The sequence below is a fragment of the Ranitomeya imitator genome, chromosome 3 (genome assembly GCF_032444005.1).
Source record: "Ranitomeya imitator isolate aRanImi1 chromosome 3, aRanImi1.pri, whole genome shotgun sequence".
NCBI classification, from domain to species: Eukaryota; Metazoa; Chordata; class Amphibia; order Anura; family Dendrobatidae; genus Ranitomeya; species Ranitomeya imitator.
Window position 1 is genome coordinate 615,574,339 of NC_091284.1, and position 144,179 is coordinate 615,718,517.

General features: G+C 46.5%; 1 protein-coding gene across 1 annotated transcript; it reads right to left on the reverse strand.

Annotated features, from left to right (window-relative positions):
- Positions 1–545: 545 nt before the first annotated feature.
- Positions 546–84,564, reverse strand: BORA (BORA aurora kinase A activator). Its single transcript, XM_069758141.1, has 13 exons — positions 84,312–84,564; positions 83,166–83,352; positions 74,121–74,227; positions 55,432–55,477; positions 55,235–55,316; positions 38,120–38,185; positions 31,978–32,034; positions 24,046–24,275; positions 22,504–22,657; positions 20,829–21,394; positions 16,145–16,276; positions 3,599–3,758; positions 546–3,510 (listed from the first exon to the last, which is right to left on the reverse strand). Exons 2-13 carry the CDS (start codon positions 83,331–83,333, stop codon positions 3,458–3,460), a joined length of 1,821 nt encoding a protein of 606 aa, XP_069614242.1. The 5' UTR covers positions 83,334–83,352; positions 84,312–84,564; the 3' UTR covers positions 546–3,457.
- Positions 84,565–144,179: the final 59,615 nt, after the last annotated feature.

Below are 144,179 nucleotides of genomic sequence, written 5' to 3' on the forward strand. Positions count from 1 at the left end.
CCTGGCTCTCCCGTTACACAACACTCGACACAAGCTGTACATGTTCGTTGAAACCCCAATGACATAATATTAAATCACGTGAGACTTAAAGGGGGTTGTAGCTTCAAGTCCAGTGGCGGCGGCGGTTTCGGCGATAAAGGCGCCTAGTCTGTCGGACCCTGCAGCCAACCAGTGGCTATCTCACTCACGTCCTTTAGACAAAACGGATATTTGGAGGAAGTTAGAGAGCAGCAGCAACTCACTTCTTCTGGAAAAGCGTTTCGTCTGAAGGAAGCAAGAGTGAACCAGCCGCCGAGTGGTTGTAGGCCTCCTGGAAATGCACAAGTCGTAAATATAGACTTATTTTACATGGAGAAAAATGGTGATTGAGCAGGGGCTTGTCCAAGTAGTGGCAACACCTTTAAGCTGAAAATTAACAAAACTGCATGAAATTACAACTCTATCAGACAATCTCCATGAAGAAGAGGGAGAACCCTTTAAAAAAAAAACAAAATGTAAAAATATACATTTAGGAATAAAAAGCAGCAATAAAGGAAAGTAACCACTGACAATAAAAATAACATTTATTATTGATAACCAGACATGGTTTACAGTGATGCCTAAAACAATATGTACATAGTTAAGACAAAAACCCCACCCTTGAAGGAAGCAGCAAGATACATTTATACAATGATTTCTATAAAATTTCAGAACGTGTAAATTCATTTTCTGGGACATTAACTGGAAAAAAAAAGAAGATGAAAAACATAGAATGTTGAATAATACGTCACTGGTGAACCAAAAAGTACAAAACACCCCTAGAACAAGGGAATGGGTACGAGAATTTTCGTTGTCCCAGAAAACCACTTGCGTATAAAACAATCAATGATCACTGATCTCACATTGCACACAATAGTCCAGCAGCATTTACACCCACAATTTGACTTGTTTGGGCAGCAATACATAATGTATCAAGTATCTTTATTACCATGCAGATGTGTGTGAACCTCTGGCCGACCACGATATAGGAGGCTGTCGAGTTCAGGCCAGGAGACCCGGACAGTCCGCGCTCGGTCACAGTTCCACGCACATCTGAACGAGCCCTTAGTCTTAGATCTAGAATCAGGAACATTTCCAGCAGCCAGTAAGCACAGCATTACAATTTTTATAACATTTGTACAAAGTTGGTCAGAAGTGACGTCCCATTAGAAGTCCTGATATGGGATTAAAAACATTACACATTTTCCGTGTTCAGGACATGGTGGATTGAAAACGGGATCACCAGATGCCCAGTGAGTAGTGACTCCTCAGATGCTACACTTTACCTCCTTGGCATGGCACTAAAGAGTGAACCAAGACCAGACTTCAATATTGAAAGGGTTGCATGTTATTTTCCTAAATGGGTCAACTGACGCCAAAGTGCCAGCGATCTTCACAGCAGCCCCTCACACCCCAGCTTCCACTATTCCATAGTAGAATGCCAAGAACCGTTCTAATTCATCAGGTTTTATGGGGGTTTTCCCAATAATCGACTGAAATCAATACTGTGTGGTCACTGATGATCTGTTTAGTTTCCTGCAGTGCGATCAGTGGCCCCAGAGCGACGCCAACATGTGCAGCACCAGACCACCGAGATGATGTATGACCGGCCATTGGCACAAGAGAGCGCGTCAGAAAAGCAGAGCATCGCTGCTGCAGTGTCTGCGGACTGCACACGTGAGTGGAGGTCACTTATTACCATTACAATTCCTACTGGTTCCAGTGATGGTCTACAATGGACCAGTACATGAACTGGAAAATGTGCAAACTAGTGATCGCTGGTCAGTCTAGTACTACAGAGCAGCCCTATAAGGAAGACCATACTCTGTCCCAGCACCTATATGGATGTAGCCAACATATGCTGGAGAAACGCCTTCCTACGGCCAGTATCTTTTACAGCACATAGATCTGCAGTCAGCAGATTTCACAATACAATCTGCACACATTATTACATTGATCTTAGACCTGATGAAGCTGGTGTACTTCCATTCGGACATGGCCTTTCAATAGCTGTATAGTACATTTGCAAACTTTTCCTGGCTTCCATGTAAATGAGCGTTTTAGAAATGCAGCTCTAGCTTTCAGGATTATACGTGGATTTTTACAGTACAAGTCATTAGGTCGATGTAATGTATGCATGTAGTACGGTGAAATCCGGTGACAGATTCCCTTTAAAAGGAATAAGTCATTTATTCTTCATTAATCCGCCCTAATAATCTATGTAATGATGTGCGAGTGTATTAACGATACTTATTCATCACAGTCTTCCTTGATTTCCAGTGCCACTCTGGTCCTCTTTTGGCCCATAGAACCTGAAATCAGACCCTCCAGGTCACACAGGGGTTTGGGTGTGGACCGAAGTCGCCTTCTTAATCTATGTAGTCTTGTTTTGACACTCAGACTAACCTTGGGAAAGTGGTAAAACTGCACATAGTCATTGTGCGAGCCTGGAAAGCTGCAGAGCGGTCATGGTAAGCCGAGAAGGGAGTGATCGGTAAGTATGCCAATACACTTACACAACATTACATGGATCAGGAGGGATTGGGAAATGAACATTTGGATGAGACATCATTAAAATGGTTCGCTATGCATTACATTGTCACAGTGTTTCCATTTACGTTACAAGCAGTGGGCATTGAATCTAGACATGGCTCTCAGTATACACAGAAGCTGCACATCAGTTTTTAATAACAGGTAACAGTGTCAGCCTGATGGGTATTTCTAATGAACCACAAAGCTAAGTACATGCAATTATGGGCATGGTTTACAGGGGTACACATCAATCATTCTGAAATGTGCCGACTCAGCAATTCCTGCCCCTTGCCACCTACGAGGTGGCAGGAGAAAGTAGTGTCTAGCGGTGGTTAGATATAACTGTAAATGCTGGCACCAGGACAAGCCCACGTACAATACTGTAAACTAGCAGCTGGGGTGCACACAGGAACCCTTCAATGCAACATTAAAGTATAACTAACACTATAGCAATGTTTTTCTGCATGACAGAGGCTGTATAAAAAGGTGCTGATCGGTGGGGGGCAGGGTATTGAGACCCTCACAGATCAGTCTAAAGTCAACATCTCCTGCATGAGCAGCCTCATAAGTCTATGGGTCCACAGACAGCGGAGAGTGAATGTACCGACACAGTGACTATTGAGCCCATAGGCCGCTGCGTGTGTCACTCAAGGAGCTGTGGCCATCACAATGGTATTTGGTCTGATCGGTGAGGACTCAGCACCTGGACCCATCCATTAGCAGTGCCTGTCATATTAATATTTTCATATTGTGTCACCTAAACTTTAACCACATTAACCAATAAAAGCAGAAATAAAAGGAGGCATTGCTTTAATAAATAGGGCATTAAGTTAGTGGTTACACACCACCTCTTCACATTCAGGAGGTTAAATGGTCACAGAATCCGGAACATAAACCACTGGAATTGCTAATGTGATGGAGATTTCTCATCCATGGTCTGCTGTGGACTCTGGAGATGTACTAAGGACAAAGCAAGAAGAAACAACAATAATCAGTGGGATTGTACGTCTGCATCATGCCATGTCATGCTGTTGTAGCCTAGACATACCATTCCTATTTAACCTGTTATATTGCCGGTCACTGCTAAGCTTCCAAGTCCCAGAGTGAAGCGCAGGATGCGTTTTGTGAGTTTTATGAAAAGGACGCTCACGTTCTGGAGACTCTGGTTCTAGCAGCCTATGTCCTTTAACATCCAATGCCAAAAAGTCCTTTGAAGAAAAAAAAATAATATAATAAACATAAAGTTCCAGAACTTTAATCAAAGAGCATTATGCAGTATATAATGACTAGAGCTAGGTAGCAAAGAATCTCAATTTACACATCATGCCTGTGAATGACAGCTTGGAGAGAGAGATAAATCATTTTTCACTGTTCAGGAGGCTGACTTGCTAATCTCCTGCTAAGCAGCTCATTCACCAGTGGTTCTCAGCCTGGACGGTCGCATCTTGGCACAATCCAGGTTGAAAACTATTTATCCCCTAGACATGGATTAAGGCGTGGGACAGACAGGTGAGGGACATTGTTGCTTTTATATTTGTTTAATTACAGGAGATGAGGGCTTCGGTGGCATTAGGTGAATATAATTGTGTTTGTTATTTTACATAAAAATGGAAAAGTGTGTTTTGTTTTATTTCTAATAAAGGACTTTACACTTGCTGTATTTTTATTTACCATATAACTATAATCTATAAGACACCTCTCCATTACCAAAATGTGGGCTTGATGTCACCAGACAATACAAAGGTGACATCAACCCCACAAATATGAACCCCACTTGCCACCGCTACAGGGCAAGTGGGAAGAGCCTGGCCAAGTGCCATCTTAAAAAAAAAAAAAAAAAAAAAAAAAAAAAAAAAGCATGGGGGACCCCTCTATTCTTGATAACCAGCCTTGCTGAAGCAGACAGCTGAGGGTTGCAGAGCCCAGCTGTGGGTTTTGACTGGCTGGTTATTAAAAATACAGGGGAACCCACACTGGATTTTTAATTCATTGCGCAGGTGGCAAGTGAGGAATACTCCCATCAGCAGCCCCTGCTGTCTGTTATTAGCGGCAGCAGGTGTAGGCTGATGGGAGTAAATCCCATCAGCTGTTGCCTGCTGTCATTTTCACTTTAATATAACATCATTCTCCCTTGCTCACGCTGATCACTGGCAGATCAGGGGAAAATGATGAGAGCAGTCTTCAGCATCTGGGAACAGCGCTTACTGTACCGCGGCTTCTCAGGCACCAGGACGTGTCCCACAAATGACATCCCCCCCAGTGTGTCATCTGTGTGTGGGACGTTTCATGGCCCATGCTGCCGGTAAAAAAAAACGGACATGTCTAGATGTGGGACATGGTCTGTGTGAACACACAGACACGTGCACAGCAACGTAGATTTCAACGTGCCTACGTGTGCAAGAGTCTCCGGTACATGTGAAAACGGTCATCACTCGTACCAGAAACACGGACATGTGAAAAAGGCCTAAGAGTGATTGATACCCTTCAAAAGGGGGTGTCCTATCAATAATGGTTAAAAATGCTTGTACAAACAACTTTATAATTATAGCCTTAGTAGAAATCCTCTAAGTCTGAGAACCGAAGGATTCATAATTTTATAGTTTAATGCTCGTTGTCTAGATTAAATGACTGCTGCAGTGTAGCAGACATGGTCAAGCATACGCTATGCTTACAACCTCTTTTTAGTAGAGCTTGTAAACACTGATCTATTATGGCCGCATCACTGTAGCACATGTCCTTGTCAACTCTAGTGAACCAGTGATATAACCATGTTGCTGGTCTGAAGTGTAAGTCTTCAGCAGCAATCCATTCCTGGCAAATAGGAAGTTGGGTGGAAGGGGAGTGGTGTACTGTCAAAGAAAATTTTGTCTTTTCATAAACAAAACAAAAAGATTTGATGTGACTACCATCTGCCTTAAAAAAGCATCAAGTCTTCCAGATCTTCTGTGGCTGTAGGCTTGTGCACATCGGTTGTCTCTTCAGGTCATCACAGACAGACCTGATTGAATTCAGTGCTCTCTGGGGCCAGATCACCTTTGTTTTCTTGTTTACAGTGAAGATAGTTCTTAATGGTAATAGCTGTTTATTTATGGTTATGTTGAAGAATACATTTGGAGCCAGTCATACAAATCCTTGATGGTATTATGTGATTTAAGTATCTGCATGTATCTCTCAGCATTGAGGACACCAGTAACCAAATTTTCAAAAATATGTGCTGAAATACAGCCCTAAACAAGCAATGACCCTCCACCATGCTTCATTGTTACCTGTAGATACAGATTTTGGTTTCACTTTCCAGTCCTTTGGCAAACTGCCTTCTGTTACAGCCAAATATTTCACAAATTTGATTCAGTCTAGAGCACCTGCTGCCATTGTTCTGCACCTCAGTTCCTATATTTTCATAGTTTAGTTGCTTGGCCTTGTTTCTATGACAAAGATATGACGACTTGGCCTCAATTCTCCCATGACACCAATTCTAGACACTTTGTGAAGAATAGATGGGTGTTGCTCGGACTCCCCATTTGCTGTCAGTTCTAAGCTGATGGCAGTACTAAACATCTTCCAATTTTGAAAGAAAGCAAACATGATGTGTCATCTACAATGTCCTTGGCTGACCATTGTATCTACGGCGCTGTCCGTTTGTTGGTGCCCACAAAGCTGAGCTATACAGGTAGATACTTATCCATCATACAATACCATCAGGGAGGCATTTGATTGGCTCCAAATTTATTCAGCAGCAGAACAAAGAACCCAATCATACAATGTCATTAAGAACCATCTTTAGTGTGAAGAACAAGGAGTCCTAAGAGGGATGTTATGGTCCCCCACAGAGCCCCGATCTCAACATTGTCTGGATTACATGAAGACAGAAGGATTTGCAGAAGCCTATATCCGCAGAAGATCTGTGGTTGGTTCTCCAAGATGTTTGGAACAACCTCCCTGCCGAGTTCCTTCAAAAACAGTATTCAAGTATTTCTGGATGAATTGATGCTTTAAAATTGTTTTGAAGGCAAAGGTTGTTCACGCCAAATAGATTTCTCCTCTGTCCATCACTTTATTGTTATCAGTTAAAGGGAGGGTGCCGTGATTTTAGTTTTTGTATTAATAATTATTGATTATATAATCAATTATTTTTAATACAAAAGTAAATGTACTACTTTAATACTTTTTTATTTATTCATTTTTACTTTTGCCACTGGAGGCCGCCATTTTCATTAGTGTGGGTGTAAGTGTCTGGGCACGACACTTGCACACCTCACTTACGGCAGCCATGGGCATAGGAGCCAACAGTCGGGCTCCGACCGCTTCTCCTGCCTCTCAGCTGTGACTTGGGCACGCCCCCTGGGCTGCTACGTCACAGCTGTGAGAGGAGATCGCGGCCATTTTGTTTTTTTCCTCTGTCGATCATAGCAGGAGCTGCCAGGGAGAAGCTGCTGCTGGGAAGCGAGGTTCGGGGTGAGTATCTGCAGCCAGGAGCTGTGATTGCAGCCTGTACTTAGTATTACAGCACAGGCTGCAATCACTGCTCACTGCCGTTCAGAGCAGAGCAGGGAGATCGTCACACTGCTCTGCCCTGAACATGACTCAGCACTTCCTGGAAGAGGACTGAAGGTAAGTACAGGGTTTTTATTTTCTTATGCATCTACCACTGCCACCAGCCCCTATATGCCACTGCTACTAGCCCCTATATACCACTGCTACTAGCCCCTATATACCACTGCTACCAGCCCCTATATACCACTGCTACCTGTCCCTATATACCACTGTTACCTGCTCCTATATACCACTGCTACCTGCCCCTATATACCACTGCTACCTGCCCTTATATACCACTGCTACCAGCCCTTATATACCACTGCTACCTGCCCCTATATACCACTGCTACCTGCCCCTATATAGCACTGCTTCCAGCCCCTATATACCACTGCTACCTGCCCCTATATACCACTGCTACCAGCCCCTATATACCACTGCTACCTGCCCCTATATACCACTGCTACCTGCTCCTATATACCACTGCTACCTGCCCCTATATACCACTGCTACCTGCCCCTATATACCACTGCTACCTGCTCCTATATACCACTGCTACCAGCCCCTATATACCACCTACCACTGCTACCAGCCCCAATATACCACCTACCACTGCTACCTGCCTCTGTATACCACTGCTACCTGCCTCTGTATACCACCTACCACTGCTGCCTGCCTCTATATACCATCTACTACTGCTGCCTGCCTCTGTATACCACCGCTACCTGCCTCTGTATGCCACCTAACACTGCTGCCTGCCTCTATATACCATCTACCACTGCTGCCTGCCTCTGTATAGCACCGCTACCTGCCTCTGTATAGCACCGCTACTTGCCTCTGTATAGCACCGCCACCTGCCTCTGTATACCACCTACCACTGCTGCCTGCCTCTGTATAGCACCGCTACCTGCCTCTGTATAGCACCGCTACCTGCCTCTGTATAGCACCGCTACCTGCCTCTGTATAGCACCTACCACTGCTACCTGCCTCTGTATAGCACTGCTACCTGCCTCTGTATACCACCTACCACTGCTGCCTGCCTCTATATACCATCTACCACTGCTGCCTGCCTCTATATACCATCTACCACTGCTACCTCTGTCCTGTGTAGCTAATCTAGTCCTGTGTAGCTAATCCTGTCCTGTGTACAGTATCACACAAGATAGGATTAGATACACGGTGCAGCACAGTATCACACAGGACAGGATTAGATACACGGCTCAGCAGTCAGTATCTAATCCTCTCCTATGCACTCCTCTCCCCCCTGCGTGTCTTTCCCCATTGTGGATTATTATTTTTGTTGTGGGAGATGAGGGAGTCGAGGATTATGCGTTCGGTATGGTATAAAAAAGATTAATAAAGGACTTTATTCTGGCCGAGTCTTTATTTACAATACATGTGAGATCTATGTGGCGGCATTATGGGTGATCTATATGGCGGTATTATGTGAGAAGCATATGGTGGTATGTGAGAACACTGGCGGTATTATGTGTGATCTATATGGCGGTATTATGTGAGAACACTATGGCAGTATTATCTTCAGAAAGTGGACCCATTCTATAGTGGTTCTGGTTGAGCACCTGCACGCGGGTCTGGGGTAATAGAGGGGACAGCGTGACCTCCAGTAAGGTGCAGTCAGGGGAAGGCTGGTGAGGCAGCTGAAGAGAGGGGTCTCATTTTTATCGTTACTATATGGCTACATTTCCTTCCCAGCGTCACCCCGTACTTCGCCTGTCGCCTCGCTTTCACACATCGCCAGGACAGGATGGAGAAGACAGGATCTGAGGAGGGGAATGGGGTCTGCATGCAATGTCTGGATCAGAACAGGCCATCAATCCGCAGAAATGTTTCCTGGATTTCTGTGGAGCAGATGGTCCATCCATGTGTATAAAAGACAGCGCTCTATGTACAATCCCTGGCTGCTCCGCGCACCAAACAGGGGGCCCCTATAGACCAGCACACTGCTCTCCTGAAATACTCTGTGCTGCTGTCACCCTGCTCGCTCCACCACATATCTCCCAGAATCCTTGCTGCCTGCCATCCTCAGTGACTGTCTACTTGTCAGTATAAGGCTGCCTTCACACTATCAGTATTTGGTCAGTATTTTACCTCAGTATTTGTAAGCCAAAACCAGGAGTGGGTGATAAATACAGAAGTGGTGCATATGTTTCTATTATACTTTTCCTCTATTTGCCCCACTCCTGGTTTTGGCTTACAAATACTGAGGTAAAATACTGACCATACTCTGCAGTCACCAACAAAATGGCTGCTCACTGTGTTCCTGAATATCATCCTCTCTAATCCCTTAGCAAACACCCAGAAGGGGAGGAGAGGAGACATCACACACGTCAGCAGACTCCGCCCATAATTACTGCAGTGCAGTAATGTGAGCTAGTTATACACTAGGTTTTTCTGAAATTTCAGCAGCTGCTCCCCCTAGTGTTTAAAAGTGGAAATGCCAAAACTTTTCAAATTATTTTTCATATTTTACTAAATTATAAACAAATGATAATATTTTTTAAGAAAATGTAATCATTAATTCTTTACATTTTTACAATTTCTGAAAAACAAATTTTTTGATGGCACCTTCCCTTTAACAAAAACAGGATTTTTGGTTGCTTACCGTAAAATCTGTTTCTTGGAGCCTCCATTGGGGGACACAGGAACCATGGGTGTATGCTGCTGCCACTAGGAGGCTGACACTATGCAAATAAAAAAGTTAGCTCCTCCTCTGCAGTGTACACCCCACCGACTGGCATTATACTCTTCAGTTAGTGAGAAAGCAGTAGGAGATAATGAAACAAGGTTGAAAAACCATAAACACAAACTTGAGAACTGTAACGTGAGAACAGTCATAGAACAGATAACAGAAAACATTGGGAGGGAGCTGTGTCCCCCAATGGAGGCTTCAAGAAACAGATTTTACGGTACGCAACCAAAAATCCTGTTTTCTTTATCGCCTCTCATTGGGGGACACAGGAACCATGGGACGTCCCAAAGCAGTCCCAAGGGCGGGAAAAACAGACTTCCATCAGGTCAGAGGACTCACCACTGCCGCCTGCAGGATCCTTCTGCCTAGGCTGGCGTCCGCCGATGCATAGGTATGGACCTTGTAAAATTTGGCGAACGTGTGGATGGAAGACCAAGTTGCCGCTTTGCAAAGCTGTAGGGCGGAAGCCCTGTGGTGCACCGCCCAGGAGGCGCCGACTGCCCGGGTAGAGTGAGCCTTAATCCCAGGAGGGGGCACTCTGTTCTTGACCCGGTAAGCCTCCAAAATTGCCATTCTGATCCATCGAGCAATAGTCGCTTTAGAAGCCGGCTGGCCTCTGCGCGTGCCATCAGGAATGACGAAAAAGGAATCAGTCTTCCGGAAAGAGGACGTTCTGTCCAGATAAATCCTCACTGCCCTGACGAGGTCTAGCTTGTTCAACGATCGCTCCAGAGGATGAGTCGGAGCCGGACAAAAGGAAGGTAGAACGATGTCCTCGTTGAGGTGGAAGGTGGAAACCACCTTAGGAAGAAAAGAAGGTGGGGGTCGGAAGACCACCTTGTCCTGGTGAATGACCAAAAACGGAGGGCGGCAAGACAGTGCCGCCAGCTCGGAAACGCGGCGAATGGACGTGATGGCCACAAGAAAAGCCACCTTCCAAGATAAAACTGATAAACGAATCTCCCTAAGAGGTTCAAAGGGAGAAACCTTTAAAACGTCCAGTACCAGGTTTAGGTTCCATGCCTCCACAGGGGCCCTGTACGGCGGGACGGCATGGGCTACCCCCTGAAAGAAGGTCCTAACCTGTGGCCGAGAGGCCAAGGTCTTCTGAAAGAGGATGGAAAGCGCCGAGACCTGACCCTTCAGGGAACTAAGAGCCAGGCCCGAATCCAGCCCTGCCTGAAGGAAGGCCAAAAGAGAAGGCAGGGAAAAAACCATAGGCGGAACGCGGTTGGACTCGCACCAACGGAAGTAGGCCTTCCAGGTGCGGTAGTAGATCCTGGAAGAAGAAGGCTTCCGAGCCTGAATCATGGTGTGAATCACCCGGTCCGAAAGGCCGGACGCTCTTAGAACCGCGGTCTCAACAGCCACGCCGTTAAACTGAGCGACCGAGAATTCGGGTGGCAGATCGGACCCTGGGACAGCAGATCGGGCCTGTCTGGAAGGCGCCAGGGAGCGTCCGCGAGAAGGTTGACGAGCTCCGCGAACCAAGCTCTCCTGGGCCAATCCGGGACGATCAGAATGACCGGCACCCCTTCCGCTTTGATCTTCTTCAAAAGTTTGGGAAGTAATGGAAGGTGTGGGAACAGGTAGGGCAGCTCGAACTGTGACCAGGGAATGGCCAGAGCATCGACGCCCACTGCGAGAGGATCGCGGGACCTGGAGACGAACTGCGGAACCTTCCTGTTGATTCGAGACGCCGTGAGATCCACATCCGGAGTTCCCCATCGAAGACAAATCTGATGGAAGACCTCCGGATGCAAGGACCATTCCCCTGCCGCGAGACCCTCGCGGCTGAGGAAGTCTGCGGCCCAGTTTTCCACGCCGGGGATATGCACCGCGGATATCACCGGAACCGTTGCCTCTGCCCAAAGGAGGATCTTGGATACCTCGGCAAGGGCCAAGGAGCTCCGAGTCCCCCCCTGATGGTTGACATATGCCACAGCCGTGGCGTTGTCCGTCTGGACCCGGACTGGAAGGCCCCTGAGGATCCTTTCCCAATGGCGGAGGGACAGAAAGATGGCCCGAATTTCGAGGACGTTGATCGGCAGAGAAGACTCCTGCGGCGACCAACGGCCCTGAACCGTCAGGTGGCGAAAAACCGCACCCCAGCCGATCAGGCTGGCGTCCGTTGTCACCACCTGCCAGTGAACCGGAAGGAAGGACCTGCCCTGGGAGATGAGAGGTGACGTCAGCCACCAGTTGAGAGACCGCTTGACCCGAAAGGAGAGTCTGATCGGCCGATCCAGGGAGAAGACCGACCTGTCCCACTGAGACAGAATGGCTTGCTGAAGGGGGTCGAGAATGGAATTGTGCGAAGGGAATCGCTTCCAAGGTAGCTACCATCCTCCCCAGAACCTTCATGGCCGATCGGAGGGAGGGAGGCCGAGGACCCTGGAGCAAGCGTATGTCCCGACAAAGGGTGGATCTCTTGTCCTTGGGAAGGAAGACTCTGGACTGATGAGTGTCGAAAAGCATGCCCAGAAAGATGATGCGCTGAGAAGGAATAAGGCAGGACTTCTTCCGGTTGACCAGCCGCCCGAAACGGGATAACGTGTCGAGAACTATGGACAGGCTTTCGTGGGCCTGAGCAAAGGACGGAGCCTTGAGGAGGATGTCGTCGAGGTATGGAAACAGGACCAAGCCTCTGACTCTCAAGATGGCCATCAGTGCCGCCATGATTTTCGTGAACACCCTTGGCGCGGTTGCGAGGCCGAACGGCAGGGCGACGAACTGAAAATGATCTTGTTGCACTGCGAAGCGCAGGAAACGGTGATGTCCGGGAAATATCGGAACATGTAGGTAGGCGTCCTGGATATCTATAGAGCATAGAAATTCCTGAGCCTCCATGGAAGCAATTACTGAACGAAGGGATTCCATCCTGAAGTGTCTCAGGTGAACCCTCCTGTTCAGCAATTTGAGGTCCAGAATGGGACGAACCTTGCCGTCTTTTTTCGGTACCACAAAAAGGTTCGAGTAGAAGCCCGTGTACCGTTCCTTTTCTGGGACGGGAACGATTACCCCGGATTTGAGCAGAGAAGCGATGGCTGCGAAGAAGCCCGGAACCAGAGCGGGATCTTTTGGAGGACAGGATTGGAAGAAACGATCCCTGGGTCGGGAGGCGAACTCTATCTTGTATCCCGAGGATACAACTTCCCTGACCCATGCATCCTCCACTGCGGAAATCCAGACGTCCCTGAAACGGAGAAGACGGCCCCCCAACCTGGGAGTTGGGCTGGAGTCTTGCCAAGAGTCATGCGGAGGTGGATCTTCCAGTCCTGGGCCTGGACGATCTACCCTGGGAAAAGCGAGGACGCCAGGACGGAGTGGGCCTGAAGGACACCGCCTTCCTCTCTTGACGTGCCTGTGGCCTCTGTTGCTGCTGGGAAAAGGAGTTCGACACAGCGAAGCGACGAAAAGGCCGAAAAGAGCGAAACTGTCGTCTAGGAGGAGGGCGACGAGGTTTAGCCTGGGGGAGAAGAGAACTTGTACCCCCGGTGGCGTCCTTAATGATTTGGTCCAGCTGGGAACCAAAGAGACGAGAGCCCTGGAAGGGCAGACTAGTGAGGGACTTTTTGGAGGACAAGTCCGCCTGCCAGGCCTTGAGCCAAACGGTCCGGCGGATGGCAACGGCATTGCTGGAAGCCTGAGCTGCACAAGACGCGACATCCAGGGAGGCGGAAACCAGGTATTCACCAGCGTGGGAAATCTGGTTGGCAAGTTCCGCCAATTGCGCAGGAGGTGCCCCGTCAAGGATACCTCGCCGTAGATCCTTGGCCCATTTTGAGATGGATTTTGAAGCCCAGGTGGAAGCAAAGGCTGGGCATAGCGCTGCTGAAGCCGCTTCAAAGGCAGATTTCGCGAAGGATTCTATAACTGTCGTTAGAATCCTTCAGAGACGCTCCGCCGGACAGTGGAAGCACCGTGTTGGTGGACAGCCTGGAAACAGGGGGATCCACCGAGGGAGAGACCGTCCAATTGGCGGTAAGTTCTGGTGAAAACGGATATAACACCCCCAGGCGTTTTCCCCTCTGAAAACGTCTGGTTGGATTCTCTCTCTCTCTGGACAAGATTTCCTCGAATTCCGGATGAGGAGCGAAAAATTTAGAAGGTGGTTTGGCCCGTCTAAACGAAACCGCCTGATCTGCGAGTTCCGTAGAGGGATCCTTGATGCCACAGGTTTGGTTTATTGCCCCAATAAGGTTCTGGACTGTCTCACTCATGGTGGCGATTTGGTTAGGATCCAGCTCCGAAATATCCTCCGAGGGCGCATCAGATAATGCCTCGCCTGACTCCGGGGAGGAGGATCGGTGGGACACCAACCGCAGGGGAGGGCCGAGCGGCGAGATGGAGCGCGAAGAGGACTCAGACCGACGTTCCTGTCTGGACCTTTTGTGGCTTATCAAGGAGGGCTCGGGCGGCGGTTCCTGCGACCCGCTGGCCACTGCAGGGGTCTGCAGGGGTAACCGATCCAGCGCGGACACTAGGGTTTGAGATACCCGTGTTAATCGGCCACCGATTGTGACAGAGAGGCGGCCCAGCCTGGGATGGGGGGGATCACTCTCGGGCGGAACAGCCGGGGGATCCTGGGCGGTGGGAACAATTGGGTTGCTGCAGGACTGACACAGCGGGGAGGACTGACCTGAGGGAAGTTTGCTGTTACAGGACGAACATGCAAAGTACGTGACTAAGGCAGTAGATGAAGAAGAAGTAGGGGGGCGAGAGCGGCCCCCTTTAGAGGTAGACATTTTGAGGGACCCTGAAGATGCCAGTGGGTTAGGGGACAGTGGGCAGAGGGGGGTGTCAGTCTGCAGTGCAGCTACTCACGGACCCGGTCCTGGGAGATGTCCCACTTGTCGATGAAGTGCCCTGAGGAGCTGAATTCAGCGCAGATAGAGCTGCCCACAGAGGATGCGTACGAAGGTGCGGGTGCGCTTGCGAGGGCTGGTGCTGCTGCCGGTACAAAGCGGTGCTCACACCAGACGAGTGTCCCAGGAGGAAGGGGGCGGAGCCAGAGGCAGGGGCACCGGTAGGAAGGGCACAGTAAGTCGGGCGGGAAAAAGCCCGCCCGCAGAGCCGGAAGTGAGGGGCCCGAAAACCGGAAGTAGGCCCCGACAGAAGCCGGGGCCTAAATTAGGGGCCGGCGGCCGAGGAAAGGAGCCAAGGCGCCGGAATAGAGCGCCCTAAGAGACAGCTAGCGGCGCGGTCGCCCACCAGGCTGCGCCGCTGAGGGGCGCCCAGAGAAAGACCTCCTGCGGCGCCGGGCAGAGCGCCGCAGGGAGAAGCAGCGCGACAGCCTGCAGGGCTGCCGCGCTGTGGATGGTGCCCCATGAAGAGCCGCAGCACCGAGTGGTGCGCCGCTGGGGGGAACGTATGGCAGCCCAACGTGCAGGCATACAGAAGAACGGCGCAGCAGCCTGTAAGGGCCCAGCGCCGGAAAGAAGGCAGAGGGCCCCCGTATCTGAATTGGGGGAAGAGGTGCTGTGGGGGAAGAAAGCGCACCTATGAATGTCGCAGCGCGACAACAATCCCGGCCGCGTCACTGTATGGACGCATCATGGTGTTGACAGGTATGAAAGGAGGCTGGGAGCCCCTAACAAGACCCCCCCCCTATAAAAGATGTGGGATGGGACTGGGGAAAATACTCACCTAAAACATCCCACGCCGAAACTAACCTGACAGGAAGGGTATGAGACGTCCAGGGAGCTGATGGACGTCCTCGTCTCCGCAACCGACAGGCTCTGGTGGGCGAGTGGGTGGGGGACGGAGCCAGGACCGGACTTCTGAGCACGCTTGTGTGCTAGGATCTTGGTCCTGGAGAGGGATCTATGAGGATACGGGGTGGCAGTACACGCCGTACTCATAGTCCGCTTGTGGGACTACAGGTGTGACTGCTCACCCTGTATCCCTCCGGAAAAACCTGAAAAGAAACGACGCACATTGAGGTAGATAAGGGTCTAATGAAAGACCCGTGTCCACCTCCTACTGACACTAAGCTAAACTGAAGAGTATAATGCCAGTCGGTGGGGTGTACACTGCAGAGGAGGAGCTAACTTTTTTATTTGCATAGTGTCAGCCTCCTAGTGGCAGCAGCATACACCCATGGTTCCTGTGTCCCTCAATGAGAGGCGATAAAGAAATTCAAACTATTAATACTTCTATTTTTGCAAACGTTTTAGGTAGGAGAAAAATGCTGCAAAGTACTGTAGATTTCTTACTCCATTTACGTTCACTAGATCTGTGTAAAATGCTTGTTGTCAACAGTTCAGTTGTGGTCTGCAAGGATAGACTCAAAAGTCCTGCTGGTGCCCACCTAATGAATGCAATGACTTTAAATATTGACATGCCTACCTTTGTTTTCAGAAGCCGTGACCCATTCTGATTTTCATATACCTGTGTATCAATTTCTTTGTAGACTCCATCTGTGCTAATACCATCCATGATACTGGATCCACATGTCTGTGTTGTGTAACCACTGTCTACCTTTATGTTAACACATAAAAAGAGTAGTAAGAATACAGGTTAAAAATCAATATACATTGCTTCTCACAGTAAATCACAGATTTGCCTAACTACACGGTAGCATCTCACTACCGAGGATTCTCAGAGCGGATGATGAACTGGTTTCCTAGATCCTTGATGAAATGTATCTGGACTTCGCACCACTACTCATCTAATAACAACAGCAAAGAACAAGCAGCGGGTGTTATGGGAAACCGTCGGCATCCAAATAAGCACCCATCAATATCCATAGTCTAACCAAAACCTAAGACAAAATGAACATACCGTACTTCTTTACTTTCAGCAGAGTGTAAGTAAAAGCTAGTTAAGTATACTGTGGCATGTAAAAGTTTGGGCACCGCTGATCAAAATGACTTATTGTAAAACAGTTAAGCAAGTTGAAGATGAAACGATCTCTAAAAGGCCCAAAGTTAAAAATGACATTTCCTTTATATTTTAGCCCCCCACCCACCCAAAAAAAGGGTCTTTTACATTTTAAAAATTACAAAACGGAAAATGTTCTGATACAAAAGTTTGGGCACCTTGCATTAATACCAATTAGCAACCCCTTTTGAAATGATCACAGCTTGTACACGCCTTTTGTAGCCAGACAGTGTTTTAATTCTTGTTTGAGGGATTTTCATTCCTTCAGCCTTGGAAAATTCTTCCAGTTCTATGAGATTCCTGGGTCGTCTTATATGCACTGCTATTTTGAGGTTTAGCCACAGATTTTCAATCATGTTCAGCTCAGGGGACTGTGAGGGCCATTGCAAAACTTTCAGCTTGTGTCTTTTGAGGTAGTCCATTGTGAATTTGAACCAAAAAACCCAATCACAAATAATCCAGAATCTCAGAAAAGTATATAAACCAAAACAAAAAACAGAGATCCCTAAAAAATAACTTTTAATAGTATCATTAAAAAGACTATCCAAGATTTTATAAAACAGTATTAAATGTACCTAGTGGACCCTAGACCGAACTACAATGAGTCCTACCTGGCAGTGGAGGTTGGCACCCTACTTTTCTGCGGTTGGCGCCCCCACTCCTCGACGACTAGCCCTTTAAAGCCCTATTAAAGACCTATAATAAGGAAAAGGCTAAATAGACCTGTTATCAACACCTAGACTAGTACCCTGCCTGCCAGTGGAGGTTGGCACCCTAATTTACTGCGGTAGGCGCCCCCACTCAACGGCGGCTAGCCCTAGGGTCCCTAATAATCCCTAAAAATCGGGATAGACAAAGAGATATTGTCCCACAAACACCACCGATACCCGTAGAAAAAAAGAAGAGAGAAAAAAGCAGAGAAAATAATATAATAAAGCCCAAAAAAATAAATAATCTCAAAAACAACAAAAAAGAATATCACTATATTCAATAGATGTAACACAGAGGGTAAGCCAAAACTGCTATGATGAAAGCAATATATTTCCTCCAGATAAATATCGATATAGGCCAGATACGGGTATACTGGGTGCAATGATATTAATGTCCACAGACAACCCAGCACTTAAATGAAATCCACTTTTGTGACACTACATAATATATCAGATGTTCAATATAAAATCACAAGTAGTGTGTGTCCATAAATATGGCACCACCACAATGACAAAGAGTGGACAAAAGGACGATACAAAAGACAGCCTCTGGGAACACAGTCACCACTTAATAATAGAGTGGCGAAGGCTCATCAGAATGTAAAACATGAGCCGCAACAGTACCTTCATCTTGTGCATGAATCTATCACCCCTGATGAACCCCCGCCATTCCCTATGGGGGGGAAACGCGTCGGGCATTGTATGGGGACCATTTGACAGATGCTGGTGATGTCAAACTAGATGTAACCGCTCTGTATTTTGTGGCAGCAACTGGATCCTAATCATGAGAAAACAACAAATAGATGAGTATATTGGTGATGCTTGATCAAGATTGTCTATTTTTGCATCAATAGGACGATTGTGTCCTTGTAGTCTCATGTTTTACATTCTGATGAGCCTTCGCCACTCTATTATTAAGTGGTGACTGTGTTCCCAGAGGCTGTCTTTTGTATCGTCCTTTTGTCCACTCTTTGTCATTGTGGTGGCGCCATATTTATGGACACACACTACTTGTGATTTTATATTGAACATCTGATATATTATGTAGTGTCACAAAAGTGGATTTCATTTAAGTGCTGGGTTGTCTGTGGACATTAATATCATTGCACCCAGTATACCCGTTTCTGGCCTATATCGATATTTATCTGGAGGAAATATATTGCTTTCATCATAGCAGTTTTGGCTTACCCTCTATGTTACATCTATTGAATATAGTGATATTCTTTTTTGTTGTTTTTGAGATTATTTATTTTTTTGGGCTTTATTATATTATTTTCTCTGCTTTTTTCTCTCTTCTTTTTTTCTACGGGTATCGGTGGTGTTTGTGGGACAATATCTCTTTGTCTATCCCGATTTTTAGGGACCCTAGGGCTAGCCGCCGTTGAGTGGGGGCGCCTACCGCAGTAAATTAGGGTGCCAACCTCCACTGGCAGGCAGGGTACTAGTCTAGGTGTTGATAACAGGTCTATTTAGCCTTTTCCTTATTATAGGTCTTTAATAGGGCTTTAAAGGGCTAGTCGTCGAGGAGTGGGGGCGCCAACCGCAGAAAAGTAGGGTGCCAACCTCCACTGCCAGGTAGGACTCATTGTAGTTCGGTCTAGGGTCCACTAGGTACATTTAATACTGTTTTATAAAATCTTGGATAAATATAGTCTTTTTAATGATACTATTAAAAGTTATTTTTTAGGGATCTCTGTTTTTTGTTTTGGTTTATATCCATTGTGAATTTGACATGTGTTTAGGATCATTATACATTTGTAGAAGTCATCTTCTTTTCACCTTCAGCTTTTTTTTTTTTTTTTACAGATGGTGTTATGTTTGCATCAAGAATTTGTTGAAATTTCATTGAATTCATTCTTCCGCGCTACCCGTAAATGTTCCCCATGCCATTGGCTGCAACCCAACCACAAAGCATTTTTTATCCACCCCAATGATTAATGATTGGTGAGATTCTTTACCTGTAATTGTGCCTTTTTTTTTTTCTACACATACCTTTGATCATTGTGGCCAAAAAGTTCTATTTTAACCACATCGCTCATTGTTTCCAAAATGCATCTGGCTTGTTTAGATGTTCTTTTGCATAATTCTCTCCTGCGTCTTCATCATAAAATTCAGAGTCACGTTTTGTCCTAATGACTCTTCCATGAAGGCCACATTTGTGCAGGTGTCTCTGAACAGGAGAACAAGGACCACAACTCCAGATTCTGCTACATCTTTCTGAAGGTCTTTTGCAGGGGTTCTGATTTACTTCTCTAGCAATCCTACGTGCAGCTCTCACTGAAATTTAGCTTAGTCTTCGGGACATTATCTTGACCTCCACTGTTCTTGTTAACTGCCATTTCTTATTTAAATTTAGAAATTAGGAAAGAGCAACTTGAAAACTCTTTGCTATCTTCTTATAGCCTTATCCTGCTTTGTGGCCCTCCACCATTTTCATATTGGTAGGCAGCTGCTTAGAAGACCCCATAGCTCTTCTGTTTTGGGCACAACGTTAGAGGAGGCTGGGTTTTTATGAAGCTGGGAAATTTTGCATCACCTGGCCTTTACTAAAGATGACAGTGAACAAACTATAACCCCAACAGGCTAATTAAGGTCTGAAACCTTGGTCAATGTTATCTGAGCACACAAATCTCCAAGGGTGACCAAAATTTGCATTGGCCCATTTTCCTTTTTGTAATTTTTAAAGTGTAAAAAGATGACAATTTTTTTTGCTGTTGCCTAAAATACAAAGGAAATGTGTCTCTTCCCTTTAGGCCTTTTAGCGATCACTTTATTTTCAACTTGCTTAACTGTTGACAACAGTAATTTTGACCAGGGGTGCCTAAACTATTACATGCCACTGTAGCTTCCCATTTGCTGTATGTCCATGTTTGGGACCCGGACCTGCTCGGCCCTTATTCACATTGGCGTCATGGTAAGGTTTTAAGATTAGAGGTTAGCACCATCCTGACTTAGGCACGCCTTAACGCTGGTGGGATGGCTTTGACTTTTTTTTTTCCCCCCTTCATCAAAATCCGTGTTTATGAAATACCCTGTTACTTAAATGCCCTTTTGCATCTCCTTACAGCAGGGTATATGTTCATTTTGTCTGTCTTATGTTTTGACTGTTCCATGGCCAGTGTGAACACACTCCTATTTTGCTACCAACTCATACTCCAGTTCATTTATTCCTGTTTAGTTCCATAGTCTAACAAGCTTGAACTGTGGAACAAAAAGTTGTAATCTGACCAAGGTCCTCAAGCACTAATAAAATGTATATATGATGATTTTGCATTGAAATATAGGAGGTACGGTTTGCGATTAAAGAAGAAAAAAAAATTGTTTTAACGCCAAGCCAGAAGTGGTGACATGCTGATTGGGGCAAGAATTGTATTACAGAGAACCCCAGGCAGGGTCGTTAAAAACATTCGCATACATGTCCCGTGCATGGAGATCATTACCTGAATGCTGCTGTCACAAGGGATCACACTACTCTCGGCTAAAGGAGACATGCACATGTGAGACATCTCTACACTAAACGTGTTCCCAGTCATGAAACTGGTCATTGGAGTGTTATCATTCCCAGCTGCGTCCTTAACCCAAATCTGATCGTCTTCACTCTCCGCAGAATCCCCCATTTCCACAGTATCATTGTCCTTCAGTTCATGGGTAGCTTGCTCCGTCGCCTGCTGTGTGCATGGCTTAGGAGGGATGCCATCTACGGGGTGCGTGATGTGAGCGTCCGGAGAGAACGTGTCCATGTTATGTAGCTGTAACACAATACTGCCTCCCGGTAAGGACAGGCTTGCAGGGGGAGAGTTCTCCTTCTCCTCGTCTAAACGTTCAATGGTGAGGGGGATCTGAAAAGTCCGATACTGCACGCTGTCTCTGCAGGACGTCGCTTCAACCCGAAATACATTCTTGATGGGAGAGCAGCCTTCAATTAAAGGACTTGCTGCGCACGAGTTACCCATGGACTGGGAAGCAGAAAGCGTCTCTGGTGAAGGGAAAGACAGCTTCTTCTGTTCTGCAAGTACAGATTTACAGGTTATTGGCCAGTGCCCAGAAAATAACACCCACAGAACAAAATATGCTGCGACAGACTACAATTTGTCATTGTCTGCTGCGCTGATTAGGTTATTACTGGAGTGTAAAACGACAGGTTTTAGGTCTTTAAAAGGTAATCTGTTACCAGGTTTTTGCTATACCATCTTAGAACAACATGACATAGGGGCAGATACCTTGATTCCAGTGATGTATCACTTACTGAGCTGCTTGCTGCAGATTTTATAAAATCAGCTTTCTCAGCTGCAGATCTAGCGGTTCTCTAAATGCTGAGCTCTGTACAACCCCACCCAACTACTGATTGGCAGCTTTCTGTCTATACATAATATACAGAAAAAAAGCAGCCAATCAGTAGTTGGGTGGGGGTTACAGAGATTATCTCCTGCTGATAAAACCAGGATTTTATAAAAACCTACAGCAACCAGCTCTGTAAGTGACATCACTGGATTTAGGGTCCCTTTCTCTATATCATACTGTTCTCAGATTAGACAGCACAAAACTGGTGATAAATTCCAATTATTTGTGTTACAGTAGCAGCATTAAGCTTTTAAAAAAAAAATCTGCAGAGGAAAAATAGTCCAGGGCTACAAAGATGAAGTGTAAGATGTGTCATTTTATTCACATGAAGCACATTTGCCACATAAAAGGTCTACAACTTCTCCACTCATGTGGGTAGTTTGTAGGAACCCATATACAGGCTGCAGAAACAATCCACCTGCAGCATGCAGATATACCCAGTTGTAAGAGTATACACAGCTGGTTTTTGCATGGGCGACGACTAGGAAACTTCCACGTATCAGGGTTTTAGGATGAAAACATTCACCAGGAATTGTGAGCACTTTACCATGGGAAATCTTTTTGGACATTCAATACAATCCACAGGACAGTGGATAAGTGTCTGATCACTGGATGGAACAGTATCGCCTATGAAACTAAAAAAGACTACTTTAACATGGCCAAGTTCTTCAGCAGGAAGTAAAACAGTCACTACATATTACACGGACACATTTAGAAAACGCTAAGTTATTGAAACCGTTTTGAGCCAAACATTTATTGCACAGCAGAGCTCACCTGCCATTGGCGTCTTTCCCAGTACAGAGGATATGGGGGAGAACGCTGGTGACATCTCTCTCTCAGGCGATTTTTCAAAGAACGTAGGACTTGCTATACTCCCCAGGCTGTATGCTCTTCGGCCCCCCTGGATTGGGCTTGAAGAAAACTGACCCTTTTATGAAGTAGAGAAAATCTGAGTGCACTGAACTGGTTTACAACATTTAGTATAACAATAATGCCCAGTCTGAGAAAAGCGGAGCCCAGTTATCACCAAATCCTGATGACAAGTTACTACTAAGTCTTGACCCTGAAAAAACAAGTCTCGAACTCAAGCAGCTGATCTAGTAATGTTCCAAATAAATTTCAGCCATTTCTGCCTTAGGCTACTTTCACACTGGCGTTTTTTTAATACGTCGCAATGCGTCGTTTAGGGGGAAAAACGCATCCTGCAAAGATGTTTGCAGGATGCGTTTTTGCCCCATAGAGTAACATTACCGACGCATTGCGACGTATTGACACACGTCGCAACCGTCGTGCGACGGTTGCGCCGGATAGGCGGGGGCAAAAAACGTTAAATGTAACTTTTTTGCTGCCGACGGACCGCTTTTTCCGACTGCGCATGCGCGGCCGGAACTCCGCCCCCACCTCCCCGCACCTCACAATGGGACAGCGGATGCGCCGGAGAAATGCATCCACTGCACCCGTTGTGCGGCGCATTAAACGCTAGCGTCGGAATCTCGGCCCGACGCAATGCGACGGGCCGAATCCGACGCTAGTGTGAAAGTAGCCTTAGCCAGTGTTCACCTTCCTGATCAGGGCAGACATTAAAAAGCAGACATGTGACACTTAGTGGTAAGAACTCCGGAATGCTTCTTCTAATCCTAGCGATTCTGGGACTGGATTTAGTGACACATTGTTCTTTATCGTAGTGATAAATTTAGGTCAATACAACATGTTTTTTTTTTTGTTTTGTTTTTTATAGTAAAGGCTAAAGCAACATTTTAGTGATTTACAAAAAGGTTCATCAAAGAAAAAAGGACCCCACTATAATGAGGCAGCAGGAGTCGCTTTGGACTATGTCTGTCCTCGCTTCCAACAAAGTCCAGTCTTTAGGCATGCATGTAACTGGTCGACCACACCTTTGTGCATACCTAATAAGACAGGACAGATATTAGAGTCCAATGTGGCTATAGCTGCTGCCTCATTATAGTGACTGGTTCTGTCGGAGGTTTATCAGATCCAGCTGACAACCGTGACTAGAGGGTCAGCCAGGAATGATGCTCGCACTATCATTTGCTTGAACCAGTATGTCCATTGACAGGCAAGGGTCAGAAGCTTCATTGCTCTATACAGGACGTTGTGCCCACATACAAAGCAATACATTGAGGCTTGCTCTCCTCACTTCAGATGTCAGCTGAGATCATGTGTAACCAATAGACAACACAAGCCAGGAAGTCCAGCCTTGCAAAAACAAAAAAACACAGCAAGAGGCCTTCCAATAGTGACTAATATTAAAGGGATACAAAATCTTAAGATTTATGAATTTTAAAAGATCAATACCGAACCAGGTGTCTGCATGGGACTTCTACAACGGACAGGAGAAAGATCGATCGAGCAGAGAACACCCAGAGAGGCTGGAGGGGCTTCATATGACCCTGGTGAAGGCGAGCTTGGTGATGAACACACCGATCGGTTGCACTGTCCATCCAAAAATAATTTTCTCCGAAGTGATGAGGAGCTTAAGTTTTCCTGGGACTGATCTGCATTTTCTTCTGACCGAAAATATTCACCTTTAACAAAACAGTTGATACAAAATAAAGCATTACACCATTAACTCATGTACACAATCCCAAAACAAGAAAAAAAAAAAAAAAAAAAGAGAAATACCATGGCGTTAGTTTAACATGCAATGAATGGCCGACTAGCTGAGAAAAATAGTGTATAGTAATAAAATAAACTAGCGCCCAAGAGGATCCTATAAGCTGCTGGCAGATCTACTGGTCCTGTGCGATGGCCGGTAAATTAGGAAACACAAGGATAAAAATAGATGATGCTGCCGCGCTAACATATTCGCAGAAAGTAAAGGGCAGTTATAAATATAGAGAATACACAAATGAGTTAAAGTTGTCGGGTTCAAATCCATAAGTCTGGTTTATGACCACAAACCACGTCAATGGAGAGCTGATGGCTATGTGCACACGTTGCGGATCTGCAGCTGTTTTCCATGCTATCTACAGTACCATGTAAACGTATGGAAAACAAAATCCGCAGTGCAAATGCTGCAGAAAAAAAAAACAGCGGTGTTTTTTCCGCAGCATGTCAATTCTTTGTGCAGATTCCGCAGCGGTTTACATCTGCTCCTCAATAGGAATCTGCAGGTGTAAAACCGCAGGTGGAATCCGCGGCAAATCCACGGGTAATTCGCAGTGCGGTTTACCTGCGGATTTGGAAAAACAGTGCAGAAAACAGGATTTTTGGTTGCTTACCGTAAAATCTGTTTCTCGGAGCCTCCATTGGGGGACACCGGAACCATGGGTGTATGCTGCTGCCACTAGGAGGCTGACACTATGCACAAAAAAAGTTAGCTCCTCCTCTGCAGTGTACACCCCACCGACTGGCATTATACACTTCAGTTAGTGAGAAAGCAGTAGGAGATAAAAAACAAGGTTGAAAACATAACAAACATGAGAACTGTAAACGTGAGAACAGTCATAAAGCAAGGAACAACAGAAATTGAACATGGGAGGGTGCCGTGTCCCCCAATGGAGGCTCAGAGAAACAGATTTTACGGTAAGCAACCAAAAATCCTGTTTTCTCTATCGCCTCTCATTGGGGGACAGAGGAACCATGGGACGTCCAAAAGCAGTCCCTGGGGTGGGAAAAACATACTTCCATCAGGTCAGAGGACTCACCAATGCCGCCTGCAAGATCCTTCTGCCTAGGCTGGCGTCCGCCGAAGCGTAGGTATGGACCTTGTAGAATTTGGCAAACGTGTGGATGGAAGACCAGGTTGCCACTTCGCAAAGTTGTAGGGCGGAAGCCCTGTGGTGTACCGTCCAGGAAGCACCGACTGCCCGGGTAGAGTGAGCCTTCATTCCAGGAGGGGGCACTCTATTATTGACCCGGTAAGCCTCTAAAATTGCCGATCTGATCCAGCGAGCAATAGTCGCCTTGGAAGCCGGCAGGCCTCTGCGCGTGCCATCAGGAATGACGAAAAGAGAATCAGTCTTCCGGAAAGCGGACGTTCTATCCAAGTACATCCTCACTGCCCTGATGAGGTCCAGCTTATTCAACGATCGCTCCAAAGGATGAGTTGGAGCTGGACAAAAGGAAGGAAGAACAATGTCCTCATTGAGGTGGAATGTGGAAACCACCTTAGGAAGAAAGGAAGACTGAGGCCTGAGGACCACCTTGTCCTGGTGGATGACCAAGAAAGGAGTTCGGCAAGAGAGGGCCGCCAACTCGAAAACGCGTCGGATAGAAGTGATGGCCACAAGAAAGGCCACCTTCCAAGATAGGACTGATAGAGGAACCTCCCCGAGAGGCTCAAAAAGGGGGGAGAACCCTCAGAACGTGCAGTACCAGATTTAAATCCCATGAATCCACAGGGGCTCTGAACGGAGGGACAGCATGGGCCACTCCTTGAAGGAAGGTCTTAACCTGTGGCCAAGAAGATAAAGTCCCTTCAGGGAACTAAGAGCAAGGCCCAAATCCATTTTGGCCTTCCTTCAGGCAGGACTGGAAGGCAGGGAAAAGGACATAGATGAAACGCAGTTGGACTCACACCAATGGAAATAAGCCTTCCAGGTACGATAGTAAATCCTGGAAGACGAAGGCTTTCTAGCCTGGATCATGGTGTGAATCACCCGGTCCGAAAGGCCGGATGCTCTTAGAACTGCGGTTTCAACAGCCACAACGTTAAACTGAGGGACCGAGAATTCGGGTGGCAGATTGGACCCTGAGACAGCAGATTAGGCCTGTCTGGAAGGCGCCAAGGGGTGTCCGCGAGAAGATTGACGATCTCCGCAAACCAAGCTCTCATGGGCCAATCCGGGGCAATCAGAATGACTGGCACCCTTCCGCTTTGATCTTTTTCAACAGCTTGGGAAGTAAGGGCAGGGGTGGGAACAGATAGGGCAGCACGAACTGCGACCAAAGAATGGCCAGGGCGTCGACGCCCACCGCGAGGGGGTCTCGAGACCTGGAGACGAACCGAGGAACCTTCCTGTTCATTCGGGATGCCGTGAGGTCCACGTCCGGAGTCCCCATCGAAGACAAATCTGATGGAAAACCTCCTGATGCAAGGACCATTCCCCTGCCGCGAGGCCCTCGCGCCTGAGGAAGTCGGCAGCCCATTTGTCCACGCCGGGGATATGCACTTCGGATATCACCGGAACTGTTGCCTCTGCCCAGAGGAGGATCCTGGAAACCTCGGCCAAGGCGCTCCGAGTCCCCCCTGATGGTTGACATATGCCACAGCCGTGGCATTGTCCGTCTGGATTCCGATTGGTAGACTCCTGTGAATCCTTTCCCAGTGACGAAGGGACAGAAAGTTGGCCCGAATCTCGAGGACATTGATCGGCAGAGTTGACTCCCTCGCCGACCAACGACCCTGAACAGTCAGGTGGCGAAACACCGCACCCCAGCCGAGCGGTCTGGCGTCCGTCGTCACCACCTGCCAGTGAATCGGAAGGAAGGACCTGCCCTGGGAGATGAGAGAGAACGTCAGCCACCAGTTGAGAGACCGTTTGACCCAGGCAGAGAGTCGGACCGGACGATCCAGGGAAAGGACAGACCTGTCCCACTGAGACAGGATGGCTTGCTGAAGAGGTCGCGAGTGAAATTGGGCGAAGGGAATCGCTTCCAATGTTGCTACCATCCTCCCCAGAACCTTCATGGCCGATCAGAAGGAGGAAAACTGAGGACCCTGGAGCAAGCGTACGTCTCGACGAAGGATGGATCTCGTCTTCGGGAAGGAAGACTTTGGTCTGACAAGTGTCGAAAAGCATGCCCAGAAAAACGATGCGCTGAGAAGGAATAAGGCAGGACTTTTTCCGGTTGACCAGCCACCCGAAGCGGGCTAGGGTGTCAAGGACAAATGGACAGACTTTCGTGAGCTTGAGAAAAAGATGGGGCCTTGATGATGTCGTTGAGGTACGGAAACAGAACCAGGCCTCTGACACTCAAGATGGCTATCAGCGCGGCCATAAGCTTCGTGAAAACCCTGGAAGCGGTTGCAAGACCGAACAGCAGGGCGAAGAACTGAAAGTGGACCTGGAGCACCGCAAAGCGCAGGAATCGGTGATGTCCCGGGAATATATCGGAACAAGGAGGTAGGCGTCCTGAATATCTATGGAACACAGAAATTCCTGAGCCTCCATGGAAGCAATTACTGAACGAAGGGATTCCAAGCTAAAGTGTCTCAGATGAACTCTTGTTCAGCAATTTGAGATCCAGAATGGGACGAACCTTGCCGTCTTTTTCGGTACCACAAAAAGATTTGAATAGAAACCTCTGAACCGTTCTTGTCCTGGGACGGGCACGATCACCCCAGCTTTGAGGAGAGAAGCGATGGCTGCGAAGAAACCCGGAACTAGAGCGGGGTCTCTCGGAGGTCGGGATTCGAAGAAACGATCCCGGGGTCGTGAAATGAACTCTATTTTGTATCCCGAGGATACAACTTCCCTGACCCATGCGTCCTCTACTGAAGAGATCCAGACGTCCCTGAAGAAGAGGAGACGGCTGCCCAGCCTGGGAAGTTGGCTGGGGTTTTGCTGAGAGTCATGCTGAGGTGGATCTTCCAGTCCTGGACCTGGAGGATCTACCCTGGGAGTAGCGAGGACGCCAGGAAGGAGTGGGTCTAAAGGATACCGTCTTATTCTCTTGACGTGCCTGTGGCCTCTGTTGCTGCTGGGAAAAGGAGTTTGACGCCGCAAAGCAACGAAAGGACCGAAATTGCCGTCTAGGAGGAGGGCGATGAGGTTTGGACTGGGGAAGAAGAGAGCTTGTGCCCCTGGTGGCGTCATTAATGATTTGGTCCAACTTAGAACCAAAGAGATGTGAACCTTTAAAAAGGCAGGCTGGTAAGGGAAAAGCAGACAAATCTGCCTGCCAGGCCTTGAGCCAAACGGTCCGATGGATGGCAACAGCAAACCGCATTGCTGGACGCCCGAGCCGCACAAGACCCGGCATCCAGGGAGGCGGAGACCAGGTATTCACGTGCGCGAGAAATCTGGTTGGCAAGCTCCGCCAGCTGTCCGGGTGGAGCCCCGTCCAGGATGCCCTGACGGAGTAGTTTGGCCCATTTGGATATGGATTTTGAAACCCAAGTGGAAGCAAAAGCCGGGCATAGATTAGCTGCAGCCGCTTCAAAGGCTGACTTCACGAACGATTCTATGACTATCGTTAGAATCCTTCAGAGATGCTCCGCTGGACAGTGGAAGGACCGTGTTAGTGGATAGCCTGGAGACTGGAGGATCCACCGAAGAAGCAGTCCAATTAGGGGTGAGCTCCAGAGAAAAGGGATATAAAACGCCAAGTCGCTTTCCTCTCTGAAAGCGTCTGGCCGGATTCTCTCTTTCCCTGGTCATGATCTCCTCGAATTCAGGGTGAGGAGCGAAAAACTTGGAAGGTGGTTTAGCCCGTCTAAACAAAACCGCCTGATCTGCGGGTTCCGTAGAGGTATCCTGGATGCCACAGGTCTGATTTATCGCTCCAATGAGGTTCTGAACCATATCCCTCATGGTAGCGATTTGGTTAGAATCCAGCTCCGAAATATCCTCCGAGGGCGCATCAGAGAACGCCTCGCCTGACTCAGGGGAAGAGGACCGGGGAAGAAGTCGACCGCAGAGAAGGACCGTGTGGCGAGATGGAACAAGAAGAGGACTCAGACCGGCGTTCCTGTCTGGACCTTTTGCGGCTTATAATGGGGGGCTCAGACTGAGGTTCCTGCGACCCGCTGTCTACTGCGGGGGTAAATCGATCCAGCACGGACACCAGAGTTTGAGACACCAGAGTTAGATCCGCTACCGATTGTGACAGAGAGGAGGCCCAGCTGGGGGTATCACTCAAGCGGAGCAGCCGGGGGATCCTGGGCGGTGGGAACAATCGGGTTGCTGCAGGACTGAGAGTGGAGAGGACTGATTTGAGTGAAGTTTGCAGTTACAGGACGAACATGCAAAGTATTTGACTAAGGCAGAAGAAGCTGAGGAAGAAGTAGGAGGACGACAGCGGCCTCCATTAGAGGTAGCCATTTTGAAGGGTCCCTGAAGAAAATGCCAGAGGGTTAGGGGACAGGGGGGCAGAGGGGAGTGCTAGTCTGCAGTGCAGAGCTACTCACAGTCGAAAACAGACCTAGGTGGAAGAAGTTGTCCAGCTTGTGGGTGGATCTCCGGGGAAGTCTTTAGACAGGGAGGCGATGTGAGCTCCTGCCGCACTTCAAGAAGGGGAAAAACGCCAGACTGCGCACTCTGCAGGTAGTGGAGCGGCGATGAAGGCGCCAGCAAGTTGGGGGGTGGACTCTGCTAAGCGCCCAGGAGCACCAAGATGGCGCTGATGGGCGGAAAATGCGTGGAAGAGGTTGTCGGGCGGGAAAAAAACCCGCCCGAGCAAACCGGAAGTGGTGGAATCGCGGCGCCGGAAGTGGGCTCCGGCCGAAGCCAGGACCTAAATTAGAGGCCGATGCCGCCGGGGAAGAGGACCGCGGCGCCGGAGCACTGCGCCGCAGGGACTGAGTAGCCTGCCCGCCCAAGGAAACGGAAGTGGCGGGGTAGCGGCACCGGAAGAAGGCCCCAGCCGAAGCAGGGACCTAAATTAGAGGCCGGCGCCGCCGGAGAAGAGAATCGCGGCACTGGAGCAGTGCACCGCAGGAAGTAAGTAGACACTGGACGCATTGCGGCCGCCTAGCAGTGAGGCCGCGGGGGGAGCAGCGCGGCAGCCTGCCAGGCTGTCGTGCTGTAAGAGGGGACATTGTGGCCGCCAAGCAGTGCGGCTGCAAGGTCGCCGATGAAGGAGGCAGCGCGGCGGCCTGAAGGGCCGCCGCATGATGAGATACTGCCCGTGTGGCTGCCCCTGGGATCCCTATTAAAAATAAAGGTCAGCGCCCCCATAAGAAAAACATGCAGCGCTTTTAGGGACTTCTACTCCCCCACACTGCGAGGGAGGACCGGGGGAGATCTGGGAATGGGAGGGGAAAATACTCACCTAAACATCCCACGCAGTTACTAACCTGAGGGGAATGAGACGTCCACGGAGCTGTGATGGACATCCTCGTCTCCTCCAACCGACAGGCTCTGGTGGGCGAGTGGGTGGGAGAAGGAGCTAGGACCGGACTTCTGAGCACCCTTGTGTGCTAGGATCATGGTCCTGTTGAGGGATCTAAGAGGATACGGGATGGCAATACACGCCGTACTCATAGTCCGCATAGTGGGACTACAGGTGTGACTGCTCACCCTGTATCCCTCCAGAGAACCTAAAAGAAGAACGACGCACATTGAGGTAGATAGGGGTCTATTCAAAGACCCGTGTCCACCTCCTACTGACACCAAGCTAAACTGGAGTGTATAATGCCAGTCGGTGGGGTGTACACTGCAGAGGAGGAGCCAACTTTTTTGTGCATAGTGTCAGCTTCCTAGTGGCAGCAGCATACACCCATGGTTCCTGTGTCCCCCAATGAGAGGCGACAGAAAAATCCGCACACCAATCCACAACGTGTGCACATAGCGGATTTATGATCACATGAACGTTAGGCTGAGAGTAGCTGTGTAGAAGAGTTACAAACTGTCTGCAGAATGAATAAAGAATCTCAGCCCATGCTAACTGCAAAAGAAAAAGGCAACAAAGATGCTATAGAAGGTAAAAAGGTGAAAAATTCATGTTGAAACCCAAAATACGTGAATTTCAGTTTAAAAAAAAAAAATAATAATAATTGCAGATGGTGTCGATATTCCTTAACTCGTTTACCCCCGAAGATGGTTTGCAGCTTAATGACTAGGCCAATTTCTACAATTCTGACCACTGTCACTTTATGAGGTTATAACTCTGGAACGCTTCAACGGATCCCACTGACTCAGATTATTTTTTTCATATCTTATTGTGCTTCATGATGGTGGTAAAATGTCTTCGGTATGACTTGTGTTTTTTGGAGAGAAAAAAAAGGAAGCTTGGCGAAAATTTGGGAAATTTTGCAATTTTCAAACTTTGAATTTTCATGCCCTTAAATCACAGATATGTCACATAAAATACTTAATAAATAATATTTCCCACATGTCTACTTAAGCATAATTTTGGAACCAAATTTTTTTTGCTAGGAAGTTATAAGGGTTAAGAGTTGATGAGCAATTTTTGATTTTTCCAACAAAATTTACAAAACCCATTTTTTTTTTTTTTTTTTTTTAAGGACCACATCACATTTGAAGTTTCTTTGAGGGGTGTATATGTTAGAAGACACCCAAAAGCCTCTTTAAGAAAACAATTTATTTACGATTTACTTACCCAATACTTTTTCAATATTGAAGTTGACCGGTAAGGATAACTGTGTTTGACAAGCAACTGCATAAAAATACGAATAACGAGATGTAGTAACAATATATAAAACTGGATGGTGGCCAGATTCTAACGTATCGGGTATTCTAGAATATGTAGGTAGTATACAGCACAGGCTACGTACTATATTGCACAGTGACATAGTGTATGGCACAGCTACGTAGTGTATGGCACAGCTACGTAGTGTATGGCACAGCTACGTAGTGTATGGCACAGCTACGTAGTGTATGGCACAGCTACGTAGTGTATGGCACAGCTACGTAGTGTATGGCACAGCTACGTAGTGTATGGCACAGCTACGTAGTGTATGGCACAGCTACGTAGTGTATGGCACAGCTACGTAGTGTTTGGCACAGCTACGTAGTGTATGGCACAGCTACGTAGTGTATGGCACAGCTACGTAGTGTATGGCACAGCTACGTAGTGTATGGCACAGCTACGTAGTGTATGGCACAGCTACGTAGTGTATGGCACAGCTACGTAGTGTATGGCACAGCTACGTAGTGTATGGCACAGCTACGTAGTGTATGGCACAGCTACGTAGTGTATGGCACAGCTACGTAGTGTATGGCACAGCTACGTAGTGTATGGCACAGCTACGTAGTGTATGGCACAGCTACGTAGTGTATGGCACAGCTACGTAGTGTATGGCACAGCTACGTAGTGTATGGCACAGCTACGTAGTGTATGGCACAGCTACGTAGTGTATGGCACAGCTACGTAGTGTATGGCACAGCTACGTAGTGTATGGCACAGCTACGTAGTGTATGGCACAGCTACGTAGTGTATGGCACAGCTACGTAGTGTATGGCACAGCTACGTAGTGTATGGCTCAGCTACGTAGTGTATGGCTCAGCTACGTAGTGTATGGCACAGCTACGTAGTGTATGGCACAGCTACGTAGTGTATGGCACAGCTACGTAGTGTATGGCACAGCTACGTAGTGTATGGCACAGCTACGTAGTGTATGGCACAGCTACGTAGTGTATGGCACAGCTACGTAGTGTATGGCACAGATACGCAGTGTATGGCACAGCTACGCAGTGTATGGCACAGCTACGCAGTGTATGGCACAGCTACGTAGTGTATGGCACAGCTACGTAGTGTATGGCACAGAGCACGTAGTATATTGCCCAGCGATGTAGTATAGAACAGAGCCCACACAGTATGTAACAGCCCACGTAGTATATAGCAATGTGGGCACTAAATGCGTGGTAAAAAAAAAAAAGACTTAAAATAAAAAATAAACATATACTCACCTTCCGAAGGGCCCTTGAAGTCCTGGCGCCTGTGTGCGGTGCACGCGGCAGCTTCCGGTTCCAGGGTTGGTATCAGCGAAGGACCTGTGATGACGTCGCGGTCACATGACCGTGACGTCATGGCAGGCCCTTCTCGCATAGCATCCTTGGCACCGGAACCTGACGCTTGCACTGCCGAGGACAGCGCGATGTCGGAGGGTGAGAATAAAATTATTATTATTATTATTCTTTGTAACATTAGATCTTTTTTACTATTGATGCTGCATATGCAGCATCAACAGTAAAAAGTTGGTCACACAGGGTTAATAGCAGCGTTAATGGAGTGCGTTACACCGCGGCATAATGCGGTCCATTAGCGCTGTCATTATCCCTGTGTGAGCGCTGACTGGAGGGAAGTACGGAGCGGGCACTGACTGCGGGGAGGAAGGAGCGGCCATGTCGCCGGACAGCACCCGTCGCTGATTGGTCGTTGCAATGGTCGTGGGCGTTTTGCCAGGACCAATCAGCGACTTGGATTCCATGACAGTGACAGACATTTGTAAACAAATACTTAAAGGGAAGGTGCCGCAATTTTGTTTTTGTATTAAAAATAATTGTTTATATAAACAATTATTTTTAATACAAGATTATTTTTTTTAACTTTAATATATTTTTTTATTATTAATTATTTTTGCAGCCACTGGGCGCCGCCATTTTGCTTTGCAGCAGTGTAAGAGTCCCAGCACGACACTTACACTGTGCAAAATACGGTAGCCCTGGACATAGGAGGCTGCAGTCGGGAGCCGACCCCATAGCTATCATTGTGCTGTGATGTGGCCACGCCCCCTGGGCTGTCTCCACATTACAGCAGAGGCAGGAGATCAGCGCCATCTTGCTTCAGCCTACAGTGGAGTGTACCTGTGAGCTCCACTGTGACTGAAAGCCGTGCTGTTGGAGGGGCAGCTCCATCTGTCTCCCCTCAAACAGTCAGCGGCCGTTCCCTGTCCTCTGCTGCCTGGTGTGTGGCTGTAATCCCTAGAGAGGGTGAAGGAGTGCTGCCGTCTGATGTCCTCGATCAGGAGCTGCAGAGAGGTAACAGAGGGGGATGGTGGAGGCTCTGTGCTGCACGACCTCTCACTGCAGCTCCTCACAGGACATCAGACCATGCATCTCTCACTATACTGTGCTGAGCCATGTATCTAATCCTCTCCTGTGTAATACTGTCTGCTGGCCCCTGTATCTAATCCTCTCATGTGTGATACTATGCTGAGCCATGCATCTAATCCAATACTGTGTGATACTGTCTGCTGAGCCATGCATCTAATCCTATACTGTGTGATATTATGCTGAGCCGTGTATCTAATCTTCTCCTGTGTAATACTGTCTGCTGGCCCCTGTATCTAATCCTCTCATGTGTGATACTATGCTGAGCCATGCATCTAATCCTGTACTGTGTGATACTATGCTGAGCAGTGTATCTAATCCTATACTGTGTGATTCTATGCTGAGCCATGTATCTAATCCTCTCCTGTGTAATACTGTCTGCTGGCCCCTGTATCTAATCCTCTCATGTGTGATACTATGCTGAGCCATGCATCTAATCCTGTAATGTGTGATACTATGCTGAGCCGTATATCTAATCCTATACTGTGTGATATTATGCTGAGCCGTGTATCTAATCTTCTCCTGTGTGATACTGTCTGCTGAGCCATGCATCTAATCTTCTCCTGTGTGATACTGTCTGCTGAGCCGTGTATCTAATCTTCTCCTGTGTGATACTGTCTGCTGAGCCGTGTATCTAATCCTCTCCTGTGTGATACTGTCTGCTGAGCCGTGTATATAATCCTCTCCTGTGTGATACTGTCTGCTGAGCCGTGTATCTAATCCTCTCCTGTGTGATACTGTCTGCTGAGCCGTGTATATAATCCTCTCCTGTGAGATACTGTCTGCTGAGCCGTGTATCTAATCCTATCCTGTGTGATATTATGCTGAGCCATGCATCTAATCCAATACTGTGTGATATTATGCTGAGCCGTGTATCTAATCTTCTCTTGTGTGATACTGTCTGATGAGCCGTGTATCTAATCCTCTCCTGTGTAATACTGTCTGCTGGCCCCTGTATCTAATCCTCCCATGTGTGATACTATGCTGAGCCATGCATCTAATCCTCTCCTGTGTGATACTGTCTGCTGAGCCGTGTATCTAAACCTCTCCTGTGTGATACTGTCTGCTGAGCCGTGTATCTAATCCTCTCCTGTGTGATACTGTCTGCTGAGCCGTGTATCTAATCCTCTCCTGTGTGATACTGTCTGCTGAGCCGTGTATCTAATCCTATACTGTGTGATATTATGCTGAGCCGTGTATCTAATCCTCTCGTGTGATACTGTCTGGTGAACCGTGTATCTAATCCTCTCCTATGCACTCCTCTCCCCCCTGCATATCTTTCCCCATTGCACACACAACTCAATGCGTGCGGTAACAGGAGCTGCGGGCGTCATGCTGTATTATGGCATTACGTGAGATCTATATGACGGTATTATGTGATCTGTATGGTGGAATTATGCTTGATCAGTATTGTGAGAATTATATGGTGGTATTGTGTGTGATCTATATGGCGGTATTGTGAAAACACTGGCAGTATTATGTGTGATCTATATGGCGGTATTGTGAAAACACTGGCAGTATTACGTGTGATCTATATGGCGGTATGTGAACACTGGTGGTATTATGTGTGATCTATATGGCGGTATGTGAGAACACTGGTGGTATTGTGTGATCTATATGGCGGTATTATGAGAGAACACTGGCAGTATTATGTGTGATCTATATGGCGGTATGTGAACACTGGTGGTATTATGTGTGATCTATATGGCGGTATGTGAGAACACTGGTGGTATTATGTGTGGTCTATATGGCGGTATTATGTGAGAACATTATGGCAGTATTATCTTCAGAAAGCGGACCCATTATATGGTGGTTCTGGCTGAGCACCTGCACGCGGGTCTGGGGTAATAGAGGGGGCAGCATGACCTCCAGTTAGGTGTAGTCAGGGGAAGGCTGGTCAGGTAGCTGAAGAGAGGGGTCTCATTTTTATCGTTACTATATGGCTAAATTTCCTTCCCAGCGTCACCCCGACTGCGCCTGTCACCTCGCTTTCACATATTGCCAGGACAGGATGGGGAAGACAGGATCTGAGGGGAATGGGGTCTGTATGCAAAGTCTGGATCAGAACAGGCCATCAATCCGCAGAAATGTTTCCTGGATTTTTGTGGAGCAGACGGTCCATCCATGTGTATAAAAGACAGCGCTCTATGTACAATCCCTGGCTGCTCCGCACACCGAACAGGGGGCCCCCATAGACCAGCACACTGCTCTCCTGAAATACTCTGTGCTGCTGTCACCCTGCTCCCTCCACCACATATCTCCCAGAATCCTTGCTGCCTGCCATCCTCGGTGACCGTAGACTTGTCAGTATAAGGCTGCTTTCACACTAGCGTCGGTACGGGCCCGTCGCAGTGTGTCGGGCCGATGTACCGACGTATGCTGTGAAAGAAATGTCCGACGTGGGCAGCAGAAGCAGTCTTACGACGCTTCCGCTGCCCCATTGTAAGGTCTGGGGAGGATGGGGCGGAGTTTCTGCCGTGCATGCGCGGTCGAAAATGGCGGACTCGACGCACAAACAAACGTTACATGTAACTTTTTTTGTGGCGGCGGTCCACCAAAACATGACGCAACCGTCGCACGACAGTTGCGACGTGTGGCAATACATCGATATTGTTAGTCTATGGGGAAAAAACGCATCCTGCAGACAACTTTGCAGGATGTGTTTTTTCTCCTGAACGACGCATTGCAACGTACAGCCAATAACGCTAGTGTGAAAGTAGCCTAAGGCTGCCGTCCACTATCAGTATTTGGTCAGTATTTTACCTCAGTATTTGTAAGCCAAAACCAGGAGTGGGTGATAAATACAGAAGTGGTGACGTGTTTCTATTATACTTTTCCTCTAATTGTTCCACTCCTGGTTTTGGCTACAAATACTGAAGTAAATTACTGACCAAATACTGCTAGTGTGACGGCAGCCATACTCTGCAGTCACCAACAAAATGGCTGCTCACTGGGTTCCTGAATATCATCCTTTCTAATCCCTTAGCAAACACCCAGGAGGGGAGAAGAGGAGACATCACACATGTCAGCAGACTCCACCCATAATTACTGCAGTGCAGTAATGTGAGCTAGTTGTACACTAGGTTTTTCTGAAATTTCAGCAGCTGCTCCCCCTAGTGTTTAAAAGTGGAAATTCCAAAACTTTTCATATTATTTTTCATATTTTACTAAATTATAAACAAATGATAATATTTTTTAAGAAAATGTAATCATTAATTCTTTTCATTTTTACAATTTCTGAAAAACAAATTTTTTTTGATGGCACCTTCCCTTTAAAAAAAAAAAAAAAAAAGCACTGCTATGATCTACGAACGCCAACTACACGCTGGCTTTCACAGGACAATTGTAATGACAAGCACAGGGGTCTCAGCCTGTCATGGCAACCCATCGACGCCCTGCAATCACGTCACGGGTGTGCTGAAGGGAGTGTGGAATGACAAGCCCACTTCTTACGGCAAGTGTTAAAAATGGCGATGTTAGAGACAGTCCGCTGCTGTTAAAGGCACATGATGGCTGATTAAATCAGCATCATGTGCAGGGAAAGTGCGAGCTTAATGTGCAAGTTTGTCAAAGGCAGGGTCATCGTTTGACAGCAAAGGTCGTAATGTGGTTAATATAGGATTATCGTGAAAAAAAAAAAAAAAAGGCACAAAAAGTTTACATAAAACACATTTCTGAATCTGATTTACCTGTACTTTTACCAACATTGGCAGCTTGCTCTCTTGTAAGAGGTGATTCGTTATTAGGATCAACACCTACAAAAATAAATCAGTCCAAACATTACAATTAACTGGTAGGAAGCAAATATAGTCAGAAATCATACACGTAAAGGGATTTTGTCAGCAGGTTTTGCTCCCTCATCTGAGATCAGCCTGATGTACGCAAAGAGAAGCTGAAACCAACCATGTACCAGTCAGTCCATAGACAGTGAGCTGCTTATCACAGGAGGGGCAATGTTAACCTCTTAGTGATACATACTTCACAGTTCGTAAACTGCAGCACTGTGACACATCCCTGAATTCTGTGTTTCAGCCTCTATCTCCTGCTGTCTTCAGATTACATAGCAAAAACCTGCTGACAGATTCCCTTCAACAGAGGCAAAACCAAATTACACAAAAAACCCTGATGAAAATAAAACAAAGTTAACATTACATAATCATAATACCGTATATACTCGAGTATAAGCTGAGAATTTCAGCCCATTTTTTTTTTAGGCTGAAATAGCCCCTCTCGGCTTATACTCAAGTCATTCCCAGGGGTCGGCAGGGGAGAGGGAGCGGCAGCTGTCTAATAATACTCACCTGCTCCTGGCGCAGTCCCTGGTTTTCAGGGCGCCGACAGCTTCTTCCTGTATTGAGCGGTCACATGGTACCGCTCATTACAGTAATGAAAATGGACCCGAATCCACTCCCATAGGGGTGGAGCTGCATATTCATTACTGTAATGAGTGGTACCATTTGACCACTCAACGCTGGAAGAAGCTGTCAGCGCCCGGAGAACCAGGGACATCCAGGGACCGCGCCAGGAGCAGGTGAGTATAACAGGGGCATTGTGTGATATTCAACTGTCCCCCGTTCCACCATCGGGCGCCGCTTCGTCTTCCGCGTCCTCTGCAGTGATGCTCAGGTCAGAGGACGCGATTATCCAGGGGCCTGAGCGACGAGAGGTGAGTAAGTGTTTTTTTTTTTATCGCAGCAACAGCATATGGGGCAAATATCTATGAAGCATCTTATGGGGCCATAATCAGCATTTGTGCAGCATTATACGAGGCAAAAGTGTCTATGGAGCATCTTATGGGGCCATAATCAACATTTGTGCAGCATTATATGGGGGCATATTTTAATATGGAGCATCTTATGGGGCCCATCATAAACTGTATGGAGCATTATATGGGGCGTATTTTGTATGGAGCATCTTATGGGGCCATCATGAACTGTATGGAGCATTATAGTTACATAGTTAAGGTTGAAGGAAGACTATAAGTCCATCTAGTTCAACCCATAGCCTAACCTAACATGCCCTAACATGTTGATCCAGAGGAAGGCAAAAAAAACACCCCATGTGAGTAAGCTCCACCTTGGGGAAAAAAAATTCCTTCCGACTCCAAATACGGCAATCAGACTAGTTCCCTGGATCAACGCCCTATCAAGGAATCTAGTGTATATACCCTGTAACATTATACTTTTCCAGAAATGTATCCAGTCCCCTCTTAAATTTAAGTAATGAATCACTCATTACAACATCATACGGCAGAGTTCCATAGTCTCACTGCTCTTACAGTAAAGAATCCGCGTCTGTTATTATGCTTAAACCTTTTTTTCCTCCAAACGTAGAGGATGCCCCCTTGTCCCTGTTTCAGGTCTATGATTAAAAAGATCATCAGAAAGGTCTTTGTACTGTCCCCTCATATATTTATACATTAAAATAAGATTACCCTTTAGTCTTCGTTTTTCCAAACTAAATAGCCCCATGTGTAATAACCTATCTTGGTATTGCAGACCCCCAGTCCTCTAATAACCTTGGTCGCTCTTCTCTGCACCCGCTCTAGTTCAGCTATGTCTTTCTTATACACCGGAGACCAGAACTGTGCACAGTATTCTAAGTGTGGTAGAACTAGTGACTTGTATAGAGGTAAAATTATGTTCTCCTCATGAGCATCTATGCCTCTTAATGCATCCCATTATTTTATTTGCCTTTGTAGCAGCTGCCTGACACTGGCCACTGAACATGAGTTTGTCATTCACCCATACACCCAGGTCTTTTTCATTGATGGTTTTGCCCCATTAAAGCTCATTTGCCATTTATCAGCCCAAGCTTCTAGTTTACATAAATCATCCTGTAATATAAAATTGTCCTCCTCTGTATTGATTACCCTGCAGAGTTTAGTGTCATCTGCAAATATTGAAATTCTACTCTGAATGCCCCCTACAGGGTCATTAATAAATGTTAAAAAGAAGAGGGCCCAATACTGACCCTGTGGTTCCCCACTGCTAACCGCTACCCAGTCTGAGTGTGCTCCATTAATAAACACCCTTTGTTTCCTATCCCTGAGCCAGCTCTCAACCCACTTGCACATATTTTCCCCTATCCCCATTATTCTCATTTTATGTATCAACCTTTTGTGTGGCACCGTATCAAAAGCTTTTGAAAGGTCCATATTCACTACGTCCACTGCGTTTCCTTGGTCCAGTCCGAAACTTACCTCTTCATAGAAATTGATCAGATTTGTCTGACATGAACAGTCCCTAGTAAACCTGTGCTGATACTGGGTCATGAGGTTATTCCTCTTCAGATACTCCAGTGTAGCGTCCCTTAGAATGCCCTCCAGGATTTTACCCACAGTAGAGGTTAAGCTTACTGGCCTATAATTTCCGAGTTCAGTTTTTGTCCCCTTTTTGAATATTAGCACCACATTTGCTATACGCCAGTCCTGTGGTACAGACCCTGTTATTATGGAGTCTTTAAAGATTAAAAATAATGGTCTATCAATGACTGTACTTCATTCCTGCAGTACTCAGGGGTGTATCCCATCCGGGCCCGGAGATTTGTCACTTTTTGTGATTTTTAGACGCCGCCGCACTTCCTGCTGGGTTAAGCAGGTGACATTTAATGGGGAATTTTTATCACTAGTCATTTTGTCTGCCATGGGATTTTCTTGTGTAAATACTGATGAAAAAAAGTCATTTAGCATATTGGCTTTTTCCTCATCCACCATTTCACCCAGACTATTTTTAAGGGGGCCAACACTATCATTTTTTAGTTTCTTACTATTTGTGTAGTTAAAGAATATTTTGGGATTATTTTTACTCTCTCTGGCAATGAGTCTCTCTGTCTCAATCTTTGCTGCCTTGATTTGCTTTTTACAGAATTTATTTAATTTTCTGTATTTATTTAATGCCTCATCACTACCTACTTCCTTTAATTCTCTAAATGCTTTCTTTTTGTCACTTATTGCGCCCCTTACAGCTCTATTTAGCCATATTGGTTTCCTCCTATTTCTAGTATGTTTATTCCCATACGGTATATGCTGTGCACAGGTCCTATCCAGGATGCTAATAAATGTCTCCCATTTTCTTTGTGTATTTTTGTGTCTCAGGATATCGTCCCAGTTAATTGCACCAAGATCCTCTCTCATCCGTTGGAAATTTGCCCTCCTGAAGTTTAGTGCCCTTGTAACCCCTCTATTACACATCTTTTTAAAGGATACATGAAAACTTATTATTTTGTGATCGCTGTTTCCCAAGTGACCCCCAACCCTTATATTTGCTATGCGGTCTGGCCTGTTGGTTAAAGGGAACCTGTCACCCCGTTTTTTGAGATTGAGATATAAATACTGTTAAATAGGGCCTGCGCTGTGTGTTACTATAGTGTATGTAGTGTACCCCGATTCCCCACCTATGCTGAGAAAAAACTTACCAAAGTCGCCGTTTTCGCCTGTCAATCAGGCTGGTCAGGTCGGGAGGGCGTGTTCACAGCGCTGGTTCTTACTCAGCTTTACGTTGGTGGCGTAGTGGTGTGCGCCTGTTGAAGTGACTAATCCACTGTGGGCACGTGAACAAGCAGCGCGCGATCTGCGCTGTCATCCCTTTCGTCGGTGGGGGCGGCCATCTTCCTGGGGCCACGCGTGCGCAGATCGAGTGCTCTGCTGCACGGGGCTTCAGGAAAATGGCCGCGGGATGCCGCGCGTGCGCATTAGAGATCGCGGCGGCCATTTTCCCAAAGCCGAGTTTGCATCTCGGCTTTGGGAAAATGGCCGCCGCGATCTCTAATGCGCACGCGCGGCATCCCGCAGCCATTTTCCTGAAGCCCCGTGCAGCAGAGCACTCGATCTGCGCATGCGCGGCCCCAGGAAGATGGCCGCCCCCACCGACGAAAGGGATGACAGCGCAGATCGCGCACTGCTTGTTCACGTGCCCACAGTGGATTAGTCACCTCAACATGCGGACACCACTACGCCACCAACGTAAAGCTGAGGAAGAACCAGCGCTGTGAACACGCCCTCCCGACCTGACCAGCCTGATTGACAGGCGAAAACGGCGACTTTGGTAAGTTATTTCTCAGCATACATGGGGAATCGGGGTACACTACATGCACTATAGTAACACACAGCGCAGGCCCTATTTAACAGTATTTATATCTCAATCTCAAAAAACGGGGTGACAGGTTCCCTTTAATATTAGGTCTAGCAGTACCCTCCTTGTTGGGTCCTGAACCAGTTGTGAAAGGTAATTGTCTCTCATAGTTGTCAAAAACCGATTACCTTTGCTGGAACTGCAGGTTTCTGTTCCCCAATCTATTTCAGGGTAGTTGAAGTCCCCCATAATAATGACTTCTCCTTGAGTCGCAGCTTCATCTATTTGATTTACGAGGATATTCTCCATTGCTTCCATTATTTTTGGAGATTTATAACAAACCCCTATCAGTAATTTATTATTTTTCCCACTCCCCTTATCACCACCCACAGGGATTCTACATTTTCATTAAATTCACCTATATTATCACGCAGGATGGGTTTTAACCCCTTTACCCCCAAGGGTGGTTTGCACGTTAATGACCGGGCCAATTTTTACAATTCTGACCACTGTCCCTTTATGAGGTTATAACTCTGGAACGCTTCAACGGATCTTGGCGATTCTGAGATTGTTTTCTTGTAACATATTGTACTTCATGATAGTGGTAAAATTTCTTCGATATAACTTGCGTTTATTTGTGAAAAAAATGGAAATTTGGCGAAAATTTTGAAAATTTCGCAATTTTCCAACTTTGAATTTTTATTCTGTTAAACCAGAGAGTTAAGTGACACAATATAGTTAATAAAAATAGTTAATAAAAAACATTACCCACATGTCTACTTTACATCAGCACAATTTTGGAAACAAAATTTTTTTTTTCTAGGAAGTTACACGGGTTAAAATTTGACCAGCAATTTCTCATTTTTACAACAAAATTTACAAAACCATTTTTCTTAGGGACCACCTCACATTTGAAGTCATTTTGAGGGGTCTATATGGCAGAAAATACCCAAAAGTGACACCATTCTAAAAACTGCACCCCTCAAGCTGCTCAAAACCACATTCAAGAAGTTTATTAACCCTTCAGGTGTTTCACAGCAGCAGAAGCAACATGGAAGGAAAAAATTAACATTTTACTTTTTAGTCACAAAAATGTTCTTTCAGCAATAATTTTTTTAATTTCCCAAGGGTAAAAAGAGAAAATGGACCTCAAGAGTTGTTGTCCAATTTGTCCAGAGTACGCTGATACCCCATATGTGGGGGGGAACCACTGTTTGGGCGCATGGCAGGGCTCAGAAGGAAAGGAGCGCCGTTTGACATTTTCAAGCTAAAATTGGCTGGAATTGAGATCGGACGCCATGTCGCGTTTGGACAGCCCCTGATGTGCCTAAACAGTGGAAACCCCCCACAAGTGACCCCATTTTGGAAACTAGACCCCCTAAGGAACTTATCTAGTTGAGTCGTGAGCACTTTTATCCCCCAAGTGCTTCACGAAAGTTTATAACGCCCGGGCGTGAAAATAAAAAATCCTATTTTTTCCACAAACATGATGGTTTAGTCCCCAATTTTTTATTTTCTCAAAAGGTAAAAGGAGAAATTGGACCCCAAAAGTTGTTGTCCAATTTGTCCTGAGTACGCTGGTACCCCATATGTGGGAGAAAACTACTGTTTGGGCACACTTCGGGGCTTGGAAGGGAAGTAGTGACGTTTTGGAATGCAGACTTTGATGGAATTGTCTGCAGGCATCATGTGCCATTTGGTGAGCCCCTGATGTGCCTAAACAGTAGAAACTCCCCACAAGTGACCCCATTTTGGAAACTTGACCCCCTAAGGAACTTATCTAGGTGTGTCGTGAGAATTTTGAACCTCCAAGTGCTTCACTAAAGTCTATGATGCCCGGCGTGAAAATTAAAAATTCTATTTTTCCCCCCACAAAAATGATCTTTCAGCCCCCAATTTTTTATTTTCCCAAGGGTAAGAGGAGAAATTGGACCCCAAAAGTTGTTGTCCAATTTGTTCTGAGTACGCTGGTACCCCATATGTGGGAAAAAACTGTTTGGGCACTTCGGGACTCAGAAGGGAAGCAGTGACGATTTGGAATGCAGACTTTGATGGACTAGTTCTGAGGGCGTCATGTTCCGTTTGCAGAGCCCCTGATGTGCCTAAATAGTAAAAAAAACCCACAAGTGACATCATTTTGGAACCTAGACCCCCAAGGAACTTACTTAGATGTGCCCCCTCTTTGGAACTAATCTACTGGTCCCTGTTAAGTAAATTAGTAGTGCATGGAGGTGTGGTACAATTTGAAGCAGTCCTTCATACACAGGCCAGGTTTGTCGGGGCAGGTGTCGCATTGATAGATGGTGTCCTTGCGTACTCCTCTTTTGTAGCACACTCGGCACCTTTTTTGCGGCTTACTTTTTCTATCAGTTGGCGGGACCACCCCCGGAAAATGCTGACCTGGTATGATACGAGCACCCTCAGTTCCGGACGTACTGGGGCCCGCTCCTTCCCTCGTGCCAAATATCAGGGCCTTAACCACTACCTCCTGGAACTGAAGGTGCGACGTATCAGTGTGTCGTGCACATCGTGACAGCAGGAAAGCGTTGAGCATTGCCATTTGTACGATGTACACGGACAGCTTTTTGTACCACACCTTGGCCTTCCTCAAAGCACTGTACGGTTGGAGGAGTTGATCGGAGAGATCAACGCCCCCCATGTTTTTGTTGTACCCCAGTACACAGTCCGGTTTGCAGACCTGTGTTGAGGTACCCCGTACACTGCTGAGGGCACTGCCATCACCGTGTATGGTGGTCAAGAGAAGGACATCCCTCTTGTCCTTGTACTTGACCACCAGCAGGTGGTCGCTACATTGGGCTTTGCTCTCACCTTTTCTGAGCATCTGCCCAAGTAGCGTCTTCGGGAGGCCTCTCTGATTTTTGCGGACAGTACCGCAGGCTGCGGTACTTCGCGCAGAGAGGGATTTGTAGAGTGGGATGCTGGAATAAAAGTTATCGGTGTAGAGGTGATAACCTTTATCCAGCAGTGGGTGCACCAAATCCCACACAATTTTCCCACTCACTCCCAGGATGGAAGGACACTCAGGCGGTTCAATCCTGCTGTCCTTCCCTTCGTACACTCTAAAGCTGTAGGTGTACCCTGAGGTACTCTTACACAGCTTGTAGAGTTTGATTCCGTACCTGGCCCTTTTGCTGGGCAGGTATTGACGGAATCTGAGCCGCCCCTTAAAATGAACCAAGGACTCATCCACACAGATGTCCCTTTTGGGCACATACACTTCAGCAAACTTTTTGCTGAAGTGTTCGATGACCGGCCGAACTTTGTACAGACGGTCAAAATTGGGGTCATCTCGTGCGGGACACCGTGCATTATCGTTGTAATGCAAAAACTTATGGATGGCCTCAAAACGCGTCCGAACCATGACCATTCGGAACACTGGAGTGTTATATAAAATATCTACACTCCAATATTGCCGAATTTCTGGCTTCTTCACGATCCCCATATGGAGGACCAGGCCCCAAAACTGCATCATTTCAACTGCGTCCACAGGAGACCAGTTAGAAAATGATGAACGGGGGTTTTGCTCCAAAAATTGCCGAGCATACAAATTAGTTTGCTCCACCATGAGGTTAACGAAAGCCTCAGAGAAAAAGACTTTGAAAAAGTCTATTTCTGTGAGGCCGGTGGTGTCAAACTTGATTCCTGATTCTGCCAAAAAATCATGAATCAGTGGCTCGTAATTTTCGGGGGGCGAGGTCCATATGGGGTCCGAAGAGGGTCGCGCTGGTTCATTTTCAGGAGTGGGCGCTGCCTGATCTTCTCTCCTGGGGCGTCTGCGTGGCGGTTCCGCAGGACCCGAGGAGGAAGATGAGGAGGAGGAAGAGGATGAAGAATCTGAAGAGTAAAGGAATGTGGGATCCTCTCCCTCGCTATCAGTGTCGGAGGCAAGGAAAGCATATGCCTCCTCCAATGAATAGCGCTGCTGGGACGAACGGGACATTTTTTGTGTGATTATGGTGCTTGGGTGTAATATTTATTGATAACTGTGTACGTGTGGGGGGGGATAGTGTTTGGTGCAAACTAATCTGAAAGGAAAAAGCTAAAGGGAAAAAAAATACCTGTAAAAGGAAAAGTCTAAAACAGCAGGCCCTAGCTCTGATAAGTGAACTGCGTCACTTATCAAAGTTCGGCGGCTGCTGGGTGTGTGAACGGGAATGTGTAAAAAAAAAAAAAAAAAAAAAAAAAAAATGAAAGGCACAGGTTCAGACGCAGCGGCGGGGTGCGTGGACGGGAATGTGTAAAAAAAAAAAAAAATGAAAGGCACGGGTTCAGACGCAGCGGCGGGGTGCGTGGACGGGGATGTGGGAAAAAAAAAAAATGAAAGGCACGGGTTCAGACGCAGCAGCGGGGTGCGTGGACGGGGATGTGGGAAAAAAAAAAAGAAATGAAAGGCATGGGTTCAGACGCAGCGGCGGGGTGCGTGGACGGGGATGTGGAAAAAAAAAAAATGAAAGGCATGGGTTCAGACGCAGCGGCGGGGTGCGTGGACGGGGATGTGGAAAAAAAAATAAAAATGAAAGGCACGGATTCAGACGCAGCGGCGGGGTGCGTGGACGGGGATGTGGGAAAGAAAAGCGAGCACGAGTGTTGATCGGTGAACTGCGTCACCAATCAACGCTCGGCGGCGCTAAGGGTGGTGAAAAAGAAAAGCGAGCACGAGTGTTGATCGGTGAACTGCGTCACCAATCAACGCTTGGCGGCTGCTAAATTTGGGCACGGACGGACGCGGCGCAAAGTGGGGGTGGAGGGGGAAGGGGGGGGGAAGGGTAAGGGGGGGATGAAGTAAGATCGGGCCTGGATCGGGGATGAACACTTACGGTTGTAGTCTCTCTTCTTTCTTCTGTCTTCTTTCTTTAGCAAGAATTGTGGTGTCACAGGCTACTGTGGCACCACAAGTCTCAACACAGGAGGGGATCTGTCAGCGTGACCGCTCTTCAGGAATCCTCACCAAGTGTGAGGATTCCTGAAGAGCAGTCAGACAGGTCAGGGACAGGTGAGACAGGTCACAGAGCGGTCACACCGCTGCTGTGACCTGTCATTGGTGGGATCGAATGATCACATCGATCCCACCAATCAGAGGTGGCCCTGGTGACGCCGGTGTCGCTAGGCACCAGCCTATGATCGGAGCTCACAGCTCCGATCATAGGCAGGTCACCGGCAGGTCACCAGCACGTGACCGGCAGGTCACCATCAGGGCACAGCGCGGGCACACCGCTGCTGTGCCCTGATTGGCAGAGCTGCAGGAGGTGGTGGGGGAGGTGGCAGGAAGATGAGGCAGGCACATGGATTTCAAAAGCAGGGCACAGCGCGGTAACACCGCCGCTGTGCCCTGCGATCGGCGCGATCGATGTGATCGTCAATCGCGCCGATCCGGCGGGTCTGTTCCTGATTGGCGCGATCGACGATCACATCGATCGCGCCAATCACAGCTGCAGGATCCGGAGCCGCAGGGCAGCTGAGGAAGGCTCCGGATCAGGCAGGGCACAGCGCGGTAACACCGCCGCTATGCCCTGCGATTGGCGCGATCGATGTGATCGTCGATCGCGCCAATCCGGGGGGTTTTGGCCGGTGCCTGGGTTGCCAGGCACCGGCCCCAGGATCGAGTACATCGGTACTCGATCCTAGCCTGGGAACTCACTGTTTCAGCCAAGCTGATTGGCTGAAACAATGAGAAAGGCTGTGATTGGCTGTTCAGAATTGAACAGCCAATCACAGCGATCGGGAGGCGGGGGAGGGGACGCCATACCCCAGGATGCCGAGGCCATCTTCCCTGAGGTAAGATGGCATCGGAATTTTAATGCGATCACCGCGACTTAAGTCGCAGTGTCGCATTAAAGTGCAACCGCGACTTAAGTCGCAGTGTCGCATTAAAGTGCATGACGTACTATCCCGTCCCTGGTCATGGGGGCCCACCCCACCTCGACGGGATAGTACGTCTGATGTCAGAAAGGGGTTAAGGACGATTTTACATATAGACACACCCCACCCCCTCGCTTATCTGTACGGTCATTTCTGAACAGGCTATAGCCCTGCAAGTTAACAGCCCAGTCATGTCTCTCATCCAGCCATGTCTCAGATATCCCTACCATGTCATAATTATGCTCCAACAACATTAGTTCTAATTCGTCCATTTTGTTGGCGAGGCTTCTGGCATTAGTATACAAACATTTTATGCATCTTTCTGCACCTCTATTTTTTCTTAAATTATTAACTGTTCTAACCCCACCCCCCATGCCACCGCCAACTTCCTTATTTGTGCCCAGGTCTCTATTCGCACTATCTTCCCCTCCTATAAAATGAATACCCTCCCCCCCAATCCCTAGTTTAAACACTCCTCCAACCTTCTAGCCATTTTCTCCCCCAGCACAGCTGCACCTTCCCCATTGAGGTGCAGCCCGTCCCCAGCGTAGAGCCTGTAGCCAACTGAGAAGTCGGCCCAGTTCTGCAGGAACCCAAACCCCTCCTTCCTACACCAATTCTCTCTGGCGTGGCACGTGGTACAGGCAGCATTTCGGAAAATACCACGTTGGAGGTCCTTGCTTTCAGCTTGCAGCCTAATTCCCTGAAATCATCTTTAAGGACCTTCCACCTACCTCTAACTTTGTCATTTGTGCCAATGTGCACCATGACCGCTGGGTCCTCACCAGCCCCTCCCAGTAATCTGTCCACCCGATCAGCGATGTGTCGGACTCGATCGCCAGATAGGCAGCACACCGTTCGACGATCCCTGTCTTTGTGACAGATTGCCTTATCTGTTCCCCTAATAATTGAGTCCCCTACTACCAGCACCTGTCTGGCCTGCCCTGCTCTCCTATTTCCCTCCTTATTGGAGCAGTCACTCCTCCGGCTTTCAGAGGATATGCCTGGCTGCAGCAGTGCTACCCCTGTACTGGCACCCCCCTCATCTGCCAACTTAGCAAACTTATTGGGGTGTTCCAGATCAGGACTAGCCTCCCTGGCACTCTTCCCTCTACCCCGCTTCCTAACTGTCACCCAGCTAGCTACTTCATTGTCCTGCAGCTCCATCCCACCATCCCCCCCTCATCTGTCCCATTGAGCGTCTGCTCCGTGAGCAGAAGACTCCTCTCCATATTGTCTATGGATCTCAGTGTTGCCAGCTGCACATTTAGATTCAGAATCTGGGCTTCCAAATGCACAATGTGCTCACATCTCGCACAGCAGTATGCACCCTCGATCGGCTGCTCAAGGACTGCATACATGTGGCAAGATGTGCACTGGATGGCATTAACAATAGTGGAGCACATTTCCTAATGGGGCTCCTGATTCAATATTGATATTCAAAAACACTTGACCTACTGATGTCTCAATTAATTTTACTTTTATTGGTATCTATATTTATTTTTGACATTTACTGGTAGCTGCTGCATTTTCCACCCTAGGCTTATACTCGAGTCATTAAGTTTTCCCAGTTTTTTGTGGCAAAATTAGGGGTATCTGCTTATAGTTGGGTCGGCTTATACTCGAGTATATACGGTACATAAAATTACTTGAAGTAGGTGACTGACAATATTTGTCCAAACAGATTTGTTTTTCATTTAAAAGGAGTTTAAAAGTGTATTTTGTAGTGGGAAATCCGCAAAAAAAAATGCAAAATTAATGAACATGCTGCGGTTTTTACCGCGATGCGTTTTTTTTTCGCGGAAAAAAACGCATCATGTGCACAAAACATGCAGAATTCATTCTAAATGATGAGATGCTTATTGTATGCGTTTTTATTGCGATTTATAGCGTTTTTAATTGGGAAAAACACAAAAAAAAACGCAACGTGTGCACACAGCCTAAGAGTTAAAAGTTGAGAAAATAAAGAAGTTAGTTTCTGCCGGGGAAAAAAAATAAATATATATATATATTTTTTTTAACCCCTTCATGACCCAGCCTATTTTGACCTTAAAGACCTTGCCGTTTTTTGCAATTCTGACCAGTGTCCCTTTATGAGGTAATAACTCAGGAACGCTTCAACGGATCCTAGCGGTTCTGAGATTGTTTTTTCGTGACATATTGGGCTTCATGTTAGTGGTAAATTTAGGTCAATAAATTCTGCGTTTATTTGTGATAAAAACGGAAATTTGGCGAAAATTTTGAAAATTTCGCAATTTTCACATTTTGAATTTTTATTCTGTTAAACCAGAGAGATATGTGACACAAAATAGTTAATAAATAACATTTCCCACATGTTTACTTTACATCAGCACAATTTTGGAAACAAAATTTTTTTTTGTTAGGAAGTTATAAGGGTTAAAATTTGACCAGCGATTTGTCATTTTTACAACGAAATTTACAAAACCATTTTTTTTTAGGGACCACCTCACATTTGAAGTCAGTTTGAGGGGTCTATATGGCTGAAAATACCCAAAAGTGACACCATTCTAAAAACTGCACCCCTCAAGGTACTCAAAACCACATTCAAGAAGTTTATTAACCCTTCAGGTGCTTCACAGCAGCAGAAGCAACATGGAAGGAAAAAATGAACATTTAACTTTTTAGTCACAAAAATTATCTTTTAGCAACAATTTTTTTATTTTCCCAATGGTAAAAGGAGAAACTGAACCACGAAAGTTGTTGTCCAATTTGTCCTGAGTACGCTGATACCTCATATGTGGGGGTAAACCACTGTTTGGGCGCACGGCAGGGCTTGGAAGGGAAGGAGCGCCATTTGACTTTTTGAATCAAAAATTGGCTCCACTCTTTAGCGGACACCATGTCACGTTTGGAGAGCCCCCGTGTGCCTAAAAATTGGAGCTCCCCCACAAGTGACCCCATTTTGGAAACTAGACGCCCCAAGGAACTTATCTAGATGCATAGTGAGCACTTTGAACCCCCAGGTGCTTCACAAATTAATCCGTAAAAATGAAAAAGTACTTTTTTTTCACAAAAAAATTCTTTTAGCCTCAATTTTTTCATTTTCACATGGGCAACAGGATAAAATGGATCCTAAAATGTGTTGGGCAATTTCTCCTGAGTACACCAATACCTCACATGTGGGGGTAAACCACTGTTTGGGCACATGGTAAGGCTCGGAAGGGAAGGAGCGCCATTTGACTTTTTGAATGGAAAATTAGCTCCAATTGTTAGCGGACACCATGTCGCGTTTGGAGAGCCCCTGTGTGCCTAAACATTGGAGCTCCCCCACAAGTGACCCCATTTTGGAAACTAGACCCCCCAAGGAACTTATCTAGATGCATATTGAGCACTTTAAACCCCCAGGTGCTTCACAGAAGTTTATAACGCAGAGCCATGAAAATAAAAAATAATTTTTCTTTCCTCAAAAATGATTTTTTAGCCTGGAATTTCCTATTTTGCCAAGGATAATAGGAGAAATTGGACCCCAAATATTGTTGTCCAGTTTGTCCTGAGTACGCAGATACCCAATATGTGGGGGTAAACCACTGTTTGGGCGCACGGCAGGGCTCGGAAGGGATGGCACGCCATTTGGCTTTTTAAATGGAAAATTAGCTCCAATCATTAGCGGACACCATGTCACGTTTGGAGAGCCCCTGTGTGCCTAAACATTGGAGATCCCCCAGAAATGACACCATTTTGGAAACTAGACCCCCAAAGGAACTAATCTAGATGTGTGGTGAGGACTTTGAACCCCCAAGTGCTTCACAGAAGTTTATAACGCAGAGCCATGAAAAAAAAAAAAAATTATTTTCTCAAAAATGATCTTTTAGCCTGCAATTTTTTATTTTCCCAAGGGTAACAGGAGAAATTTGACCCCAAAAGTTGTTGTCCAGTTTCTCCTGAGTACGCTGATACCCCATATGTGGGGGTAAATCACTGTTTGGGCACATGCCGGGGCTCGGAAGGGAAGTAGTGACGTTTTGAAATGCAGACTTTGATGGAATGCTCTGTGGGCGTCACGTTGCGTTTGCAGAGCCCCTGATGTGGCTTAACAGTAGAAACCCCCCACAAGTGACCCCATTTTGGAAACTAGACCCCCAAAGGAACTTATCTAGATGTGTGGTGAGCACTTTGAACCCCCAAGTGCTTCATAGAAGTTTATAATGCAGAGCCGTGAAAATAATAAATACGTTTTCTTTCCTCAAAAATAATTATTTAGCCCAGAATTTTTTATTTTCCCAAGGGTTACAGAAGAAACTGGACCCCAAAAGTTGTTGTCCAGTTTCTCCTGAGTACGCTGATACCCCATATGTGGGGGTAAACCACTGTTTGGGCACATGCCGAGGCTCGGAAGTGAAGTAGTGACGTTTTGAAATGCAGACTTTGATGGAATGCTCTGTGGGCGTCACGTTGCGTTTGCAGAGCCCCTGATGTGGCTTAACAGTAGAAACCCCCCACAAGTGACCGCATTTTGGAAACTAGACCCCGAAAGGAACTTATCTAGATGTGTGGTGAGCACTTTGAACCCCCAAGTGCTTCATAGAAGTTTATAATGCAGAGCCGTGAAAATAATAAATACGTTTTCTTTCCTCAAAAATTATGTTTTAGCAAGCATTTTTTTTGATTCACAAGGGTAACAGGAGAAATTGGACCCCAGTAATTGTTGCGCAGTTTGTCCTGAGTATGCTGGTACCCCATATGTGGGGGTAAACCACTGTTTGGGCACACGTCAGGGCTCGGAAGTGAGGGAGCACCATTTGACTTTTTGAATACGAGATTGGCTGGAATCAATGGTGGCGCCATGTTGCGTTTGGAGACCCCTGATGTGCCTAAACAGTGGTAACCCCTCAATTCTACCTCCAACACTAACCCCAACACACCCCTAACCCTAATCCCAACTGTAGCCATAACCCTAAACACAACCCTAACCGCAACACACCCCTAACCACAACCCTAACCCCAACACACCCCTAACCATAACCACAACCCTAATTCCAACCCTAACCCTAACCCTATGTGCCCACGTTGCGGATTCGTGTGAGATATTTTCGCACCATTTTTGAAAAATCCGCGGGTAAAAGGCACTGCGTTTTACCTGCGGATTTTCCGCGGATTTCCAGTGTTTTTTGTGCGGATTTCACCTGCGGATTCCTATTGAGGAACAGGTGTAAAACGCTGCGGAATCCGCACAAAGAATTGACATGCTGCGGAAAATACAACGCAGCGTTTCCGCGTGGTATTTTCTGCACCATGGGCACAGCGGATTTGGTTTCCATATGTTTACATGGTACTGTAAACCTGATGGAACACTGCTGCGGATCCGCAGCCAAATCCGCACCGTGTGCACGTAGCCTAATTCTAAAGGTATGTGCACACGCTGCGGAAAACGCTGCGGATCCGCAGCAGTTTCCCATGAGTTTACAGTTCAATGTAAACCTACGGGAAACAAAAATCGCTGTGCCCATGCTGCGGAAAAACTGCACGGAAACGCAGCGGTTTACATTCCGCAGTATGTCACTTCTTTGTGCGGATTCCGCAGCGGTTTTACAACTGCTCAAATAGAAAATCGCAGTTGTAAAACCGCAGTGAAATGCGCAGAAAAACCGCGGTAAATCCGCAGCGGTTTAGCACTGCGGATTTATCAAATCCGCAGCGGAAAAATCCGCAGAGGACCAGAATACGTGTGCACATACCGAAACCCTAACCCTAGCCCTAACCCTACCCCTACCCCTAGCCCTAACCCTACCCCTAACCCTATTCTAACATTAGTGGAAAAAAAAAAAAATTTCTTTATTTTTTTATTGTCCCTACCTATGGGGGTGACAAAGGGGGGGGGGTCATTTATTTTTTTTATTTTGATCACTGAGATATAATCTATCTCAGTGATCAAAATGCACTTTGGAACGAATCTGCCGGCCGGCAGATTCGGCGGGCGCACTGCGCATGCGCCCGCCATTTTGGAAGATGGCGGCGCCCAGGGAGAAGACGGACGGGACCCCGGCTGGATCGGTAAGTATGATGGGGTGGGAGGGGACCACGGGGGGGGGGGGGGATCGGAGCACGGGGGGGGGGGGGGGAAATCGGAGTGCGGGAGGGGTGGAACGGAGCACGGGGGGGCTGGAATGGAGCACGGGGGGGTGGAACGGAGCACCGGGGGGGGTGGATCGGAGTGCAGGGGGGGTGATTGGAGCACGGGGGGAGCGGACAAGAGCACGGGGGGGAGCGGAGCACTGGACGGAGGGGAGCCGGAGCAGTGTACCGGCCAGATCGGAGGGCTGGGGGGGCGATCGGAGGGGTGGGGTGGGGGCACATTAGTATTTCCAGCCATGGCCGATGATATTTCAGCATCGGCCATGGCTGGATTGTAATATTTCACCCGTTATAATGGGTGAAATATTACAAATCGCTCTGATTGGCAGTTTCACTTTCAACAGCCAATCAGAGCGATCGTAGCCACGAGGGGGTGAAGCCACCCCCCCTGGGCTAAACTACCACTCCCCCTGTCCCTGCAGATCGGGTGAAATGGGAGTTAACCCTTTCACCCGATCTGCAGGGACGCGATCTTTCCATGACGCCGCATAGGCGTCATGGGTCGGAATGGCACCGACTTTCATGACGCCTACGTGGCGTCAAAGGTCGGGAAGGGGTTAAATGGACACAGGCCTGCATTTCAGACTTGTTTTTGCCTGCCTCCCACATGACACTAAACTTAATAGCTGAGTATTGGGGAGGAGAGGACTTCCCATGGTTTCATGTGTCTCCCAATAACATCCAAGAAATGTCCTTCGTGCACATCCCCCGGCTTGTACAGCAGAGCACCATAGTTCACATCACTTATAAGAAACTTACATTTGGTTGAATGAAATTGAGCAGCTTGCTTCCCTTCATGTTGTGTCCACGGTGATGGAACAATTGTCCTTTTTGTAAAAAACTAAATCCATAGAAGAAAATGGTCAGTAGCATCAATATCACCGGTGTAACAATCCCGCTCCCATGTAATGTATGCAGTTCACTGGATATTGGGCATCTGAATGTACATTACTTACCTCTTCTATGGCCTTTTGTCTTCTATCTTCTATCTCTTTATCCAACCTAAATAAGAAATAAAAGGGGCCATGAAGTCAGAATCGTATGTGTACCGCAGGCTTATCAAATTCTGCACAATGAAGGCGAATCACAGCAGGATACAAGATTTAAAAATCGGACAAATATTTTCTCCTGCCTTTATGAAGAGATTGTACTATGTTTCTATAAGGCTACCAATCCCTGACCCTGTGCCCTTCTAGCATGTCAGACTGTCACCAAGGTCAGGTCCAAACAAGCTTATGAAAAATAATACACTTAGTCCAGACAAAAAAAAAAAAATTCATCCATGTCTGCTTTTGACATTGTTTTACACATCAACCATTAAAAAGAAAACACAAATCTAGAAACTAGACAACGCAGCTCATCTCCGCTGCCCCATTACTTTACATTAGTCTGTGTAATGGCTTTTCACAAGGGAGCACATGGATCAGAAACGTGGCCTATATCTGGAATTCCTGCCCCTGTAAATGTGGCCACTGCAGACCTCAGTGTGTAGGGATCGGGACACAGGCAGCGAGATGCCCATTCACAGCACAAAATGCACGCTATATGGACAGACGCGTCAGGACACAACAATTGGTGCATTCACATTATTCTTTCAGTCCCATTGCCACAGGAGTATAAAATCCAGCCCCTCGCCAGGCAGACGGCCTCTGCTAACACTGGTCATATAGAGCTCACTGAGCGGACTAATCGGATGCCACCACTGTAACACGTAGGTTACAGACATGTCATTCCTAGGAAATATTCCACAATCAACTGCGAGTGGTAGTATTGAAAAGTGGAAGAGTTTAGGAACCAAGGCAAGGAAGCAAAGTGGACGACCACGTATGGTTAGTGTGGTCACAGATCGCAGAGTCACATAGTTCATAGAAGTTGCCAACACTCTGCTGGCTCAATTACTAAACTAAGAAGAACCCAAGCAGTCATAGATCCAAAAAAAAAAACCTCAACACCTTTATTAAATATATATAAAAAATTGTATACAGCCAAACCGGGATATATGGTGCTAAAAGATGGCATGAGATATAGCCAGCATCAATGGTTGCCCAAGGTAGGGGGTGTCCCCCTGGATACAAGATGTACAAATGTTTAAACACTCAGTAAACAGATATGTATTGCCATGTGGCAAGAGTACAAAACAAGTCATTAGTTTGCCATAATCAAAATCACATAATACCTTGTGATGGAACAGTATCCAGGAGTCACCAGCCCACACCGACGCGCGTTTCGGTAATAGTACCTTCCTCAAGGGGCGTCATCTCATGCCATCTTTTAGCCCCATATATCCGTTTTGTCTGTATACAATTTTTTATATATATTTAATAAAGGTGTTGACTTTTTTTGGATCTATGACTGCGGCACATGTGCAGATGGAAATCTCGTCACCAAGATCTCACTGGACACCCCAGTAGCACCACCGGACATTGGAACATCCTCTCATCCCAGCCTGCAGCATCACCCCACTCCTGTCGCCTCCAGCAGCGACCCCGCTTCACCGCAGCCACCACCCCCGGTAAGCAATAAGACACATGGATTATAAGAAGCACCACCATTTTATTAAAAAAAAAAATTCCTATTTTTCTCCTCAAAATTTGGGGGTGCGTCTTATAATGCGAAAAATACAGGTATTTTTCTTTTCAGTCAGCCTTACAGCCAGTGTTATGGGATTGTGGACAGGACTATATGGATGGCACAGTTTTTTGGCAGGTCAATTCAGCTGTAACTTAATTGGATTGATGTAAAAAAAAAAATACAACTTGGCTGCAGTGCAGCACATGTTGGCACTATACAAGCCATTAGTAAGGAGAGCCTGTGGGGAAGGTCGGACGGCCACTATACAGTTTTGTGGTAATGACTAGAGTGGAGTAATAGAATTCACTGGACCCGAGGCCATGTCTGGTAGCTGCGGCAGCTGGACCCAGGACACTGCAAACTTCTTAGAAACTGCAGGCATCTTGGGTGTCTCTTCTAATTAGGTTGCCCCTGAGACATCATGACAAATCCTTGCAACATGATGCTGTGCATTATCATGCTGCAACATGAGATTATGATCTTGGATGAATGGCACAACAATGGGCCTCAGGTTCTACTCACTGTATCTCTGTGTATTCAAAATGGCATCAATAAAACGCATCTGTGTTCATTGTCCATAATAAACGCCTGCCCATACCATAACCCCACCACCACCATGGGTCACTCAATTCACAACATTGAAATCAGCCAACTGTTCATCCACACAACGCCATACACGCAGTCTGCCATCTGCCCTGTACAGCCATTCATCCGTGAAGAGAACACCTCTCCAACGTGCCAGACGTCATAGAATGTGAGCATTTGCACACTCAGGTTAGTTTCAATGACGAACTGCAGTCAGGTAGAGACCCCGATGAGGATGACAAACCAGCAGATGAAGCTTCCCTGAGACTGTGTCTGAGTTTGTGCAGAAAATATTTGGTTATGCAAACTAATTGCTGGAGCGGCTCTCTGGGTGGATGGTCTTAGGGTACCGTCACACTATACCATTTCGATCGCTACGACGGTACGATTCGTGACGTTCCAGCGATATCGTTATGATATCGCTGTGTCTGACACACAGCAGCGATCAGGGATCCTGCTGAGAATCGTACGTCGTAGCAGATCGTTTAGAACTTTCTTTCATCGCTGGATCTCCCGCTGTCATCGCTAGATCGGTGTGTGTGACACCGATCTAGCGATGCGATCAAGCGATGCGTTCGCTTGTAACCAGGGTAAACATCGGGTAACTAAGCGCAGGACCGCGCTTAGTTACCCGATGTTTACCCTGGTTACAAGCGTAAAACTAAAAAAAAACAAACAGCACATACTTACATTCTGGTGTCCGTCAGGTCCCTTGCCGTCTGCTTCCCGCACTGTGACTGCCGGCCGTAAAGTGAAAGCAGAGCACAGCGGCTGTGCTTTCACTTTCACTTTCAGGCCGGCAGTCAGTGAGTGCGGGAAGCAGAGACGGCAAGGGACCTGACGGACACCAGAATGTAAGTATGTGCTGTTTGTTTTTTTTTAGTTTTACGCTTGTAACCAGGGTAAATATCGGGTTACTAAGCGCGGTCCTGCGCTTAGTTACCCGATGTTTACCCTGGTTACCCAGGGACCTCGGCATCGTTGGTCGCTGGAGAGCTGTCTGTGTGACAGCTCCCCAGCGACCACACTACGATTTACCTACGATCACGGCCAGGTCATATCGCTGGTCGTGATCGTAGGTAAATCGTATAGTGTGACGGTACCCTTAGATAATCTTAGAGATGAAGATGCTGGATGTTGAGGTCCTGGGCTAGTATGGTTACCCATTGTCTGTGGTTGCGAGTCTGGATGGATGTACTGCCAAATTCTCTGAAACACCTTTGAACATGGCTTATGAAAAATGAACATTCAATTTACGGGCAATAGCTTTGGTGGACATTCCACCAAAGGCAAATGCACACTCCCTCAATACTTGCGACATCTGTGGCATTCTGCTATGTGATAAAACAGCACATTTTAGGCTACGTTCACATTTGCGTTGTTGTGTGCTGCGTCGGCGATGCAACGCACGCAAAACGCTGCGTTTTGTGACGCATGCGTTCATTTTTATAGCGTAAAAAAAGTGCAACAAGCAGCGTCCTCTGCGCCCTGACGCTTGCGCCCAAAAAACGCATGAGTCACAAAACGCAACAAAACGCATGTCCATGCGTCCCCATGTTAAATATAGGGGCGCATGCTTCGCCGCGGTTGCGCCCGATGCACCGCAAATGTGAACGCAGCCTTAGAGTTGTCTTTTATTGTGGCCAGCCTAAGGGTATATGCACACGTCAGGATTTTTTGCAGAAATTTTCCTGACAAAAACCGGACATTTCTGCCAGAAATCCACATGCGTTTTGTTCGCGTTTTTCATGCGTTTTTTCCCAAATGCATAGACTAGAGGGAAAAAAAACGCAGAAAATCCGCAAAATTAATGAACATGCTGCTTTTTTTTACCTCGATGCGTTTCTTTCGCGGAAAAAAACGCATCATGTGCACAAAACATGCAGAATTCATTCTAAATGATAGGATGCATAATGTATGCGTTTTTAATGAGTTTTTATCGTGAAACAGGGATATTTGTGTTACTCACCGTAAAATCCTTTTCTCAGAGTCGTTCATTGGGGGACACAGGACTGTGGGTGTATGCTACTGCCGCCAGGAGGCTGACACTAAGTAGGTATAAAAAAAAAAAAAAAAGTTAGCTCCTCCTCCATAGTATACACCTTGCCACTGGCCCTGACAGCTCCAGTTTGGTGCACAAGCAGTAGGAGATAGAGAAAACAAAACAGCATTAGAGCAAAGACAACATGTCTAGAATAATACTACAGTCTGAACAACCCCATAGACAAATAAAATGAATAGCGAGGGAGCTGTGTCCCCCAATGAACGACTCAGAGAAAAGGATTTTACGGTGAGTAACACAAAAATCCCTGTTTCTCCATCGTCTCATTGGGGGACACAGGACTGTGGGATGTCCCAAAGCAGTCCCAGGGTGGGAAGAAGACTCACTGGAAGAAAACCCCTAGGCACTTACCGCCTATAGGTGTGATACCGCAGCCTGAAGAATTTTCCTTCCCAAACTTGCATCAGCAGAGGCCTGAGTGTGGATATTATAATGTTTAGAGAAAGTGTGCAGGCTGGACCAAGTGGCCGCTTTGCAAACCTGCTCTGCTGAAGCTTGGTGCCGAAGCGCCCAGGAAGCCCCTACCGCCCGAGTAGAGTGTGCCCTGATCCCAGCCGGGATGGCTGCACCCTTGATACGGTAGGCCTCCTGAATAGTGGTTCTTATCCATCTGGCTAAGGTCGATCTAGAGGTGGCGAGTCCCTTTTTATGACCCGCAGGAAGAACGAACAGAACATCAGTCTTTCGAAAGGAAGCGGTCCGAGAAACGTATCTTCTCAGAGCTCTCACCAAATCTAGAGTATGGAGAGCTTTTTCCACCCGGTGTGTAGGCGCAGGACAAAAAGAAGGCAAGACAATGTCCTCATTAATGTGGAATGAGGAGACTACTTTTGGCAAAAATGAAATTGTAGAAACGGCGCATGACAGGACAAGGCCGCTAATTCCGATACTCGCCTAATGGATGTTATAGCTACCAGAAACAAAACCTTCCAAGAAAGGTACCTTAAAGGAATATCTTGGAGGGGCTCAAATGGAGGTCCCTGAAGAGCACTCAAGACCAAATTAAAGGTCCCAAACTTCTATCGGAGCTTTGTAAGGAGGGACTATATGAGAGACTCCCTGCAAAAAAGTTTTTACTTGCAGATTGGTAGCGATCCTGCGCTGGAAAAGAACCGATAAGGCGGATATTTGCCTCCTAAGGGTACTTGGAGCGAGACCTGAGTCTAGACCAGATTGGAGAAAAGCTAGGACATTAGGAATGGAAAACCGAAGAGGAGGAAGACCCTTCTTCCTGCACCATGAGAGAAAGACTTTCCAGGTGTGGTGGTAAATGCGTGCTGAAGCTGTCTTTCGAGCATTAACCATAGTTGAGGCTACTTTGAGAAAAACCGGCCTGGGTCAGAATCCAAGATTCAACGGCCAAGCCGTCAAACGCAGGGCCTCTAAGTTCTGGTGGAATATCGGCCCCTGCGACAGAAGATCTGGCTGCATTGGTAGCTGCCAAGGAACCCCGACGATCAGCTGAACTAGGTCTGCGTACCATGACCTCCGAGGCCAATCTGGGGCGACTAGAATTGTCGGAACTCCCTCTAACTTGATCTTCCTGACGACCTTTGGAAGCAGCGCCAGAGGGGGAAACAGATATGGAAGACGAAATTGGTTCCAAGATAGGACTAGTGCGTCTACGGCAATTGCTCCTGGATCTCGAAACCGTGCAACGAACCTGGGTACTTTGGTATTCGACCCGGTGGCCATTAGATCCACGTCCGGGATTCCCCAGCGTAGACATATCTGCCGAAAAACATCGGGGTGAAGAGACCATTCCCCGGGCGCAAGACCCTGTCGGCTCAGAAAGTCCGCTGCCCAGTTCTCCTTGCCCGGGATGTAAACTGCCGAGATCACAGAGTGATTATTCTCGGCCCAGCGGAGGACTTGTCCTACCTCGCGCATGGCTGATCTGCTGTGAGTGCCCCCCTGATGATTTACGTAGGCCACGGCCGTGGCATTGTCCGATTGGATCCGCACCGGGCGACCCGCCAGAAGATGGTGAAAGTGCTGCAAAGCCAGCCAAATTGCCCTTATCTCCAACAGATTGATTGGAAGGGTTGATTCCCTTGGGGACCAACGACCCTGAGCCGTGTGCTGGAGAAACACTGCTCCCCAACCGAGAAGGCTGGCGTCCATAGTGACTACCAGCCAATGAACTGGAGGAAAGGCTTTCCCCTGAAGTAGGGAGGAACTCCTCATCCACCATATCAGGGATTGCCTGACCCCAGGAGCCAGACGACACCTGAGGTTGAGAGACAAAGGACTCCTGTCCCAGGCTGACAGAAGTGCCTGTTGGAGTGGACGAAGATGGAATTGGGTGAATGGAACCGCTTCTATAGCTGCTACCATCCTGCCCAAGACCTTCATGCAGAACCGGATTAAATGGAAACTCGGCTGCCGAAGAATTTTTACCTCCTGCCGGAGACAAAGCACCTTGTCCTGGGGTAAAATAGTTAGCCCCCGAGAGGTGTCGAAGATCATCCCTAAAAAAGAGATCTTCCGAGATGGTACTAGAGATGACTTCTTTAAATTGACCAGCCACCCTAGATGAGCTAGGGTGTCCAAAGAGATGTTGACGTTGTCCCTGCATGCCTGAAAAGTTGGTCCTTTGACTAAGAGATCGTCTAAGTAAGGCAGAATGACTATGCCTCGAGAGTGCAGGATTGACACTACTGTTGCCATCACCTTCGTGAACACCCTGGGAGCAGTGGCGAGCCCAAAAGGTAATGCAGTGAATTGGAAGTGTCGCTCGCCTATGGAAAACCGTAGAAATTTTTGAAGAGGAGGAAATATAGGAACGTGCAGATAGGAGTCTTGAATATCTATGGAAGCCAGGAATTCTCCCCTTTCCATAGCCGCAATGACCGAGCGGAGAGATTCCATACGGAAGCGACGAGTGCTGATGAATTTTTTTTAGACACTTTAGGTCCAGAATGGGTCTCACGGTCCCATTCTTTTTGGGAACCGTAAACAGATTTGAATAAAACCCCTTGAACCTTTCTTCCTTTGGAACAGGGACAATGACCCCCTTGGACTGAAGAGACTCGACTGCTCTGAATAAAGCTCGGGTTTTTAAACTGGGAAGACTGGACGGAAAAAACCGGCCTGGAGGGAGACCGGAAAACTCTATTTTGTACCCTGAAACCACCAGGTCTCTTACCCATCTGTCGTGAACAACTGACAGCCAGGACTGATGGAACAGTAGTAGGCGACCGCCTACTCTGTTGGAAGCGACGAGAGGCTGCCTCCAGTCATTTAGCCGAAGATCGAGGATATCTAGATCCCCTAGATCTTGACGGTTGATACCGCATTCTTGCCAATGGATTGGCCCTATAGGAGACCTGGTGCTCCCGGTCTAGGACAGGCCGACTTGGGGGACCTGCGCTTGGTGCCGCAGACCACCGGGAGTTACGAAAGGATTTAAATCTTGCTTGAAATTGGCGACGAAAAGGTTGCTTAACCTTTTGTTGAGGAAGGAAATTGCTTTTACCTCCCGTGGTATCAGATATAAGCTGATCCAATTTTTCGCCAAAAAGACGGACACCTTGATAAGTAAGGGATGTAAGGGACTTTTTTGAAGTAGAGTCCGCCCGCCAATTTCTTAGCCATAGGGCCCTTCTGATAGCAATAGCATTTGCCGCAGCCAATGCTGAACAATTTGCCGCATCCAAGGATGCATTAATCAGATAATTTCCTGCTAAAGATATCTGATTTGACATCTCCATCACCTCTACAGGAAACCCCTTATCCTGAAGAGCCTTAGTTACAGACTCTGACCAAGCTATCATAGCTTTGGCAACCCATGTGGCCGCAAAAGACGGTGCGAGAGCTGACCCTGAAGCCTCAAACAGAGACCGAGCTAGACTCTCTAGGAGCCGATCAGTCGGATCCTTAATAGACGACCCATTAGGAAGAGACAGCAACGTACTAGAGGCCAAACGGGACACGGAAGGATCCACTGAAGGGGATTCTGCCCACTTTTTACAAAGCTCTGGAGCGAATGGATACCTTGCACCTAGGGCCTTCTGGCCCAAGAAACGTTTATCCGGTCGCTCCATGTGACGTTGGACTAAATCCTCAAACTCAGGATGAGTAGAAAACACCTTATGAGGTTGCTTGAATTTCTTAAAGGACACCTTATGACCAGAAGGTAAGGTGGCCACATCCTCTACTCCCAAAGTCTGGTTAACAGCCTCAATGAGACTGTCAGATTCCTGATAACCAGGAGCTTCTAAATCAAAAGACCCCTCTGAGTCATAGTCGGAACCGTGCTCACTCAATTCCGCAGGAGAGGGAGATCGAGAGACAGGATTCAAAGATGCTGATGCACCTGACGGACCGGGAGACGCTGTGTGGGATCGTTTCCCCTGTGTCTGCCAAGAGGGAGTACGGCCCCTGCAGGCCGGAGGATCCTGAAAATCGGAGGATCTTTCCAAAACAGGCGGATGAATGTCCCTGACAGGGGCTTGAAGGGACTCAACCGCCTTTGTTAGAGACGCCATAGACTGCGTTAATGATATGACCCACTCAGGGGGAGACACTGCCGACCCAGGTATAGGCACACCCGGCAGGATAGCTGGCGGGGTAACAGGCAGGGTAGCAGACGGGGGCTCCTGCACGCGCTCGGAATCACAAGCCTCACAGAGATGGTTACTTTGCGCATGCGGAAAAGCAGACTAACAGGTAATGCATGAGGTATACAGAACTGAGTGAGTCTTCGGGTTTCTAGACATGATGACTCTAAAGCCGTTATGCTCCGTATCTCCTTATGAGCTACTAGGTCTAGAACAAATACTGTTGTCAGGCTGAGGGAAGTAGCACTTACCCCAGTCCTGTGTCCCCGTATGCTCTCAAACACTGAACCAGGTCTCCTGTGCAAACCACACATAAACTAATTCACAGGGCGGATGCCTGAAAAAGTGGGAGGAGTTACCGCACATGGACCCGGTTTAGGCCGAAGCAGGGATATAGATTTTACTCTTTCCCCTGCTCTCCCGGGAAAGCTGGGTGCTCGAAACCGGAAGTAAACCGTCGCCATGGAGGCGGGACTTCCCCCAGACTACAAGACCCATAATGCCACAGGCTGTACAGAGAAAACCGGAAGCCGCCGAAAAAGGGGCGGGACTTCCGCCCATGCTCAGACTACAAGATCCATAATGCCTCAGGCGAACAGGAAACCGCCTAAAAAAGGGGTGGGACTTCCGCCCATGCCTCTGCTGAAGTTTGCTTGTGGGGAAAAACGCTGGAAAGCAGCACAGCGCCGGATATAGTCGCCAGCAGAACGCGCGATGAAGCAGGAGCCCCCCCTGTGCAGCCCTCTGACAGCGCATAAGGTTAGACATAAAAAATCCACATATAAATATATATATACATATATAAATATTAAAAGACGGTGCAGGCACCCTAACTCCTTACACCCTTCAGAAGGCGAGGAGAGGGACCGTCTGCCTCCTTTAAACACCGTAGTCGTGCATTGGTGATGAAGTGGAGGCTGCACGGACAAGGAATGAATGCCTGTACAACCTAGGGTTCCGTTACCTCAGGGTGGTCAGGTTCTTAGTCCGGCAAAAAAAATCCCACGTCGCGGGAGAGGATACGTGGAGGCGACACTCCACGTGCTCGCCCGTTGTTGGTTTGGGGAGATCGGACCCCTTCAAAAGGGTCCGTCGCCCCTGTCTTATCTTCAGAGAAAAAAAAAGCATCTGGGAAAACCCAGAGATGTGCCTCCTACGGACACTAAGCATAAACTGGAGCTGTCAGGGCCAGTGGCAAGGTGTATACTATGGAGGAGCTAACGTTTTTTTTTTTATACCTACTTAGTGTCAGCCTCCTGGCGGCAGTAGCATACACCACAGTCCTGTGTCCCCCAATGAGATGATGGAGAAAAAACCTGAACGTGTGCACATAGCCTAAGGCACACCTGTGCAATAATCATGTGTCTGATCAGCGTCTTGTTATGCCACAAATGTGAGGTGGATGGATTATCTCGACAAAGGACAAGTGCTCACTAACCCAGATTCAGAAAAGTTGGGAAGAATATTAGAGAAAAAGGGCAAAGTAAAAGTCTTGGATATTTGAGATAAGCTCTTGAAAAATGGGAGCAATAACAAAAGTGTTGTGTTTATGTTTTTGTACAGTGTATATTCACAGTTTAAATCACTCTTATTTCCCCCATGAATATGGAAATTCCAATAGTAGAAGAGTGAGATTCTATAAGGTGCTGTCAGCTGGTATTATCAGAATGCGTAGAGCTTGATTCTTTTCTCAAATTGTCTTGTTAGTTGCAAAAAGTAAGACAAAAACATCCAATAAAATAGAAGGTATTACAAGTTCTAAAACTAAGGTGCTTTTGACTTTGACCAAGGTTTTCATCAGTAAATAGCTTTATACCTGATAAAGACTTTAGTTCAAAGTAGAAAACGCATTCACTTAGCAATCTTCATACCTTATATTTTAATGGATGCTTTAGTTTTTCTTTATGCAAATAAACCAGTTTGAGAAAAGACTCAAGCTCCACCCATTCTGATAATATCGGCTGAGAGCGCCTGATAGAACCTCATATTTCTACTTTTGGAATCCATCTGCTATACCCACGGTACACCTTTCCATGGAAATGCAGGTAAAGAAGCAAGCAGCAGCCAACAAATACAGAATTGTGTTATGCTTTTTTGCACAGCTAACAAGATAACCACAGAAATATACATCATTCTATTAAACCTATCAGGCTTTCAGTAGGCAGCGCCTCACCTATCCTTATCCTTTTTATTGCATATAGTATTGTCACTCTGAATATCTGCCCTAAGCAGCAAATGAGCAGTCACACCGGAGATGCATTGACATTACAAAGGATTTATGACGTTCTTCAGGATATGATCTTTTGCCATGTAGGAATATTGAGCATATAGGTGGTTAAGGTAAATACTTTCAGGTAATAATAGTCTTGAGTTATCAGTCTCTGACTGATCATATTTTTAAAAAGGGTAAAACTATTGCTTATCCTGATCATACATGCTTAATCATGACACAAGTGGCCTCTCAAAATTAGGAGAGGACCATCAAAGGACATGGCTTATGTAAAAGGACGGGGCACAATTTCAATTTAGGCACTCGATTAATTTCCAATCCTAGATCAGTTACCCATCTTAATTTTAGACCCTAACGTAGGCCTCTATATTACCATCAAACTCCAGATGCCTATATTACTTTCAGTTCCCAGACCAGTAATATATAATCCAAGATCATACCTCCCAAATATATATAGACCTATCAATACTGATATCAGACCTTCGTTATATCCTTTTTTAAAATCAGATACATGTTTATTTAACCAAATTCAAAGTACAAAGCAATAAAACAAAAATCACAATGAGAACATTGACAATGGTCATTAGTTTCGGAACTTCCCTTCCTCTCCCCCCATTACATACACAACCAGCGAATAATGCATGGTATAACCTAAGTTCAGGGCCATCTCTCCACCCAAGGTGTCCATAGTGTCTCAAATGTTCTTATACTTTTTCTCTTAACAATGTTTTTTTCCATATTCACAATAGAGTCAGACGGTCTGAGAAATTCCCTCAACGTCGGCGGATCTTCATTTATCCAGTATCTGGCGATTAGTTTCCACGCAATATATATATAATCTATCTATGGGTTTGCCGCCATGCCTCGACCAATCAGCAACGGGCACAGCGACGATGATGTCATAAAGAACGTAGAAATCCGTTTCCGATTCTGCGACGGGCACAGTATCGACGTAGATGTCATAATGGTTGCCATGGCGACGATGATGTCATAAAGGTTGCCTCGACCAATCAGCGACGGGCACAGTCTGCCGCGAATTCTGGAATCATCATTGTCCATATACTACGGGGACATGCATATTCTAGAATTCCCGATGCGTTAGAATCGGGCCACAATCTAGTATATAATAACCTAGCCATTGCCACCTTATATTTATTATGTTCCCGGACCTCCTCCACATATCCCAGTATACACACCACAGGATCCCTCTCAATCCTACAACCATACGCTTCTCCTATGGAATTAAACACCGCTGTCCAATATGGGTTCAGATTCAGACACTGCCATAATATATGTAGAATTCCAGAATTCCAGCCCCCTCCACCCGGCACCGAGGACACTCAGAAGTCAGTCTAAGGCCGGGGTCACACTAGACCGCAATACAGACGAGTGCAATGCGATAAAAAAATCGTATAGCACTCGTCCCAATGTTAATCTATGGGGCAGCTCCCATCATCCGATATTTTCTCGGCCGTATTCAGGATCCGAGTGAAATCGCAGCATGCTGCGATTGTCAGCGTTTCGCGGCCGAGAATCGCCAATGAAAGTCTATGGAAGCCCCAAAAATACGGATCACACACAGACCAGCAGTGTGACTTGCGAGGAATACGCAGCGCTGTTAGAGAGAAAAGCCGGCAATTCAGTGCGGTGTACAGTAAAATCACACTGACAGCTTAGAATAGAATAGATAGAATAAATGTGTACACAGGATAGAGATTAGAGATTAGAGATTAGAGATTAGAGATTAGAGATTAGAGATAGAGATAGAGATAGAGATAGAGATAGAGATATATATATATACACATACATACATAGCCCTCTGCTGGCTGTTCATAGATCGTGGGAACTTTCCTAGAAAGCTCCCAGGCTTTCTAGGTAAGTTCCCACGATCTATGAACAGCCAGCAGAGGGCGCCTCACCGCAAATGAAGCTAAATATAGAGCATTGATCTATATTTAGCCTCATTCCCCGGGGTTTTGCAGCAAGGAGCAGCCTGCATTAGCGGAACTCCTTGCTGCAAAATGTTTTAACCCCTTCAGAAGGATTTACATCGTTGGACTTTACAGATCTGTGGAGGGTAAGTATATTGTTGGTTTATTATGTTTTTTTACTTACAGAACGAGGGTCTTCAGTGACTGGATTGGGCGTAGAATAAAATACTCCAACAACCATTGTTTTTATTTCATTAAAATAATTTATAATAATGTGTTTGTCTTTTATTTAACCCTTTCATTCAATTGGATTAATAATGGATAGGTGTCATAATTGACGCCTCTCAATTATTAATTAGGCTTAATGTCACCTTACAATAGCAAGGTGGCATTAACCCTTCATTACCCCATATCCCACCGCTACACGGGAATGGGAAGAGAGTGGCCAAGTGCCAGAATAGGCGCATCTTCCAGATGTGCCTTTTCTGGGGTGGCTGGGGGCAGATGTTTTTAGCTGGGGGGGGAAGGGGGGGCAATAACCGTGGACCCTCTCCAGGCTATTAATATCTGCCCTCAGTCACTGGCTTTACTACCCTGGCGGAGAAAATTGTGCGGGAGCCCACGCCAATTTTTACCGCCATTTAACCCCTTAATTTAATAGCTAGAACGGCCAAATTTTGCATAGACACACTACTGACATTAGTAGTGTGGAATATGCAAAAAAAATGGAAATGGGGAGAAGACATGGTTTACTGTATGTAAACCAGGTCTCAAATCATGTCGGGTTTTAGGAAGGAGAAAGCAGAAGCCGGCAATTGAATCACCGCTTTCTGCTATATCGCGCTGGATGAAAGATTAATATATATATATACATATATGTGTCTACTGATTAATGCGAGATAGAGAGATAGCGAGATAGCGAGATAGAGAGATAGAGAGATAGAGAGATAGAGATATATATATATATATATATATATACAGTATATATGTGTGTTTGTTTTTTGACACATGGATCCCTTGTATTGGCGTATGTTGGTTTTGCAAGCCTGCGATAAAAACACGCAGTACGGATGCCATACGGATCATTTGATGCGAGAAAAATCGCATCCTCGCACTGCACTCGGATCACTGTTTTGTAAAAATTTTTGCGATTCTCCTCCGTCAAAAACTGACCGTTTTTTTATACGTTGTGTGTGTCCCCGGCCTAAGACCCGCTCTACAGAGCCGTTCAGGAGTCCTATATACTCTATAGAGTACATATATCTGCGACAGTCTGCCCAGCTCACTCAGCGATAATCTGAGTATACCATAATCACTTCCCATTCATCTTTCTCTATCCTACCCAATTCCTCCTCCCATTTCCCCTGTGCTCTAATAGGATATTTATATAGGTATGCATTAGATCCTTATACATGCCCGACACTACCCCTTATGTTCCCCCCTCTGCGCAGACAAAAATCAATCAATACTGTACATCCTTGTGAATCTCCACATTCATTGTCTTGCTCTGCGTAACATAAGCATGCCGAAACGGCCCATATTAACCCCTTCACCCCGAAGCCTGTGTTCCACTTCCTGACCAGGCCATTTTTGTCAATTCTGACCACTGGCACTTTATGAGGTCATAAATCTGAAACGCTTCAACGGATCCTGGTGATTCGGAGACTGTTTTCTCGTGACATTGTACTTTATGATAATGGTAAAATTTCTTCGATTTGACTTGCGTTTATTTGCGAAAAAAAAAAAATATGGAAATTTGGCGAAAAGTTTGAAAATTTTGCAATTTTTAAACTCTTAGTTTTTATGCCCTTAAATTAGAGAGTCATATCATACAAAATAGTTAATAAACAACATTACCCACAAGTCTGCATTACATTACCACAATTTTGGAAACAATTTTTTTTTGTTAGGAAACTATAAGGGTTAAAAACTGACCAGCAATCTCTCATTTTTACAATAAAATTTGCAAATCCATTTTTTTTTAGGGACCACCTCACACTTGAAGTGACTGCGGGGTTCTATATGACAGAAAATGCCCAAAAGTGCCCCCCCCCCCCCCACACAAAATTTTTACTTCAGCTCCAATTTGTTTTATTTTACCAAGGGTAACAGGAGAAATTGGACCCCAAAAGTTGTTGTTCAATTTGACCTGAGTACGCTGATACCCCATATATGGGAGTAAACTATTGTTTGAGCGCATGGCAGAGCTTGGAAGGGAAGGAGCACTGTTTGACTTTTCAATGCAAAATTGGCTGGAATTGAGATCGGAACCCATGTCGCGTTTGGAGAGCCCCTTATGTGCCTAAACAGTGGAAACCCCCCCCCCCCCCCCACAAGTGACCTCACTTTGGAAAGAAGACCCCCTAAGGAACTTATCTAGATGTGTGGTGAGCGCTTTTATCCCTCAATTGTTTCACTAAAGTTTAGAATGTAGAGCCATGAAAATTAAAAAATCATTTTTTCTTTTCACAAAACGATCTTTTAGCCCGCAATTTATTTTCCCAAGGGTAACAGGAGAAATTGGACCGCAAAAGTTGTTGTCCAATTTGTCCTGAGTACGCTGATACCCCATATGTGGTGGGGAACCACCGTTTGGGCGCACGGCAGAGCTCGGAAGGGAAGGAGTGCCATTTGGAATGCAGACTTACAGATGGATTGGTCTGCAGGCGTCACATTGCGTTTGCAGAGCCAACAGTATAAATCCCCCACAAGTGACCCCATATTGGAAACTAAACCCCCCAAGGAACTTACCTAGATGTGTTGTGAGAACTTTGAACCCCCAAGTGTTTCACTACAGTTTATAACGCAGAGCCGTGAAAATAAAAAATCTTTTTACTTTTTTTTCCCCAAAAATTATTTTTTAGCCCCTGGTTTTGTATTTTCCCAAGGGTAACGGGAGAAATTGGACTCCAAAATTTGTTGTCCAATTTGTCCTGAGTACGCTGATACTCCATATGTGGGGGTAAACCCCTGTTTGGGCGCACGGAAGTTCTCGGAAGGGAAGGAGCACTGCTTAAGTTTTTCAACGCAGAATTGGCTGGAAGTGAGATCGGACCTAGTGTCGCGTTTGGAGAGCCCCTGATGTGCCTAAACAGTGGAAACCCCCCCAATTCTAACTGAAACCCTAACCCAAACACAACCCTAACCCAAATCCCAACCATAACCCTAGCCACACCCCTAACCCTAATCCCAACCGTTAATGTAATCCAAACCCTAACTTTAGCCCAAACCCCAACCCTAACGGGAAAATGGAAATAAATACATTTTTTTTAATTTTATTATTTTTCCCTAACTAAGGGGGTGATGAAGGGGGGTTTGATTTACTTTTATAGCTTTTTTTTTTTTTGGGGGGGGGGGGGGGGGGGGGGTGGATTTTTATGATTGGCAGCCGTCACACACTAAAAGACACTTTTTATTGCAAAAAATATTTTTTGCATTACCACATTTTGAGAGCTATAATTTATCCATATTTTGGCCCACAGAGTCATGTGAGGTCTTGTTTTTTGCGGGACGAGTTGACGTTTTTGATCGCTTTTTATTCCGATTTTTGTGAGGCAGAATGAACAAAAACCAGCAATTCCTGAATTTCTTTTAGGGGGGGGCGTTTATACCGTTCCACATGTGGTAAAATTGATAAAGCAGCTTTATTCTTCAGGTCAGTTCGATTACAGCGATACCTCATTTATATAATTGTTTTAGGTTTTGGTGCTTTTACACAAAAACTATTTTATATAAAAAATAATTGTTTTTGCATAGCTTTATTCTGAGAGCTACAACTTTTTTTATTTTTTATTTGCTGATGCTGTATGGTGGCTTTTTTTTGCGGGACAAGATGACGTTTTCAGCGGTACCATGTTTATTTATATCCGTCTTTTTGATCGCTTGTTATTCCACTTTTTGTTCGCTGGTATAATAAAGCGTTGTTTTCTGCCTCTTTTTTGTTGCGGTGTTCACGGAAGGGGTTAACTAGTGGGATAGTTTTACAGAGCGGGTCATTACGGACGCAGCTATACCAAATATGTGTACATTTTTTCTTTATTTACATAAATAAATGGATTTATTGGTTAATTTTTTTTCTTCATTTGGGGATTTTTTTTTTTTTTTTTACACTTTCTAACATTGTCCCAGGGTGGGACATCACTATATTAGATCAGATCGCTGATCTGACACTTTGCCGCGATCTGACAGGCAGTGCAGGAGGCTTTCCGGCGCCTGCTCTGAGCAGGCGCCGGCTAGCCACCTCACTTCAGGACCCGGAAGGAGCCCCGCGGCCATCTTGGATCCAGGGACTCCTTCCAGAACACCTGAACAACGCGATCGCATCGCGTTGTTCTGGTGGGAGAGCGCAGGGAGCCCCCGTGTTCCTGCGCGATGCCCCTCTATGTCGCTGTCACTACTGACAGCGGCATCAGAGGGGTTAAATGCTAGCGCCGATCGTGGGCATTGCTGCGGGGTGTCAGCTGTCATATACAGCTGACACCCGCACACGATCGCCGCGGTGCTCACTGTGAGACCGCACGATCGTGCCGCCGTACTAGTACTGCGGTTTGCGGGAACTCAGTTCCCGCAGAGCAGTACTAGTACGGCGCATGTCCGGGTCCGGAAGAGGTTAAAATCTGCAGACCTCCGGTAGCCCAGAATCCCCCTGCAACTTTCCAAAGGGCACCAGTCCCTTCGCGTCCTGCACCTGAACCATGTACTGTATTCCCTATCTCATCCAATTTTTAAATTCTCCCATTTTAACAAATTCCGGTAGAGTCTCGTTTTGCCATATCAGGGAAAAATTTGTCAAATGCTCCAAACCCCTAATCTTTTTAATTGCCTCCCAGACTTTATGTATCAGCGCTAAAGTAGGATACACCTAACCTATCTTCCGGAAACTTCCTGCCTCCCCTGAACCAAGGGATCCCTCCCCAGCACCTGGACCAAGACCCTTTGTATTGAACCAGCCCCAGACACATCCCTTCACCCCCTCATCTGTTGGCCCTGAACAGCTAAGTAATAAATCCAAGGGTTCGGAAGCGCCAGACCTTCGTTATATTCATTACACAGCGTGCAATGACGCTGCCGCCTCACCAATACCGAAGCTACCGCCTCACCAACAACGGAGTTGCTGCAACCCCCCAACCTACTGTCTCCATCCCCACTATCCTGTAAAATGTAAGCCCGCAAGGGCAGGGTCCTCGTCCCTCTGTATCAGTCTGTCATTGTTAATTTGGTTACTGTAAGTGATATCTGTAATTTGTATGTAACCCCCTTCCCATGTACAGCACAATGGAATCAATGGTGTAATAATAATAATAATAATAATAATAATATTATTAATAATAATAAAAGGTTGAGGAGTCTACTAAAAAAAAAAAAAAAAAAAAAAAAAAAGCTATGATGCCGGCATATGCCGATGTCATATGTCGTGTCCCTACCTTTGATGCAGGCTCTCAAGCCGAGCCCACATATTTGGTATCGGTGCATTCATAAAAGTCTGATCTATCAAAATATAGAATAAATTAATCCAATCGGTAAATGGTGTCACGAAAAAGAAAAGCAAAATGCTAGAATTAGCATTAGCATTTTTTTTTTACCCCAAAATTGTATCCGGAAAGTGACATGTACAAATGTCCTATAATCTGCCAATGATTATTTCGGTGTTGTTACATTTCCTTAGAACTTTTTTTTTTATGGTAGAAAGAATAAAGGCACTTACTTGGCATGGCTTAAATACAAAGCTTGCCGATGAATGTCCTCTGGGTCAATGTCGACAGGGTTTATTGCAGCAAGCTGATCGATTGACCATCTGAACTGACGCGGAGTCTAGAAATAAAACAAGTATAAGATACAATGAGTTGCAACACTGAATTCCTCACCAAGAAAACCTCTATAATCTTGTAGGGCACTTAGACATCAGAGAGGAGGTCTGATAAATGTCAGCAGCTTGGGCAGTCTTTTCTCATTAAAGGAGGTCCTACAGGAATACGGTAACTTTCAAGTGAGGAAATAAAATAGATTGCCCCGTGAACAAAGTACATTTTAAATCAATAAGTTAAAGTTTAAAGCATAAGTGCATATACTGGTGACAACAGATGCTCGGGTTTGTCCCTGTTTATTTTATCACAGAAGCGAGTATTTCTGCATTGTCATCAGTCCACTGAGATCATCATAAATCAAGTCAGTGACACAAGAGCTCATATGTTACTGACTTGATTTATGATGATCTCACGTGACTGGTGACACATCAGAAACATTCACTCCTGTGATAAACCAAATAGGCAGTAAACCGTTTCCTCACACAAACAAGTACTTGAGAGTCCCTGCCATGTTACCAGTATATGCACTTATGCTTCCTTCCTTGACCATGAGTTGTGTATGAATGACCATAAGCTGCAGATGCTCTGCATGGTCAGACATAGCAAATAAGACCGTACAGAGTAGGGGCACATTTATAAGACTATACTGTATCAGCACAGAAATATATATTTTTTAAACACATCCAATTGTGGAATTTATTTTAATTGCCCAATCTATTGATTAAAATGCACTCTGTTGGTGGGACAACCCATTTAAATAAGTATTCTTACAATTGAAAGTCATCCCAGTAGGACCTCAAGCGATATAATAGAGCTCTGCTCTATTCTTTAAAAGGGAAGATACCGCGTTTGTAGGTCATTAATAAATCACTGTAATGTAGCATAACATGCTGCTATAAGCAAGTTTGAAATGCATGTGAAACAGATTTCATGTGTTATATGAGTTTAAAGAATGCACTGGGGGCTGACATCTTGGTTTTGCAGCAGTAGCAGGGCACTATCAGTGTCAGATTACGGCACCCCATGGACATAGGAGATAATAGACTGGCACTGACCCCATCTGTAACATTGCAGCAGCATTAGCAGTGAGCTGGGCACGCCTCTGTGGGCTGCACAACTCACTGCTGTAGGTGTGACTAGCTGCCATTTTATTATAGCCCTGTGCTATCTGCGGAGGTCCACTTACTCTCTATCACAGGACAGAAGAAGCCCTCACTGCTCCTCTGTACTCCAGGCAGGCACACATCCTCTTTTCCTCACACACTGCCCTGTGTGCTTCTCCTGCTGTGTCTCCGCCTCCCCCTCACACACAGTCCCTGTGATCTCAGGTAAGCTGCACTCACAGCCTGCAGAGAGGGAGGTGACACCTGGAGAGAGCTGACAAGACAGGGATTAAGGTGGGGGGAAGGGGGATAGCAAGAATGTTATTCACAAAAAATGCTGCTGAGTCCACTGTGTTCTGCTCCTCTGTAACCAAGCTGTGCCTCTGATGCAGTAACTGCTGGTGATAGCAGGTCACAGGGTAGTCACCCACAAAATGGTGCTGCCCTGTGATGCTGCTCTTCATTCTGCCCCAGGGATATTAGACCACCCAAAAGGGGAGGGAAATGGTGATGTCAGCAGTTACTGCCCCAATTTTGCTGCTGGTAAATCTTAGGCTACGTTCACATTTGCGTTGTGCGGGGCTGCGTCGGCGACGCTCCGCACAACGCAAACAAAAACGCAACAAAATGCACGCTAAAACGCAGCGTTTTGCGACGCATGCGTCCTTTTTTGCCGAATTTTGGACGCAAAAAAAAATGCAACTTGCTGCGTCCTCTGCGCCCTACGCTTGCGGCAAAAAAAACGCATGCGTCGCAAAACGCAGCACAACTCGTGTCCATGCGCCCCCCCATGTTAAATATAGGGGCGCATGACGCATGCGTCGCCGCGGCTGCGCCCGACGCAGCCGCGCAAAACGCTAATGTGAACGTAGCCTTACTATAGCTGCTTGAGGTCTAAAACAGAAAATACTCCCCCCAGTGGTAAATATGTATATTTGTAGAAAAATATATAATATTTTTCATATAGAAATGTTTGCAAACAGTGCAAACATTGCATTAACCCCTTTCTGCCAGCTGACGGAATAGTACGTCAGCTGGCAGATCCCCTGCTTTGAGGTGGGCTCCGGCGGTGAGCCCACCTCAAAGCCGCGACATGTCAGCTGTTTTGTACAGCTGACATGTGCGCGCAATGAGCGCGAGCGGAATCGCGATCCGCCCGCGCTCATTAACTAGTTAAATGCCGCCGTCAAGCGCTGACAGCGGCATTTAACTAGCGCTCCCGGCCGGAAGTGCTCGCACTGCTGACCCCCGTCACATGATCGGGGGTCAGCAGTGCATCGTCATAACAACCAGAGGTCTCATTCAGACCTCTATGGTTGTTGATGGTCGATTGCTTTGAGCGCCACCCTGTGGTCGGCGTTCAAAGCAACCCTGCATTTCTGCTACATAGAGGTGATCTGTACTTCACCTCTATGTAGCAGAGCCGATCGAGTTATGCATGCTTCTAGCCTCCCATGGAGGCTATTGAAGCATGCTAAAATTAAAAAAAAAAAGTGATTAAAAATATAAAAAAAATAAAAAAATATATAAAAGTTCAAATCACCCCCCTTTCGCCCCAATCAAAATAAAACAATAAAAAAAAAAAAAATCAAACATACACATATTTGGTATCGCCGCGTTCAGAATCGCCCGATCTATCAATAAAAACAAAGGATTAACCTGACCGCTAAATGACGTAGCGAGAAAAAAAATCAAAACGCCAAAATTACGTTTTTTTGGTCGCCGTGACATTGCATTAAAATGCAATAACGGGCGATCAAAAGAACGTATCTACACCAAAATGGTATCATTAAAAACGCCAGCTCGGCACGCAAAAAATAAGCCCTCTCCTGACCCCAGATCGCGAAAATTGGAGACGTTACGGGTATCGGAAAATCGCGCAAATTTTTTTTTTTTTTTTAGCAAAATTTGGAAAATTTTTTCACCACTTAGATAAAAAATAACCTAGACATGTTTGGTGTCTATGAACTCGTAATGACCTGGAGAATCATAATGGCAGGTTAGTTTTAGCATTTAGCGAACCTAGCAAAAAAGCCAAACAAAAAACAAGTGTGAGATTGCACTTTTTTTGCAATTTCATCACACTTGGAATTTTTTTCCCGTTTTCTGTTACATGGCATGGTAAAATCAATGGTATCGTTCAAAAGTACATCTCGTCCCGCAAAAAATAAGCCCTCACATGGCCATATTGAAGGAAAAATAAAAAAGTTATGGCTCTGGGAAGGAGGGGAGCAAAAAACAAAAATGAAAAAGCGGAAAAAGCTCCGGGGGTGAAGGGGTTAATACATTTTAATTACTATTTTAAGCTTAATTTCACAAAAAAACTAAATACAAGAAAACTGGTGGCACCTTCCCTTTAACTCTGGGAATGCCACATAAAATGGAGTACAGTGCTCAGAATTCACATCCGCTCAGTTCAAAAGGGTCTTTGCTGAGCTCTGCTCTAGGGATCACTGGGGGTGCCACAGTCAAACCAACAGCAATCAGTAAGAGGATACAGATAGAGTATAACTTACAATTGTAGCAATAGCCCCCTGAGGGTATAAACAAACAACTTCAAGAAAACGCCGGTTGTGATTTTCCTGAAAAGTCTTTGTTGGCATCTGTTCTGTCCATTTTGATAGTAGTTTAGTCTAGTATGGAGAAAGGCTCCATAGAGAAGGCTCAAACATAGCTGTCCTTGATGAATAAAGGATTGTTAACTACCTTTTCCACTATCTTAAATTGCCTCCTTTTTTATATCTTTCATAGGAAGCTGTCGGTTTCCTTGGGGGAGAATTGCATTTATTTAGGCAGTGATGCAGTTTTGCCAGGATATATATACATTTTTCTTTTATTAAATAATCTAAGTGTAAAAAAAACAAGTGTTTGCCCCTTCCTGATTTCCTATTCTTTTGCAGGTTTGCCCACTTAAATGTTTCAGATCACCAAACAAGTGTAAATATTAGACAAAGATGAGACAAGTAAACAAAGTGCAGTTTTTATGGAAGGTGAGCTAAGCCCACCAGCATCAGGGGCTTATCTACAGCATTCTGTAATGCGATGTATCCTGAAAGATAAGAAAAAGAGGTTAGATTACACTCACCCAGGGGCGGTCCCGGTCCCGTTGTGGTCCAATGGCGTCGCGGTCCGGGGCCTCCCATCTTCATAGGATGAGGTCCTCTTCTTGTCTTCAGGCTGCGGCTCCGGCGTATTTTGTCTGCCCTGTTGAGGGCAGAGCAAAGTATTGCAGTGCGCAGGCGCTGGGCCTCTCTGACCTTTCCCAGCGCCTGCACACTGCAGTTGTTTGCTCTGCCCTCAACAGGGCAGACAAAATACGCCTGCGCCGGAGCATGAAGACAGGAAGAGGACGTCATCTGATGAATATAGGAGGCCCCAGACCACGACGCCATCGGACCGCCCCTGGGCGAGTATAATCTAACCTCTTCTTCTTACCTTTCAGGTGACATCGGGGGCTTATCTTCAGCATTCCAGAATGCTGTAGATAAGCCCCTGATGCCGGTGGCTTTAGCTTATAGGCAAGTTTTGGGGTGACATTCCCTTTAAGAAAAAGATTAAGCCTTTGGAGTGGCCTAGTCAAAGTCCTGACCTTAAACCAATTGAGATGCTCTGACATGACCTTAACAAGGTGGTTCATGCTCTGAAACCCACCAATGTGGCTGAATTACAACAATTCTGCAAAGATGAGTGGGATAAATTTCCTCCAGAACGTTGTAAAAGACTCATTGCCAGTTATCGCAAATGCTTGATTGCAGCTCTGGCTGTCAAGGGTGCCATTTTTTTTCACACAGGGCCCTGTAGGTTTGGATTTATTTGTCCCTTAATAAAGACCTTCATTTAAAAACTGCATTTTGTGTTTACTTGTTATCTTTGTCTAATATTTAAAATTTGTTTGGTGATCTGAAACATTTAAAAGGGGTATTCCCATAGCCAAGAACCTATTCCAATAAATAGTAGGTATGATAATATTAGCAAATACCTCCAACTAGAAATGTAGTATAGTCTTTCCGATTCACCATGTCCCTTTCCTCATGTACAGGCATTGAAGGAACTTGGATATCCATGGTTACAACTGCTTGCAACTAGATAACTGTCACTACATGAGTGGTTGTAACCATGGATACCCAAGGTCTTGCAATGCCTGCACATGAGGAAAGAGACATAGCGAATCAGAATTACTATACTACATTTCTAATTGGAGATATTTGCTACTATTATTATTACACCTACTACATACTGGGATAGAATCTTGGAGATGGGAATACCCCTTCAAGTGTGACAAACATGCAAAAGAATAGGGAATCACGAAAGGGCAAACGCTTTCACACAACTGTACATACACACACTGCTACCTATATATGTAAACCGACCGGCACCTATGAACATCTGTATATAGGTGGTGGTTTACAAGAGGAAGTAGATAGAATGGTCAGGTCCTTTCTTCTAGCCTCTTCACAGCATTCAAAGCCTGAACCTGAAGTGTGGACTGTACCTAATTTGGTTCATGAGAAGTGAGTGCTATGAACCTCAGTGACAGCCGAGTGGTCTCACTGACATGTCGGACTGCCGGATGTCTCAGAGAAAGACTTGCTGTATGCCCGTGTGCCGGTAGTTTGTGTGGTGCTTGCATTTCCGTCCTGCCCAATTCATTCTTCATTTGTTAACAATACAGATACTGTTTAGAGGAGCGTGCTCTCATTGTGACAAACCTAATGGAAAACAATCCTTAAAGAGGTTCCAGTGAGTTTCTAAATAATGCATATACATATTAGTCCTTACCACAAACCTAAATACCTATAGGTCACACTCCGTACATACCATTTCAACACAGAACCAATTAAGGAACAAGGAGCATAGATGTAAAATCACTGAAGTTTATTCAAAAATATAAAATCTAAAATATTAAACAAGTATACTGCACAAGTTAACACGCCACAAAATCTTAAAGTATTCAACAGTCGTCATATGGAAAAAGGAACCAGACAGCCAAAATGTATAATGGATTTACTCCTATTACTTATACAGTGCTAGTCCTATACTAGTTATTCCACCCATACCAAGAGTGCACCTAATTAGACTCCTTAATAAAGTGTTTTGCCTATCCCGGAAGAAGGATAGGCGAAACGCGGCGTCGGGGTGAACTGCAGCTGAGCTGACATGCTATCCAGGTATCCATTAAGACATGCACTTGTAGGCAGTAGTAAAGCACTATGCACTTTATTAAGGAGTCTGATTAGGTGCACTCTTGGTATGGGTGGAATAACTAGTATAGGACTAGCACTGTTTAAGTAATAGGAGTAAATCCATTATACATTTTGGCTGTCTGGTTCCTTTTTCCATATGAAGACTGTTGAATACTTTAGGATTTTGTGGCGTGTTAACTTGTGCAGATCTTCTCGTTTGGCTTGAGGCATCCAAAAGTATACTTATTTAATATTTTAGATTTTTGAATAAACTTCACATCTACACTCCTTGTTCCTTAATTGGTTCTGTGTTGTAAGAGTTTCTAAACAAGTCTGGAGGTCGAAATCCGCCATCCACACCGCGTATTTTGTCATTGGTGAATAAGCTGGAGCGTACAGGAACATTACTGGATAGGCATGATGGAGGACGTCCGAAAAAACATTTCAAGATGTGAAACAGCAACTTCTGGCATCTCCACGTAAATCGCTGCCCAAGCTTTCCCAGGAGACAGGCTTGTTGTATTCCACATGTCAGACTAATTTCCATGAGACTGTGGCCTGATTTAACAATGTCGGGTTTTTTCCTTTGGGGCCATCTGAAGGGTCGAATGTACAGTAACAAGCCGCTAACATTACAGGCACTCAGAGAGAAATTCAGACGTCCTGCGGAATATTCAACAATATGGGCCGGCGTGTGAAGGCGTGCTTGTATGCAAAAGGTGCACATTTCCAATACCTGTTTTAACCCCTTTCTGACATGTGGCATAATAGTACACACGTCGGACTCCCCCTTTATGGTGTGGGCTATGGCGCTGAGCCAGCACCTTTCCAGGCACATGACAGCTGATATGTGCCCACAAGAGCTGCGAGTGGAATCACGATCCATCTACGGCTGTTAACTAATTAAATGTTGCTGTTAATCAGACAGTGGCATTTAACTCGCGCTTACTGGAGGCACATCATTAACCCTGCCCATCGGTGACCCCCTCACGTGATCGCGGATCAGCGATGGGTCGGCATGACAACAAGAGGTCTGCAGCAGACCTCTATGGTTGTCATTGCCAGATTGCTATCAGCGCCGCCCCCGTGGTTGGTGCTCATCATAGCAACTGAGCATTTCTGAAGCACACAGGCGATCTGATCATTGCTTGTATGTAGCAGAGCTGATCACAGTACTGCAGCTTCTAGTCTCCCATGGAGATTATTGGAGCATGCAAAAAGTAAAAAAATTAAACAGATTTTAAAAATATCACAAAAAAATATAAAAGTTCAAGTCACCCTTTTTGCACCATTCAAAATAAAATAAAGTCAAATATACACATATTTGTTATCGCCGTGTTCAGAATCGCCCAATCAATATAAAAAAAAAAAAAATTAACCCGATCGCTAAACAGAGTAACGAGAAAAAAAAAAAAAGTAAAAATGCTACAGTTTGGGGTTTTTTGGTCACCGCTACATTGCAATAACGGGCGATCAAAAGATCGCATCTAAACCAATATGGATCAATAAAAACGTCAGCTCGGTGTGCAAAAATGTAAGTCCTCACACGGCCCCAGGTCATGAAAAATGGAGATGCTGCAGGTCTCAGAAAATGGCTACATTTATTTATTTATTTTTTTAAACAAATTTACATTTTTTTTTTTCCACCACTGAAATAAAAAAAGAATTTAGACATGTTTGGTGTCTGAACTCGTAGTGACCTGGAGAATCATAGTGGCAGCTCAGTTTTAGCATTTAGTAAATATGGTAAAAACAAAAAACAGCTGAGGAATAGCATTTTTTTCTGCAATTTCATCGCACTTGGAATTTTGTTCCCCGTTTTCCAATACACAATATGCTAAAATCGATGGAGTCTTTCAAAAGTACAACTTGTCCCACAAAAAACCAAGCCCTCACATGGCCATATTGACCTAAAAATAAAAAAAGTTATGGCCTTGGGAAGAAGGGGAGCAAAGAAAAACAAAAAGTTGGAAAACGGCTTGGAGGTTAAAACATCATTTTTCCATGCACCAAAGTATGTAGAGTCCTAATGTCAGTATGATAGATTGTCTCTTTTAGAAGCAACAGCAATTTATCCAGGTAAAGTAGTCAGTGAATCATCTTGTATTTGCCAAAAAGGAGGATCTGTTAACACATCCGGACGCTTAGGGTATGTTCCCACGGTCCGTAAACGCTGTGTACACCTGCAGCGTCCAGATGTTACAGCACAGTGGATGGATTTCAAGAAATCCCATCTCCACTATGCGTGCACCGACGCCTGCGGCTTCCCTGCGGAGACGGACTTGTGGCGCGTCTTTCCAGACCACAACATGTCTATTTATCTTGCGGAGACGCTCAGTCTCCACAAGATAAATTTCACGCGTACAATGTGTTGGGCGCGGTGATTCCGCACCATTCTGTGATCACATGTGGAATCACCTGCGTTCAAAAGCCGGCAGCGCTATGGACGGAGCGGACATGTGCTGGGTCCGAAGCGCTGCCCAATACTGAATGAGTGGATATACCCTTAGCCCCATCTACTCTGAAGAGGTCATACACCCACAATCCTGCCGGATACAGCTCCTGCAGATGTAGCAGCTGGCAGTCCGCTACCTACACCAGTGTACCCACTGTGTGCCGGGCTCGGCCCCCAGGAGCCCACTCCTCACACATCACTTACCGCAGAGGACTTCCTCGGCTTGAACACCGTTGGGCTGGACACAAAGGGCTCATGTAGGCTGCAGTAGTCGTTCGGACTCTCGAAGGGATTCAGGATTTGGACGCGACCTGGAGTCTCCGGGGTTAACTGAGCGTGCACATCACCCATCGCAAGGAAAAACAATGGCATGAAGAACAATAATGGAAACCTACAAGAAAAAACAGCAGTGTGACCACACTGGTAGAGCAGCACGTAGACAGCGGAGTTCTCAGGTGCCACCTCACTATGTGCCCACCCCGGACCCCCCTCGTTACAGCGGCCCCGCCCCAAACCCCCCCCTCGTTACAGGGGCCCGCCCCGGCCCCCTCGTTACAGGCGCCCACCGCGGACCCCCCCTCATTACAGGCGCCCGCCCCGGACCCCCCCCCCTCATTACAGGCGCCCGCCCCGGACCCCCCTCATTACAGGCGCCCGCCCCGGACCCCCCCCCCCCCCCTCTCACTACAGGCGCCCACCCTGGACCCCCCCCCCCCTCATTATAGGCACCCGTCCCAGACCCCTCATTACAGGCACCTGCCCCAGCCCCCCCCCCCCCCCTCTCACTACAGGCGCCCGCCCCGGACCCCCCCCCCCCCTCTCACTACAGGCGCCCACCCTGGACCCCCCCCCCCTCATTATAGGCACCCGTCCCAGACCCCTCATTACAGGCACCTGCCCCAGACCCCCCCCCCCCCCCTCTCACTACAGGCGCCCACCCTGGACCCCCCCCCCTCATTATAGGCACCCGCCCCAGACCCCTCATTACAGGCACCTGCCCCAGACCCCCCCCCCCCCCCCTTGTTACAGGCGCCCCCTCATTACAGGCACCTGCCCCAGACCCCCCCTTGTTACAGGCACCCGCCCCGGACCCCCATTACAGGCGCCCACCCCAGACACCTCATTACAAGTGCCAACTCCTACATTTTCTGAGAACAATCAGGTTATTAGAAATGCTGGAATTGCCATACAAATTCGTGCTAGGGAACTACAAGTCTCAGCACCACTGGCAGGACCAGCACGCTTACATTCATGGGTTTAGCTTCCCCCACACAGTGACGTCATACCCCTGGACGCTCAGCACAGTCTCATAGGACTGAACACCGGCCGGTAGCACCGCACATAACACACCGTCTTGGCGGAGACCTCCAGCGCCGTTTCCTCGTCCCTCCCGCTCCTGACCCCGCCGTGTCTGTCCACACCGCTGTTGCACACAATTCCGGCTCAAATTCTTTACTACGCTACCTTTCCTACAGTCAATCAAAATCCCGGAGGTGAAGTATCGCCCAATCACAGCGCGCAGAAGGGGTGGAGTCATCAATCTAACTGGGTTGACCAGTGAGCTGAGTTCCGCCGAACAAATTCGAAAATAACCCCGCCCCCTGTCGCCATAGGAACTCTACAGCTGAGAACGGTTCTTCCTTCCGGGGAAGTTCTCTGAGAAAATGTCAGGGGTAGAGTCGTAACTCCGCCCCCTGTGGGCGGTCCCTGAGCCGTAGCTAGTTCACGTTCTACTGGTCAACCCCAACGTCTGTCCGTGACATCACTGCTGCACTTCCGGCTGCTGGGCGGCAGCAATGGCGAGCGCTCCTGTCAGTGTCAGCGCTATGAGGGAGACCATGGACGGTGGGTGGCTACTTATGTGATATGTCTCTTCTATTTACGACTTTCCCTCCAATTCCCGGACCTAGGACCGTCTTGCAGCCGGTATGCGGTCCTGGCAGCCATAGGACGCTGCTCTCCATGTAATGTTGGCATAGACGGAACCTTCACAGAGCACATTGTCGCTGCCCATAAGTCTGGTACATACATTCAGGTCCAACATGGCGCACAGCAAGTTGTAACTAGTGATAGTGAAGGGGGAGGATGTGTGAGGGGGGAGCAGGAGCCGCAGGGGGAGGATGTGTGAGGGGGGAGCAGGAGCCGCAGGGGGAGGATGTGTGAGGGGGAGCAGGAGCCGCAGGGGGAGGACGTGTGAGGGGGGAGCAGGAGCCGCAGGGGGAGGACGTGTGAGGGGGGAGCAGGAGCCGCAGGGGGAGGACGTGTGAGGGGGGAGCAGGAGCCGCAGGGGGGAGGATGTGTGAGGGGGGAGCAGGAGCCGCAGGGGGAGGACGTGTGAGGGGGGAGCAGGAGCCGCAGGGGGAGGACGTGTGAGGGGGGAGCAGGAGCCGCAGGGGGAGGACGTGTGAGGGGGAGCAGGAGCCGCAGGGGGAGGATGTGTGAGGGGGGAGCAGGAGCCGCAGGGGGAGGACGTGTGAGGGGGGAGCAGGAGCCGCAGGGGGAGGACGTGTGAGGGGGGAGCAGGAGCCGCAGGGGGAGGACGTGTGAGGGGGGAGCAGGAGCCGCAGGGGGAGGACGTGTGAGGGGGGAGCAGGAGCCGCAGGGGGAGGACGTGTGAGGGGGGAGCAGGAGCCGCAGGGGGAGGATGTGTGAGGGGGGAGCAGGAGCCGCAGGGGGAGGACGTGTGAGGGGGGAGCAGGAGCCGCAGGGGGAGGACGTGTGAGGGGGGAGCAGGAGCCGCAGGGGGAGGACGTGTGAGGGGGGAGCAGGAGCCGCAGGGGGAGGACGTGTGAGGGGGGAGCAGGAGCCGCAGGGGGAGGATGTGTGAGGGGGGAGCAGGAGCCGCAGGGGGAGGACGTGTGAGGGGGGAGCAGGAGCCGCAGGGGGAGGACGTGTGAGGGGGGAGCAGGAGCCGCAGGGGGAGGACGTGTGAGGGGGGAGCAGGAGCCGCAGGGGGAGGACGTGTGAGGGGGAGCAGGAGCCGCAGGGGGAGGACGTGTGAGGGGGGAGCAGGAGCCGCAGGGGGAGGACGTGTGAGGGGGGAGCAGGAGCCGCAGGGGGAGGACGTGTGAGGGGGGAGCAGGAGCCGCAGGGGGAGGACGTGTGAGGGGGGAGCAGGAGCCGCAGGGGGAGGACGTGTGAGGGGGGAGCAGGAGCCGCAGGGGGAGGACGTGTGAGGGGGGAGCAGGAGCCGCAGGGGGAGGACGTGTGAGGGGGGAGCAGGAGCCGCAGGGGGAGGACGTGTGAGGGGGAGCAGGAGCCGCAGGGGGAGGATGTGTGAGGGGGGAGCAGGAGCCGCAGGGGGAGGACGTGTGAGGGGGGAGCAGGAGCCGCAGGGGGAGGACGTGTGAGGGGGGAGCAGGAGCCGCAGGGGGAGGACGTGTGAGGGGGGAGCAGGAGCCGCAGGGGGAGGACGTGTGAGGGGGGAGCAGGAGCCGCAGGGGGAGGACGTGTGAGGGGGGAGCAGGAGCCGCAGGGGGAGGACGTGTGAGGGGGGAGCAGGAGCCGCAGGGGGAGGACGTGTGAGGGGGGAGCAGGAGCCGCAGGGGGAGGACGTGTGAGGGGGGAGCAGGAGCCGCAGGGGGAGGACGTGTGAGGGGGCGCAGGAGCCGCAGATGGCGGACGTGTGAGGGGGCGCAGGAGCCGCAGATGGAGGATGTGTGAGGGGGGAGCAGGAGCCGCAGGGGGAGGATGTGTGAGGGGGCGCAGGAGCCACAGAGGGAGGACGTGTGAGGGGGCGCAGGAGCCACAGAGGGAAGACGTGTGAGGGGGCGCAGGAGCCGCAGGGGGAGGACGTGTGAGGGGGGAGCAGGAGCCGCAGGGGGAGGACGTGTGAGGGGGGAGCAGGAGCCGCAGAGGGAGGACGTGTGAGGGGGCGCAGGAGCCGCAGAGGGGGCGCAGGAGCCACAGAGGGAAGACGTGTGAGGGGGCGCAGGAGCCGCAGGGGGAGGACGTGTGAGGGGGCGCACGAGCCGCAGAGGGAGGACGTGTGAGGGGGGAGCAGGAGCCGCAGAGGGAGGACGTGTGAGGGGGCGCAGGAGCCGCAGGGGGAGGACGTGTGAGGGGGGAGCAGGAGCCGCAGGGGGAGGACGTGTGAGGGGGGAGCAGGAGCCGCAGAGGGAGGACGTGTGAGGGGGCGCAGGAGCCGCAGAGGGGGCGCAGGAGCCACAGAGGGAAGACGTGTGAGGGGGCGCAGGAGCCGCAGGGGGAGGACGTGTGAGGGGGGAGCAGGAGCCGCAGGGGGAGGACGTGTGAGGGGGGCGCAGGAGCCGCAGGGGGAGGACGTGTGAGGGGGGAGCAGGAGCCGCAGGGGGAGGACGTGTGAGGGGGGAGCAGGAGCCGCAGAGGGAGGACGTGTGAGGGGGAGCAGGAGCCGCAGAGGGAGGACGTGTGAGGGGGGAGCAGGAGCCGCAGGGGGAGGACGTGTGAGGGGGGAGCAGGAGCCGCAGGGGGAGGACGTGTGAGGGGGGAGCAGGAGCCGCAGAGGGAGGACGTGTGAGGGGGCGCAGGAGCCGCAGGGGGAGGACGTGTGAGGGGGGAGCAGGAGCCGCAGGGGGAGGACGTGTGAGGGGGGAGCAGGAGCCGCAGAGGGAGGACGTGTGAGGGGGCGCAGGAGCCGCAGAGGGGGCGCAGGAGCCACAGAGGGAAGACGTGTGAGGGGGCGCAGGAGCCGCAGGGGGAGGACGTGTGAGGGGGCGCACGAGCCGCAGAGGGAGGACGTGTGAGGGGGGAGCAGGAGCCGCAGGGGGGAGGACGTGTGAGGGGGTGCAGGAGCCGCAGATGGAGGACGTGTGAGGGGGCGCAGGAGCCGCAGATGGAGGATGTGTGAGGGGGGAGCAGGAGCCGCAGGGGGAGGATGTGTGAGGGGGCGCAGGAGCCACAGAGGGAGGACGTGTGAGGGGGCGCAGGAGCCGCAGAGGGGGCGCAGGAGCCACAGAGGGAAGACGTGTGAGGGGGCGCAGGAGCCGCAGGGGGAGGACGTGTGAGGGGGGAGCAGGAGCCGCAGAGGGAGGACGTGTGAGGGGGGAGCAGGAGCCGCAGGGGGAGGACGTGTGAGGGGGCGCAGGAGCCGCAGAGGGGAGGACGTGTGAGGGGGGAGCAGGAACCGCAAGGGGAGGATATGGGAGGGGGCTCAGGAGCCACAGGGTAAAGGGCAGCTCCTCTATAAATTCCACTTGCTGAATGATAATTTTATTTGACTTCATCCAATTTGATCTGCTCTGGACTATCGTGTGTGGTCATGTTACGTACTTCCACATTGCTGCCGGTGGCACGGGCACATTTACTAATGGGTGAGTGCAAGCATGCTTTGGGCATCCTGAAGACGCTGCACATTTCTCAGCTGTGCTCTGTATCATGGCTTTGGTCGTCTGAAACCCAGCACCACCGCAGATCTGCTGAAATCTGCTTCTGCAATAACTATAACTTAGGCTAGGTTCACATTTGCGGTTAAGTCCGCAGCGTATCATCTGCAAACGCATGCAAAAGCGCATGATAACACAGCGGTTTTTATCTGCATCAGTTTACGCATGACGGCAAAAAACGCTGCGTTTGCACGCCTATTTACATGCGTTTGCTCTTTTTATGCACATGCGTTTGATATTTCCAGGATGGCGTGTCTCAATGGGCATGTCAATCTGTTCCTGGACATGTCTCTGTGCATATGCCTGTGCATATTTGGCAGAAATTTGCTGCCTCAAAAATTGCAACATGGTGCGTTAGCCGCGAAAATACACATGCATAAGTAAATGCGGGTGAACGCATGCAAACTGTGTCTACAATGTTAAAGATAGGAAATCAAGACATATGCGTCAGAAACGCTGTGGACACAACCACAAATGTGAAACCGGCCTAAATGACATGGCCAGGACACAGCCAGCAGATTGCTTAGTGGCCACTGCCGGTACTGCACCCAAACTCCCTTTGAAGTGATTGCCAGGTAACGTGCAGTGCTCGGCAGCGGCCACTAGGCAATGTGTATGACTTGGTTCCAATGCGAGTGTCGGACCCCAATCTCACATTGATGACATAGTCGATGGATATGTCATAAAGACTTCAGCCGTGGACAACCCCACTAGTGCAAATGATGTCAGAAAACAGGTGTACCAAGCTTATTAAAGGGGTGAGTGCTGAGTTGTGAGTGCTGGTGTCAGAGTCCACCGAGTAATTCAGAAGGCTGGTAGGAGTGCATTCCCCGCCACAAGCACAATGTGTGTCCTCCCATACCTTATCACTAATATGACTGTATACATGTTCTCACAGTGCTGCTGGAGATATCAAGACTGCTGAACACCGGTTTGGACATGGAGACTTTGTCGATTTGCGTAAGGCTATGTGAGCAAGGGATCAATCCAGAGGCTTTGTCATCTGTGATCAAAGAGCTGCGCAGAGCATCGGAAGGGTTAAAGGCAAGTGAGCTCTTGTAAAATCCTGAACTCTAAATGGCAGAAAACCAGCAAATAATTCCAAAAGTATAACTGAGAAAGCAATCTAGCCCCGCTCATTTCTGTATCAGGAGGTGATCGCGTCCAGTGATAACGAGCGTGCAGATATCTGCCATCTTGTGAGCGGGCAGCAGGTATCGTGCACCTGTCCTGCTCCCTTAGAGTCAGACTCTGTCACGTATGCCCACAGATAACTGCACATATGATGTCACCATAAGAGAATAGGTTTCTCAAGAATCCGGCTAATAATTGTATGTGAAACTGCATGGCCAGGACAGACCAGATCATGTGCAGCGGTACAGCAATATGCTGCAAAGCAGAGAAACCTACAGATGAACCAATATATTCAATTGTAGTCGACTTTTACAAAGGTCTTCATTCACTTAAATGCCATTTTATTTATTTTTTTCATAATTCACCTACACGCAGACTAAGCAAATTGTCGGTCACTATTTTTGTGCACCATACAAGGCCATTGAAATGTTCAAAAGAAACAAAAAAAACCTTATACTGTTCTTTCCTCTGGTGCTACCTGCCAGTTATCCGGGCTTTGTCGCATCTTCAATTTGGCTTCGGTGAAATCCCTGGGCCTTGGTCACTAGGTCGAGGCTTTTAGGTTTGCCAGTTCCTTGAGTTACTGATGGATGAGTCACAGACAGCGCCGACTCTGATAATGCTGATCCTACTCTGTTCCTCCTTGATGTCTCTGCAGTCTCTTACACTCTGCCTGCTGTGCCCGGACTTTTCTCCCACATTTTACTCCTGACAATCTAGGATCTGTTCTGAAGCAGTAATTCTTCTGTTAGAAGATCCTAATGACAGGAGACAAATCAAAGCGGAGGGCTCCATGAATATGGCAGTAGAACACTCCCACTGCTGTGAATTGTGCAGCCCATAGAGGCGTGCCCAGTTCACTGCTAATGCTGCTGCAATGTTAGAGATGGGGTCAGCGCTGGTCTGTTATCTTTTATAACCATGGGGTGCCATATTATGACACTGATAGTGTCCTGCTACTGCTGTGAAACCGAGATGTCAGTCTCCAGTACCATCTTTAAACTCCTATAACACACAAAATATATTTCAAATGCAATCAAATCTTTGTTATAACAGCATGTTATGCTACATTACATTGATTTATTAATGATCTACAAACGTGGTACCTTCCCTTTAGGGTATGTGCACATGTTGCGGATTTTGCTGTGAAACTGCAGCTGTGGGTCCGCAGCAGTTTTCCATGAGTTTACAGTACCATGTAAACCTATGGAAAACAGAAACCGCTGTGCCCATGCTGCGGAAAAAAACGTGCGGAAACGCTACAGTTTACATTTCGCAGCATGTCAATTCTTTGTGCGGATTCCGCAGCGGTTTACACCTGCTCCTCTATAGGAATCCGCACAAAATCCGGGGTAAATCCACATTTTAAAACGCATTGCCTTTTACCTGCGGATTTCTCAAATCCGCTGCGGAAAAATCCGCAGACTTCAAGAATACGTGTGCGCATAGCCTTAAGGTACCGTCACACTGAGCAACTTTTGAACGAGAACGATAGCGATCCGTGACGTTGCAGCGTCCTGGATAGCGATCTCGTTGTGTTTGACACGCAGCAGCGATCTGGATGCTGCTGTGACATCGCTGGTCGGAGCTAGAAGGCCAGAACTTTATTTTGTTGTCAGGTCACCCGCTGTCATCTCTGGATCGGCGTGTGTGACGCCGATCCAGCGATGAGTCCCCGAGTAACCAGGGTAAACATCAGGTTACTAAGCGCAGGGCCGCGCTTAGTAACGCAATATTTACCCTGGTTACCATTGTAAAAGTAAAAAAAAAAAACACTACATACTCACATTCCGGTGTCTGTCACGTCCCTCATCGTCAGCTTCCCGCACTGACTGTGTCAGCGCCGGCCGTAAAGCAGAGCACAGCGGTGACATCACCGCTGTGCTTTATGGCCGGCGCTCAGTCAGTGCAGGAAGCTGACGGCGAGGGACGTGACAGACACCGGAATGTGAGTATGTAGTGGTTTTTTGTTTTTTTTTACTTTTACAATGGTAACCAGGGTAAACATCGGGTTACTAAGCGCGGCCCTGCACTTAGTAACCCGATGTTTACCCTGGTTACCCGGGGACTTCGGCATCGTTGAAGACAGTTTCAACGATGACGAAGTCGTTCCCCTGATTGTTGGTCGCTGGAGAGAGCTGTCTGTGTGACCGCTCCCCAGCGACCACACAACGACTTACCAACGATCATGGCCAGGTCGTATCACTGGTCGTGATCGTTGGTAAGTCGTTTAGTGTAACGGTACCTTAAGTTCTACCAGTGACGTGGGAATTCCCTATACTTTCAGTGACAGTTGACGGACCTGAGTGGGGGATGGGTTTGTGCAGGGTAAATTAAGGTTTTTATTGTTAACATTTTGTAGTACATTATATTTTTCGATTGTTTCCAGTCTAAGGCTGGGATCAAGTTCTTGTGTTCTACACTGAAAATTTGTGTCTGAGTTTTCTTGTAAATCCCACAAAAATGCGTTTCAGACCAAATCCACGACAGAATCATCCACTATAATGAGGCAGATGGAGACACTTAGTACTTCATTTGGCTTCTGCTCCGGTGGTATCCATCTTTTTAGACGTTCACAGATCTGTGGTTGTTCACACTTGTCCTCTAAAAAAAAAAAAAAGCCTAAAATGAGGAGACACCGCTGGTACACACACCAGTCCAATGTGACTCCATCTGTCTCATAAGTGAGTGGTTCCATCCAGTGTTTTGTATGAATCACGGTTTTGGGGAATTTACAAAGAAAACCAGACTTAAGCACTCAGCTGAGAGCGCAGGATAAATATGAGCCGAGCCTTATTCCCATTTTTGGGAGGTAGAATGAACAAATAGACAGCAATACATGAATACGGTAGTCCTTATTTTGATTTTTACGTGGTTAACCGTGAGATATAAGTGATAAGGCGGATTTATTCTTCAGGTCGGTGAGATTACAGCAATGCCAGATTTATAACTTTTTTTTTTTTTTTTTTTAATTTTACTTTATGGTGCTTGCCGTACAGAATACATAACGTTTTATAAAATGGGTCGTTAAAGACACAGCAATACCAATTATGTGTACTTTCTTTTTGTTTATCTTTGTTTTATCACAACAGCTGCGTTTAGTGGCAAAACGTCTTCATGATTTTGTGGTTTGTTTTTTTTTTTTCCCTTTTTCACCAAGTCCCACTGTGTGACATGTATAATTTTTACTCTGATCGTTGGTCTTATGCATTGCGTGCTGGAGACAGAGCCTGTAACCCAGCTTATAGCTGGATCTCGCAGCCCACCATACCCTGGAATCATCAGATAACCTCAGGATATCATGGCAACAATGGCTATTGTGGGTGTGGATCCTGCCATAGGGGGTCTTTTAACCCCCTTTTAGCCACTTAGTTACCGCTGTCGCGATTGACAGGTATTTATCCCGGCACCGGAGAATCCTGATAGCTGTGCCCTCTAAGGACTCGCAAGCCTGCGGTCACATACTGTAGTCTTTATTGCCAAACCTGGATAACACCTTTTAAAGGGGTTGTCCACTATCAGGAAAACCCCTTCTTGATCAAAATGTTTTGTGCCGATAAAATAATAAAGCTTACACTCGCCTACTGTGGCGGCTCCGTTCCCGCTGGGTTGGCACTCAGTCCCGGGGCTCGCGTGATGTTGTTGTGACGCGTTTCCCAATCAGCGCTGGCATCAGTGTCCCCGCCTAAGGATAAATCAAACATGAAGAGGAAATCCGGGCTGATTTATGACCTCCTCTTCTTGCGCGACAGTTATCAGGGACAGTGACGTCAGCGCTGATTGGGTGCCGACATGGCGTGCCGCAACAACAGCACGCCGACATTATGGCAACAGCGCCGGCACGAGAAGTAAGTATAAGCTTTATTTACGGGGGCCAAGCGAGGGGTGTGAAAAAAGTTGCCCAAGTATTGGATAACTTCTTTAAACCAAATGTTAACTATATACTACTAGTAAAAATGTCAAAACATGACCGGGCTGTCAAATAAAAAATAAAATTTTCCTGGGAGTCATAACTTATTAAAGAATGTTTTTACAGTGTTAAAGTAGGAAATAATAATAATAAAAAGTGTCATACATGTGGAGGTCTGTGTGAGGAAAGGCTTTACTTTCATTAGCCCTGTGCGCTCGGTGGTATGATCTTAGGCACCTGCTGGCAGTGCCAATGCCACCCACACACAGATCCGGCCAGTCTTCACAGTAGTCTCCTTTAAATGACAGTACACTGGTTAAATATCATTGGATGTAAGTCTGGATAACTTTACAACCCCTTTAAATGTAAATATCAGTGTATTTGGTGTATTTTTGCATTGCTGCAATTTTAGTAGAAATTACTGATCATTGTTGTTTATTCTTTTGTATTTCAATCAGGCATCAGAAAATGCACCAAGTTAACCAATGGGGAAAGACACATTTCTGGATGAATGACTATACCAGAAGAATATTCTCTCTGTCCTCCTGTGTGCAGCTGTGTTGACACCTATATCTGTCGTCTGTACACCATTATGTCTTGGACTTTCTCATCTTGCACATTTGTATGTTATTTTTAATTGTGGAAGCCAATGTATTTAAACCTTTTGCTAGCAGATATTTAGAATAAAGGATAGTTCGGATTCAGGCTGGCTCAGACCTGATATGTGCTTCATGTTTTGTTTTTTCCTCCAGTACAAATATATGTAAAAGACAATTTATTAAAACTGTATCGTTAAAGGGCCTCTGTCACCCCCTCCAGCCGTTAGAAACTAAAAGAGCCACCTTGTGCAGCAGTAATGCTGCATTCTGACAAGGTGGCTCTTTTAGTTATTGGTGCAGTCAAAGCAGAAATAAAGCGTTTTATAATTTCGCAAAAATACCTGTCTTTAGTCGTGGAGGCAGGTCTTAACCCCCCTGCTGCACACGCCACACTGCCGTCACTCAAGGCTTCTTCGGCGCCGGGCCCCGCCCCTCCGCTCTGTTTTCAAATCAAATCCGGCGCCTGCGCTGTTTTGTTCTGCCTGGGGCAGGCTCAGTGAGCGCTGCCCGTCTGACCTCAGATGCAGTCTCGCAGACTGCGCCTGTGCGGCCACCCAGCTTGTGAATCCCAGCCCCACACTGTGCATAATGCATAACACATATAAGAAGCGTGGTGTATTTATCCAATAATATTAAATACTGTATTGTAGCAAAAAAGGATAAAATTTAACCTTTATTAGGTGTATATTAAAAATAGGCCTCAACTAGGACCTGACTACTGACCAAAAAAAAACAAAACACTAAAACTAACAACAATAGGAAATCAAGCGTGATATGTGCCCTATTACCTACACAGAATGGGGAAACAAGAAACAGACAGACAAATACAAATGACCTATACTCTGCAGCACTGACCGTGCCAAAATAGGGTTACCAATCCGCAATAGTCCTTGTAGGCTCACACGGAGTGGGCCCAACTATTGAACAAACCAGCTAGACATAAATATTTGACACAGGATGCACCTCTATATAAAGGTATTGTAGCTATAACCGTGTCTGTACAAACAAAAACTAGTATGTCACCTTGTCACAGCTGGTTTCTGAACCAAAGAGTGTTCTTATAGTGTGTCACTGGTAGACAACATGTCATCACTCTACCAAAATATATACATCCAGATTGGAATAACGTCAGTGCAGAGTATAGCAGACCACATATGCAGCATTATAGGATGCCCAACAATTGAAAATACCCTCCCATATAGCTTAGGGATACATATAAACTCATTTACACATGCTATGAGTGTTCCCTGAAGGGTTCAGTTGTGGCATTCTAAATGGGTTAAATGATGGTGGGATATAATAATGGGAACGCTGTGATACACGAGATCAGTCATATAGCCACCATGAAAATTGGTTAGATCTCACCACGTGTTCAACTCATCACCAGCTGATCCTCTTTCCTCGTCCACCTCATATCTTGACCCTTAATCATTTACAGAGTGGTGCTGCAGAAAGCGTCTCCCGATGCGTTTCTTCCTTGCGGATTCATCAGGGGAGAATGCTGCTGCCATTACGGGTCTCCCCCTTCTGTGTCCTTTATAGATTAAGCTCGTGCCGCGCTGACATAAGCCCCGCCCACCTGGCATGTGATGCGCTCCTCGAGCTTGTCCAGACTGTTCCAGCCGCTCACCGGTTTCATTGGACGTAGGGAATCCCGGCACAGTAGCGCATGCGCGTCTACCGTAGCGGGGATAGAAATATCCCAGAGCATGTGAGCGGACTGTTTTTCATTCATAATACAAGGGAATAGAGCGTAAATGTATGAGTTCATACATATAACTCCCTGAGGTGTCTGTACATATTGCAGCATGGAATCGATCATCCATCCAATATGCCGCACATATAGTCAGCACCCTAAAAACAGGACCTACAATGGAACACCGATCCTGTTCACCAAATGACATGATTCATGGAAAAACTCAGCATGTTCTCATACCAATCAAGTTACGGTTGACAACGGAAGGTTATCTACTATTGTGTATGCCAATATCGCATTTAGACTGCGAGAGACAACAAGGACGAGCGGGCCAGGGAAAAAACGCAAAATACAGTGGAAATAAACTACTGATTTGTTGATATTAGGAATTAATATAGGGAAAGAATTCTCATGCGCGGGACACCACCATCCATCACCAAACAACCCAAAGGAGGGAAACGGTGACCCTAAAAAATTACCCTATCATGATATCACTACTCTCCTGTCCCTGCCTGTCGCGGAGGTTGGCACCCTACAAAGAACCCTGCGCAAGTGGCGCCCCCACTCAACGTCGACTCGCCCAAAACTACCTATCCCTATAACACCCTCATATCTACAAAGGATAGCTAGAAGGAAAGCACACAGGTTGGGGGGGAAACCTGTAGGATTTTCCAATTATTTAAGAATGTCTATAAAGGTCAGATCCGTTATTAGGAGATACAGACAATCCCTAAGATCCTGACCCTACCTGTCACGGGGGTTGGCACCCTACTACCTTCGCAAGTGGCGCCCCCACTCCACGACGGCTAACCCTAATTGTAAACCCTATCAGATTAAATAACAGAAGAGATGCAGAAAAATGAATTAAAGGAATACCTAACTACAGATTACAGGAAACAACTATATGATTGTGTTTCATTCAATCCTAACGGTTGTACAGTCTTCAACATGAATATCCATCTCGTCTCTTTTTGCAATATTTGTCCTAGTCACCCCCTCTTAGTGGAGGTATTATCCTGTCAATCCCTACGAAATAGATCTTACTGGGGTTGCCCTGATGAAACTGATTCATATGGATAGCCACGGGAGTATCCCTTTTATTGGCAATGTCACGGGGGTGCTCACCAATTCTCTTGCGAAACTCCCTCTTTGTATGTTCCCTCATTTAATGCGGCATTCAAAGAGTTGACCAAAGTATACAAGGATCAAATAGCCTCATGGTGGGAGGTACAAAGCTTAGACAACTACATTAAATCCGGCATTGTTCCCAGACATCTAAGGATCACCTTGGCACCAGGTTATCGTTATAAAAATCCCAGTTTACTAGCTAAATGGGAGAGGGAGGCCACAGCAAGCTCACTTAGGTTGATGGGACTATTATTAGAAGAGGAAAAACTAAATTTGAATAGTTTGAATGAATCCCTGAGAGAGCATATAGATATAACAAAGAAATTCTCGGCTGAACCTGAGTTCTCTAAAAAAGAAATCCAATTGCAAAACTCGGTAGAGAGATTCCAGTATCATCTGAAGGATAAAAAACATAAATTTTTCATAAGCGATCTTCAGTTGTTCAAAGATAATAAAGCTTATACCTTTTCAGCTAGTAGATTTTCCCGAAAACCTGAGACTGATATTTCATCTTCAGAAGCAGAAATTTCGGACAGTGAAGGTAGACCCGGAGGACAGAGAGGAAAAGGGAAGAATAGGGGGAGAGGCGGTAACTGGGGACGCGGGAGTAACAAAAGATCACCGGTCAAGAACAATTTTTTAGACCTCAGTTACCCACTCAGGAGTCGAACCAATCCCCCAACTTAAATATGCAGGTAATAAATCTTTCTTCCAGAGCACTGTCAGAGATTGAAATATCATTATTAAGTAGGGGTCTATCTTTTGTACCTAGCTCAGACATGGACACCTTTGAGGTCATTAAGGATGTAAATTTATTTGTAAGACGTCTCAAGTGGAAGAAATTTTTTTTTGAGGGAAGAGAGAAAACAATGTGCAGATTTGGGTATAGCAGAGGATCTGTTGCAGGATGTTCGGCTTCTGTTCCATCTGGGGGATGTCGACCCCAATGTGGAAGGTTTAGGACCTTTTACTAAACTTAAGAATAAAAGCTCCAGTATGCCCCCACCTATGGGAGATTTAAGCTCTATTGATATTTTTTTAAACTTGGTCACGGAAGATCTTATGAGAATACCAGATAAAAAAAGCAAAAATTTCCACAACTTATCTAGAAGCGAAATGAACTGTCTATGTAATTTGGAAAAAGAAAAAAATATTACCATAAAGCCCTCGGATAAAGGGGGTAATGTGGTGGTAATGGACACTATCAAATATCGCACTCTATGTCTCTCTCTTTTGGAGGGTAAGGAGGACTATAGGGTGCTACCACACAGCCCCCTTAAACAATTTGAATGTGAACTCATCCATCGTTGAGGAGGGTTTCAAGGATGGAGTGTTAAGCAAGGACGAGAGGGAGTATTTGGTACCCAAGCATCCGGTTACTCCAACTTTTTATTGTCTTCCAAAGATTCACAAGGGGACCAGTCCCCTAAAGGGGCGCCCAATTGTTTCAGGCAACAACAGTTTGACAGAAAGACTTGGTATTTACATCGATAAGATCTTAAAACCATTTGTGGGAGCTTTGAGTTCTTATGTGCGGGACACCACTGACCTCTTGCTTAAATTGGAAGATGTTTGCCTTGACTCAGACATGATCTTAGGCAGTATTGACGTGGAGTCACTATACTCTTCAATACCACATCACAAGGGCCTAATGGCTGTGAGCCACTTCTTACACACTAGAGGCACACAATTTAACAGACATAATGATTTTGTGTTAAAGGCCCTAGAATTTTGTTTGACCCGCAATGTTTTTCTGTTTGACCGTAAGTACTTCCACCAGCTCAGGGGCACTGCGATGGGCAGCCCTTGTGCGCCTTCGTATGCAAATCTGCTCCTGGGCTGGTGGGAGGAAACGGTAGTTTTTGGGGACACATTGACCCATCCTGAGGAGAGGATAATTTTGTGGCTAAGATATATTGATGATGTGTTTGTAATTTGGAGAGGAGAAGCCACTGATTTTGGCAACTTTGTTGAGGGGCTAAACATCAATGACCTGGGCCTACGCTTCACGTTTGAAGCTAGTAATACTAGCCTGGCATTTTTGGACATATGCATTGATAAACGTCCCAATGGTGAATTGACCACAAAAACACACAGAAAGGACACGGCCACAAATTCTCTCCTCAGGTGGGAAAGTAGTCACCCTGCTCCTCTAAAAAGAGGGATCCCTAAGGGACAATATTACAGGGTGCGCAGAAATTGCTCAAACAATGAAGTGTTCCAAGAACAAGCCACTGATTTAAAGCAGGGGTCCCCAACTCCAGTCCTCAAGGCCCACCAACATGTCATGTTTTCAGGATTTCCTTAGTCTTGCCCAGGTAATAATTGCATCACCTGTGCAATGCAAAGGAAATCCTGAAAGCATGACCTGTTGGTGGGCCTTGAGGACTGGAGTTGGGGACCCCTGATTTAAAGCACCGGTTTTTGGAAAGAGGATATCCGGAGGGTGTTCTCAACAGGGCCTATAAAGAATCTCTGAAAAAAGAAAGGAAAGATTTATTGATACCCAAGCCCAAGTCTGACGAGGACAATGTTATTCGCTTCATCACTAGATACTCTAATGGGTCGAATCATGTCATAGAAATTCTCCAGAAATATTGGCCCATCTTGCAGATGGATAGAGATATAAAAAAACATGTCCCACCGGTACCTCAGATTACATATAAAAAGGGCAAATCTCTCCACGACAGATTGGTTCACAGCCATTTTGATTCAGGTAACAGCCTCTGGTTAACGACAAACCAGACTAAGGGTTGTTATAAGTGTGGTAGCTGCAAAAGCTGTGCATCTATCAGACCCTCTAAAAACTTTATGAGCAATGTCACGGGTACCACATACACAATTCGGCATTTTATCAACTGCCGGACCAAGGGAGTTATTTATAAGGCCACATGTGATTGTAACCTAGAGTACGTGGGTAAAACAAAGAGGGAGTTTCGCAAGAGAATTGGTGAGCACCTCCGTGACATTGCCAATAAAAGGGATACTCCCGTGGCTATCCATATGAATCAGTTTCATCAGGGCAACCCCAGTAAGATCTATTTCGTAGGGATTGACAGGATAATACCTCCACTAAGAGGGGGTGACTGGGACAAACATTGCAAAAAGAGACGAGATGGATATTCATGTTGAAGACTGTACAACCGTTAGGATTGAATGAAACACAATCATATAGTTGTTTCCTGTAATCTGTAGTTAGGTATTCCTTTAATTCACTTTTCTGCATCTCTTCTGTTATTTAATCTGATAGGGTTTACAATTAGGGTTAGCCGTCGTGGAGTGGGGGTGCCACTTGCGAAGGTAGTAGGGTGCCAACCCCCGCGACAGGTAGGGTCAGGATCTTAGGGATTGTCTGTATCTCCTAATAACGGATCTGACCTTTATAGACATTCTTAAATAATTGGAAAATCCTACAGGTTTCCCCCCCAACCTGTGTGCTTTCCTTCTAGCTATCCTTTGTAGATATGAGGGTGCTATAGGGATAGGTAGTTTTGGGCGAGTCGACGTTGAGTGGGGGCGCCACTTGCGCAGGGTTCTTTGTAGGGTGCAAACCTCCGCGACAGGCAGGGACAGGAGAGTAGTGATATCATGATAGGGTAATTTTTTAGGGTCACCGTTTCCCTCCTTTGGGTTGTTTGGTGATGGATGGTGGTGTCCCGCGCATGAGAATTCTTTCCCTATATTAATTCCTAATATCAACAAATCAGTAGTTTATTTCCACTGTATTTTGCGTTTTTTCCCTGGCCCTCTCGTCCTTGTTGTCTCTCGCAGTCTAAATGCGATATTGGCATACACAATAGTAGATAACCTTCCGTTGTCAACCGTAACTTGATTGGTATGAGAACATGCTGAGTTTTTCCATGAATCATGTCATTTGGTGAACAGGATCGGTGTTCCATTGTAGGTCCTGTTTTTAGGGTGCTGACTATATGTGCGGCATATTGGATGGATGATCGATTCCATGCTGCAATATGTACAGACACCTCAGGGAGTTATATGTATGAACTCATACATTTACACTCTATTCCCTTGTATTATGAATGAAAAACAGTCCGCTCACATACTCTGGGATATTTCTATCCCCGCTACGGTAGACGCGCATGCGCTACTGTGCCGGGATTCCCTACGTCCAATGAAACCGGTGAGCGGCTGGAACAGTCTGGACAAGCTCGAGGAGCGCATCACACGCCAGGTGGGCGGGGCTTATGTCAGCGCGGCACGAGCTTAATCTATAAAGGACACAGAAGGGGGAGACCCGTAATGGCAGCAGCATTCTCCCCTGATGAATCCGCAAGGAAGAAACGCGTCGGGAGACGCTTTCTGCAGCACCACTCTGTAAATGATTAAGGGTCAAGATATGAGGTGGACGAGGAAAGAGGATCAGCTGGTGATGAGTTGAACACGCGGTGAGATCTAACCAATTTTCATGGTGGCTATATGACTGATCTCGTGTATCACAGCGTTCCCATTATTATATCCCACCATCATTTAACCCATTTAGAATGCCACAACTGAACCCTTCAGGGAACACTCATAGAATGTGTAAATGAGTTTATATGTATCCCTAAGCTATATGGGAGGGTATTTTCAATTGTTGGGCATCCTATAATGCTGCATATGTGGTCTGCTACTCTGCACTGACGTTATTCCAATCTGGATGTATATATTTTGGTAGAGTGATGACATGTTGTCTACCAGTGACACACTATAAGAACACTCCTTGGTTCAGAAACCAGCTGTGACAAGGTGACATACTAGTTTTTGTTTGTAATGACACGGTTATAGCTACAATACCTTTATATAGAGGTGCATCCTGTGTCAAATATTTATGTCTAGCTGGTTTGTTCAATAGTTGGCCCACTCCGTGTGAGCCTACAAGGACTATTGCGGATTGGTAACCCTATTTTGGCACGGTCAGTGCTGCAGAGTATATGTCATTTGTATTTGTCTGTCTGTTTCTTGTTTCCCCATTCTGTGTAGGTAATAGGGCACATATCACGCTTGATTTCCTATTGTTGTTAGTTTTAGTGTTTTTTTTTTTTTTTTGGTCAGTAGTCAGGTCCTAGTTGAGGCCTATTTTTAATATACACCTAATAAAGGTTAAATTTTATCCTTTTTTGCTACAATACATAATGCATAACACACTGCGGGGCTGGGATTCACAAGCTGGGTGGCCGCACAGGCACAGTCAGCGAGACTGCATCTGAGGTCAGACGGGCAGTGCTCACTGCGCCTGCCCCAGGCAGACCAAAACAGCGCAAGCGACTGATTTGACTTGAAAACAGAGCGGAGGGGGCGGCGCCCGGCGCCGAAGAAGCCTTGAGTGACGGCAGTGTGGCGTGTGCAGCAGGGGGGTTAAGACCTGCCTCCACGACTGAAGACAGGTATTTTTGCGAAATTATAAAACGCTTTATTTCTGCTTTGACTGCACCAATAACTAAAAGAGCCACCTTGTCAGAATGCAGCATTACTGCTGCACAAGGTGGCTCTTTTAGTTTCTAACGGCTGGAGGGGGTGACAGAGTCCCTTTAACAGAAAATGCCGCAGTTTGCAAAAAATAAAAACTACTTGAGTCAACTCCCACTCTGCAGATTTTGTTGCAGAAATCTCTTCTACAGAACATAGTTACCATTCATCCTAATGGGACAGTTACCGAACTTTCCACAACAAAATCTGCATTGTGGGAATTCACCCTTAGGGTAAGTTCACACAGGGCGTTTTTGGTGCGTTTTTTCCCCCCTCTTTGTCCATGCTAATGTCCTTGAATTTTCAGCAGCAAATAATACCTGCGTTTTTGCTCCGTTGTTTCAACCCATTTAAGTCAATAGGTGAAAAACGCTGAAAAAAGGCAGCAAAAACGCTGAAAGGAGTGACATGTTTTATGTCCAAAAAACGCAGCAAAGTACAAAATACTGATCACAGAAAAAACCCAATGTGTGTGCATGAGATTTCTGAGATCTCATAGGCTTTGTTGGTACTGTAAAAAGCAGCTGAAAATTAGCATAAAAAACGCCCTGTGTGAACTTACCCTTACCAGTCTTCTCACATTTTGTGCAGCATTTTATTCGGTCGTCCATGACAGCACTACGGAGAGAGGGGATCCGCCCTTCAGGAACAGGAAACCTACAGATACATAAGGGCAGCACATCTCCCCACGCATCAGTTGGTTTCCTGTTCCTGGAGGACAGGATTCCCTACAGATTTTTTTCAGTTTCTCCTATCAAGCACCCAGGCCGGCTGTCCGACCCAGATAGCGAGGGGGTCTCCTACCTCGGGCAGTGCGGGTCCCTGGAAGCGCCACGGTGGGCCCGGGTAGGGCTCCACGTCAGTGAGCGGTGCAGAGGCGAGCGGCGTCCAGAGGAGGCTGTCTCTGGGGTCAGAAGGTGAGTATGTCCCCCCCCACCCCCCTGGGGTCCATTCGCTCCCGTGCCCTGACTCCCTACCTCGGGTCCCATCCGGGCGGCGCAGGCTCCGGGAACGCCCTACGCACTCCTTTGGGATCGGGGCGGATTCGGGTGCCGACTTCCGCCGCGATCGCCGCACTGCTGGGGCCACGTGGGCGTCGGTATGGCGGCGTGCGGCTGGAGGATCCGGCGACGCCGTCCCCGGCTTCCAGGAGCGTCGCTCACCGCTCTAGCCGTTTCCGGAAGTGATGCGGCGAGGGGGCGGAGCCAGGACCGGAAGTCGGACGCCGGCCGGCTTCAGCAGGAAGCGCCGCGTCCTGCTTGTGATGGGAGCGGAGGGGGGGGGAGCTCTCAGGGGCGGGGGAGGATGGAGCAGGGTCAGGTGCAGGGGGGAGAGTAATTACTGACCATACACACCTGCACATGTTCCGGTGGGGGAAGGCTATATATAGCTAATTAAGATTGCTGCAGAGCTGCTTATGGCCATCTGCAGCTATGGATGTGCCGGAAGCTGCCATTGGTCTGCAGGACCAGGAGCAGCAGATCCTCGGAGACCCTTGCAAACCCCCAGCAGAAGACCCGCGGACGCAGTAATCAGGCCAGTCGCAGATCAAAACAGAAGGATCTGGACCGACCCCCCAGTGATCCGGTACCTACCGCTACTGCCTGGGTAAGAGATCTTCGTGAATGTACCCTGATGCAGTCTTTCCGTAGGGGAAAAAAAGCGCTGGTAAATCAAAAAACAAGGAGTGCGCGCTATGCGCTTGCCCTTTTCCAGACGCCTACCCTAAAAGACTTTGTCAGTCATGTGTGCGGCAGACGGTAGGAAATAGTTGAATAGGATACTATATAGCGGTAGCACCGGATAAGTGACATAGCCTTTTCTCCGCTCCCATAGGTGGTGGAGGAGTCTCCCGATTTCACTTCAAATCTTAGGGAGATTATCAGGAAGGAGGTGAAGGATTCCCTGAAATCCCTATCCTGGGCAGAGCCTTCCAAAAGAAGAAGGGAGCCTAGCGCCTCAAATTCAGATTCGTCCGCTGGCCCAAGTAGGGAGATTGATTCAGATGCCTCTGTCTCCTCAGCGTCCTCTTCGGAAGAAGAGTCTAATCGTTTCTGTTTCCCGTTGGACCAAATGGACAAACTAATTAAATCAGTTAGATCCACCATGGGGGTGGCGGACGAAAGGCCAGAGCGTTCAACACAGGACCTAATGTTTGGCGGTCTAGACCCTAAAAAACGAATGTCTTTTCCGCTTAATGACAAGGTGCAGAACCTCATCAAACGAGAATGGAAGAAGCCGGAGAAAAAAGGCTCTTTTCCACCGGCCTTTAAACGAAGATACTCTTTGAGGACCCCATGGTGAACACCTGGGATAAGGCGCCAAAATTAGACGCGGCAGTGTCTAAGGCATCTAAGAAATCATCTATCCCCTTTGATGACATGGCTTCCCTAAAAGATCCTCTAGATAAAAAGGCTGACTCGTTCCTGAAAGGGACTTGGGAAATGTCGGCTGGTGCCTTGAGACCTGCTGTGGCTGCGACATGCGCAGCCAGATCGATGATGGTCTGGCTGGATCAGCTAGGGTCTAAATTAGAAGAAGGTGTTTCCAGAGATTCCATGTTGAAATTCCTGCCAACAATCCAAAATGCCGCTGCCTTTCTCGCAGACGCTTCTGCGGATTCGGCAAGAATGGCGGCTAGAGCGGCAGGATTATCAAACGCAGCACGCAGGGCCCTATGGCTGAAATGTTGGCCGGGTGACCTTCAATCCAGATCCCGTCTGTGCTCTATCCCAATGCGAAGGGGAATACCTGTTTGGGCCAGTCCTAGATGAGCTACTAGAGAAAGCCAGAGATGAAAAGAAGAAGTTTCCTAATCTTCCAACTACTTCTTACAGGCGCCCCTTCGCAGGGAAAAGATTCTTTCGGAAGAGACCGCCCAGAGATCAGAGCAGATGGGACGAAAAAAAGAAGAGAGTTACTGGGTTCATGTTTGGTGGAGGACGTCAGGAGCAACCCCGTGAAATCAAAAAACCACCCCAATGACTAGTCGCCCCGGTGGGAGGTAGACTATCTGCCTTCTACCCGGCCTGGTCCAAGATCTCCAGTAGTGATTGGATTTTGGGGTTGATAGCTACGGGTCTGCGGCTAGAATTCTCCTCTATTCCTCAGAACTTCTTCAGAATCACCCCTCTCAGATCCTCTCCAGCAGAAAAGGCGGCCCTGGAAGCGGAAGTTCACGATCTGCTCAATAAAAATGTCCTATCTGAGGTTCCGGAAGGAGATCAGGGTAGTAGGAAAGGGCATAGAGCATCGAAGTCTACTCTAGCTAGATGGATCAGGGAGGCTATCTCGCTGGCTTATATCTCAAAGGGCAAGCCGGCGCCTGAAGGTCTTAAAGCGCATTCCACTAGAGCTATGGCGGCTTCGTGGGCGGAAAGATTGGAGGTGTCGATCGACCAGATTTGTAAGGCTGCTACTTGGTCTTCTCAAAACACTTTCTATAACCATTATAGATTGAACCTGGGTGCCTCCTCTGACCTCTCTTTTGGTGTAAGGGTGCTGCAAGCTGTAGTCCCTCCCTAGTTAGTTACTCTCTGTAATTCTCTCCGTAGTGCTGTCATGGACGACCGAATAAAGTCTTAGTTACTCACCGGTTAACGGTGTTTTTCGGAGTCCATGACAGCACCTGTACATACCCTCCCGTCTTCTTAAGTTCTGGGTGTACACCTCTTCCTTTATTTATATATAATTCACGGGTAGTGAATAGTTAATATTGTATTATTGTTTATTGTGTATGCTATTAACCTTGGTGGTCCTCTTGTGCTCTGTAAACCAACTGATGCGTGGGGAGAGGTGCCGCCCTTATGTATCTGTAGGTTTCCTGTTCCTGAAGGGCGGATCCCCTCTCTCCGTAGTGCCGTCATGGACTCCGAAAAACACCGTTAACCGGTGAGTAACTAAGACTTTTTTGCTTAGTTTTGAGCCATATCAACCCAAGTCTCAAATGATTCTGTGACATATGGTGGTAATCACTGAAAACCTGAAATTAATGCCCATTTTTAGTTTGGTTTTTAATTTAAAAAAATGACTACTCTGGCCTGTGTGTATAATGCTGTCTGTAATAAATGTGGTTTTGATACATAACATTCCTGAGTGCGCTCATGGACTTTTCTCGTTTTTATACTGACTCTACATGGACAGTGCCTTGCAAAAGTATTCAGCCCCCTAGAACTTTCCAACCTTTTCCCACATATCATGCTTCAAACATAAAGATACCAAATGTAAATTTTTGGTGAAGAATCAACAAGTGGAACATAATTGTGAAGTTGAACAAAATTTATTGGTTATTTTAAATTTTTGTGGAAATTCAAAAACCAAAAAGTGGGGCGTGCAATATTATTCGGCCCCTTAATACTTTGTTGTGCCACCTTTTGCTGCGCTTACAGCTGCAAGTCGCTTCGGGTATGTCTCTATCAGTTTTGTACATCAAGAGACTGAAATTCTTGCCCATTCTTCCTTGGCAAACAGCTCGAGCTCAGTAAGGTTTGATGGAGATCGTTTGTGAACAGTAGTTTTCAGCTCTTTCCACAGATTCTCGATTGGATTGAGGTCTGGACTTTTGCCATTCTAACATCTGGATACGTTTATTTGTGAACCATTCCATTGTAGATTTTGCTTAATGTTTGGGATCATTGTCTTGTTGGAAGACAAATCTCCGTCCCAGTCTCAGGTCTTTTGCAGACTCCAACAGGTTTTCTACAAGAATGGTCCTGTATTTGGCTCCATCCATCTTCCCATCAATTTTAACCATCTTCCCTGTCCCTGCTGAAGAAAAGCAGGCCCAAACCATGATGCTGCCACCACCATGTTTGACAGGGGGGATGGTGTGTTCAGGGTGATGAGCTGTGTTGCATCTACACGCCAAACATGTCGTTTGGCATTGTTGCCAAAAAGTTCGATTTTGGTTTCATCTGACCAGAGCACTTTCTTCCACATGTTTGGTGTGTCTCCCAGGTGGCTTGTTGCAAACTTTAAATGACACATTTTATGGATATCTTTAAGAAATGGCTTTCTTCTTGCCACTCTTCCATAAAGGCCAGATTTGTGCAGTGCACGACTGATTGTTGTCCTATGGACAGACTCTACCACCTCAGCTGTAGATCTCTGCAGATCATCCAGAGTGATCATGGGCCTCTTGGCTGCATCTCTGATCAGTCTTCTCCTTGTTTGAGATGAAAGTTTAGAGGGATGGCCGGATCTTGGTAGATTTGCAGTGGTATGATACTCCTTCCATTTCAATATGATCGCTTGCACAGTGATCCTTGGGATGTTTAAAGTTTTGGAAATCACTTTGTATCCAAATCCGGCTTTAAACGTCTCCACAACAATATCACGGACCTGCCTGTTGTGTTCCTTGTTCTTCATGATGCTCTCTGTGCTTTAAACAGAACCCTGAGACTATCACAGAGCAGGTGCATTTATACGGAGACTTGATTACATACAGGTGGAATCTATTTATCATCATTAGGCATTTAGGACAACATTGGATCATTCAGAGATCCACAATGAACTTCTGGAGTGAGTTTGCACTGAAAGTAAAGGGGCTGAATAATATTACACGCCCCACGTTTCAGTTTTTGAATTTCCACAAAAATTTTAAATAACCAATAAATTTCGTTCAACTTCACAATTGTGTTCCAATTCCTGATTCTTCACCAAAAATTTACATTTGGTATCTTTGTTTGAAGCATGATATGTGGGAAAAGGTTGAAACGTTCCCAGGAGCCAAATACTTTCGCAAGGCACTGTATTTCTCTTTAATAAAGTACCATTATCTTAGTAGAGAAGGACTGCACAATTAAGCTAATTAGTTCTATTGCTTTGCCTTTCTAATGTGGCACAATTCTAATTTTTATCAGGATCATAAAATCGTTTGACTCCAGGCCCCACGACAGTTTATTCTCATACATAGGAGCAGGCACTGCACAAATCCTTAGTAGTTGCGGAACTCGTGCTGGCAGAGCAGCAGGTTCTCCAGACCGATGACTTGTTATATGTCCGTATTTCCTCAGGACCTTTTATTAGACTAGTTAAACACTAGCGTTTGGCAGAGCTGCGTACTTCCTCTGTGAAGCCACGCCCACTGCCGCACCTCTTCCTTCAGCTCCGCCTAGGTCTGCATGCGTCGACGCTGCGCTGAGCTGCGTCAAACGCAATATGTGGGATTTTGTGGTCGACGCAGCTTCAAAACACATGCGGAGGCATACACATACGTCCACATAGCCTGCGTACCCAATGTTAAAGATAGGGTTCGCAGACGTAGGTGGAGCTGAAGGAAGAGGCGCACCGGGGCTTCGGAGGAAGTACGCAGCCCTGCCGAATGCTAGTGTGAAACTAGCCTTAGTTTTCGTCTCTGGTTCTCCTCCTGACTTTGGCTTACAATCACACAATACTGACACTTGAATATAGCGGACTGCAGGCAGCCACCGAAATGATCAGGCCAGTCACGCCTGCAAGGTTCACATGTGACCGGGTTTTTGTGTTCCTCAGTCTGCTGCAGGAGTGGCTGGCTGTTTCATTTATTATCCTCATCTAGTGAAGACCAGAGAATTTTGATGCTGTGAAAATGACCCTTAGGTCAACGTTGGTCAGTGTGCGGTCTGGTGCGCATGCACACAGCAGAGTGCCCGAAGATGAGTATGGCAGGTGGTGGAGATGCTGTGACCCCCTGCGTGCAGTATGTCGTGCGTCCATGCAGCCTTTGGAGAACGTTCTCTGGTGGTGGATGGATATTGGGCAGAAGGACTGAGATGGCGCTGCACAAGGTGTATTATGCTATCTGGTATTCCAGGATTGTTCTGTTATGGTACGTGGCCTTAACCCCCAAGGGTGGTTTGCACGTTAATGACCGAGCCAAATTTTACAATTCTGACCACTTTCCTTTTATGAGGTTATAACTGGAACGCCTCAACGGATCCCGGTGATTCTGATATTTGTTTTCTCGTGACATATTGTACTTCATGATAGTGGTAAATTTTCTTTGATATGACTTGTGTTTATTTGTGAAAAAAACAAATTTAGAGAAGATTTTGAAAATTTCGCAATTTCTCTATCCCCATGATGGCACCACGGAGAGAAGGGTCCGCCCCCAGGGACAGGAAACCCACAGACGAAAAAGGGCGTACCTCTCTCCCACATCAGTTGGTTTCCTGTCCCTGACGGGGAACCTACAGCACGTACCTGAGGATTCGGCGTGGGATTCCAGGGAGCTGGTCCGGTCGGTTCCTGACAGGGGGCGCCCTGTCACGGCTGGATCCAGCAGGTTTTCTCCCCCCTTTTGTTCCAACCCTGAAGCACCACCGCTGGGGTCGGCGGGCCCTATGGGTGAGTGTGGCGGGGGGAGGCAGTGAAGAGGATCGAGCCTGCCTTCCCCGTGGGGAAAAAAATAAAAAAAAGGGAGGAAAGAGGCAGGTGACGCGGTCACCGATATAGCCTCTGTACCGCTAATCGGTACATGGAGGTAGCGGCGGCTACGCTACCATGAGGGGACGCAGGAGCGCACCAAAAGCGCCCATGGCACCGCCGGACGCCGCCGCCTAAACCGGAAGCACAGGGCGGCAGGACGGGGGCGGAACGCTAGAGCACGCGCACGGGCGTCCCTGATTATATCCTCCCTATGGGGCGCCTGTGCTGCAGACCGGAAGTGGCACGCGCGCATGCGCAGATCGCCGCTTCCACCGGCGGCAAATTTAAAAAGCAGCGTTTCCAAGGGAAATACGTGGATCAAACCTCCTCTTTGCTAAAACGCAGCGTGGAGGCCACTATGAGTGACAAAGAGCAGCAAGATGCACAGGAGTGTGTACAATTGTCGCCTGAGCAAGTGCAGGTACAGCGGCACCCGCGCTCACAACATCAGCACAAAGGAAACGCTTCCTCTCAGCAGCGCAGCAGCAGTGGACGCTCAGGGTCACAACGCAGCCGAGTCTCTGAAAAAACCATGCGACCGGTGACGAATCCAGTGGATGTAGTCCCGAGGCCAGAGACGGTATCTCTTATTCACAAAGGGTGAGTGATCTACGTGAAAGTAATAATGTAATACGGGGTTACTCTTTCTCCTAGGGAAGAAAATGTACAGCCAAATCAAAGCACAAAGTGTGTGCGATATGTCTAGAAGAGCTACCTTCCTCCTGGAAGAAAAAGCTATGCGGGTCTTGCATAGAAAAAACTATTCAGGAGGAATCCCCGGCGTTCGCATCAGACCTAAAAATGCAAATAAAAAATCAGGTGGAGAGTGCCCTCAAAGGCATTAAAGTTCCAAAGAAAAAACACAGATCAGGTCACAAGTCTCCTGAATCTAGCGTAGACGAGTCAGAAAGTGAAACATCTGATTCTAACGATTCGTCGACATCCGAGACCTCTTCACTATCGTCAGAGGGGGGACGCAGTTGCTTCCCCCATCGAAGAGACAGACGCACTGGTAAAGGCCATCAGAACGACCATGGGTCTGGTAGACGAACGCCCTAAGAGAACGGCACAGGACATAATGTTCAGCGGATTAGAACAAAAGAAAAGAGTATTCCCGATAAATGAGAAAATTCACTCTTTGATCAAAAAAGAATGGAAAAAAACGGATAAAAAAGTTCTCTTGACCCCCAAGAGAAAATACCCGTTTGATGACCCAGCCTGCTCATCCTGGAGCAAGGCACCCAAATTGGATGTGGCCATAGCAAAGGCCTCTAAAAAATTCGCCCTGCTCTTCGAGGACATGGGTACTCTAAAGGACCCGATGGACAAAAAAGCGGACACTTTCTTAAAAAACTCCTGGGAAGCAGCAGGAGGTGGTCTAAAACCAGCCATCGCAGCCACTTGTACGGCCCGTGCCTTAATGGTATGGCTCGGGCACTTGGATTCCCAATTAAAGGGAAAAGTCTCAAGAGAAACAATCCAGAAGTCAGTGTCCATGATGAAAGGGGCGGCAGCCTTTTTGGCGGACGCTTCGGTGGACTCAGCAAGATTAGCAGCCAGGTCGGCCTCTTTCTCAAACGCCGCAAGACGTGCCCTGTGGCTGGCCGTGGGACTTGCAAACAAAGACCAAGTTATGCTCAATACCTTGCGAAGGTGAATTTCTGTTTGGGTCAACATTGGACGACATCCTTGACAAAGCGGGAGATAAAAAGAAATCTTTCCCCGGGTTCCCTAACCAGTCATATAGGCGTTCCTTTCGGAACAGAAAGTTCATGCGGAGAAGACCCCCAAAAGGGAATAAAGACGGATGGGAAGACAGAAGGAACAAAAACAGGGGCTTCTTGTTCAAAACCCCCCCCCCCTCCGGATAATAAAAAAATCACAATGAAGGTACTCCCCGGGTCGGAGGGAGACTAGCTGAGTTTCTTCCAGCCTGGGAAAAAATTTCAAACAGTCCCTGGATTTTAGGTATTATACGAGAAGGCCTCAAACTCAAATTTCGTATCCCTCCCGTCAACTCCTTCATGATAACGCCTCAGAAACAATCACACGAACAGTCAGCTCTCCAGGAGGAAATTTTGAACCTAATCCAGAAAGGAGTATTGCAAGAAGTCCCATATCAGGAAAGAGGCACGGGCTTCTATTCTCCCCTCTTCCTCCGCAGGAAACCGGACGGATCGTACAGAGCGATCATAAATCTCAAAAAATTAAACAGTTTCCTAGAGATCCAACACTTCAAAATGGAGACAATAAAATCTTACATGAAAATACTCTTTCCCTTGTGTTTCATGACTGTTCTAGATTTACGAGACGCATATTACCATGTGCCCATCCACAGAGATTATCAAAAATATCTCAGACTGGCAGTGAATATCCAGGGGGAAGTAAAACACTTCCAATTCCGAGCTCTCCCCTTCGGGATAGCCGTCGCTCCTCGGGTATTCACGAAAATAATGTCAGAGGTAATGGCCCACATACGGGAACAGAATGTCCTAATAGTTCCCTATCTGGACGACCTCCTCGTGGTAGGGAACTCATTCCAACATTGCGAACAACAGTTGGATCTGGTCATGGCTTCACTGTCGAGTCTAGGGTGGCTGCTAAACATACGCAAGTCCAAAATAGTGCCATCCCAGGTACAGGAGTACTTAGGGATAGTCCTAGACTCGATCACGCAGAAGTGCTATCTTCCTCAGGAGAAGATTCAAAAAATGACACAGGCAGTGTTACAGTTGACGGTATCCCCAGTCACTACTCTGAGGAAAGCAATGTCCCTGCTGGGCTCCATGACTGCCTGTATCCTGGCCGTACAGTGGGTACAATGTCATTCCCGGGACCTACAATGGGAGACTTTAGATTCAGGCATATCTCTGCACGGAAATTTAGACGGGCAGTTAAGTATCTCATCAAACACGATACACTCCCTAGTATGGTGGGTAGACCCAGGGAATTTAACCAAAGGGGTTCCTTGGGCGCTACCGACGGAGAAGATTCTAATGACAGATGCAAGCCCCTGGGGGTGGGGAGCACATATAGGCGTTCAAGTGGCGCAGGGGAATTGGAACAAAAGTCAAGAGCTAGCTTCTTCCAACATGAAAGAACTGTTAGCGGTAAAACTGGCCTTTCTATATCTCCTTCACTCCCATCACGTAAAAGTCTTTTTGGACAACCAAGTAGTGGTTGCATATCTAAGCCACCAAGGTGGCAACAGGTGTCGAGCATTGATGGAGGTAATCCAATCCATCTTCCACATAGCGGAACACAGTCTAAAGTCCTTGACAGCTCTCCACCTAAAGAGCTCAGAAAACCAAACTGCAGACTTCCTGAGCAGAACATGCTTAAAGCAGGGAGAGTGGGAGCTAAACCAGTCGGTCTTCGATCAAATCGTGAATCTCTGGGGTTTGCCAGAAATAGACCTATTCGCGAACAGCCAAAACCACAAAGTAAAAACATTCTGCTCAATCGATCCCCGGGGGAGCCCTGTAGCTCTAGACGCACTGACAATTCCTTGGAGCTATCACCTCGCCTATGCGTTCCCTCCAATATCGCTCATCCCCTTAGTGTTGAGGAAAATTCGGGAGGAGGGAACAACAGTGATAGTAATAGCGCCATTCTGGCCCCGCAGAATATGGTTTTCTTGGCTAAGAAAAATGTCCATATCAAGTCCATGGGTTCTACCAGACACTCCGAAGCTTCTGTCCCAGGTTCCGGTATTTCACCCCAATGTAAAGAATTTACACATGACAGCCTGGCTTTTGAAAGGAGGTTGCTAAGGGATAAAGGGTTCTCTCCCAACTTAGTGTCCACTCTATTACAGAGTAGAAAACCCGTAACCACTAGAATATATGAGAAAGTGTGGAGAAAATTTATGTCAGTATCAGGTGCAGACCCGTCCGGGGAGCTCCCAATAGAGAAAATCCTTGAGTTCTTACAGAAAGGTCTGGAAAGAGGTTTGGCTACAAGCACTCTAAAGGTTCAGGTGGCAGCCTTGGGAGCATTGTATAATTATGATTTGGCCAGAAATCGGTGGGTCATGCGATTTATTAAAGCCTCAACTAGGTCCAGGCCTATTCCCCTCCACAATTCTCCTCCATGGGATCTAAACCTTGTATTAAATGCTCTAACCAAACCCCCCTTTGAGCCCCTGGCAGAAGTTCCCTTAAAGGTCTTATCTCTAAAAACCACACTCCTAGTGGCCCTAACCTCGGCTCGTCGTGTCAGCGATATACAAGCGTTATCTTCATGCCCACCCTTTACTCAGATACTTGATGACAGTCATTCTTAAAACTGACCCGGCTTACCTCCCTAAAATAGCGTCACAGTTTCACAGAACGCAAGAAATTTCTTTGCCCTCCTTTTGTCCCAACCCTAAAAATGAGGGGGAAAAAGCACTGCATACCCTAGACGTAAAAAGATGTCTGGTCCAATATCTGTCAGCAACTATTGAGTGCAGGAAGGATAGGGCTCTGTTTGTCTGCTTCCAGGGTCCACGGAAGGGACAAAAAGCATAGAAAGCTACGTTAGCAAGATGGATAAGAGACGCCATCGCCCTATCCTACTCATCCTGTGGGACAGTCATCCCAGAGAATATAAAGGCTCATTCGACCAGAGCAGTGGCATCATCCTGGGCGGAGAGAGCTGGCGCTTCAATACAACAGATATGTAGAGCGGCCACTTGGTCTTCCCAGTCTACATTTTTCAAGCATTACCGCTTAGACTTGACCTCCTCTGATCCTACCTTTGGGCGAAGGGTTCTAGAGGCAGTGGTCCCTCCCTAAGAGTTCTATCTATTCAAATCTCTCCGTGGTGCCATCATGGGGATAGAGAAAATGGTAGTTACCTGCCGATAACGGTATTTCTCTGATCCCATGATGGCACCCGTATATTCCCTCCCTTTTTCACACACAGGTGTGCACTTAGTAATGTACTAGTAATTAATTTTAGTCACGGTGCCTCTGTTAAGTTAAGGTACCGTCACACTAGACGATATCGCTAGCGATCCGTGACGTTGCAGCGTCCTCGCTAGCGATATCGTCCAGTGTGACAGGCAGCAGCGATCAGGCCCCTGCTGTGATGTCGCTGGTCGGGGAAGAAAGTCCAGAACTTTATTTCGTCGCTGGACTCCCCGTAGACATCGCTGAATCAGCGTGTGTGACACCGATTCTGCGATGTCTTCACTGGTAACTAGGGTAAACATCGGGTAACTAAGCGCAGGGCCGCGCTTAGTAACCCGATGTTTACCCTGGTTACCATCCTAAAAGTAAAAAAAACAAACAGTACATACTTACCTACAGCTGTCTGTCCTCCAGCGCTGTGCTCTGCTCTCCTCCTGTACTGTCTGTGAGCGTCGGTCAGCCGGAAAGCAGAGCGGTGACGTCACCACTCTGCTTTCCGGCCGCTGTGCTCACACAGACAGTACAGGAGGAGTGCAGAGCACAGCGCTGGAGGACAGACGGCTGTAGGTAAGTATGTAGTGTTTGTTTTTTTTACTTTTAGGATGGTAACCAGGGTAAACATCGGGTTACTAAGCGCGGCCCTGCGCTTAGTTACCCGATGTTTACCCTGGTTACCGGCATCGTTGGTCGCTGGAGAGCGGTCTGTGTGACAGCTCTCCAGCGACCAAACAGCGACGCTGCAGCGATCCGGATCGTTGTCGGTATCGCTGCAGCGTCGCTAAGTGTGACGGTACCTTTAGATTGGTTAAGTTTAATTTGTGCAAACATTGAGTTGCAGCTGAAGTTCTGTATAAGGCTCTGTAATCCAACTGATGTGGGAGAGAGGTACGCCCTTTTTCGTCTGTGGGTTTCCTGTCCCTGGGGGCGGACCCCTCTCTCCGTGGTGCCATCGTGGGATCAGAGAAATACCGTTATCGGCAGGTAACTACCATTTTTCCAACTTTGAATTTTCATGCCCTTAAATCACAGAGATATGTTGCACAAAATACTTGATAAGTAACATTTCCCACATGTCTACTTTACATCAGCACAATTTTGGAACCAAATATTTTTTTTGTTAGAGAGTTACAAGGGTTAAAAGTTGACCAGCGATTTCTCATTTTTATAACACCATTTTTTTTTAGGGTCCACATCACATTTGAAGTCACTTTGAGGGGTCTATATGATATAAAATACCCCAAAGTGACACCATTCTAAAAACTGCACCCCTCAAGGGGCTCAAAACCACATTTAAGAAGTTTATTAACCCTTCAGGTGTTGGAATTTTCGGAATGTTAAAAATAAATCAACATTTAACTTTTTTTCACAAAAAAATTACGTCAGATCCAATTTGTTTTATTTTACCAAGGGTAATAGGAGAAATTGGACCCCAAAAGTTGTTGAACAATTTGTCCTGAGTACGCCGATACCCCATATGTGGGGCTAAACCACTGTTTGGGTGCATGGCAGAGCTCTGAAGGGAAGGAGCGCCGTTTGACTTTTTCAACGCAGAATTGGCTGGAATTGAGATCGGACGCCATGTCACGTTTGGAGAGCCCCTGATGTTCCTAAACAGTGCAAACCCCCAATTCTAACTGAAACCCTAATCCAAACACACCCCTAACCCTAATCCCAACAGTAACCCTAACTACCCACAAGTGACATTATTTTGGAACCTTAACCACCCAAGGAACCTATGTAGATATGTGGTGTGCACTTTGAACCCCCAATTGTTTCACTAAAGTTTATAATAAAGAGCCGAGAAAATTAAAAAATCATTTATTTTTCAACAAAAATTATTTTTTTAGCCCCCAGTTTTATATTTTCCCAACGTTAACAGGAGAAATTGGACCCGAAAAGTTGTTGTCCAATTTGTCCTGAGTACTCTGATACCACTGTCTGCGGGCGTCATGTTGCATTTGCATAGCCCCTGCTGTACCTAAACAGTAGAAACCCCCCACAAGTGACCCCATATTGGAAACTAGACCCCCAAAGGAACTTATCTAGATGTGTTGTGAGAACTTTGAACCCCAAGTGTTTCACTACAGTTTAAAACGCAGAGCCGTGAAAATAAAAAATCATTTTTTCCCACAAATAAATATTTTTTTAGCCCCCAAATTTTTATTTTCCCAAGGGTAACAGGAGAAATTAAACCGCAAAAGTTGTCCAATTTGTCCTGAGTATGCTAATACCCCATATGTGGGGGTAAACCACTGTTTGGGCGCACGTCGGGGCTCGGAAGGAAATAAGTGACGTTTTGGAATGCAGACTTTGATGGAATGGGCTGTGGGCATCACGTTACATTTTCAGAGCCCCTGATGTGCATAAACAGTGGAAACCCCCCAATTCTAACTCCAACCCTAACCCCAAAACACCCCTAACCCTAATTCCAACCCTAACCACACCCCTAATCCTAATCACAACCATAACTAACCATACCCCTAACCCTGACACACCCCGAACCGTAAACATAATCCCAACTTTAGCCCCAACCCTAACCCTATGGGAAAATGGAAATAAATGCATTTTTGTTAATTTTATTATTTTTCTCTAACTAATGCGGTGATAAAGTGGGGTTTGATTTACTATTTATAGGGGGTTTTTATGTTTGGCAGCTGTGAAACAACACAAGACACATTTTATTTCAAAAAAATAGTTTTTTGCGTCACCACATTTTGAGAGCTATAATTTTTCCATATTTTGGTCCACAGAGTCATATGAGGTCTTGTTTTTTGCGGGACGAGTTGATGTTTTTATTGGTACCATTTTCGGACACATGACATTTTTTGATCGCTTTTTATTCTGATTTTTGTTAGGCAGAATGACCAAAAATCAGCTATTCATGAATTTCTTTTGGGGGGGTGCTTATACCATTCCGCGTTTAGTAAAATGGATAAAGCAGTTTTATTCTAAGGGTCAGTACGATTGCAGCGATACCTCATATCATTTTTTTATGTTTTGACGCTTTTATACAATTAAAAACTATTTTATATAAAAAATAATTATTTTGCATCGCTTTATTCTGAGAGCTATAACTTTTTTTTTCTGATGACGCTGTATGGGGCTCGTTTTTTGCAGGACAAGATGACGTTTTCAGCGGTACCTTGGTTATTTATATCCGTCTTTTTTTGATCGCGTCTTATTCCACTTTTTGTTAGGCGATATGATAAAAAAGCGTTGTTTTTTGCCTTTTTTTCTTTTATGGTGTTCACTGAAGAGGTTAACTAGTGGGACAGTGTTATGGGTCGGGTCGTTACGGACCAGGCGATACTAAATATGTGTACTTTTAGGGTATGTGCACACGATGCAGATTTAGTGCAGAACTGCAGCAGATTTTTCTGCTGCAGAACTGCACTGTGATTTACAGTACAATGTAAATTAATGTGAAAAAAAAGCTGTGCACATGGTGCAGAAAAATCTGCGCAGAAACGCTGCAGATTTCAAAGAAGTGCACGTCGCTTCTTTTGCGCAGTTCTGCAGCGTTTCTGCGCAGATTTTTCTGCACCATGTGCACAGCTTTTTTTTCACATTGATTTACATTGTACTGCACAGAAACTGCGCAGAAACTGCACAGAAACTGCATCAAATCTGCCGGTGCAGATTTAGTGCAGAAAATTCTGCACCACATTTCCTACGTGTGCACATAGCCTTATTGGTTTTTTATTTACATAAAGAAATGTATTTATTGGAACAATATTTATTTTTTCTTTATTTAGGAATTTTTTACAAATATTTTTACAGTGTAAAATTTTTTCTTTTTACTTTGTTACATTGTCCCAGGGTGGGATATCACTATGTAGTGTCAGATCGCTGACCTGACACTTTGCACAGCACTGTGTCAGATCAGCGATCTGACAGGCAATGTTGGAGGCTTGCCGGCGCCTCCTCTCAGCAGGCGCTCGCAAGCCACCTCCCTGCAGGACTTGGAAGGATCCTGCGGCTTTCTTGGATCCGGGGCCTGCAGGGAGGAGAATGGAGGAGACTCTCGGAACAACGCGATCACTTTGCGTTGTTCTGAGGGTCTCAGGGAAGCACGCAGGGAGTCCCCTCCCTGTGCGATGCTTCCCTCTGCCACCGGAACGCTGCGATAATGTTTGATCGCAGTGTTCCGGAGGTTAATGTGCCAGGAGCTGACAGCTGACATAGGCAATCAGCCTCGCTCCCCCTTTGAGCGCGGCTGATCGCCTATGACGTACTATCCTGTCCATGGTAAATTAAGTCCCAGGTCACATGGATGGGATAGTACATCCAATGGCAGAAAGGGGTTAAAGGGAACCTGTCACCCCCCAGTTTGTAAGTAAAAGAGCCACCTGCAGCACTAAGACTGTGCACACGTTGCGGATTGGTGTGCGGATTTTTTCGCACTGTTTTTGCAAAATCCGCTGGTAAACCGCACTGCAGATTACCCGCGGTTTTTGTGCGGATTCCACCAGCGGTTTTACACCTACGGATTCCTACTGAGGAGCAGGTGTAAACCGCTGCGGAATCCACACAAAGAATTGACATGCTGCGGAAAAACACCGGTGTGCTTCCGCGCTTTTTTTTCCGCAGCATGTGCACTGCGGATTTTGTTTTCCATAGGTTTACATTTTACTGTACAGCGAATGGAAAACTGCTGCAGACCGCAGCGTCAAATCCGCTGCGGATCCACAGCAAAATCTGCAATGTGTGCACATAGCCTAAGGTTGCATTCTGTGAAGGTGGCTCTTATGTTTTTGCTCCCGAATAACGCTGAAATATTCAGTTTTATAAATTTCATGCCATACCTGTATTGAGTCCGGGGGTCACGTCTTTTCCCATGGACTCAGCCGCCTCGCAGCCATCCATCATCCTCTCAGTGCACCGGGTGCTGCCTCCTCTGTGTTTCCTCATATCACCGGTGCATGCGCTGTGCTCTCATTTTTTGGGCACGTGCCGTGCGGACTGCCCTGGAACTCACATCAGCTGATGTACTGATATCGTGCCTGCGTGTAGCGGAAGCCCGAGATCCCGCCCCGCAGTGTGTTATGATTTATTCACACTGCAGGGCTGGGAATCTGGCGCTGTGTGCAGGCGCGAGCTACTTACATCACTTGATGTGAGTTCTAGGGCAGCCCGCACGGCACATGCCCGAAGAATTAGAGCACAGCGCAGGCACCGGTGATGTGAATGCAAACAGAGGAGGTGGCACCCGATGCACTGAGGGGATATTTAGCGGCTGAGTCCGGAGGAAAAAATGTAGCCCTCAGACTCAATACAGGTATGGCGCGCAATTTATAAAAGTGAATATTTCAGTGTTATTTGTTGTGAATTCTGTGGCAGAGTTCACTCCTGTGGTCACAAGTGGTACTTCAGCTGATTCTCTCTGGGATCTTCCGTTTGTGGAGGAAAGTGGTACTGCAGCTTCTGAGTTTCCTCCCTCAGGTGATCTGGTGAGCTCGTTAGCTTCTTCTCTACTTAACTCCACCTGATGCTTTGATCCATGCTTCCTGTCAATGTTCCAGTGTAGGATTTGTTTTTTCCCTGGATCATTCCTGTGGCCTGCTGCTCTGCAAAGCTAAGTTTTGCTTTTGTTATTTTGTTGCTATTTTTCAGTCCAGCTTGCTTTATTGGTTTTTCTCGCCTGCTGGAAGCTCTGAGACGCAGAGGGACCACCTCCGTACCGTTAGTCGGTGCAGAGGGTCTTTTTGTCCCCTGTTGTGAATTCTGTGGCTGAATTCACTCCTGTGGTCACAAGTGGTACTGCAGCTTCTGAGCTTCCTCCCTCAGGTGTTCTGGTGAGCTCGTTAACTGCTTCATTACTTAACTCCGCCTGATGCTGCTATCCTTGCTCCTTGTCAATGTTTCAGTGTTGGATCTGAGCTTCTCCTGATTGTTCCTGTGACCTGCTGCTCTGTATAGCTAAGTGCTTTTTGCTTTTTTGTTGCTTTTTTTCTTCCAGCTTGTCTTTTGTTTTGCTGGAAGCTCTGAGACGCAAAGGGTGTACCGCAGTGCCGTTAGTTCGGCACGGTGGTTTTTTTTTGCCCCCTTTGCGTGGTTTTGCTTTAGGGTTTTTTGTAGACTGCAAAGTTCGCTTTACTGTCCTCGCTCTGTCCTAGAATATCGGGCCCCACTTTGCTGAATCTATTTCATCCCTACGTTTTGTCTTTTCATCTTACTCACAGTCATTATATGTGGGGGGCTGCCTTTTCCTTTGGGGAATTTCTCTGGGGCAAGTCAGGCCTATTTTTCTATCTTCAGGCTAGCTAGTTTCTTAGGCTGTGCCGAGTTGCCTAGGTAGTTGTTAGGCGCAATCCACAGCCGCTTTTAGTTGTGTTTAGGATAGGATCAGGTGTGCAGTCTACAGAGTTTCCACGTTCTTGTATTTTTGGGTATTTGTCAGATCACTGTGTGCGCTCTGATCGCTAAGCACACTGTGTTTCTGGATTGCCTTCATAACACCTGTCATTAGCAAACATAACAGTACAAGGAGCCAAACTAATGATTCTCAATAGAGGGAAAGAAAAAGTTCTGACATCATTTTTTTTTTTTTTCTGCTCTGTGTTCACTTTTTTTTTTTTCCCCTAGACATTTGGGTGATTCTGGACACAGGTGTGGACATGGATATTCAGGGTCTGTGCTCTTCAATGGATAATCTCGTTATAAATGTACAAAAAATTCAAGATACTATTGATCAGCAATCTATGTTAGAACCAAGAATTCCTATTCCTGATTTGTTTTTTGGAGATAGAACTAAGTTTCTAAGTTTCAAAAATAATTGTAAGCTATTTCTGGCCTTGAAACCTCATTCTTCTGGTAATCCTATTCAACAGGTTTTGATTATTATTTCTTTTTTGCGCAGCGACCCTCAAGACTGGGCATTTTCTCTTGCGCCAGGAGACCCTGCATTGAGTAGTGTCGATGCGTTTTTCCTGGCGCTCGGATTGCTGTACGATGAGCCTAATTCAGTGGATCAGGCTGAGAAAAATTTGCTGGCTTTGTGCCAGGGTCAGGATGATATAGAAGTATATTGTCAGAAATTTAGGAAATGGTCAGTACTCACTCAGTGGAATGAATCTGCGCTGGCAGCTTTGTTCAGAAAGGGTCTCTCTGAGGCTCTTAAGGATGTCATGGTGGGATTTCCTATGCCTGCTGGTTTGAATGAGTCTTTGTCTTTGGCCATTCAGATCGGTCGACGCTTGCGCGAGCGTAAATCTGTGCACCATTTGGCGGTACTGCCTGAGGTTAAACCTGAGCCTATGCAGTGCGATAGGACTATGACTAGAGTTGAACGGCAGGAATACAGACGTCTGAATGGTCTGTGTTTCTACTGTGGTGATTCCACTCATGCTATTTCTGATTGTCCTAAGCGCACTAAGCGGTCCGCTAGGTCTGCTGTCATTGGTACTGTACAGTCCAAATTCCTTCTGTCCGTTACCTTGATATGCTCTTTGTCGTCGTTTTCTGTCATGGCGTTTGTGGATTCAGGCGCTGCTCTGAATCTGATGGATTTGGATTATGCTAAACGTTGTGGGTTTTTCTTGGAGCCTTTGCGGTGTCCTATTCCATTGAGAGGAATTGATGCTACACCTTTGGCCAAGAATAAACCTCAATACTGGGCCCAGCTGACCATGTGCATGGCTCCTGCACATCAGGAAGTTATTCGCTTTCTGGTGTTGCATAATCTGCATGATGTGGTCGTGTTGGGGTTGCCATGGCTACAAACCCATAATCCAGTATTGGATTGGAATTCCATGTCGGTATCCAGCTGGGGTTGTCAGGGGGTACATGGTGATGTTCCATTTTTGTCGATTTCGTCATCCACCCCTTCTGAGGTCCCAGAGTTCTTGTCTGATTATCAGGATGTATTTGAAGAGCCCAAGTCCGATGCTCTACCTCCGCATAGGGATTGTGATTGTGCTATCAATTTGATTCCTGGTAGTAAATTCCCTAAAGGTCGATTATTTAATTTATCCGTGCCCGAACACGCCGCTATGCGCAGTTATGTGAAGGAATCCCTGGAGAAGGGACATATTCGCCCATCGTCATCACCACTGGGAGCAGGGTTCTTCTTTGTAGCCAAGAAGGATGGTTCGCTGAGACCGTGTATTGATTACCGCCTTCTTAATAAGATCACTGTTAAGTTTCAGTATCCCTTGCCATTGTTATCTGACTTGTTTGCTTGGATTAAGGGGGCTAGTTGGTTCACTAAGATAGATCTTCGTGGTGCGTATAATCTGGTGAGAATCAGGCAAGGAGATGAATGGAAAACTGCATTCAATACGCCCGAGGGTCATTTTGAGTATCTAGTGATGCCGTTCGGACTTGCCAATGCTCCATCTGTGTTTCAGTCTTTTATGCATGACATCTTCCGTGAGTATCTGGATAAATTCCTGATTGTTTACTTGGATGACATTTTGATCTTCTCAGATGATTGGGAGTCTCATGTGAAGCAGGTCAGAATGGTTTTTCAGGTCCTGCGTGCTAACTCTTTGTTTGTGAAGGGATCAAAGTGTCTCTTCGGTGTGCAGAAAGTTTCATTTTTGGGGTTCATCTTTACCCCTTCTACTATCGAGATGGATCCAGTTAAGGTCCAAGCCATCCAGGATTGGATTCAGCCGACATCTCTGAAAAGTCTTCAAAAGTTCCTGGGCTTTGCTAATTTTTATCGTCGCTTCATCTGTAATTTTTCTAGCATTGCCAAACCATTGACCGATTTGACCAAGAAGGGTGCTGATTTGGTTAATTGGTCTTCTGCTGCTGTGGAAGCTTTTCAGGAGTTGAAGCGTCGTTTTTGTTCTGCCCCTGTGTTGTGTCAGCCAGATGTTTCTCTTCCGTTCCAGGTCGAGGTTGATGCTTCTGAGATTGGAGCAGGGGCGGTTTTGTCACAGAGAGGTTCTGATTGCTCAGTGATGAAACCATGTGCTTTCTTTTCCAGGAAGTTTTCGCCCGCTGAGCGTAATTATGATGTGGGCAATCGAGAGTTGCTGGCCATGAAGTGGGCATTCGAGGAGTGGCGTCATTGGCTTGAAGGAGCTAAGCATCGCGTGGTGGTATTGACTGATCATAAGAACTTGACTTATCTCGAGTCTGCCAAGCGCTTGAATCCTAGACAGGCCCGTTGGTCGTTATTTTTTGCCCGCTTCGACTTTGTGATTTCGTACCTTCCGGGCTCTAAAAATGTGAAGGCGGATGCTCTGTCTAGGAGTTTTGTGCCCGACTCTCCGGGTTTATCTGAGCCAGCGGGTATCCTCAAGGAAGGAGTCATTGTGTCTGCCATGTCCCCTGATTTGCGGCGGGTGCTGCAAAAATTTCAGGCGAATAAACCTGATCGTTGTCCAGCAGAGAAACTGTTCGTCCCTGATAGGTGGACTAATAAACTTATCTCTGAACTTCATTGTTCGGTGTTGGCTGGTCATCCTGGAATCTTTGGTACCAGAGAGTTAGTGGCTAGATCCTTCTGGTGGCCATCTCTGTCACGGGATGTACGTACTTTTGTGCAGTCCTGTGAGATTTGTGCTAGGGCTAAGCCCTGCTGTTCTCGTGCCAGTGGGTTGCTTTTGCCCTTGCCGGTCCCAAAGAGGCCTTGGACACATATTTCGATGGATTTCATTTCTGACCTTCCCGTTTCTCAAAAGATGTCAGTCATTTGGGTGGTGTGTGATCGCTTTTCTAAAATGGTCCATCTGGTGCCCTTGGCTAAATTGCCTTCCTCCTCTGATTTGGTACCTTTGTTCTTTCAGCATGTGGTTCGGTTGCATGGCATTCCTGAGAATATTGTTTCTGACAGAGGTTCCCAGTTTGTTTCAAGGTTTTGGCGAGCCTTTTGTGGTAGGATGGGCATTGACCTATCCTTTTCCTCGGCTTTCCATCCTCAGACTAATGACCAGACCGAACGAACCAATCAGACCTTGGAAACATATCTGAGATGTTTTGTTTCTGCAGACCAGGATGATTGGGTGTCCTTTTTGCCGTTGGCTGAGTTCGCCCTTAATAATCGGGCCAGCTCGGCTACCTTGGTTTCTCCATTTTTTTGCAATTCTGGGTTCCATCCTCGTTTCTCTTCAGGACAGGTTGAGTCTTCGGACTGTCCTGGTGTGGATTCTGTGGTGGATAGGTTGCAGCAGATCTGGACTCAGGTAGTGGACAATTTGATCTTGTCCCAGGAGAAAGCTCAACTTTTCGCTAATCGCAGACGCCGTGTGGGTCCCCGACTTCGTGTTGGGGATCTGGTTTGGTTATCTTCTCGTCATATTCCTATGAAGGTTTCCTCTCCTAAATTTAAACCTTGTTTTATTGGTCCGTATAGGATTTCTGAGGTTCTCAATCCTGTGTCTTTTCGTTTGACCCTCCCAGACTCCTTTTCCATACATAATGTATTCCATAGGTCGTTGTTGCGGAGATACGTGGCACCTATGGTTCCATCTGTTGAGCCTCCTGCCCCGGTTTTGGTGGAGGGGGAATTGGAGTATATTGTGGAGAAGATTTTGGATTCTCGTGTTTCTAGACGGAAACTCCAGTATCTGGTTAAATGGAAGGGTTATGCTCAGGAAGATAATTCCTGGGTTTTTGCCTCTGATGTTCATGCTTCCGATCTTGTTCGTGCCTTTCATGCGGCTCATCCTGGTCGGCCTGGGGGCTCTGGTGAGGGTTCGGTGACCCCTCCTCAAGGGGGGGGTACTGTTGTGAATTCTGTGGCTGAATTCACTCCTGTGGTCACAAGTGGTACTGCAGCTTCTGAGCTTCCTCCCTCAGGTGTTCTGGTGAGCTCGTTAACTGCTTCATTACTTAACTCCGCCTGATGCTGCTATCCTTGCTCCTTGTCAATGTTTCAGTGTTGGATCTGAGCTTCTCCTGATTGTTCCTGTGACCTGCTGCTCTGTATAGCTAAGTGCTTTTTGCTTTTTTGTTGCTTTTTTTCTTCCAGCTTGTCTTTTGTTTTGCTGGAAGCTCTGAGACGCAAAGGGTGTACCGCCGTGCCGTTAGTTCGGCACGGTGGTTTTTTTTTGCCCCCTTTGCGTGGTTTTGCTTTAGGGTTTTTTGTAGACTGCAAAGTTCGCTTTACTGTCCTCGCTCTGTCCTAGAATATCGGGCCCCACTTTGCTGAATCTATTTCATCCCTACGTTTTGTCTTTTCATCTTACTCACAGTCATTATATGTGGGGGGCTGCCTTTTCCTTTGGGGAATTTCTCTGGGGCAAGTCAGGCCTATTTTTCTATCTTCAGGCTAGCTAGTTTCTTAGGCTGTGCCGAGTTGCCTAGGTAGTTGTTAGGCGCAATCCACAGCCGCTTTTAGTTGTGTTTAGGATAGGATCAGGTGTGCAGTCTACAGAGTTTCCACGTCTCAGAGCTCGTTCTTGTATTTTTGGGTATTTGTCAGATCACTGTGTGCGCTCTGATCGCTAAGCACACTGTGTTTCTGGATTGCCTTCATAACACCTGTCATTAGCAAACATAACAGTCCCCTCTGCGTGGTTATTTATAGGTTTTTGTGCTGACCGCAAAGTTATCTTCCCTATCCTCGTTCTGTTCAGCTAGTCGGGCCTCACTTTGCTAAATCTGTTTCATCTCTATGTTTGTGTTTTCATCTTACTCACAGTCATTATATGTGGGGGGCTGCCTTTTCCTTTGGGGAATTTCTCTGAGGCAAGGTAGGCTTCATTTTCTATCTTCAGGACTAGCTAGTTTCTCAGGCTGTGACGAGGCGCCTAGGTTCTGGTCAGGAGCGCTCCACGGCTACCTTTAGTGTGGTTTGATAGGATCAGGGATTGCGGTCTGCAGAGTTCCCACGTCTCAGAGCTCGTTCTATTATTTTGGATTATTGTCAGATCACTGTATGTGCTCTGACCTCCATGTCCATTGTGATTCTGAATTGCCTTTCATAACAGTTATTAGGGAGCAAAAGCATACAGTTAAATGAAAAAGTTTGGGCACCCCTATTAATCTTAAGCTTAATGTTTTATAAAAATTGTTTTTTTTTGCAACAGCTATTTCAGTTTCATATATCTAATAACTGTTGGACACAGTAATGTTTCTGCCTTGAAATGAGGTTTATTGTACTAACAGAAAATGTGCAATCTGCATTCAAACAAAATTTGACAGGTGCATAAGTATGGGCACCCCACCAGAAAAGTGACATTAATATTTAGTAGATCCTCCTTTTGCAAAAATAACTGTCTCTAGTCGCTTCCTGTAGCTTTTAATGAGTTCCTGAATCCTGGATGAAGGTATTTTTGACCATTCCTCTTTACAAAACAATTCCAGTTCAGTTAAGTTTGATGGTCACCGAGCATGAACAGCCCTCTTCAAATGATCCCACAGATGTTCAATGATATTCAGGTCTGGAGACTGGGATGGCCATTCCAGAACAGTGTAATTGTTCCTCTGCATGAATGCCTGAGTAGATTTGGAGCAGTGTTTTGGATCATTGTCTTGCTGAAAGATCCATCCCCTGCGTATCTTCAACTTTGTCACTGATTCATGAACATTATTCTCAAGAATCTGCTGATACTGAGAGGAATCCATGCGTCCCTCAACTTTAACAAGATTCCCGGAGCCGGCATTGGCCACACAGCCCCAAAGCATGATGGAACCTCCACCAAATTTTACTGTGGGTAGCAAGTGTTCTTCTTGGAATGCTGTGTTTTTTGGCTGCCATGCATAACGCCTTTTTGTATGACCAAACAATTCAATCTTGGTTTCATCAGTCCACAGGACCTTCTTCCAAAAAGAAATTGGCTTCTCCAAATGTGCTTTTGCATACCTCAGCCGACTGTTTGTGGCGTGCTTGCAGAAATGGCTTCTTTCGCATCACTCTCCCATACAGCTTCTCCTTGTGCAAAGTGCGTTGTATAGTTGACAGATGCACAGTAACACCATCTGCAGCAAGTTGATGCTGCAGCTCTCTGGAGGTGGTCTGAGGATTGTCCTTGACTGATCTCACCATTCTTCTTCTCTGCTTTTCTTGGCCTGCCACTTCTGGCCTTAACAAGAACTGTACCTGTGTTCTTCCATTTCCTTACTATGTTCCTCACAGTGGAAATTGACAGGTTAAATCTCTGAGAAAGCTTTTTGAATCCTTCCCCTGAACAACTATGTTGAATAATCTTCAATAAGACAGTTGTTTTGAGGAGCCAATGATGCCACTCTTCAGAGGAGATTCAAACAGGAGAACAACTTGCAAGTGTCCACTTTAAAGGGAACCTGTCACCTGAATTTGGCGGGACCGGTTTTCGGTTATATGAGCGGAGTTTTCGGGTGTTTGATTCACCCTGTCCTTACCCGCTGGCTGCATGCTGGCCGCAATATTGGATTGAAGTTCATTCTTTCTTCTCTGTAGTACACGCCTGCGCAAGGCAAGATTGCCTTGGCAGGCGTGTACTACGGAGTACAGAGAATTAACTTCAATCCAATATTGCGGCCAGCATGGAGCCAGCGGGTAAGGAAAGGGTGAATCAAACACCCAAAAACTCCGCCCATATGACCGAAAACCGGTCCTGCCAAATTCAGGTGACAGGTTCCCTTTAAGTAGCTTTTCTCATGATTGCATACACCTGGCGAAGTTCAAAGCTCAATGAGGTTAGAAAACCAAAAAAAGTGCTTTAGTAAGTCAGTAAAAAGTAGGTAGGAGTATTTAAAACAAGAAAATGATAAGGGTGCCCATACTTATGCATCTGTCAAATATTGTTTGAATGCAGATTGCACATTTTCTGTTAGTACAATAAACCTCATTTCAAGTCAGAAACATGACTGTGTCCAACAGTTATTAGATATATGAAACGGAAATAGCTGTTGCAAAAAAAACAATTTTTATAAAACATTAAGCTTAAGATTAACCCCTTCATGACCCAGCCTATTTTGACCTTAAAGACCTTGCCGTTTTTTGCAATTCTGACCAGTGTCCCTTCATGAGGTAATAACTCAGGAACGCTTCAACGGATCCTAGCGGTTCTGAGATTGTTTTTTCGTGACATATTGGGCTTCATGTTAGTGGTAAATTTAGGTCAATAAATTCTGTGTTTATTTGTGATAAAAACGGAAATTTGGCGAAAATTTTGAAAATTTCACAATTTTCACATTTTGAATTTTTATTCTGTTAAACCAGAGAGTTATGTGACACAAAATAGTTAATAAATAACATTTCCCACACGTCTACTTTACATCAGCAAAATTTTGGAAACAACATTTTTTTTTGCTAGGAAGTTATAAGGGTTACAATTTGACCAGCGATTTCTCATTTTTACAACGAAATTTACAAAACCATTTTTTTTAGGGACCACCTCACATTTGAAGTCAGTTTGAGGGGTCTATATGGCTGAAAATACCCAAAAGTGACAACATTCTAAAAACTTCACCCCTCAAGGTACTCAAAACCACATTCAAGAAGTTTATTAACCCTTCAGGTGCTTCACAGCAGTAGAAGCAACATGGAAGGAAAAAATGAACATTTAACTTTTTAGTCACAAAAATGATATTTCAGCAACAATTTTTTTATTTTCCCAATGGTAAAAGGAGAAACTGAACAATGAAAGTTGTTGTCCAATTTGTCCTGAGTACGCTGATACCTCATATGTGGGGGTAAACCACTGTTTGGACGCACGGCAGGGCTTTGAAGGGAAGGAGCGCCATTTGACTTTTTGAATGAAAAATTGGCTGCACTCTTTAGCGGACACCATGTCACGTTTGGAGAGCCCCCGTGTGCCTAAAAATTGGAGCTCCCCCACAAGTGACCCAATTTTGGAAACTAGACGCCCCAAGGAACTTATCTAGATGTATAGTGAGCCCTTTAAACCCCCAGGTGCTTCACAAATTGATCCGTAAAAATGAAAAAGTACATTTTTTTCACAAAAAAATTTTTTTAGCCTCAATTTTTTCATTTTCACATGAACAACAGGATAAAATGGATCCTAAAATTTGTTTGGCAATTTCTCCTGAGTACACCGACACCTCACATGTGGGAGTAAACCACTTTTTGGGCACATGGTAAGGCTCGGAAGGGAAGGAGCGCCATTTGACTTTTTGAATGAAAAATTATCTCCATCGTTAGCGGACACCATGTCGCGTTTGGAGAGACCCTGTGTGCTTAAACATTGGAGCTCCCCCACAAGTGACCCCATTTTGGAAACTGGACCCCCCAAGGAACTTATCTAGATGCCTAGTGAGCACTTTAAACCCTCAGGTGCTTCACAAATTGATCCGTAAAAATGAAAAAGTACTTTTTTTTCACAAAAAATTTATTTTCGCCTCAATTTTTTCATTTTCACATGGGCAATAGGATAAAATGGATCCTAAAATTTGTTGAGCAATTTCTCCCGAGTACGGCGATACCTCATATGTTGGGGTAAACCACTGTTTGGTCACACGGCAGGGCTCGGAAGGGAAGGCGCGCCTTTTGACTTTTTGAATGGAAAATTAGCTCCAATTGTTAGCGGACACCATGTCGCATTTGGAGAGCCCCTGTGTGCCTATGCAATGGAGCTCCCCCACAAGTGACCCCATTTTGGAAACTAGACCCCCCAAGGAACTTATCTAGATGCATACTGAGCACTTTAAACCCCCAGGTGCTTCACAGAAGTTTATAACGCAGAGCCATGAAAATAAAAAATAATTTTTCTTTTCTCAAAAATGATTTTTTAGCCTGGAATTTCCTATTTTGCCAATGGTAATAGGAGAAATTGGACCACAAATGTTGTTGTCCAGTTTGTCCTGAGTACGCTGATGCCCCATATGTGGGGGTAAACCACTGTTTGGGCGCACGGCAGGGCTCAGAAGGGAAGGCACGCCATTTGGCTTTTTAAATGCAAAATTAGCTCCAATCATTAGCGGACACCATGTCGTGTTTGGAGAGCCCCTGTGTGCCTAAACATTGGAGATCCCCCACAAATGACCCCATTTTGGAAACCAGACCCTGAAAGGAACTTATCTAGATGTGTGGTGAGCACTTTGAACCCTCAAGTGCTTCACAGAAGTTTATAACGCAGAGCCATGAAAATAAAAAAAAAAATTTCTTTTCTCAAAAATGATTTTTTAGCCCGCAATTTTTTATTTTCCCAAGGGTAACAGGAGAAATTTAACCCCAAAAGTTCTTGTCCAGTTTCTCCTGAGTACGCTGATACCCCATATGTGGGGGTAAACCACTGTTTAGGCACATGCTGGGGCTCGGAAGTGAAGTAGTGACGTTTTGAAATGCAGACTTTGATAGAATGCTCTGCGGGCGTCACGTTGCGTTTGCAGAGCCCCTGATGTGGCTAAACAGTAGAAACCCCCCACAAGTGATCCCATTTTGGAAACTAGACCCCGAAAGGATCTTATCTAGATGTGAGGTGAGCACTTTGAACCCCCAAGTGCTTCACAGAAGTTCATAACACAGAGCAGTGAAAATAATAAATACGTTTTCTTTCCTCAAAAATAATTTTTTAGCCCAGAATTTTTTAATTTTCCCAAGGGTAACAGGAGAAATTTGACCCCAATATTTGTTGTCCAGTTTCTCCTGAGTACGGTGATATCCCATATGTGGGGGTAAACTACTATCTGGGCACTTGCCGGGGCTCGGAATTGAAGTAGTGACGTTTTGAAATACAGACTTTGATGGAATGCTCTACGGGCGTCACGTTGCGTTTGCAGAGCCCCTGATGTGACTAAACAGTAGAAACCCCCCACAAGTGACCCCATTTTTGAAACTAGACCCCAAAATGAAATTATCTAGATATGTGGTGAGCACTTTCAACCCCCAAGTGCTTCACAGAAGTTTATAACGCAGAGCCGTGAAAATAATAAATACGTTTTCTTTCCTCAAAAATAATTTTTTAGCCCAGAATTTTTTATTTTCCCAAGGGTTACAGGAGAAATTGGACCACAAAAGTTGTTGTCCAGTTTCTCCTGAGTAAGCTGATACCCCATGTGTGGAGGTAAACCACTGTTTGGGCACACGTGGGGGCTCAGAAGGGAAGTAGTGACTTTTGAAATGCAGACTTTGATGGAATGGTCTGCGGGCGTCACGTTGCGTTTGCAGAGCCCCTGATGTGGCTAAACAGTAGAAACCCCCCACAAGTGATCCCATTTTGGAAACTAGACCCCGAAAGGATCTTATCTAGATGTGAGGTGAGCACTTTGAACCCCCAAGTGCTTCACAGAAGTTCATAACACAGAGCAGTGAAAATAATAAATACGTTTTCTTTCCTCAAAAATAATTTTTTAGCCCAGAATTTTTTAATTTTCCCAAGGGTAACAGGAGAAATTTGACCCCAATATTTGTTGTCCAGTTTCTCCTGAGTACGGTGATATCCCATATGTGGGGGTAAACTACTATTTGGGCACTTGCCGGGGCTCGGAATTGAAGTAGTGACGTTTTGAAATACAGACTTTGATGGAATGGTCTGCGGGCGTCACGTTGCGTTTGCAGAGCCCCTGGTGTGCCTAAACAGTAGAAACCCCCCACAAGTGACCCCATTTTGGAAACTAGACCCCCAAAGGAACTTATCTAGATATGTGGTGAGCACTTTCAACCCCCAAGTGCTTTACAGAAGTTTATAACGCAGAGCCGTGAAAATAATAAATACGTTTTCTTTCCTCACAAATAATTTTTTAGCCCAGAATTTTTTATTTTCCCAAGGGTTACAGGAGAAATTGGACCCCAAAGTTGTTGTCCAGTTCCTCCTGAGTACGCTGATACCCCATGTGTGGGGGTAAACCACTGTTTGGGCACACGTCGGGGCTCAGAAGGGAAGTAGTGACTTTTGAAATGCAGACTTTGATGGAATGCTCTGTGGGCGTCACGTTGCGTTTGCAGAGCCCCTGATGTGGCTAAACAGTAGAAACCCCCATAAGTGACCCCATTTTGGAAACTAGACCCCCCAAGGAACTTATCTAGATATGTGGTGAGCACTTTGAACCCCCAAGTGCTTCACAGACGTTTACAACGCAGAGCCGTGAAAATAAAAAATCATTTTTCTTTCCTCAAAAATGATGTTTTAGCAAGCAATTTTTTATTTTCTCAAGGGTAACAGAAGAAGTTGGACCCCAGTAATTGTTGCGCAGTGTGTCCTGAGTATGCTGGTACCCCATATGTGGGGGTAAACCACTGTTTGGGCACACGTCGGGGCTCGGAAGTGAGGGAGCACCATTTGACTTTTTGAATACAAGATTGGCTGGAATCAATGGTGGCGCCATGTTGCGTTTGGAGACCCCCTGATGTGCCTAAACAGTGGAAACCCCTCAATTCTACCTCCAACACTAACCCCCCCACACCCCTAATGCTAATCCCAACTGTAGCCATAACCCCAACACAACCCTAACCCCCCCACACCCCTAACCCTAATCCCAACTGTAGCTGTAACCCTAATCACAACCCTAACCCCAACACACCCCTAACCCTAACCACAACCCTAATTCCAACCCAACCCCAACCCTAAGGCTATGTGCCAACGTTGCGGATTCGTATGAGATTTTTCAGCACCATTTTTGAAAAATCCGCGGGTAAAAGGTACTGCGTTTTACCTGCGGATTTACCGCGGATTTCCAGTGTTTTTTGTGCGGATTTCACCTGCGGATTCCTATTGAGGAACAGGTGTAAAACGCTGCGGAATCTGCACAAAGAATTGACATGCTGCGGAAAATACAACGCAGCGTTCCCGCATGGTATTTTACGCACCATGGGCACAGCGGATTTGGTTTTCCATATGTTTACATGGTACTGTAAACCTGATGGAACACTGCTGCGGATCCGCAGCCAAATCCGCACCGTGTGCACATGGCCTAATTCTAAAGGTATGTGCACATGCTGCGGAAAACGCTGCGGATCCGCAGCAGTTTCCCATGAGTTTACAGTTCAATGTAAACCTATGGGAAACAAAAATCGCTGTACACATGCTGCAGAAAAACTGCACGGAAACGGAGCGGCTTACATTCTGCAGCATGTCACTTCTTTCTGCGGATTCCGCAGCGGTTTTACAACTGCTCCAATAGAAAATCGCAGTTGTAAAACCGCAGTGAAATGCGCAGAAAAACCGCGGTAAATCCACAGCGGTTTAGCACTGCGGATTTATCAAATCCTCTGCGGAAAAATCCGCAGAGGAACAGAATACGTGTGCACATCCCGAACCCTAACCCTAACCCTACCCCTAACCCTACCCCTAACCCTAACCCTAACCCTACCCCTAACCCTACCCCTAACCCTAACCCTAGTTCTTACCCCAACCTTAGTGAAAGAAAAAAAAAATCTTTATTTTTTTATTGTCCCTACCTATGGGGGTGACAAAGGGGGGGGGGGGGTCATTTACAATTTTTTTATTTTGATCACTGAGATATAACCTATCTCAGTGATCAAAATTCACTCTGGAATGAATCTGCCGGCGTCGGAGCACGGGGGGGGGGGGGGGTGGATCGGAACATTGGGGGGTGGATCGGAACACAGGGGGGTAGATTGGAGTACGGAGTGGGGGATCGCTGTGCGGGCGGGTGGATCGGAGCACGGGGGGGATCGCTGTGTGGGGGGGTGATCGCTGTGCGGGGGGGGGATCGGAGTGCGGGGGGGTTTGATTGGAGCATGGGGGGAGCGGACAGGAGGACGGGGGAGCGGAGCACAGGACGGAGGGGAGCGGACCACAGATCGGGGGGCTGGGGGGGCGATCGGTGGGGTGGGGTGGGTGCACATAAGTGTTTCCAGCCATGGCCGATGATTTTGCAGCATCGGCCATGGCTGGATTGTAATATTTCACCAGTTTTTGAGGTGAAATATTACAAATCGCTCTGATTGGCAGTTTCACTTTCAACAGCCAATCAGAGCGATCGTAGCCACGGGGGGGTGAAGCCGCCCCCCCTGGGCTAAACTACCACTCCCCCTGTCCCTGCAGATCGGGTGAAATGGGAGTTAACCCTTTCACCCGATCTGCAGGGACGCGATCTTTCCATGACGCATATGCTGCGTCATGGGTCGGATTGGCACCGACTTTCATGACGCAGCGTATGCGTCAAAGGTCGGGAAGGGGTTAATAGGGGTGCCCAAACTTTTTCACATAACTGTAAGAGCCACCTTCACAGAATGCATCCTTAGTTCTACAGAAGGTGGCTCTTTTACTTAAAAACTCCCTGGGAGGGGGGGGGGGGGTGACAGGTTCCCTTTAACTGTTTGTTCCATAGACCATACTTCAGGTCACTTGTCACCTGCTCAGGCTCTCAGTTTGGGGGGATACTTGGGGTGACTGTGCAGTTTGTGGTACACAAATGAGGTTTTGGACCTTGCACATATTGCTTCCTGTGTGATGTCAGAGACAACTATGGAAAAAAGTGCCCATGACCTGGCCGTCCTGTGTACATGTCAAGGATGTGCTGCGCTGGCCACGGATAGGAGAGTAAAACCATGGAACGTGTTTCGGAGCTCCTCCAGGCCGGGCTCATCTGTCCGGCTCTTTTGTGCACTTATGTCCCACTCATCGGGGGAAGCAGCAGCCCTCAGATGGAGGGGACATAGCGGCCATACCAAATGTAATTATCTAAACATGGATAATGCCAATCTGAAATTCACCCCCTCTAAGGCTGCCGTCACATTAGCAGTATTTGGTCAGTATTTTACCTCAGTATTTGTAAGCCAAAACCAGGAGTGGAACAAATAGAGGAAAAGTATAATAGAAACATATGCACCACTTCTGCATTTATCACCCACTCCTGGTTTTGGCTTCCAAATTCTGAGGTAAAATACTGACCAAATACTGCCAGTGTGACAGCAGCCTTACCCTGATAAAACTATACAATTCCTAGACCTTGAATTGCCAGGAGATGTGGAATTGTGACTTGTTCACACATCTATGTTGAGAAAAGCGGTCAGTGGTAACTCCCGGCTGCGGGCAGATGGCGGCCACCCCGATCACACAAGGGCAGTCCTGTATGGGGAATTACTGAGAGCAAAACGGATCTGTTCAGGGGGAAATCATTTTGAAAAGGAAAGTGAAATGATTAAAAATAGATTAAGAGACAGGATATAAGAACAGTGAAATTGTTTTTTCATAAAAAAAAGTTAAATATATAAATAGAGAAAATAAATAAGAACAGAAAAAAAAGACAGAGCGTTTTTTCGTCCGGATGGCATACACCCACGAGTACTAAGAGAACTAAGTAATGTAATAGATAAGTAATGTAATAGATAAGCCATTATTTCTTATTTTTAGTGACTCTATAGCGACAGGGTCTGTTCCGCAGGACTGGCGCATAGCAAATGTGGTGCCAATATTCAAAAAGGGCTCTAAAAGTGAACCTGGAAATTATAGGCCAGTAAGTCTAACCTCTATTGTTGGTAAAATATTTGAAGGGTTTCTGAGGGATGTTATTCTGGATTATCTCAATGAGAATAACTGTTTAACTCCATATCAGCATGGGTTTATGAGAAATCGCTCCTGTCAAACCAATCTAATCAGTTTTTATGAAGAGGTAAGCTATAGGCTGGACCACGGTGAGTCATTGGACGTGGTATATCTCGATTTTTCCAAAGCGTTTGATACCGTGCCGCACAAGAGGTTGGTACACAAAATGAGAATGCTTGGTCTGGGGGAAAATGTGTGTAAATGGGTTAGTAACTGGCTTAGTGATAGAAAGCAGAGGGTGGTTATAAATGGTATAGTCTCTAACTGGGTCGCTGTGACCAGTGGGGTACCGCAGGGGTCAGTATTGGGACCTGTTCTCTTCAACATATTCATTAATGATCTGGTAGAAGGTTTACACAGTAAAATATCGATATTTGCAGATGATACAAAACTATGTAAAGCAGTTAATACAAGAGAAGATAGTATTCTGCTACAGATGGATCTGGATAAGTTGGAAACTTGGGCTGAAAGGTGGCAGATGAGGTTTAACAATGATAAATGTAAGGTTATACACATGGGAAGAAGGAATCAATGTCACCATTACACACTGAATGGGAAACCACTGGGTAAATCTGACAGGGAGAAGGACTTGGGGATCCTAGTTAATGATAAACTTACCTGGAGCAGCCAGTGCCAGGCAGCAGCTGCCAAGGCAAACAGGATCATGGGGTGCATTAAAAGAGGTCTGGATACACATGATGAGAGCATTATACTGCCTCTGTACAAATCCCTAGTTAGACCGCACATGGAGTACTGTGTCCAGTTTTGGGCACCGGTGCTCAGGAAGGATATAATGGAACTAGAGAGAGTACAAAGGAGGGCAACAAAATTAATAAAGGGGATGGGAGAACTACAATACCCAGATAGATTAGCGAAATTAGGATTATTTAGTCTAGAAAAAAGACGACTGAGGGGCGATCTAATAACCATGTATAAGTATATAAGGGGACAATACAAATATCTCGCTGAGGATCTGTTTATACCAAGGAAGGTGACGGGCACAAGGGGGCATTCTTTGCGTCTGGAGGAGAGAAGGTTTTTCCACCAACATAGAAGAGGATTCTTTACTGTTAGGGCAGTGAGAATCTGGAATTGCTTGCCTGAGGAGGTGGTGATGGCGAACTCAGTCGAGGGGTTCAAGAGAGGCCTGGATGTCTTCCTGGAGCAGAACAATATTGTATCATACAATTAGGTTCTGTAGAAGGACGTAGATCTGGGGATTTATTATGATGGAATATAGGCTGAACTGGATGGACAAATGTCTTTTTTCGGCCTTACTAACTTACTAACTATGTTACTATGTTTAATAGCTATTAGTGATGAGAGAACGTGCTCGTGTGCTGACTGTCTTCGGCGTGCTCAAATAATATGTTCGCACGGCTGCATGTCTCCCAGCTGATCACCAGCCACAACACAAGCAGGAATTGCCGCGGGGACTTGAATACCGTATATTATTCGAGCACGGCGAAGACACCCGGTTAGCACCTGAGCATGCTCAGATAACACCTTATCCCAGCACGTTCGCTCATCACTAATATCTACTTTTAGTACACCTTTTACAATGTTAATGTTAAGTACATTTAAAGGGACACTGTCACCTGAATTTGGAGGGAACAATCTTCAGCCATGGAGGCGGGGTTTTTGGGTGTTTGATTCACCCTTTCCTTACCCGCTGGCTGCATGCTGGCTGCAATATTGGATTGAAGTTCATTCTCTGTCCTTCATAGTACACGCCTGCGCAAGGCAAGATTGCACCCTATGCAGGCATGTACTACGGAGGACAGAGATACATTCCTATTCTTTATCAGGATGAAAAATGGCACGTTGGAAAAAGGATATAGAGTAGTTGCCGAAAGAGGGAAATCTCTGGGAAATATGCTTTCCAATAGCTTATACATAGGAGAAACTATAACAAGACGTGGCTAAAACATTAATCTATGTCCATATGGAGGAAAGATAATGTCCATAATGCTGCCTAATAATAGAGCATATTATAGGTTAATGAATTGTGACCCCGTCATTTGGTGTACTGTGTAGGATGCGTCATATGCAAGTTACAGGATATCAGGAGCGCTACCAGAAAAATGATGGGGTTTCCGAACATATTTATAATAAAGGTATTAATACGCATTCTGGAATGACTAAACACTTTTTACATGTACATAGAGGCAATATGGACGGACTTACAGCTCTGGCAAAAATTAAGAGACCACTGCAAAATGTTCAGTTTGTCTGATTTTTCTCTTTATAGGAATATTTTTGAGTAAAATGTAAATTGTTCTTTTATTCTATAAACGTCTGACAACATGTCTTCGAATTTCCAATCAATAAATTTTGTATTTTGTTTCTGACAAAGAAAAATGGTCAAAATAATAATAAAAAAAACAAGTTCATACTGTACTTATATAGAAACAACAATATAATGTTTTACCTCAGGAAGAGTTCAGAAATCAATGTTTTGTGGAATAACCACCTTGCATGCGTCTTGGCATGCTTTCCACCAGTCTTTCACTCTGCTTCTGGCCCAATAATGTAAGCAGTTCTTCTTTGTTTGATGGCTTGTGACTATCCATCATCCTCTTGATTACATTCCTGAGGTTTTCAATGGCGTTCAGGTCTGGAGATTGGGCTGCCCATGACAGGGTTTTGATGTGGTGGTTTCTTAATTTTTGCCAGAGCTGTATATGTTATGGTGTCAGACGAGTAGCCCAGAAAGAGGTGGGTGTTCTTAAGGGAATTGAATACTAAACAACCTAATGGCCTAAATGTTCACAATGACACAATGTATTTATATTGATGATATAATAATGTTGTAATATACCTTTTATAGGTATATTACAATTCTTGGACCGCACTATTTGTTCCTTGTCTTTCTCTTGGGCGAAAATGCCAACTTTCTGCTGAAAGACGATAAAAAGACACCTTTCTACCAAAGATTTTAACTTCTGGCTGCACTAATTACCAGTGATTGCCACTTTCTGTGCCACAAACAAGATACTTACCAGGAAGGGCTAGGGATGAGCAGACCAGAGGATGGCCAAGTTTATTGGGTTTGACCGAACTTCAGTCCAAAGTTCAGTTTGAGTACAGAACTCTACCCTAACTTGAACCAGAACACGAACCCAATGGAAGTCAATGGGTACCCGAACTTTGAAGCTGTAAAATGGTCTTAGTAAGGGCTAGGGGGGCTGCCAAAGGTGCTTTCTCTTGCAGTTCGGAATCGCTCATCTCTACTAGAGATATAAGGCTGGGTTCCCATTGCGTTATGGGACCGCGTTTAACGGACAGCGTTGCACGGCGAAATTAACGCCGTGCAACGCGTCCGTTAACGCGCCCATTGAAGGCAATGGTAACGCGCTTCACTAGCGCGTGCCATGTTTGGCACGCGCTAGCGACGCGCCGGTGATTCCTGGCGCGCCGCGGACGCTGCTTGCAGCGTCCGAGGCGCGCCCGCGGTCCGTTCCCCGCTCTCGCAGATCGGGGATCTGCGAGAGCGGGGACGTTACCGCGACCCCGACCGCAGCCCCATAGAAAACATTGCGTTAGCGCAATCCGCTAGCGCTAGCGCTAAACGGATTGCACTAACGCAATGTGACCCTAGCCTAAGACTAAGACCCATGAGGATATTCTGAGCAGACTCCTTTATATTGGGTCTTGTCCTATATTGAGACAACTCCGAACCCTGGCATTATGGAAGGCTATGGCATGTCTATTTTACATGTTGGCCACTTGACTCTCCAAAATTGTGATGGATATTATTGAAAATTGGAAGGAACAAGCAACTTAGCCACAAAGTATCGGATGATGTAAGGTTACAGATCGGGGTCCCCGAATGCTGAGGCCCATACTGCACCTCCTGCAGCATAAACACTGCACTGGGAGTTTTATGACATGTGCTTGCATGGCTAAGCAATTGCAAGCAAGCCTTACATCACCAAGCACAATACCACGCATCAGATGGAGTAGTGTAAATCACATCACAACTGAACTCTGGAGCAATGGAAGTGTGTTCTGTGGAGTGATAAATCACACTTTTGTATCTGCCAGTCTGATGGATGAATCTAGATTGGCAAATTTCAGGAGAACATTACCTGCCTGAGTGCATTCTACCACATGTAATGCTTGGTGGAGGAGAGATAATAGTATGGGTTTCATTTTGGGGGTAGGGTTAGACCACTTAGTTCCAGTGAAGTGTAACCTTAATCTTCTAGCATACTAAGACGATTTGGAGATTACCCCATTTCATATACTATATACTGTATGTAGCCAAACTATAAATGTATGGTATAACCGCAATTAACACATAGTCCACTAGATGGCAGACAAATACTGCTGATATTCTATTATTACAGCGGTAGTATGGAGTCAATTGCGATATATATGTATGTAAATCTAAAATGTAAATTTAATTAAGCCTCAGTGACCCCTTGCAAAATTACTTAGAGAAGAAACAACAACTGATTATTGGAGTTAAAAGGCAATAAAAGTTCTGCACGATGGTCAATATTTGTCATTATTAAATTGTCTTTATCTATTGTCTCTTCATATTTCAGGAGCTATTCATGTATAAGTGCAAGAGAAAAACTTCAAATCAGCAAAGACTTGCTATATAACACTTCAGGGTCACGTAAGTTTATTTAGGGAAGCAAGAGATTTTTTGCATTTTATTCCTACAGCTCTGGCAAATAATAGCAATTCAGCATTAAGGAGGAAGAATATTCTTTGAAGGGGGTTAACGCTGAAAATGGTGCGCAATAATAAACTTTCCAATACACGTACTTTAGAATGATTTATGCCCGGTCCACGTTAGGTCTATGTATACCTAATTCACAAAGCTGGGATTGGTACCCACCCACGTGCCATCATCCTGCAGACTTTCTGTAGATACAGGTGCTTCTCACAAAATTAGGAATCTCATCAAAAAGTTACTTTATTTCAGTTCTTCAATACAAAGAGTGAAACTCATATATTATATAGAGTCATTACAACCAGAGTGATGGATTTCAAGTGTTTATTTCTGTTAATGTTGATGATTATGGCTTACAGCCATGAATACCCAAAAGTCATTATCTCAGTAAATTAGAATACTTTATAACACCAGCTTGAAAAAATGATTCTAAAATCTGAAATGTTGGCCTACTGAGATGTATGTTCAGTAAATGCACTCAATACTTGGTCGGGGCTCCTTTGGCATCAATTACTGCATCAATGCGGCGTGGCATGGAGGCGATCAGCCTGTGACACTGCTGAGGTGTTATGGAAGCCCAGGTTGCTTTGATAGCAGCCTTCAGCTCAACTGCATTGTTGGGTTCTGATGTCTCTTATCTTCCTCTTGACAATACTCCATGGATTCTTTATGGGGTTTAGGTCAGACGAGTTTGCTGGCCAATCAATCACAGTGATACTGTTGTTTTTAAACCAGGAATTGGTACTTTTGGCAGTGTGGACAGGTGCCAAGTCCTGCTGGAGAATGAAATTTCCATCTCCAAAAAGCTTGTCAGCAGAGGCAAGAATGAAGTGCTCTAAAATTTTCTGAGAAAAAGAGGACTTAAACTCTATAGCGCCACCTGTTGGAAGTAGCGATCCTACAAGTCACAATCAACCCTTTAATGAGTCGTGCAATATGACTTAGGATAAAAGCCAAATCAATATCTCAATTCGCAGACACGGTGTTTCGGGCTGTTGGCCCTCGTCAGTGCGAACTAGTGACGCTAGTGACCAACATGTGACGCTAGAGTTTAACGATACGATTAGAAAACACGGCACTCAGTAGATATGAGGATTGGCGGTGCTCAAGTAGGGTGTCCACCCTGTAGACTAAAGATGAATAAAACTTGGCACTCAATATGAGAAGAAAAGCTTCTTAGTTTATTGATGCATCCAGACAAACAAAACTGCTAAACGTTTTCGGTCCACACCGGACCTTCGTCAGAGCATTTCTTTGACATTGACTATGAAACATATAAATAAATACAGTGTCACATGATGCAGAAATACACGTCAAATAATGCAAAAACGAAAAAGAGATCTAATGGTGAAAAACGAAAATATACGTGATGCTCCATCTGGTTTAGGGAGACATGTGCCAGAGAGATGAGTTGAGTCTATCCAGAACAATAGGTGCTCCGTGCGAGGTGGAGATATAGTCCGTGCTGAGATGCTGGATAAGGGAAGTAACAATAGTGCTGGAGAAGAAGAGGCAATTTGCATATAATATTTCCCAGAGGAGCATTGCACGGCGAATAAGCCTCCTTACCTTGACAAGCCAGAGATGGTATGTCACTCTCCATAAGGAGAAATGATACCCCTAATAATTAGATATGAATATAAATATTAAAGAAATACATTCCCAAATGCATCATAGAAATAGAGTGATGAAAATTACTATACTGATATAAGAAACTAGATGGTGGCCTGATTCTAATGCAGCGGGTATTCTATAATATGCATGTCCACGTAGTATATTGCACTGTCCACGTAGTATATTGCACAGCCCACGTAGTATATTACCCAGCCACGTAGTATATTGCCCAGCCACGTAGTATATTGCCCAGTTACGTAGTATATTGCCGAGCTACGTAGTATATTGCACAGCCACGTAGTATATTGCCCAGTGACGTAATATATTGGCCAGCCACGTAGTATATTGCCTAGTGACGTAGTATACAGCACAGAGCCACGTAGAATATTGCCCAGCCACATAGTATATTGCCCAGCCACGTAGTATATTGCACAGAGCCACGTAGTATATTGCCCAGCCACGTAGTATACAGCACAGAGCCACGTAGTATATTGGCCAGCCACGTAGTATATTGCCTAGTGACGTAGTATATTGCCCAGCCACGTAGTATATTGCCCAGTTACGTAGTATACTGCCTAGTGACGTAGTATATTGCGCAGCCACGTAGTATATTGCCCAGCCACATAGTATATTGCCCAGTTACGTAGTATATTGCGCAGCCACGTAGTATATTGCCCAGTGACGTAGTATATTGCCCAGTGACGTAGTATACAGCACAAAGCCACGTAGTATATTGCCCAGTGACGTAGTATATTGCCCAGCCACGTAGTATATTGCACAGCGAAGTAGTGTACAGCACAGAGCCACGTAGTATATTGGCCAGTTGCGTAGTATATTGCCCAGCTATGTAGTATATTGCCCAGCCAGGTTTGTCACAGGTGAAAAAATAAAAATATACTCACCATTCCGAGGGAGCCCTTGTAGTCCACGGCAGGTTCCGTCCCAGGGTTGGTATTAGCGCAGGACCTGTGATGATGTCGCAGTTGGGGACACACAGTGTTAATAGCGGCGGTAACGGAGTGCGTTACCCGCGGCATAATACGGTCCGTTACCGCCGGCATTAACCCTGTGTTAGCGGTGACCGGAATGGAGTATGCGGTCGACAGGCACTGACTGCGGGGAGTAAGGAGCGGCCATTTTCTTCCGGACTGTGCCCGTTGCTGATTGGTCGTGGCAGCCATGACAGGCAGCTGGCAAGACCAATCAGCGAATGAATAACCATGACAGAAGGACAGACAGACAGACAGACGGAAGTGACCCTTAGACAATTATATAGTAGATAATAAGGCTAACGTCCTTTAAATTCTGACACTCATTCTCCCATCTCCAAGACTTCTCTCATGCTGCTTCAGTTCTCTGGAATGCTCTACCCCAGACAATCTAGGTAATTCTCAGTATCCACAGTTTCAAGCGTGTTCTTAAAACACATTTCTATTGACTGGCTTATAATCTCATCTCACTAGTACTGTTCCCCATTTTCTCTTCCTAAATTTTTCTTCAGATATCTGGTCCCCTGTATCACCTGTTTCCACACCCTCCATGCACTCCGCACTTTGCATCTATATTTTTACAGATAATGGCCCATGACTGGTTGATCTAGCTTTACTTGAATGCCCCTACTTATTTTATTTATGGCTTGACCATTCACTACAAGCACTTTTTTTTACCTTTTGTGTCCCCTTATATTCTCTGGGTCCACCTTCTTCCCCTTTTTGAAGATAGAAACAACATTTCCTCTTCTCCAGTCTTCTGGAACTTCTCCTGTTCTCCAAGAATTTTCAAAGATTATGGAGAGTGGTTCACAAATTTCTTCTGCTATCTCCTTCAGCACTCTGGGGTGTAATTCATCTGGACCCGGAGACTTGAATTAATTTGTTAGATAAGCGTTTCCTCTCTATCTTTCTGTTTATAGATATCCTAGATTCTTCTATTCCCTTAATATGACAGTGAAGATCAGTTGATGTTACAT

What these genes read in the sequence shown, in the direction of transcription:
- BORA (XM_069758141.1), bottom strand. Translation starts at nt 83,333, where the DNA reads ATGCCATTGTTTTTCCTTGCGATGGGTGATGTGCACGCTCAGTTAACC. An exon ending in GGGAAAGACGCCAATGGCAG is followed by an intron (nt 21,395 to 22,503) that starts GTGAGCTCTGCT and finishes CTGTACTTGCAG; the next exon opens with AACAGAAGAAGCTGTCTTTC. An exon ending in CTTGTGACAGCAGCATTCAG is followed by an intron (nt 16,277 to 20,828) that starts GTAATGATCTCC and finishes GTTAACATAAAG; the next exon opens with GTAGACAGTGGTTACACAAC.